Here is a 144,179-nt window from a genome sequence, read left to right on the forward strand (position 1 = left end):
GCAATTTCAGACACGGTAGTACCAGTTGAGCAACTCTTGCCCAATGGTACGCCTTATCCAGTTTAGTTTTGCATTTTTGAAAAACATAAAAACAAGTTTAACACGAACTAGATTAGGTAAACAATTTTACAAACAAGAGGTCCTGTTATAATCTGTTGTTACTGCTGTTACAAATTAACTATGAGTCAGGTTCTTGGATTGTTTTAAAAGAAACCTCATTCATATTCAAAGTGTCACTGTTCAGGTTCGACCCCAATGTTCGAAGGCCTCGGTTCTCAGAATTTTACTGTTGTGAGGACGTGGTATTGATGTTGTAATGTATTTAATCACAAGACGCTTTTTTTTGTTTTTGGGTTTTTTGTTTTTTTTTTCCTTTTAAAAAGAGTACTGAGATTATAGTATCACGTGTCACTGATTCCACCATTTCTCACAATAACACGTTGCTGAATTGATGAACATCTATTTTTCTATCCATGATTTCATTCACCCTTATTTTTCTTTTCAAACAATGTTTTGTTTTAGGCCTGAAATAAATGTCAAATAACTATTAAACATAAATAAATATTATCCATAATGCTCATCCTACACAGGGTGTACACTGGGGAGCCTGGACCCTATCCCTGGGGACTCAGGGCAGAAGGCAGGGACACTCTGGACAGGGTGTCAACTCATCACAGGGCACAATCTCTACTGAACAATTTAGAGATGCTGATCGGTCTACAGCACACGTCTGAGGACTCGGGGAGGAAACCAGAGAACCCAGAGAAAACCCACAAGGCACCGGGGGAACATGTTGACACAGCACCCCCAACCCCAGAGGTACAAGACAAACACACCAACCATTAAATCACTGTGCCCCCTAAATAAATACATATCATAAATAAATCAATAAAAATCAAACATCTCAGGTTTACTGCAATATTTTTGGAAGATAAATTAACTAAATAATTAATAACATGAAATAAACAAAATAACTCAAAATCAATACCCACATTAACATACAAGTCTAACCATATGGAAATTATTTAATAATACAAATGTGTGTCCCCGTCCACCTCTCAGCTTTGAGCGTTGTGTAGAAAGTTTTGGCCCCCTCCTACTGTCACATATATAACCAGGTTTTTAAACGGCAAAGCACAACAACGTTCACTTATTATTTATTAATTTTTGCTTAGTTTTTTAACGTGCAAGACCATAAAGGTATATTTCTGATCACACCCGGTGTCGCTAGCTAGCCAAGAGCACTTGAAAGATTTTGGCGTACACAATTATACGTTTCAAAAACTTTAAATTTCAACGTAGAGACTCTTTACGCTTCATAACCGTATCCAGAGCAGGTGTTGTGTGGAAGTTTGTTCCCCGTCCGGAACCGTTCCCCAGAAACAGAACACTAAGCTAAGTCCGGTGCGTTTTTTTAATGTCTTTATCAACACAACCACCTGCCGTTATTTCGATCAATAACTAATGTTATATTTGTGAGAGTTTTCATTTTGAAAGAAAGTGTCCACATCACTGTGACTTTCTAGACTAAATATGCGACCGTTCTCAAAATGCACATAATCATATTTCACGCTATTTTTCCCTCCACCTCGGTTCGCGCTTACATCGCAGATTAAACGCGACCGGTGCCGGGAGGACAGATCCATACGGGGACAGAGTTCGACACAACACCGGCATTAAGGATTTTTCGAATTCATCTAGCTTACTTAGCTAGCTAACTGAGCAACAACTAACGAACCTGTTTCACAGATAATAAACAAGCAACGTTTAGTTACTGATTTATTATTATTAGCGTATAGTTTGGTGTATTTCATAACAACCGCGGCTAAGTTAACTAGCAGCTAGCAAACAAGCTTAACGATGTTAGCATGCTAGCGCTAGTCAGTAGAACGGCTTAGCCGCCGGCCCTCAGTACAATGACTGTCAAAATGATAACCGAGTTTAAAATATACAAACTACAGATAAACACGACTTACCCGATAGATTGTGGAAATCTGAAACGTGAGTTAAACTAGATAGAGACTTCGTTATTTGTTTCGCTTCGCTAATACATCGCAGCATACTTCAGTGCTCGATAACAAAAACGCATATGTCCCACCGTCAAACCGCCATGATTCTCTTCAATCCCGAATAGCTGTCTGCTCCCTACACGAGTGCACTACGTAGGGCATGAGAGAATGGCTTAGACAAACCAACGAAGCGCACTTTGGGGCTAACAATGACTAATTTGAGAGTCAACCAATTAAACCGGAGAGGTTGAGGTTTCGCCGAGGTAAAGCCTGGCTGAAAAACAGTAGATGAGCGGCGTGATGTTATCTGTTGTTGTGTTTAAAAAATAAATAAATTATCCGCGTTAAAGTGTCATTAAATATGTAGGATTATTAATCTGTTATCCCCTTTAAAGTGCTGTAATTTGACTCCTCACTGACTTCACTTTAATTTCCATGAATGAACTCCTGAGCTTTGCTGTATTACGTCTTTCCGGAAGTACGTCACACGTGTTAGACGTAATAAAAGTAGGAATTAAAAAATATATATGAATTTAGATTAATTTATTTATATATTTATATTATTTATTTATATATTAATTTATATTATTATTTGTAATTAAATTATTTTACTGCCAAACATTAACTACCTCATGAAACAAGAAAGCTGTTAAAAATCGACTCCAAATTTGTTATTTTTGGGGAAAAGATTGCAATTTTATTATATTATTTGCTTTGGAGTTTTTGTTAGTTTGTTTGTTTGTTTATGTTTTTGTAGATTAGTCTGGTATTGTAGCCTCCCCTGGTTATTGTTTATATTGTTGTTAATATGTATGTTGATATCCTAATTTTGTTGATCTTCGATTTATTAAAATTAACAAATATATTTCATTTTCCTATAAAATAAATATAAATAAACTGCTATAGGTGGTGTGATACAGCCCGACATGAAAATAACCCTTAAAGTGGATTATTTTCCTATAGTGGTATGCCCTGTGTGTTTTATTCCTTACATAATCAATGTCTATTCTTCTAACAGCAGGTCAGATTTAAAAAAAAAAAAAAAAAAAAAAAGAATTATCTGTGGTATAATTTTCTATAACAGCTCTGACAGTAATGCAGTAATATGAATAAACCCAATCTGAAAATTTGAATGTAGTACCTGAAATGTTAATTCTTTTATAGTTTTAAGCAATTTCATTTGTATGACCAAGAGTAAACTATAACCAAGCCGATGCTTTCACCACCGTCTCCGCATAAAAGTTGTGATCTGACGTTAGACTAACACCTGCCATGACATTATCACGCTCTATAATAGCATGGCTTATTTGACTGACAAGCTGACAAAAGTCATCATTGTATTGTATATCCAAACAAACACACACACACACACAGGTGTGCAAATATCTGGACAGAGAAAATGAGCTTTTATGGATTTAGACAGCTTAAAGAACAACAGCATTATGTGCAATATACAGCCAAAACAAAATGCCAAGCAAATATTATTCAGAAAAGAGACTGTAGAGATGGCTTTTCACGTTATCAAACAGTAACCCTGAAAAACTGTGCTTTAAACACACAGCATGATGGATTGAATGCATGTATATCTTCGTACACACACACACACACACACACACACACACACACACACACCCTTGGTAAATATGAGCAAAGAAGGCTGTGAAAAATTGTCTTTATTGTTTAACCTTATGATCTTTTGTTAAAAAATAATTCACAAAAATACTCTGCTCTCATGAATATCAAACAATTGCAAAGAGGTTTATCAAAAAAAAAAAACTTTATTAAATATAGGTGTGCAACAACTATTGGCACCCCATGAATGCATATGAGAAAAAAATATTTGAAGTGTATTCCCATTGATATTTTACATTTTTTAGTACACCTGAGTGACTAGGAACGGGAAATTGTTCAACCATGACTTCCTGTTTCACAGGGGTATAAATATGACTTAACACATAGGCCAAAGTCATTCATGACAATGGGTAAGACCAAGGAATATAGCTGGGATGTGCAGCAAAAGGTTGTTGAACTTCACTAAATGGGAAGTGGCTATAAGAAAGTAGCAAAAGCACGGAAAATGCCCATTTCCACCATCAGGGTAATAATTAAGAAGTTCCAGTCAACTGGATATGTTATGAATCAACCTGGAACTGGACGTTTGTCACCAACCCCAGTTCTGGAAAAAGTTGGGACAGTATTGAAAATGCTAATAAAAAAAAAAAAGTAGAATGATTTGTGTACTTTGACTTGTTTTTTTTGTTTTTTTTTTTAAGTATAAAGACAAGGTATTTGATGTTTTACCTAATCAACTGCATAGTTTTTTGAAGGTAAACGTTTATTTTGAAATTGATGCATGCAACACATTCCAAAAAAGTTGGGACAGGGGCAATTTAGGACTAATAGCGATGTGACAAGTTGAAATAAGGTGATGTGAAACAGGTGAAGCAATCGTCTAATCATAGTATATAAGAAGCCTCAGCAAAAAGCCTACACCTTCAAGCGCAAGGATGGGTTGAAGCTCACCAATCTGCCAACAGATGCATCAGCGAATAATCTGACACTTTGAAATATACATATCCTGATTTCCTCTATTTTCCATACTAATTTGTTCCAGAAACAAAATCTAAGGTAAAACAAGGGCAACCTGAATAAACAAAGTTGACAGTTTTTAAATTATAATGTTATACATTTAAGCAAAAAAGTTTTCCAATACCAATTGGGCCTGTGTGAAAATGTATTTGCCCCCATAGTTACTAATTCCCTAAATCTATGAAACTGCATTCATAATGGGGTTCAGCTGGACTAGACACAACCAGACCTGATTACTGCAAACCCTGTTCAATCAAATCAACACTTAAATATAACTTTTTTAACAGCATGAAGTTGGTTAAAAGTTCTTACCCAGTAACACACAATGCAAACGTTGAAAGAAATTCCAGAAATGATGAGGAAGAAGGTGATTGAAATGCATCAGTCTGGGAAGGATTACAAAGCTATTTCAAAGGCTCTGGGACTCAAAGGACCACACCGAGAGCCACTGTCTCTAAATGAAGAAACTCGGCACAGTAGTGAACCTTCCCAGAAGTGGCCGACCTTCCAAAGTTCCTCCAAGAGCACAGCAATTACTCCTCCAGGAAGTCAAATTAAAGCCAAGGACTGCATCAAAGGACCTACTGGCTTCTCTTGTATCAATAAAGGTCACTGTTCATGACTCCACTATCAGAAAGACACTGGGCAAAAATGGCATTCATGGAAGTGTGTCAAGGTGAAAAGCACTGCTAACCGAGAAGAACATTTAAGGGTTTGTAGCCCTTGTCAAAGTTGCTCAGATCCTTATGCTTGCCCATTTTTCCTGCTTCCAACACCTCAACTTCAAGAACTGACTGTTTACTTGTTGCCTAATATATCCCACCCTCTTTCAGGTGGCATTGTAACATCACCTGCCTGTGTTTTTAATGTTTTGGCTGATTGGTGTATGTTGATTATCAGTCACTTCAACAAACTGATTTTATACTCGTTATCATTAGCAGTTATTATCAGACTGCTGCAATATACTCGTGCCATGCACTTGAACAACATAGTAAGCAACACACCTTTTAATTATTTACTGAATGAGTAATCACATCACGTACAGGCTGTTCCACAACTTTCTAGGCTCTGCGCAAAAGCCGTCTCTATAGGCTCTCTTCAGAAGCTCTTGAAAATGCAGATGTTTAATTCCAGGCCCTTTAAGGTGGTACCCTTCACCCAGGGGCCCCGAGTAATCACCTCCACTATTACCTAGGTGATGCCTCTGATCATATATGCTCCTCAGTGTGTGTAATAAAGGTATTAGGTTTATTTATAGATGCTTATGTATTTATAGGTGCATTGTGCCTGGACAAACGTTTTGTCCATATTACCTGGAACTGGCCAGAACTTCACTGATTCATTGCTCAGGGTAAAACGTTACCAGAAGAGAGAGCTAGGAACTTGAGAGGAATTCCTGCAAGAGGATGGACGCTTCATATACTATTTCCACCAGACCACTAGGGGGCAACGCAAGACAACAACACTGGTTTAACTGTTCATAAAAAAAAGAAGAAGAAGAAGGGCATGCGCGCTTCCTCTGGATAATTTTCAAATAAATGTATAATCCCTATATAAGTGCACTACCTAGGGTGAGATAGAGTTGCTTGACAGCATATCTAGTGCACTCTATGTGAAATGAGGACGTATTTGAGATTCTAGCTCTGATTTCAATACAAATCGCAGTATGTTGGTACCGTTAGAGGGTGTTTATGGTGAAAGAAAGCTCTACAGTATTTGTTGTGCATGTTGATATTCAGATAGCAAGGTATTACATCGTACATTATCTCAAACACGGTTGCCGAGTTAATTAAGTAGCTAGCAGTGTTATAAGGGTATATCGTTGTTATATTTACTAGGAAAGAGACCGAGATTATTTTGCCCAGGGCGCTAGCTGAGCAAGTGTAACTCAGCATGGGGCCGTGTCTTTAATTAGGCCGTGACTAATTCATTTATTAATTAGTTAGTAATTGATGAGTGTGCTGTTGTTTAACTTCGGTTGACTGAGTTTTCCCCTGGCTGAGACGCGGACCGGACACCGGACATGGCAGTGTCTGAGACTCAGCTGATGTTGAGCGTCGGGTTGATCGGTGAGAGATCAGGCGTTTCTCAAAACACAAGCTCGTCGAGCCTATCTTGTTTGAGACATTTTCGTTTTCTTGCGGTGTTACAGCTTATTATCTGATTCGTTCCTCTCAGGGAAAGACGTGAATGCAGACACGCTGTGGGTTTGGTGCTTTCCTGCAGTCAGCGCCGAGCTGCGCGAGCTCTTGATGCGGAAGTGCTGTTTGTCTCGCGACTCTCCGGAGCTGCACGCCTACGTGTTCGGTCAGTACCGCCGGAGCTGGTACTACCTCACCACCACCGACGTCCAGGAGCCCACCGCCCTCACCAAGGTATACAGCTCACTTTAAAACATTCTCGTAGGAGTGACACAAAAATATCACAATAAATAAGATAGTATATTCGTTGCAAACTAACCGCAGTTGTGATGAATCGATTCCGTGAGTTTGACTCTTCGAATCGTGAATCGATTCGAAGGAGTCGAAAGTATTGGCAAAGTTTTCCCACTTTTCCTTTTTAATTAAATCTGTTTTAGCATGTAGAGCGTTTTTGTTTGTTTGTTTGTTTTTAAATGCAGTGTGCTTGTGAGCTACGTGTTAGTAAGTTAGGTAGTAAATTTGGTTTGTGAATTGAAACTGTTTTGGCCATGCTAATGCTAGGCTGCATTCAGAATGACCTTTTTGATTTCTGTAAAACTATGCACCAGTACTATTCATAATTAATGCAACGGCAGTTGACCACTGTTGTAAATTAATATATATTTTAATTAATTACTAATTACATCAACATTGTATTTAAATTACTGACTAATTACTCTGTCTTAAAAGTAATTGTATTGTTCACTCATTACTAATTACAGCTTAAAAGCCTTATCGACCTTGACCATATGGCCAAAAAAATGAGTCTTCTTTTAATTATTCTTTCAATTTAAGAAGGGAGTGGGTGTGGCAGGGCAGCATTCAGAACACTCAATAAAGATGTATAATAACAAAGTTTGCAGATGAGGTAGAGGACTTGTCTCCTCCTGAATCTCCAGGGCTAAATGGAGACACAATAGATAGCGGTGCAGGTCATCTGCTCTATCTATTTGAACCATTAGCCCCTGGTGTGACTATGGAGGAAAACAAAACTGGAGGCAGTGCGGATGGGAGAAGTGTCAGAATGGTAGTTAGCTAACAGGGTGCCCTCCACCTGAGTCCCCTGGGATAGGCTCCAGGTTCCCTGTGACCCTGTGTAGGATAAGCAATAAAGAAAAAGGATGGATGGAAATTCAAAATTGTTTTATACCGAATCATTGTAGTCGTAGTAACTGTAAGTTACTTAAAATGAAGAGTAGTACCTTACTTTACTTTTTTCCAAGAGAAAAGTTATTTAATTACTGTAATGTGTTACTTAGTAACACATTCCACCCAACACTGCAGTTGACAAACCATCCAAGATTATCTGCCCCCACATAGAAGTCTCACCACTTTACACATAACTCTAAAATAACTTTTAAAGCTAGAGTTCCATTCACTTCTTTAGTCCTGTGTCTTTTTTTTTTAATTTTTTTTTAGTCCATATTCCAAAAGTATTACTTTGAGATTATGGTCCATGTTGACATGATTGCATAATATAATTGGTGCAGATTTGTCAGACACATTCATGCTGTGAATTTTGGATTGAGAGCTAGTGACTGGGGAAATATACTTGTCATGTACATGGAACCAGTTTGTGGTGATTTGTGCTTTGTGATATTGTATATTCTCATGTTGGAAGTAGCCAATATAAGATATGGCCATAAAGGGATGTGGATGGGGTCAGTAATAGTACTCAGATAGGTTGTGGTGTTCAAATGATGCCTGATCAGAGCAGGTGGTGTTTTTCCCAATCTTCGTCTGTCCAGTTTGTGTGAGCCTGTGCCCACTGTAGCCTCAGATTCCTGTTCTTGGCTGACAGAAGTGAAACCTGACATGGTCTTCTGCTGTTGAAGCCCATCCACATCAAGGATCTGTGTCTTGTGCATTCTGAGATGCTTTTTGGCTCACTACGGTTGTAATGAGTGGTTATTTGAGTGACCGTAGCTTTCATGTCGGCTCGATCCAGTCTGGCCATTCTCCTCTGACCGTCAACAAATGTTCCCATACACAGAACTGCCACTCACTGATTTGTTCTTTGTTTTTCCACAACGTTCCATGTAAACTCTAGAGACTGTTGTGTGTAAAAATTCCAGGAGATCAGCAGTTTCAAAAGGATGAATTTGTCAGATTTAGACTTCAGTTATAAGTCACTTTGATGTAAACAGGTGCAGGGAAATGCAACAAAATTCTTGTTAGTGATCATATGCTACAGATGCAGTAAATAAAGATTAAGGTGAAAAATGCTGTACTGTTCCTTTAAGGATATTAGAACGATGTAATTTCATGTACTGTATATGTTATGAATGTATATTAAATGTGTATATATATATTTTTTGCCACAGGTTACACATTTCTCTATAGTTATTACAGCAAAGGATTTCAACCCTGAAAAGTATGCCGCATTCAGTCGAGTTCTGTGTAGGTAAGATGTATATTTTAGTAATAACTTTACATTATTGACATGTTTGCTAATCATCTCACTTACGGCTTTATCATACATTTGTCAAAACATATACTTTCATCAGGATGTACATGAAACATGGCAGTCCAGTGAAGATGATGGAAGGCTACATTGCTGTCCTCACAAAGGGCATCTGTCAAAGCGATGAGAACGGCTCCTTCCTCATCAAGGACTATGATGTTAGAAAAGCCTATTTGGCTGGATCCATTAAAGGTAAGATATGAGCACATCTCACTCAGATAGGAAATCCAGTATTTGTAGAATACACCTAATTTTTTATTATTATTACTATTATTAGGTGCTTTGTTTCGATTATTGTTAAGACCCTTAATGTAGAACATTTGTGTGTCACACACCTGGAGATGAGTTTGTCACTCCACAATGATTCAGTTGGATTAACGTGTTTCAAGTCAGATAAGTGACTTGTTTTTGTGTGACTAATCCAGATGTGGTGTCTCAGTTTGGGATGGAGACCATCATCCTGTACACAGCACTGATGCTGAAGAAAAGGATTGTGATCTACCATCCTCGTGTTGAGGCTCTGCTCGAGTTCACAAGGTGCTCATTATGATGACGGTGCTACTTTTAAGATGCACAGTTTATATTGTTTCACTTGCGTTGCAATTACATCATATCACACAAGCACTATTGCTCGCTTATCCTCTATAGGCAGTGGATCGGATTCATTCCAATGTTTATAGATATTTGTTCTCTAGAATTTATTCAGCCATGTTTAGGGGGGGGGGGAGTGAAAATGACATAGCAATATCCTCTTCTTTCCATCACTCACTGATGTGCAGGCTAAATGGGTGTGTGTTTGTCAGAGGCATGAAATTTGGGTTTTTTTTGTGTGAGTTTGTAAGAATGAAATGTTCTTAACCTTTACAAGAGATTCAAGATTCTTGCTCTTAGAGAAATGCAGATGCCCTCAAAGTGTCTATTTGAGAGTAATGGCATCGTTTGTCCCGTCTGTGGTTAAAAATATATAGCAAATGATGGATCTGTCATTGATTTGCACTGAATATGGCAAACATTATTTTTATTCTATGTTTTTAAATGCTCATATTCTAACATCGGGAACTATGTATATAGGGAATATAGGAGATTTGTTATTTGTAGTTAAATCTAGGAATATCGAGTGTTTTTTAATAAACCATACATGTAAACTGCAGTATCCTATTCGGTGAAGCATTTTTGTAATTGAAAAAGGGAAAAACAGGCTAAACGGGTGGGAATTCTGCCCTTTATTTCCAACAGATTATGTTTTTTGCTTTTAACACCAGAGTACTTCCAGCCCTGACATGGCATAGGAAAGACTGGTCCATTCTCCACCCTTATGTCCATCTGGAGGACAGAGAGTTGGACAACCTCAGATCATGTACAGGTAAGGATGAGTGGAAAATTACACAACAGAAAAGTTCTTGCTCCATCATCAGGAGATTGCAAGTTCAAATCCCAGCTGAGTCACAGGAGACTAGAGCAAAAATTGACTGCCCTCTCTGGGTGGGAGGGATAGCATTACAGTCTCACCCCTGTCGATCAGAGGGATATTAATCAATCCTGGATGAGCTTGTGTATGCAGAAGAGGGCAGATCGCACTTTCCTCTGAGTGGTGTTGCACTGCGCTGTGCATGAAACAGCATGAGCAGCAGTTTGAAATGGTGGGGTGTCTGGCTTCAAATGGCTCAATGAAAGAACGGTCTAGCATTCACCCTCCCCGATTGGTAGCTGTCGTGTGATACATGTATGAGCAGTGCAAGAACATGACATTTCCAGTGTGGAATAGGTGATGGTTTTTCTTTAAATTTGACTTTTCTTATTGTTTTCTATACTCAGCCCTTGTCAGAATGAATACTTACAAATATAGTTGTATCTCAGCCATCGTGTTCAGCCATGTACTCCTGATCATGATGAAATAAATATTGTTCAACTGTAAAACGTAGACTAAAGGACTGTGTCTTTTTTTTTTTTTTTTTTTTTTTTTTTTTTTTTTGGGTATACTAGGATCTATGTTCACATGGAGTATAGTTCTTGATGTGAATGCTAATATGTGTGCTGCTGACTTGAAAGAGCTTTTAGGTTTTATATTACATGTCAGTACACTCAATGTAGAATGCATGAAATTTTATTCTCATGTGGTTCAGGTGGTAGAGCAGGTTGTCCACTAATTGTAGGGGTGGCGGTTCAGGGCCCACATGATTCCACATGCCGAAGTGTCCTTGGGCAAGACACTGAACCCAGAGTTGCTCCTAATGACAAGTTGGTGCCTTGCATGGCAGCTCTGCTACCATTGGTGTGTGTGCGTGAATGGGTGAATGAGACACCGTGTAAAGCGCTTTGGATAAAAGCGCCATTTAAGTGCAGACCATTTTACCATTTATTCATATTTTTATTTTATATCAAGAAGTCTATGCTGATGCTGATGTCAAGTTCCTATTTTATTCTCATATTGCATAGAACCAGACTGGACTTCTGTTACAGAGATTTATTTTTACCCATCATTGTGCAGTCCACAATATTACATATGTACCATTGTATGACGGATGAGATATATATATATATATATATATATATATATATATATATATATATATATATATATATATATATATATATATATATATATATATAGATATATAGATATATAGATATAGATATATATATATAGATATATATATATATAAAGTTTAGAAACACTCATTCTTTATTTATTTACCCTCCCCCATATTTTATAATAAGTCATAAAACTCTGGAGTAACACAAATGGAACTATGGGAATAATGTTGTGGTGATTAAATCCAAAATAATTTAGTATTTTAGACACACTTTTTGCCTAGAATTTCCAGAAATGTATACTTGGCATTTTCTCGACCGATTTCTTGAGGAATCCCCCTGAGATGCTTTTTAAACAGTATTAAAGGAGTTTCCACTTACGCTGGACTCTTATTGGCTGCTTTTCAGAATATTTCATTCCAAGTCATCCATTTAAAAATAATAATAATAATTTGTAAATAAAATGTTAGTTTTCTAATGAAAGAAATGAATATGTTGACACACTTTATACTTTTGCCTTCAACACCGCTTTCAAACATTTTATCATACACCTTCAGATCAAAATGTTTTTAAGATCATGAGAAACATTTGTCAAGTGTCTCCAAACTTGTGTGGGTGTTCATCTTTAGCAATTGAGACTGCAACCTAACTTGTTATCCAACTAAGGGGCTATTTTACAGAACTCTCTGCCTCCAATTATACTTCTCCAAGCATCCAATAATACCTTTCCTCCATTTCCTTTGCTTTATATGTGCTCAGGGTATGTTGCAGGCTTTGTGGATCCCGATGTTATCAACCGATCGGATCTCTTCGATGTTTTCGTGAATCTTCCAGACAACGAGATCACCATTGCTCGACATGCAAAAGGTAAGACTTTCAAAAATTAATCTGCTACTCAAGTATAATCTGTTCATTCAGTTATTGAATAATGGGTGTAGATTGGAATATAACACCATCATACATTAGCTCTGTTAAGAAATGCTGTTTGTTACACTGAAGGATTTGTTTTTGTAGAGGCCATGACTATGGGAAAACTGCATAAGGAGATCGGCCACTTGATTGTGCAGTCTGCAGAGGATGCTGATCGCACAGATGCTCAAGTTATCAAGGTAAACTGATTTGGAAAGTGCACCAAGGGGAATAAATGGTAGCTGCTGTTCAATATTAAAATAATCTTTCTGCCTTTTAATTAGGATATTTCTGTAAAGACTAAGGAGATTCTAAGCAACTTGATGTCCCTTGCTGAGGACGGAGACGACGCAAAGCTGACTCTGGACACACTGAAGCGACGTCACCTTCCTCCAGCAACCGAGAACTTCCTCTTCCATTTAGCTGCAGCCGAGCAGCTCCTGAAGATCTAAACAATACCCTATGAATGTACGAGACCTAGGAGAGCCTAACGAAGGAAATCACTATGTGATCGTATGATTTTATAAATGCGTGTAAATGCAAAGATGAATTTATAAAAAGTTTTATAGAGGTTTTATGATGATCTAGACACATTCAATGACCAAGACTATTATTATATATATATATATATTACCCTTTAGCTACTCTTTCTTTTCCAGGATGGTTCTTCTTAGGAAGCACTTAAAATTACTTGACGAATATACAGGAATGGATGGATAATGTACTTTTACATTTGTACATTTTTTTTTAAGTGACACTTTGAACTTGAACACAGTCTAAATGAAGACCATTTTGTGGTAGCACTTCATTAAACAGTTTTGAAAATTTAGATAATGAAGATTTTATATGCCAAATTAAATATAATGATTAATTATTATTAACATCAATGTACAGAACACTATTCTGCTGCCACTGAAATCTTATTTGGTTGTGATTCAGTTGCGTCGGGTGTTTTGTGTACGTCTGTGCGTGTTAAAATGTATCAGAAAGCCAACAGAACTTCATTAGATAAAGTAGGAAAAACAATTGCGTTTCTAAAGCATACTCAACAGGGTTAATTTGTTTCTTGCAGTCTCGGCAAGCTCCATCTTTTTATTAAGCATCTTTTGATTTTTTTTTTTCTCTTGCTTTACATCAGTTATGTAATCACCATCTGCCTAAAGGAGTGTGTTTGTGCCAAAATATTCCATATGCACTTTTCATATGTTCACATGTAATATTTTATTTTTTTAAATGATGCTGTTGTCCTTTCCTAACAATCATATGCTTGAGTTCTAATGACATAAAAATTAAGGTCCAGTGTAAAGTTCTCAATGGTTTCAATGTGATATTAACAATGATGTAACAATAGCAGTATTTTTGTTAAATCCATTTGGTCTAAAATGCTATTAAATTAAAACATGAATCTTTTCCATTTGCCAAATGCTCTGGTTTTATTAAATACACTTGTATGATGATGTGAGTACAGCTGGAGGCGAGTAGTCTTGCTTTAGTGATTACCGTTCGTCTGCAGTGTTGAGAAAAGTGCGGGCTTCGGTCCTAGAGCAGATATAACTGCTACTGGCTTTTTTGCAGTTTAATTGACCCTCATCTACTCAGTTTTATAGTTGCACTGTTAATTCTTAATTATAACGTTTCTTTTAGAAAAGAAAAAAAATTAATACATTTTAAATAACTGAAAGAGTGTATGTTGGGTGTAAATGCATAAGTATACTCTTTTGGGGTGAAGAGTATGCATATTACTTTAAATAGGTCTTCTGTTTGTCGCTCTGGAGGACTCCTACTACCCATGGTTTCTTTTTCAGACAGGTTTCCATTTAGAAGCTCTTTTGGAGGTGAATAACCTTTTGAGGAATCCTTTATACGATGTGAGGGTTGGGTTTCTAAGGTGACCGTTAGAGTCCTCTGTGGTAAAACAGCTCCCCATCATCCGTTAAGCTTTGCAGCTCCTTTTCTAAATGCTCCTTTTTAATCTAAACAAAACAAAAAAAACCCATAAACCAAATAATGAGTGACCTTTAGCATATTCAAATATCAGTGATTATTATTGTAATTGTAATTCTAAAGTATTACACAGATGAGTGGGTATGGGCACTGGGATCCTGTGGGACCCAACAAAAAAGTAGCAGGAGTAGGTGGTCAGTGGGCAAAGAATGGCCATGCTCATTAACATGGGAGCATACTGGGTGTTTGAGCTTAGTGACATTATTCATTCATCTTCAGTTACTGCTTTATCTTGATTAGGGTCATCATGGTTTAAAATACTAATTTATTATTTTGGGAAGTAGACTAGGTTTGTTAGAAAATATCCCTGGCAGGTGCACACAAAAATAACTGCTGGAGTTTCTGCAGGAGTGTGCATGAATTCACTTGGGAGTGGGCAGGAGAGGATTTAAAAATCAACTCTACACACACCTAAATTAATGCAGCCTTGGGTATCAAATTTCTGTATGTAGAAAGTGTACAGAAGTCCAGACATTGTACACAGGCTCGTGGGGATCCTGGAGCCTATCCCAGGAGCACAAGACGGGGAACACCCTGGAGAGGATGCCACCCCATTGCAGGGCACAATTTCATACACACTCACAGACCCGTTCTCATACGATGGACAACTGAGAAATGCCAATCAGCCTACAAAGCATGTCTTTGGATCGGGAGAGGAAACCGGAGTACCCGGAGGAAACCCCCAAAGCACGGGGAGAACATGCAAATACCACACACACAGGGAAGTTGAGAATCAAACCTCCAACCCTGAGGCAAACACGCTAACCACTAAGCCACCGTGCTCCGTAGCAACACAAGTTATACAAGTAAATAATGACCAGTGCAGATTGGTGCACCATAGATCATGACAGTTTGATATGCATTACCTTGCCAAGTTGTGGAAACAGACTGAAGGACACAGGGATCATCAAGCCGAGGGCAATAGCAGTGCTGATGTGTCGAACAGGAGCAAGCATCATTGGGTTCCTTTGGGCCAACCTTGTCCTGAGACCAAAAAACATATATACATGCAGATTCTTCCAGGACAGAGAGAGGAATGAGCTCTGATTAAAATACACTATATGGCCAAAAGTTTGTGGATACCTGACCATTGCACCTGTATGTGGTTCGTGCCACAGAATTGTGTAGAATGTCTTTGTATGTTGTAGCTTTACAATTTCCCTTCATTGGGCCCAAACATGTTCCAGCATAACAATGCCCTTGAGCAAGGTCCATGAAAACAGTTTCTAAGGCTGATGTGGAAGAACTCGAGTGGGCTGAACAGAGCCCTGATCTCTACCCCACTGAACACCCTTGGGATGAATTGGAACACCAGGTTTCCTCATCCAACATCAGTACCTGAGCGCACTACTGCTCGTGTGACTGAGCACAAATCCTTACAGCCATGCTCCAAAATCTAGTCGAAAGAGTGGAGGTTATTATAACAGCAAAGGGGGACTACATCTGGAATGGGATGTTCAAAAAGCACATACGAGTGTGATGGTCAGGTGTCCACAAACTTTTGGTCATATAGTAAATCTATTGAAATAAGAGTAATGAGTTGGTTATTACCTCTTGAGAAGGAGGACAAGTAGATTAGGAACAACTGCAGTAATACCAAAAAGAGCTGCTCGAGATATGGCAGTCTCCTTTACAGCCTGAGACAGAGAAAACGGTTAAATAACTGTAGTTTGAAATGTATAGTAAGATTTCCAACCATTTTGAATGCCTGTTAGGGTAATGTATGGTATTTTGACTCGGCTGACACTGCCAATGCCAGTTCACTCCAGATCTTTTACTATTTATTTATTTTTTTTACTGCCTTATATACTCAAATTGAGCTGAATAAAATTTGTCATTCCTAACTACGATATTCCCACCTTGAATGCAGCTTCCTTTGAGACACCAACCGAATTCCCACTGGAGTCAAAGACTTTTATTCCATTCTCTGATTCCTCACTTCTCACTACGAAGACGCTGAAGGCAGCCAAGCAAGCTAGAAAGTAAAAATCCGTTTACTATAATTACTATGTGAATGTTTAAACTGAATGTCTGAATTTTGAAACGGAATATTGCGTGTTTATATGTGTAAAAAAAAAAATTTAACACACACAAAAAACCCCACCAAGCTATAATAATAACTGGAAAAAAAAAATAAAAATCAACAAGACAATGAACACATTTGATTTCAACAATTTTCATAATTTCCACACTGGAAAAATTCAAATAAATATGGTATTCTATGGACAAAATAATGACAGAACTGAATCCATCTGTTTTATAATATATGTTTAATCATATGTAATTCAACATATGTTTAACCTCTTAACATTAAATAACAACATCCAATTTAATATACATACTATGGTATGCTCTTTACATGGCCACTTAATTTAATAACTGCTGAAATACAATAATGGCTGCCTTATGGGTCTGGATGTAAATACATTCATGGGCAACTCTATTAGGAAGACCTGTACACCTGCTTATTCATGCAATTATCCAATCAGCCAATCATGTTGCAGAAGCACAATACATAAAATCATGCAGATACAGGTCAAGAGCTTCAACTTATGGTCATATCAAACATCAGAATGGGGGAAAAGTGATCTCAGTGACTTTCACAATGGCCAGTTGAGTGTATACTTAGTATAAATTCACTGAAAAGCAGCCATTAATACTTAGTTTATAACAAAATGAGTTATGGAAGTGAAATAGGAGTAGAACCCACAGTGGCTACGTGCTAGTATAACAAAGGAAATTGAGAAAACACAGTAGACTGCTTTACTGACCTGACAGAGGAACAGGCAAAACTGACCTACAGAAGGCCTGAGCTGAACTACTGCTGACTGCCAGGCGCTGGATTATAATTTGAGGAAGGGCCTAAAAACAGGTAATTAAAAATACAGTTGATGTATGCATCAGAGGGTAGAGTTTCTGGGACTTTTAAACAGGTTATTTTGTAAAATGTCTATGATTATTGAAAAAAAAGAAAGTCTCACCCCCGCAAATGTTGAATATGTCACTGTTCCAGTAATTAGAAGAGCCTGTTTCAGTGACGGCTTGTTCTGCTTAACAAAATCAAAAGACTCATTAAGTTCTGCTCCAAATGTTATATGGCCAAAGAAGTCATTCCAGTTTATTCTAGAAAAACGGACAAAATTCCATTTAGGTATGTGAGGGATAAAATTATTATCATGGATTATAGTGATGTGGAGTTGCAGGTGGATGCACAGAGAAAATATTCTTGAGTACCGGCGTGGCTGTTGCATTTCTGTTGGCGTGATTGAAGCCTGCACAGTAGCTCTGCAGTATAAACTGGAGATGGGGGATTGAAGATGCTCTCAGTCATGAAAAGAGTATGAATTTTCCAAATATTAACGATAGAAAGTAAGTACTTAAACAGCATTACCTGCCAAAACAGCGCAGGTGTCACTCCTTTATGTGGCACAAAACTTGCTATGACCTATAGGACAGAAAGGAACGAATGAATTAGTCCTTTAATAATATATTTCCAGAAAAAATTATATTGAACAAGTACGTACAGTATTTGTTCCCCAAGGTTCAGGTGTGTAACTTAAATTAGTTTTAAATGCACACTACAATCGTTTTCCCTGATGAAATGCTATGGTAGAACAGAGGTACCATTTGAGTGGCACATGCAAGCGGTTTAGTAGCCATTTTCTGAGAGTGTATATAAACAGAACTGAGTGTATAACAATACTCACCAAAGGAGCTGACACAGGCAAAAAAGCTGAGAATCAAGATTACAGAAACTCTTTAATCATAAGATCATGACAGATATTCAGGGAACATGCAATAAATAAATTGTTAATAATACAAATAAATTCTAATTTCTCCATTTTGCGCATTTACAGAGCAAAGTATTATTAACACCTGTGGATGAGTGTTACCTTGTGGACGAAACACAGGGGAAATCAGCTCTCCGGTATCAGCATGCACAGAGCACTAGGCAGGACAACATACAGTTCAGTTTTATTTTTGAAATACGACAACAGTAATCCTTTTTTTTTTTGAATTTCTTAATCTACTTGAATTCTGTAGGGGATTACTCTGACAAACAAACATTACTCAAACACATTACATTATGATAGTATAAGTATAGCAAAGCAATAGCAGCTTACAAGAGAAAGGTTCCAGGCACTGGAGACCTAGAAAACAAAACAAAGACAAATGCATAGTGATAAATGTAGAAAAAAAGCAAGAATAAGAGTAGAATAAGATTCTATTAGTCTCATATCAAAAAGCCTACATCTACCTTTTCATTCTTCAGCTGATTCCCTTCCCCTCTGATCAGAGAACGAGCGTTTTCAATTTCAACCTAAAAGCAAAAACATTTTGAATTTATATCACATTATAATTTTGCATACTATATATAATAATGTAGTAAATTCCCTCTTGCTAAATAAGCCACTTACATAAAGAAAGAAGCCGTGCTGAATAAAGCTTGGAAAAGGTACAGTAAAATCTTTATGGTGATTTTTTTTGCTACATTTGGATTTGCTCATTTGGCAGACATGAACTGAGAATTTGAGGTTTATGGCTCTTACTCAAGGGTCGAGCCATGGAGTTTTGCTAGAATTTGACCTCAAAACCTTGCGATCAGTAGCCCAAATGCAGCATTATACAGCAAACGAGTGCTAATGCATAAATTATATAATGAACATTTCCTCTCTTTAGAAGCTGCACTTGTGGCATTTCAGAACAACAAAAGCATCAGCACCAGTTCTGAATATCAGGCCATTTAATGACATGAACAACCTCAGTTAAATGTTTTAAACAATATACATTGTTGTGAAAAGTGGAACAATAACCTTCTATGCTTTTTAGAGAAGTCCACAAAGCGTAACCTACCGAAATCAATAGGTCTCATCTAAAATGAACTGAATGCACCTGCACTTTATCATTATCATAAACATTATCATTGTAAGAGAAACATTTTGTTCCAGTGCATACTGTAAATGCATGTGGATGACAATAAAATTCTACCTGACTTGACCTGACTAAACCGGAATGACTCTGGAATTATAGTCTTAGAATTAAGTCATGCATGAATGGTGGACATTTAATGGGAGGATAAATGGTGGAATTGTCCATTTTTCCAACTTGTTTGATGTTATGTAAAGAAAGACCTCTAAATACATGTCACTGTTAGACCTTGTGATTATGTAAAAATAAATAAATAAATTAACTGCAATAAACACAATGCTGACACTGATGTCTGATGACACAGGGTAGATCCTATACTCACATCAGAGGACAGGATAGAGCTGGGGTCAAGAATATTCAACCAGATGCGAAGTCTGCTTAGGAAAGACTGCAGAATATTGCATGAAATAGTATGGCACAGATATTACAAAGCAATCATATGAAAGTTATCAGAAGTCCATATCATTACTATAGCGCACAGGTAAATCACCTTCCCATTGTTATGCCAGTATTCCAAATTGGGATCCATGTTTAAGCTTAAATTCCAATTGCCTGCAGGAGAAAAACGTGAATCATTCGAATTATACAGCGATTGAGGTCATTAAGGTAACACATGTCTACATCCAGTACGACAGTTCTAAAAACTTCCGTATGTGTCACGTGACGTTACGCAGACGCAGGACTGCGCAGTCAGTGCGCGCTTTTGACGCTCAAACTGCAGCGCATTCGCACACTTTCAAGATGGCAGCCATCGTTGGAAGACTTCTCCGGACTTCTGTGAGTTTTGAGCCTGTTCAGACGGCTTGCAAGATTTGCCGTGGATTCATTTGCATTAGATTTGGAAGTATTTTGTTATAACTTTGATATTGCTGCAGGGTTATATTAGGTGGTTAAGGCTGTAGGAGATCGCAGGGAAGCGGCTGTACAGTAGTTTAACCTTCATCTCTCACAGCAGCAGCAGCAGAGACTTCAGCCACCTGCGCACTCAGTAATTATAGTTATACCGAGTGATATTCTCATTAGAGTTTTTACAAATTACAACAGTTTTGTTTGCTTCATATCCTTATTTTGGGAGAATGATCAAGCCAAGCATGGTGATCCCAGCACTGCCAAGCTGCCACTGTTGGGCCCTTGAGCAAGGCTCAACTGCTCAGATATATCAATGAGATAAAAGAAAGTCGTTCTCGATAAGAGCGTCTGCCAAATGCCAGGAAATGTGATCAAATTTCAACATGGTGTGTTATATTCAGGATATTCTAATCTATGCAAAACAATATCAGCTTTACAATATGAAAATAAAACTGACCCTAAGAGAAAATCACTTGTGTAGGCAGAGTAACCGTCTCTGATGACTGTAATAAAATGAGTTGATAAAGTTGTTTTTGTCCCTAAATTGACATTTTCCCTCAGTAAACCTATAGTTTGCTATATTAAATACACAACGTTTATATCTTGCATGATTTTTCCAAATCCTCCCATAAATCACAGTGAGAGTAAGAGTATTTCCAGGTACTTAATTCTGGTTTGTGGGTGTGTGTGTATGTTCCTTTTAGTGTAATTCAGATTTCCAGTCATTTAACATGTCTTCTACTTTAAATTTGAGTATACATTTTATTAAGTGGCCAGACTCTAACGATAACGAATCCTATTATTCTTCACTTTAAACATTATCGTTTGCATAAACCTAGTCAACCTTACTTTGACACACTAAATCTAATAGCAGCTAATCTAAATGATGGCGTTCTATCCAAACGACACCCAATAATGATTCTTTGTTGATACTTGCTTTTAGAAACAGTTCCTTAAATATATACTATATATATATTCAAATGCATCACAAGACATCATAAGACATCTTTCATCATAAGACAGATAAGGTTTTCAAAACCTCTATTCTTTACTTAACTGTTACACATAGTTTGATTCAGAATGACACTTTCTCACATAAATATAATACTACAGTAGATTGTCCTCAGTAAAAAAAACAAAAAAAACAAAACTTTTTTAAGATTGTATGTAAACTATTCATGTGCATTCAATTCTTTCTATTTATAGCTAATAATCTAGTTTAATTGACGGTATATAATATAAACAGCATTTCCACCACATGTACAGTGACACCCATAACATTTGTAATACGTGCATCTTCTTTTGAAGAGTTGCATGACGAGATATGCAAACCGTCTCACTGATTTTAAACTAGTAGGCACAAAAAAAAACTTTGCAAGTCATAGTGTTAACCCCCCATCCCCACCCATCCACCTACTTTATAAAACCAAAGTTACGCCCTTGAATGCAAACGCAGATAAAGCTGACATGGTGTTGAGGGTCTTGGATGCACGTCCAGGTTAAATACTACATTAAACCATAATCAGCAGTCACTGAGTACTTTTCTCCTCTTTGTGTGGTGTATAGCCGTGAATTGAATTTGAGAATAGTTTGGGGGGTGGTATATGCGTGCGTGCAGATCTTGGTATTGTGCGGTTTGACACTTTTTTGTGTACACAATTTTGGAGTTGAACATTGAAGTCAACTCAGTCTATCCCTGATCTCTACTTACAGGCAACCAGAGCAGCAGTGAGTGCACTGAGGAGTGGACTTTCAGTAACCACAGCTGCTGCACCCAGAGCCTGCTTCTCTATCAGTATGTAAAAAATATTTTGCACACACACACCTTTTTAGATGAGCTAAAAAAACAACAACCCAAAAAGCATTAGCTGTTTTATGTACTTCAAACTCTAGGTACTGCTAAATGGGCTGCAGCAGTTACCCAGCATGCTCCACACTTCAAGGGTACAGCTGTCCACAATGGAGAATTCAAAGAGATCAGCCTTGATGGCTACAAGGGCAAATACCTGGTTCTGTTTTTCTACCCGCTAGATTTGTAAGTGAATTGGTGAAAACAGTAGTCTTGAATGAGTCATCATTAACCGATATTTACAGGTTTATGAAGTAGAGGTCGACCGATCGTGGATTATACCGATAACTAATTTGGGCCGTACCTGCCGATAACCGATTAATCAATTGATAGTTTTTAAAATTGATACTGTATGAAAACATAACACTCAAAGTAAAATATTGCTGAACTTTATTACAAAAATAAACATTACTGACTTACCATGAAAATGTACTGTACTTTTAAAAATGAAATAAATATTAATATATTTATATATTAATTATTAATAAAGATATACAGCCAAACTGAACCAAAAAGTAACACTCCAAATAACAAATAAAAATAGAGACACCCAATAAATATAAATATAAATATAAATATATATATATATATATAAATAACACTTTTAATAAAACAACAAAATTAGTCAGTGATAGTTTTTATTTCACCTCTAGAGGCTGCTCCCGTAATATATAATGACAGCGGACCCTGCCGTTATACATGATGCAAACCGGCAAAAACTGTCGGTGTAGATGTTTGCTGGTAATTGATTGTTCCTGCAAGCGGTTATCAGTGACGATTAATCAGCAAAACCAATCAATCAGTCGACCTCTATTAGGAAGTGCTGTATTGTATTTGCTCTGCCTCTATCATAGTGTGTGTTGTGAATGGACTGGTGAAAACATAATAATCAAACGTGTAAGATTTAACCTGTTTCACTCAGACTTCTGAGGTTACAGTTTAACAGCGTTGAATAGGTACATTTTTAAAAAACCTACTCAACACTGAACAAATGTAAAAGGTGAAATTTTTGTTGATTCTATTTTGTATTACTGAATATTCTTATGCATTATTGATTAAATTAGGATTACAATATGACAGGGTGTGCTGTTAAAAGAAAGCACTATAACTATGGGGTGGTGTGATATTCCATTAATTGCATATGTTTTATCTGTTTATCGTTACATTTAATGGTGTAGAATGTCCATGAGACATTAGTTTTTATCACATATAACAGCTATAAAGAGTCATTCCCTCACCAGTCTCACTTTTTTCCCCAGTTTGTCATTTTGTGCAAAGCCCTCTCTGTACTGAAGACGTTCCTCATTTAGAGCTTTACCTCTGACTGCTCTAAAGTGCCAACCCTGGAGACTCCTTGCATAAATGCTAAATGAACATCAACACATGAATGATTAGACACAATTTAATACAAAACTGCAAACTACAGTCAGAACAGTGCTGTTAGAGAATTAACACCTTCCAATGAATCAGAATCAAGAATTCAGCAGTGCTATGGTGTAATATTACTGGATGTGCATAAAGATTCAATATGAATTACTGAGTAGTCATATTTAAAGCACATGAAGTTATTTTACGAACATTTCCGCTTCCACAGTGCTTTATTGTTTTGTTTTCAAAATACTAGACACAACTCCTATCTGCATTCGCTGTAGAAGAGTAGTGGAATTGTATGAGCGTAATAGACACGCATGACCTAATTTCATTGTTATTCTTTTTGCAGTACGTTTGTCTGCCCTACAGAAATCATAGCATTCAGTGACAAGGCTAATGAATTCCATGATATCAACTGTGAGGTGGTGGGTGTATCTGTGGACTCTCACTTTACTCATCTGGCCTGGACCAACACCCCTCGAAAGGTAGAAATGACACTAATAATAATGAATAATGCTCTTTTTAAGTGAAACACTGGTTTTGTGTCCAAGTGAGCTTCAGGAGAGAAATAGCTGAGCCAAGTGATAATCCTCTGGTTGAACTTTGGCCTCTGTCTTGTTTGCCTGTAGAGCGGAGGACTGGGAAATATCCACATCCCCTTGCTGGCTGATCTCAACAAGCAGGTCTCCAGAGACTACGGAGTCCTACTGGAGGGGCCAGGAATAGCACTGAGGTAGTTTATCATCCTTGTTAAATAAGTTCATTGTTTAGAAAATTGTATGCAACTACAAATTGTATTATTTTAATTATTGTATTTTATAAAAAATATTCCATCTAAAATACGTTGGGGGTAATAAGTATTTGGGCACTTTTTTCCAGAGGGGGGATGCACAGTGGCTTAGTGGTTAGCATGTTTGCCTCACACTTCTGGGGTTGGGGCTTTGAGTCCCATCTCCACACTGTGTGCACAGTGTTTGCATGTTCTCTCCGTGCATTGGGGGTTTCCTCCGGGTACTCCGGTTTCCTCCCCCAACGCAAAGACATGCGTTGTAGGCTTACTGGCATCTCTAAATTGTCCAAAGTGTATGAATGGGTGTGTAAATGTGTGTCCAATTGTGCTCTGCGATGAGTTTGCGTACGGGGATACGGGATGTCCCCCTGCCTAGTGCCCTAAGTCCCGTGATACAGAAAATGAATGGATATACTTCAGTACTTCAAATGTACACACGTCTTTTGACTTGTAAATATGAACAAAAGTATGTATTCATAAGCAGAAACATGTTTATATAAAAAAAATGTTTTTAACTATAAGATGCTTTTCCAGTAACTGAATCTATCTCCATGTAGAGGGCTGTTTATCATCGATCCCAATGGCATCATCAAACACATGAGCATCAACGACCTTCCAGTAGGCCGCTCTGTTGAAGAGACGCTGCGCCTCGTTAAGGCTTTCCAGTTTGTGGAGAGCCATGGAGAGGTTTGCCCGGCCAGCTGGACCCCAAAATCACCCACGGTAAACATTTGATTAAAAAAAAAAAAAACTTTAGAAAGATTTGAAATAGCCACTTAAAAAATACAAATATGTGTTTTGTGTGTCATTTCTAAATGGTTTCTTTGTATTTCAGATAAAGCCAACTCCAGAGGGGTCTAAGGAATACTTTGAAAAAGTCAACTGATGTCCTGAAACTCAAATTTACTTCTAGTAGATGATACCACATAATGCTTAGTTTGACTTGGAATTGCACTACCCAAATACATGAACAGAAAATGATTTCAGTGATCTGTATAAAACATGAGCTGATTTGTTAGTGTTGTTGCTATGTATACAAATAAAAGTGACACTGTCTGGTGTTGGTGAACCACTAGTTTTTCCAAAAAGCTAATGTTTATTATATTCTATTACACTTTCTAGTCAGAAGACATAATAAGCTAGGTGATTATACAATCTTGAACTATCCAGTTTAGGTGAGCTGTAGCTTCAGATTCCATGATTGGGGACAGGAGCGATACCCTGTTCTGCTGTTGTAGACTTACTGTCTCAAGGTTACAGCATGTTGGGTGTTCTGAGATGCTTTTCTGCTCACAGTTGTAGCTTTTTATTTATTTATTTATTTAAAAAGTTGTTCGTCACTTCCTGTCAGCTTGAAACAGCTTAGTCATTCTCCTCTGACCGTTCTCACCAACCAGGCATTTCCACCCACAGAATGTTTGTGCCTGAGGAATCCAGATCAGCAGTTTCTTAAATACTAATCCCAGTCCATTTGGCAGCAGCAACTATGCCACAGTCAAACTTACCGAGATCAGATTTTTCCCCATTCTTGATGTTTGATGTGAACATTAACCGATTTTACGCATTGCACGTCTACCACATGATTGGCTGTTTGGATAACTGCATGAAGGATCAGGTGTACAGGTGTTCCTAATAAAGTGGACTGTGTGTGAATCATGTGAAAGTAGAACCGCAAGTGTGCAATTCTTCAGAAATTGGCTCCCTGTCTTGAACAATAGAGGGACATTTTCTTAGCTAAAATATTGATCAAGACTCCACTCCCAGAATTCAAACCATGCCTATATAACCTCTGTACATAAACATCGTTTATTTTTTTCCTTTTTACAACAAGTAGAGCATGTTTAAAATGTCTTTTCAGACATCACAAGGTTCATGACATGAGGGGCCAGGAATCAGCTGGCATTTGAGGGGATTAGAAAAAAAGGCTTTGCCACATCTCGGACATCTTTAGTTACATACTGTATACAGCATAACGAAAAACACGAGCTTTGTCGGAGTGCACCTGGGGCACTTCCTGTAGTTAGGAAAACATCAAATAAAGTACAATAACGTCACCCTTTTATAGTATGCTTGCAGAAACTCTGCATGTGTCCAACATTCACAATGCTGCTTCTGGTAATGGATGGGGAAGTTAGCATGAGGGAGGTGGCTGTTCAGCACACAGAGAGCTGTTTAAAGCTTTAAATCATAAATATTAAAAACAATAATGTATATGATGGTCAATATTTCCTCTACAAGCAGCAGAAATTCAATGTAAGCACTCCAGATTTTTTTTTTTTTTTTGTCTGGTTACATGAAACTTAATTTGAGCATGTGTCAGGAGTCACAGAGCAAAGAAAGAAAGGAAAAAAAAGAAAGCAAATACAAACTGAACTGATTCATACAGCAAGATGAAAAGGTCATGCACTAACAGGCAAGATGTAACCGTGCCACCCACCCCAAGCTCACAAAATAAAAAGGAGAAAAGACAAAATCATTCAACTGAACGTCTTTTTTGGGTTTTTTTTAAAAAACAAAACAAAACAAAAACACCCTGTAATAAATCTGTACAACCAAAATACATTTTGGAGTCTACTTCTACAGTTACATTATTAAAAGGTTATATACAGGTATACCCCCATCCATTTATCATCTTCACACTCAGACTTCATTTAAAATCCCGACATTAAAAGTAAGACTAAACTGGAAAACACAAGACCACTTTGAAACAACCCATTTAAAACATCCGCACTTGTCGCAGATGACCAGACCGTACATTATAACCCAAGACCTGGATCAGGAACGCTATGATTTATGCCTCATTTGTATCCTGTAACATAATCTGAACTATGTAGTGTAGAGTGAAAAATGGTGGTCAAGTCTGGTGGCAGAAAAGCTAGTAACCAACATTTTTTGTCATCATGGGATTGCAACGTTACACTATGCTCAGGGTGATCGGAAACAAAAAGCGTTCAAAACAAACAAACAAACAAACAAACAAACAAACAAAAACAAACAACGACATTGCTTAACTCGACAATACAAAAACTGACAGTAGGAGCATGAACACAATCGCAACCCTCCAATATTCTCCTACAACAGAACAAAGGCTCTCCACACACTTCGGCCTCTTCACTGAAGAGAGCTAGACTACTCCATCGATAAAGGTTTACGGTCACTCATGCTGGGTGGGACAGAATTATCGGAGGAGAACCAAAGTTTTTAATATGCAAAAAAAAAAAAAAAAAAAAAGGTTAAATCTACGCATTTGCTCCAGAGAAAAGAAATGAACACAGTTAATTAAAAAAAAATAATAATAAAACTCACGTTTATTTAATCTTCCATTATACGCCTGTGTGTACAGAATCTTGCAACTTTGAACTTGTTGAGAAAATGGAAAACTAGATTTATACAAGATAAGATCACAATCTCTTCTTGCAAAAAAAAACAAAAAAAAAAAGGGACAAAGACTCGTGTCCGCCTCTGCTGGGAAACGTCAGCCGTCAGCACAGGTGCTGCAGAGTCGCTAGTCAATCTTCACGTTTGTGTAGATCTTTCTCACAAAGGCACTTGTTCCCATGTAACCAACGGCTCCTGGAAGAACATACGAAATGAATTCATGTTCAAACATACGAAGTAAAACTATGTGCAGGCTGAAATAGACGAAGGAGCTACTGTAAATTGTCTAAATAAATGGATAGTAATACACACCACACATTATACCCAGAGCAGTACTGAACACCGCCATGTAGCCGAAATAGAACGATGTCTGAAACAAACCATACATCCTGCAGAGGACAAGACAACATTCATCAACGAAATGGCATCAGTTTATGCCAGCAGTATGATTATCGCCACATAAATAAAAATTTATAGATGCTTTAGAAGTAAATTCACAGTCTTTAATGAGTAAACAGTCACTGAGCTGAGATCTTAAATAATAAAAAAAACAAACTCACTTTGTTTTGAAGAAATAGTAGTAAAAGGAATACATGTAAACATAAACTGCCGTGGAAGCGGCAGAAAGAAAGCTTGTCCACTGCCTGCAAAAGAATGATAAAAATTCAGTAAGTTTTTAATTAATTACTTGTTTTTTATTTGTTCTAAATAACTTCTTACTTCAGGACAAATTGAATTTTTATCTGTTTATTGAGTTGTAAGTCATGCGAAGGTGTGAACATTGCTAAGAGGAAATTCCTGGCTCCTTATCATCGGGGCCATGAGATCCCAAGTTTGAATACTGATGATGCCGGTGATCTGTGGCTGGAGCCAACAGAGCAGAATAAGCTGTGCGAGAGGGGTGGTGTACTTTCTCACAGTGACACTATCTAACGGTGGGCGTCTGAGAGCTCCTGTATCCTCTGAGTGTGTTAAGCTGCCGTGTGAAGCAGCATGAGCAACCATTTGAAAAGATGTGTTTGGCTGGTTCCCTATGATTACAAGGAAGCGTATGTTAGCCTCTCTGTTTTGTAGCTGTTGTATGATAGTGGAGAGCTAGCAATGGAGTGGGAATTAGTAGCTGACCACATTGAGGAGAAAATGGGGGGAAAAAATCTCCCAACCACTAAGCCCCCGTGCCCCGCCTCTAGTAATGGTTCCTATTTAAAAAGAACAGATGTGGAAAAATCATCTCTCAAAAATAGCATATAAACAGAAGAAACTAGCAGCTGATCATTCTCTCACCATCTGTAGTCTTCAGCATTGAGGAGGAAGTAGGTACAGACGATGGTCACGCACACAGTCACAATGCACAAGATCACCAACACGAGCATCATGAATCCGTACACATAATATATCTTATAGGCCCAGAATGACGTGAAAATAAAGTACCTACGAAAAGTGGAAGAAATAAAAGCAGTAAAGACAAAAGCAATTGCTGGAATCGCGTATCCAGCATGGAAAAAGGAAAAAAAAAGTAGAATGGAGGAATTCAAACACTTACATCTCAATAAATATAGACCCAAACGGCAGGATGCCACCCAGGCACACGATGACTGCAGGTTCCATGAACCTGATAATCAAACCGAGGGGGGGGGGTAATAAATAACAACAAAGCACCTAAATACCAAATTTAATTAATAAGATGTATTATGCCCTCAACCAATAAATGATCCCCATAAGGATGTCTAGTAAGAAAAGAAGGGCATACCATTTCTTCTCTGGGATGGGCCTGGGCACGGCGTTGACCCTGCAGGGAAAGTTGGGCTGTCCCGAGAGGTTCCGACCCAGGATCGTCCCCACCAGGTTTAGAGGAAGGATGACGAAGAAGCAGATGCAGCACACTGCAACCTGCAAAACACACACAGAAATGCAGCACATTCAAACTCTTCTAGTCTATACGATCAATATTAGGCTTGCACATGCCAAGACCATTTATTTCACAGGTTTAAAAGGCACCTCTACAAAAACAGCAACTTTAGAAACTAAAGCCGATGCAGTGACCGTAATGATTGACCTCAATTATTCAGCAAGTGCAAAATAAATAAATAAAAATCATTTCACTCAGATATTATACTATGATGTCTCTAGTACAGACGATTGCTGCCGCATGAAGGAAAGAAAGCATGTCTGTAAATTCTCTGAATTATTATTGCAAATGAACTCAATAAATCTTTAAACCACCAAGATGTGTTTTTAGACGCAAATAAATCAACAACAAAAGTGCTGCAATGTGACTTGACATGAACGTTCCTGCTACCACCCAGAAGCTGAAGGTTTTCTTTAGGAACAGTTTTATTTCTGACCATCACAAAGCAATAACAATGAAGAACCCTTCCGAAAATGCTAAATAAATGTCTCGTCAGAGAAAACTTCACCATATCAGTGATTACACATTTTTATAAAATATGTCTGCACCTTCTGACCAATCAGATGAGAATTCAACAGCGCTGTAGTATAAATTATTTTAACTATTAACTCTAAACGGGACTGATATTTTTAAACGGAAGTGAAATCATTTGTCACGGTGTTGCATTTACAGTAATGATGCTGTAGAAGTATTCCCTTAAACAGATTAAATCTTACTCTCATGATTGACTAAAAGCAATGATGTCACTTAATGAGGACTTATTGCACATCTGTATCACCTGTCACTCAGCATAAAGCATCTGCCTTAGCAGAAAATGATCAATAATGATGTGAATAGTTTATCAAATCATGCTTACATGTTGATATTCTACCCCATGTAAGACTATCGTGAACCGACTTCTAATGTGGACACATTCTAATAAAGTCATACCACATTTTAAAGCCACTTTAATCAAAAGGTTTTTATCTGCACCTCTATTATTCATTTTGTATTTTAGCTTTTTATAACACTGTTGTACATCACATGAGATCCAGAGGGTGGGGTGGGTCAGATTGGTTGCACCCTGGACAGTGTGCCAACCCATCGCACTGCACAATTGCATACTCCATGCAAAATCGATAAAATTTCCTTTTTCGTATAATATAAAAAAGTAAAGGCGACAAGTTCTGGAAAGCTCCTCTCTCCTTGATTCCTCCAAGAACATTAACTATTGATTTACCTCCAATAGTGGCAGACTTGAATCAATAGCCTGGTCACAGGTTGAAAGATGTGAGAGAAGTGAGGGGTATTGACATGTACCCTGCCAAGAAGATATGACTGGCTATATTCTGAATTTGACCTTTGTTTACTTACCTGTAAGGCAACTGAATGGGCAAAATATAACTGCTGTCACAGGAGACGTATAGAAATGTCATTTTATAAAAAAAAAAAAAGAAAAAAAGGGGGGGGGGGGGGCAATAAGCTGATTAAGCACTCACCATGGTGCCAAATGGGATGGCTCTGGAGGCGTGGTAATAGATAGCAATGAAGTTGATGAAGAAAGCTGTGCCACAAACCATAGCTGGGATCAGGAATGCACCAATAAACATCTGCTTTATCCATCTTCTCCCTGCTCAAACACAGATGGAACCGCCACACGGCTGAGAAAACACTCTCGGATAATAAAAATGGAAACGTTACGAGTCATTAAAAGACTTTCAGTATTTTGCATTAAAGTGAATTACGTGATGTACAGTTATGTTGCATATGAAGCTAAACATGTGCTTCTCATGCCTACTTAACAGTACCTGCTTTTCTTCTGCGTGAGAGTTAATGATGACCTACAGTAATATATGTCCTGACTTTTAATAGAATTAAAATCTTATATAGTTAAGATATTCTTACCCCCTTGTTTTGCATACAGGCTTCCCCCAAAGTAACCATTTACTGGGGAAGTGGCTGCATACACAAATATGGCCGTGCTCAGCATCGACCCTCTCCTACAAGAAGGAAAAAAAACAAAAAAAACAAAACTGATCAGTAAGCGTTTTGCTTATTAAAATAAAAAAATACAACGGTCCTTGAGACTTACTCAGTGTACAAATCCTCAATCATGGCCACAATGATAACAATGAAGGACACAGAGAAGATCTGGCAACCAGAGCCAATCAGGGAGGAGAAGATAAGAGGGTGACTAGAGGGTCTGAACACATCACCGTGGACTTGTTTCCAGCCATACTCATCCCCGAGATCTCGGTCCTGCATACATAAAGTGTGAGGGAGGGAGGGAGGGAGAGTGTGGATAATGGACATGTTACAGATTCAATACATGTGATACAAATATTCAATAAGCCATCTAATTATATGCATCCAAAAAAAAACAAAAAAACAAAACACAAATACAAAAATAAAAATTTGGAAGCAAGCAGTACTGGCTTAAATGTTAAGTGTCTATTAAAAGCAAGAGCTCAAAACCACATGTTAATTCTACAATATAATCCACTAAACAGTTATAAAATGGATCGCTCCGGTCCTAGATTATGATTGGCTGAACCGCATTTGAAGTCGTTGTAAATTACTCTCTAAACACAAACCTGTGACTTCATTATATCTGTATTATTTTGCCAAATAAACTGTTTCAAAATGTCAGATTTTATTAGCATTTATTACGCTAATAATACCAGTTTCTGGAAGAAAAAAAACAACTAAGAAACCGTCTATTATATAGCAGCTGTGTTTTCTTTTAAATTTACATTACAGTCTAACAGCATGGTAACATACAATAATAAACCAGAACACAATGCTAATTGTTTTGTTTTTGCTAGCTTACTTTACCCAATCATATTAAGACACATGATGTAGCTCTTCCTATTTCAATAAAGGTGGTTGACATTGAGCTGAAAGGTGCAATAGCACCACCTACTGGACTATAATCATTGTGCAGCTTGGCAACCATTGTGCAAAATGTTGCTGAAGAACTACATTGATTGGTGGAAGAATGATTATCATCAATAAATTATTTTTTTGTTGTTGCATTGTGTTTATTTTATGAAATCTTGCCAGGTGTATTTAGTAACCGTTTTATAAAGAGTAGCTTATTTGGACTCACCATATCATCCATTTCTTCCTCTTTGCTGTATCTGGCATAGTCTTTCCTCAGAGTCCTCATCAAGATCATAGACACCAAACCCACCAGGAAGATCACCATCATGAAGGAGTTAAATATGGAGAACCAGTGAATCTGTCAATAGAAGGAAAAATGAATAAATATTTAGAAAGAAAAAAAAGAAGAAAAAAAAAACAAAACAAAAAAAAAAAACACACTTTTCTTCATTATGCACCATAGTACCGATTATCCACAATCGACAGAAAAATCTTCAGATAAATAACACCTTATGTAAACTGTACTTATTTGTACAGATTTCAGATTGCTTACTCTGTGTTGAAAGAAGGATGGATCAAGGTATTTGTCAAAACGGTCTTCAAATTTCACATCAGACTTTTTCCACTTCACCTACAGTAATGAAAAAGGTTTGTTTAATGGTTTAATATCAATATTCAGTGCTAAGACTGTGACATGACTGTTTAAATTACCCGTCATACATATATATGTATATAGTCATACATATAAAAACATTTTATATATATGAAATTTTGCATTTCATTTGGAAATCAAGGTCCCAGAGTCTGGAGGAAGCGTGGAGAGGAACAGAATCCAAGTTGCTTGAAGTCCAGTGTGAAGTTTCCACAGTCAGTGTTGATTTTGGGTGCCATGTCATCTGCTGGTGTTGGTCCACTGTGTTTTCTCAAGTTGAGAGTTAATGCAGCATCTACCAGGAGATTTTAGAGAACTTCATTCTTCCATCTGCTGACAAGCTTTATAGAGATACTGGTTTCCTTTTCCAGCAGGACTCGGCACCTGCCCACAGTGCCAAAACTACTAGTAACTGGTTTGCTGAGCATGGTATTACTGTGCTTGATTGGCCAGCCAACTCTCCTGACCTGAACCCCATAGAGAAGCTATGAGAGACACCAGACCCAACAATACAGACGAGCTGAAGGCCGCTAGCAACCTGGGCTTCCAGAACACCTCAGCAGTGCCACAGGCTGATTGCCTCCAAGCCACGCCACACTGATGCAGTAATTCATGCAAAAGGAGCCACAACCAAGTACTGAGTGTATAAATGAACATACTTTTCAGAGGGTCGACATTTCTGTATTATAAATTCTTTATTCTAATATTTTGAGAGACTGGATTTTTGATTTCCATGAGCTATAAGCCATAATCAAGAGTAAAACAAAAAAAAAAGGATTGAAATACTTCACTTTGTGTAATGAATATATGAAAGTTCCACTTTTTTAATTAAATTACGGGAAAAAATGAACTTTTCCACAATATTAAATTTTTTTGAGATGCACCTGTGTGTGTGTGTGTGTGTGTGTGTGTGTGTGTGTGTGTGTGTGTGTGTACACATATATACAGTATATAGTCAAGTGATGATGCAGTATTGAGAGGTTTGTCAGAAGTAGTGTAAAAGTACTCACTGAGTAGGACATAGCGATTCTCGTGTTCGGCACAAGCTTGACTTTGCCCTCGCTGGTCAAGTTAACGTCCACAATTCTGTTACCATTGAAGCCGATTTCCAGCTTTTTGTAAGTCCAGAGGTAATGATCTTCCCCGTTCTCGTCTGCCTCACCAACGATCCCTGAATTGCAATCAACAAAGTGATTTTACAAATCAGGTAGTAATAAATGGGGAGGCTTATACAGCTCCTAAATTACTGAAACAGATTAAAGGAATATTAAAATGATTGTACAGTAAATACACAATAAAATATAATACAAGAAAAATAGGATTAGAAAATCCGTAAGAGCAGAAATATTTAATACAGGTTCCTGACAAATACATTCACAACTAAAACTAGTGAGGACAAGCTGAGCGCTCACAGAACTTCGTGGTATTGAATCCCAAGGCTTCTCGTGAGGCTTTGTCAAACACAGAATTCCTGGACTACTCACCCCAGATTGGCAAGTCATCGATGTACATTTGGTACCAGTAGTGGTTCTTGATGGCGTAGACAAAGGCATCTCTTTTAGCTTTGTCCAGTTCAATTTCACAGTATGTCGCCTGCATCACTTCGTCTGTAAAGGACAATTGCTAGTTACAGTTTTTCAAGGAAAAAAAATAAATAAATACAAATTCAGTCGTTGCACTGAATTCTTCCACTGAAGTATTTCTCCATTGTACCTGAACGGATACAACACAAACATTTTGAATAGCAGCACTTTTAACATGAGTTGAATACCCTTAGACCTAAAATTAGTATCTAGGACCACATTTATTATGACATGGCAGTGGTATACTTTATCATGATGTACTCAAGTGGTATGCACAGATCTGTATTATTATAAACAAAAAAGGACTGCTGCACTGGATAAAAAATTTTAAAATACAACCCAAATACAAAAAAGGATGTTTTTTTTTTTTTCCAAGAAAATAAACTGAATGAAAAGATAGTGAGCAAGAAAAAACAAACACTCTATACAGTCCTGCGGTAACATTAAGGCACTCCAGAGTGCACAAGTCATAAATATTTATTAACAATTGCTTAGGCATGTAGCACAAACATGTTTCAGCTTAGCCGTGTTTTCCTTAGGGTGAATAGTCATGTGACCATGAGGATAAATATCAAAAGGTTGTTCATTCTTTATTTACACTCACTGCGCACTATTAAAAACACTATACTAATACTGGGTAGGGCCTCCCTATACTCTCAAAACAGCCTCAATTCTTCAGGGCATGGATTCCACAAGATGTTGGAAACATTTCTTTCAGATTCTGGTCCACGTGGACATGATTGCATCACAATTCCTGCAGATTTTTCAGGTGCACTTTCATGCTGTGAGTCTCCCGTTCTACCATATCCCAAAGGTGTCCTTTTGGATTCAGTTGCAGTGACTGGGAAGGCCACTGAAGTACACTGAACTCAGTGTCATGTTCATGAAACCAGTTTGAGACGACTTTTGCTTTGTGACATGGTGCATTATCTATCATGCTGGACAAAGCCATTAGAAGATGGGTAAATTGATGCATTGAAAGGATACACATGAACAGTAACAATAGGCTGTGACATTCAAGTGATTATTGATTGGTATTAACGGGCCCAAAGTGTGCCAAGAATACATTCCCCACACCATTACACCACCTCCACCAACCTGGACTGTTTACACAAGGCAAGGTGGGTCAATGGATTTATGTAATTGGTGCCAAATTCTGACCCTACCATCTGTGTGCCTCAGCAGAAACCAGGCTACATTTTTCCAGTCTTCAGCTGTCCAGTTTTGGTAGCCTGTGCCCACAGCAGCCTCAGCTTTCTGTTCTTGGCTGACAAGAGTGGAACCCAACATGGTCTTCCGCTGTTGTAGCCCATCCACCTCAAGGTTCGACGTGGTATGCATCCTGAGATGCTTTTCTGCCCACTACAACTGCACAGAGTAGTTATACGAGTTATTGTCACCGTTCGGTCACCTCGAACCAGTCTGGTCATTCTCCTCTGACCACTCTCATCAACAAGGTGTTCCCATCCACAGAACTCCACATGGTCTGATTAGAGAATTCCATGAATGAGTGGGTGAACAGGTGTTCCTAATAAGGTGCTCGGTGAGGGTATATTTTCCAGATGTTTTTCTGCTCACCACAGTTGAAAATAGTGCCTATTTGAGTTACTATAGATTTCCTGTCAGCTCAAACCAGTCCGATCAGTCTCCTAATTCAATTTTTTCAGAAACTGTATGTTTAGAGAAAACGTAATATATTGTGATATGTAACGGGGGGCAACACTGTTTAGTGCTAGTATGGCGGTGACATCATTGGGAATCGAACTCACAATCTCCCAACGATAGGGCATCTGGACCCCATTTTAAACTAAGGTACTGTTACTGCTTGTATTTATGAAAGTAAACATAGTGGATGCATTAATGCCAGCAGACCTCGGTTACCTTTAAAGCTGATGTCTAGGCCACTGAACTCCAGTTCGACTCCCTGCAGAGCTTCGCCCAGTGTCTCATGGTAGTGGCTGATGGTCTTCTTGGAGCCCACACAGAAAGGAAGGGAGAAGTATTTATATGTCTCCTGCCTGTTGTGATATGGTCCCACTGTGTTCATCCATAGAACCACCTCCTCTTTATCTTCGTACTGATTTATTTTTTAAAAAAAGAAGAAGAAGAAAAAAAAAAAGTCATTAGATTCCTAACGGTAGATCGTTTGCTATATTTACAGTGACATTATTATAAACAGCCTTCAACATGGTAACAACATTCACATGGGAAACACAAGACAATACTCACACAACTGATAATACTACTCACACTATTCATTAAAGTAATAATGAATAGTTCTACACTCTATACACAATCATTAATCCAAATCACATTAATAAAAAAATTCTTAAAAAAAAAAAAAAAGATTAAAAAAAAAAAAAAAAAAACACAAAAAAACAAGACTTCTTTTCTTGACCCCATTTCGATTTGTTCATGTCCCCATAGTGTCACAGCACTACACATCATGGAGGGTGAATGCAAGCATGAATCTTCTTCCAAAGTGGGTTAAGGCAGGCCACCACGGTCACACACACACACACACACACACACACACACACACACACACACACACACACACACACACACACACACACACACACACACAAAATGATCTTGTGTATTTTATTCTACAAAAGCTTTAACCAGTAACACCCCTTTCACAAACATCTCAGAAGAATGCCAAACAAGTATGTGTCAGACTGTCACACCTACAAGAGTTGAATGACTTGTCGCAATGTCTTTCAGTACCGTGAATTCAATTCTCTTTCCCCGGTGACAAATGTCAGCTGTGGATGAAGAGGAGCGGGACGAATCGGCAGGTAACGCGTGATTCTGACCCGTGTTGGAAATGACGTGTGTGTGGTTGAATAACAACATAAGCAAACCAGTGTACACATTACAGGAGAAGCATCTGAGAAAAAATATTTGTGCTGACACAGAGAACTGATTTAGATGTGCAATTATGAACGCACTTTGTCTAAGGCCCGTCTGCTTCGTGTTAGTATTTTTACCGGACATTGTGTCCGACACGTTTTGACTTCATCAGACGTTTCGGATTTTTAACGGTGAAAAACAACGGTATTTACTGGCTAATGGAAACTCTGATGTAGACATTTACAGCAATTTATATCAGATTGGATATAATTTCCAGAATGTTCAGTGATGTTGCTGGATGACAGTTCAAATGATTATAATATTTTTGCATGGGATAAGAGAGCTCTGTATAAATGAAAGACATGGGAGTGTCTTCACAATGTACACATGGCGGTCACACTAAAATATACTACACACCCCACCTGACTGCTATTTTTTTTTTTTTTTTTTACAACAGCTTGTACTTTGTGGCTGTGCATGCTGCACTTTCTTTAGTAGATCACATGCTCATAGCATACACTATAAGTCCAAAGTGCACTTCAGAACTTGTTGGGCCCGCTCTGGTGTACCGCTTCATGGCTGAGCTGTTGTTGCTCCTAGATAGTTCCATTTCACAAAATAATAATAGCACTTATAGTTGACAGGGGCAGATCTAACATGGCAGAAGTTTCAAAAACTGACTTTTGGTAAAAGAGGCATTTTTTTTTAATGACAGTGCCACGTTTACAGTCACTGAGCTATTCAGTACGACCCACTCTACTGCCAGTGTTTGTCTATGGAGATTACCTGACTAGGTGCTTGATTTTATGCACCTGCTAACAATGGGTGTGGCTGAAATACCTGAACTCAAGAATTAGGAGGGGTGTCTACATAATTTTGGTCATAGTGTATCAATATTTGTAGTAGGAACTCAATAACTTACCCTAAATCCCTCACAATCAACATTCTCTGCAAAGACTTGGTTATCAAGACTTGGTTTCCTTTTTGGTTTCAGCAGGAGACAATAGAAAAGAATGCTTCCTGGAGTGTTTTTATACTGAAGAAAAAGTGCAAAACCTCAATCCACACTGGATATTAAGCAATCTTTACCACTTTGTCAATTCGAACAAGATATACATCTCCTGGGGTTATTTATACTGGTCATTTTATAGAAGGCAAAATGCAGATAGCCAAGACCTCCTACTCCATGCGAACCAAGTCCCATTATTAGTTCGTTTTGAAAGCACAAACACTGCCCCAAGTAGACAGCACAAAATGCTGTCGAATGAGCAAACTTTATGTATATCTCTGAAGCCACATTGCATGATGGCTAGTGGAGAAAAAAAACAACAAAAAAAAACAAAACAAACAATAATGAAGGTTATGGCCTTTCAGGTTTGGTCACAAAATTCAAACCTGTCACACTGATAACATGGTGTGGAGTATACCAGTATGCCATGACAAAGATCACAGATTGCCAACTTCTAGAAAAACAAGTAACGCTGTAATTTAGAAAACTTGGCAAATGAGCACTAAATAGAGATGGCACCAATCTGAACCATCATATCGGATCCTACAACAAACGTCAAAGACAGGAATTATTTTTGGAACTGGAAATGTTCGTTTAAAAGAGATGATTTTTTCTTTTGTTAGGATTGATTTTATTATATTTATACTTTGTGAATATAATAAAGTAAGTGCTTTGTGTGAAAGGGTTTAACTGTGAAGCACCTTATTTATTTATTTTAAAAAAAGAAGCCATTTTAAAGCTTAACAGTATTTAAAGAAAACAATATTAGATGGGTTTCAGTATAAGCTGATACTCACACATTCTTATCAGTTTAAAAAAATTAATTTAAAAAAAAGGGTGGTACTGTGCAATCACTACAACTAAATTGTCATTCAATGACAATAGATATGTTTGGTGACTTATTTTATAACAAGTACATTGATGAAAATATTTGTAAACACATTCTACCATGTTTTAAAAAACAAACAAAACAAAACAAAAAAAAACACCACAACATCTTCGGTTAAAAAGAGGCATTTTGTCCATACACGGCATTTGTAAACAAGACCAAAGGTTCATATCCACAAAAGGGCTGCTTAAGTTTGGCGTCAAACTTAGGAAGTGTTGCTGATAGCACACAACCAATATTGACCCAACTTGATCCCACAGCTTGATTTGCATTATAGACAGAAGCAGACACAATTATGGTATTAATAAGAAACTTACTACCTGCGCAAATTCACCAAATGAAGAGAGAATGCGATGTTTTAGACTAGGTATAATCAATGTGCAACTTCACTAATCTCCTCAAATGCATGTGGAGAAAGGTACATCTTCATGCACCGTATTACGATTTCAGATTGACACCAACTACTCAGGCTAAAACGTGGACCGTCTGTGTATAAAGCCACGGAACTCTTATCTAGCACACACTGTGATTACTAAAGGTCTACAAAGTTACTTTACTGCATAAACTTTGCATGCTATTAAAGCCTATGCAGCTTCCTCGACAGGACTCAGTGAGGCCTAAATCTTCTTTGTTTGTAGCTCATATTTTGAGGGATTTGATCCTTTAGCGGTTTTCCATTATTGTTTAGCTGTACTACTCCATGGAGCTTGAGTCATTTAGTTGTATCCGAGATTGCAATATAGTTTTATAGATCACAACATTCGTATACAATATCAGTAGATCAGCAAAAGTAAAAAAATATCAGTAAAACTAAGTATGACGTTCTTTCCTGTGATTCCTCAAGCCTTTTTCTGTACAACTCAGAAAGACTGAAAGCAGGGACACTACTCTTGAAACTTAATGCTGTCCCTCTTGTGGTGTTCTCTCAAAGCTTCTGCCATGAATTGATCTTGACGTATACCCATGCGGCACTAAACTACGAACTGCGGGCTTTCCTTCACAAATCAACTAATAAATTAACCACTATAGTACTCTCTGGTCCGGATAGCATTTTGCAGCAGTTTCTTTCATCATGGTTACACAGAACATCAATTAATTTGTCACATTTGATATTCTGACTGCTTCACTAAGTAGATTTTAGCACACTTTGGCATGCGTTAGACATCCATTATCATGTTAGTCATGAGTACACTTAGAAAGCAGACTTAAAAATATTACAGTAAATATAACAAGACAGGCTGTCTGAAGACTGTTGATTCACCCCATAATCCAACAAACTATTCAGAACCTTCAGTGACATCATGATCAGTTTTAATTGTATTAGTATGGCACTTTTAACAATGAACATTGTCACAAAACAGCTTTACGGAACTACAAAAATTCCGGATATCAATTTTAAATTGATAAATATATCCCTAATGAGCATGCCAGAAGTGACGGGGGAGAGAAAACTCTCCGAGATGGAATGAGGAAGAAACCTTGAGAGAAAACCGGCCCTCATCTGGGTTACGATGAATAGTGCAGTTATAAATAATTCTCTTTTGTAACTGTGTACTATATAATTTAAAAAGTGCAATTGTGATAATAATAATAATAATAATAATCTATAAAACACTTATTCACAATTCCCAGGTAACAATACTGGCAATATTAATCACTTTAAACATTGTCAGGAAGCGTAATCATTTGTTCTTAGTTACAATTATAATAACTGATCATAAACAGCTGTCTGAGCAACATCGAATGGTGTAATTGTGCGACAGTGGAGATAAATTCTCTCTCCTAACCACAACAAAGAACCACAGTCTTTCTAAAGTTGTCACATAATGATAAAGTTTGACAGAAGCTATCATCATCATCATCAAGAAAGTTTTACACAGCATGTTTTCTAGAAATGGGTCACCAAAGATGAGGTGCTAAGGAGGGAACATGCAGCTGATAACAAATAGTGTTTTCTTTCATTACACATTTGAATGTTACATTTCTAACCTAGCATGCTGCTTGCTAATAAAGGCTTACAGGGCATTGTGGGTAATAATGTGACAATCAAGATGACGTCATATGAACACTATTAGTGAAAATTAAGGGTGTAACGATACGCATCGCGATACTGGGTTCACGATAGGATACACATCACGATATTTTGAACACAATGTAAAAAATTTAACTGAAACTCAAATAACAGATTAACTTCCAAAACATTAACAATTTTCAATAACTTTATTGCACATACAACTTAAAGAATTTACAATATTTCAAGATTTAATTTACTGAACAATAAAACTGAAGTTTAACATGAAATTAGAATTAAGGAGGATAGTGCAGGAAATGATTTTTTACATAGGAAGCGCTATCACAAACTCAAAATGCTTATGTTCTGCGTCGTTTATGGTTGCTCAAATCAATCAAACCGAGAAAGCACTTTTATCGTGTACCAAAAGTTGCTGTTCATAAGGGGGGAAAATGTAAGGAATTGACTGAAAAACACAGGAGAAAGAGGCTCGTATACCTGCGTCTACAGTCTGGAGGAGCCGAGTCGGGTACTGCTCGTGTGCGCAGTGACCACTTTCTCAAATGTAAGTTAATACAACTTACGTATATTGTGTTTATGTAATGTCAGCCATTTTGGTACTTTGTAAAAGTTAAAGTAATTGTTTGGCGATGATCCATGCCTTTAGTGGCGTTTCGGCGGACCTTTGAGAGAGGTTAACCTAATAGCGTAAAGTAAACAACCGTAATGCTGACATCGAGAGGTGCAACAGAGTTGAATGTTTGTTGCTAGGTTAATCCACAGGAGAAAAAACAAAATGCCACTCACCCGGGCGAAAACCAAACGATATTCATCGTGGAGGACCTCGGTACCGAGGTCGTTGACCCAACCACTCACAAAAAAGTTGTATGCCTCCATACTTTTGTATACTTTCATTTGTTTTCTGGAGAACTATGTAGTTGCTTAGCTCTACCGCCTCGATGGCATGCAAGTATTTCAATTCAGTAGAAAAACCGCTCCTCTTCATAACATAAGCATCACGTCCAACGTGTGTTGTGATTTTCCGTTTATACCTTTCTCTTGTAATAGTGTCTAAACCAGTACAGTACAGACGTTCCTCCATCTCATCCATTCTGCTTTTCACTTGTGTCATCAGAATCATGTGACTGCAAACAAGGAATAGGATAAAACGGACGTCATATTGTAAAAATAAATAAATAAATAAATATTTTTAAATCACCATAACTACAATACATATCGTAACATTTTTGCATTGCGATATATTGTTACACCCCTACGGAAAATAATTATCGAGAAGTCTTGATAAAAACAAATTTGGTCCGTTCCATCATGTCTAACCTTCCTTAAAATACTAGTCGTTCTAGCAAGACACAATCAGACCATAACTACATAGTGATATGAAATCTTTCACTATGAAATTAAGTTCATCCATAGACAGCGTATTCAAAATCATCCGAAACATCTGAGCCATAACAACTAATGGTCGACTACATGCACAAGATAGACAAGTGTCAACACCTGAGTTAAGTGAGTGTGTACCAGCGAGAGACAAAATAATAAAATTCTTCTCATTAAAAAAAAAAAGGAAACAGCTTGCAGGACATCTCTGGAAATGTTGCCTCCAATCAGGGAATTCAAGGACTCACAACACAACCCCTGTAAATCAATCCCAATCTCCTAGATAACTACAAGGTGAATGTAACACTAAAGCAAATCTTCTAAAAGGATAACTGGCTGTGGTCGTCCCTCCGTTCGAGACCTGTAGGAATCCAGGATAAGGACACATAATGAAGATCCACACTAATCTCTTCAAAAAACTAGCCTGTAATGAACACTAGAGAGCAGTTAAGAACAAAATCATTCAAGTTTTTTTTTTTTTTCTACGTGCCATTACGCACACTGTTAACCAGCTCTGAGAAGGACTTGCTATCCTTCTAACATTTACACACTCTTAATAAAGAAACACTTCTTGGCTTTACAGTCATGTTTGCACAACGAGTCTTTTTATATAAAAAAAAAAAAAAAAGAAAAAAGAAAAAAGAAAAAGGCATCCTGATACACCACAGGACTCTGGTTACTCTATATCTCTCTGTATAGAGTTTCACATATTGTTCCCGGTGACTTCCGGGTTTCCGCCAGGTTCTCTACATTCTTCATATCTCCAAAAAACATTCAAGTAGGTGAAGCACTTCTGCTACATTGCCTGGAGGTGTGAATGAGAATGATTTCCTGTGATGGACTGGGGTCCCTTCCTTGGCATAGGCTCAGAATCCACTATCACGCTAGTCTGATTAGTGAAGTGCCAACATGTCTCATTTTAAATAAATAAATAAATAAATAAATAAATAAATAAATAAATAAAAAATGATGATGAAAACAGAAAGCTTAAAGAACATTTAACAGAGATGCATGTGTGAGGTATGCGTTTATTCTCTGCTTCGAGTACAAACCAGGCGTTTGATCTGTTCATGTCCATGACTCTAGTTAAAACTAGTACCCTGAAGTGTCAAACCTGTAGGTCTTACTTATAATCATGAAGTAATTACTGGTGTTTATGGTTAAGCATTAAAAGGTAGCTTGTCGGTTTGTAAGAAAAGAATTTCACACAGATGGACCTTATTACATTTTGGCTGAACATTCCTGCTCTAAGGTTCTAGACAGAAATAAATATTGTCCCACGCATAAAGTTGAATTGGATTCTGATACAAACGTGACAGCAAGTAAAGACACGCCTTGTTTTCTCTGTAAGAAAATACTGATGGATAATTAGCATACTCTGAGCCACACTGACACAATTAGTTAGTTGTTAGGGTGTAACTATAAACTCCTAACTGATGGGTTACAGTACACTCAGTGTTCAGAGTAGTGGGCTGAAGCGGCCTGGAGATAGGGACACTGAAAAGCACCATGAAAAGATAGCGTTCAAACTTTCTAAATCATGTTTATAAATCGATAAATATATCAAAACTTTATTAGAAACTGACATATTTCCTGTAACCTGTTAAAATCAGATTTAATAGCTTGTCAGCTTTGACTCGGGTCTATCAACGTTTAATTAATAAATAAATACATAACCAGACTGGCTACCTGTTCACCTGATAAAAACATGTCGACTGTGACCAGCTGTATGAGACATTAACTGTTGTGATTAAGAAGTTGTTAGCTTGGGACTGTATGACAGGGCTGCACCAACCGGATATATCGGTGTACACAGTCGGACATATTAAGCAGCATGCTAACATTCATCAAGCTAGCTCAATACGATTTCTCCACTTCAGCGATTCTAGCAATAAAAGCCCACAAACACTATTTCTTGTATTTTTCACGCAATGTGTCGTCTGTTCGCATTTGATATAAATGTTATATATATTATATAGATATATATATAACTGACAGCTATTTGTCTAGCGTACGTTTATCAAGCTGGAGTTAACCCCAAACCAGTCCTTACTACCTCCCTAAACAAGGGGACTAACATTAGTGAAAGGTATAACTGCTACACCCTGTGCAGTGCCTAATATCTTCATAAAGGATCTATTTAGGACTCGGCCTCTACACCACGTAACTACGGCTACGCTAGCTAGCTAGCTAGCTAGCTGGATGGCTACCCATTGGGCTTTAGCATTAGCATTAGCATCAGCAGGAGAATAAACTACTATATAATCTATCTGAATCGCGTTAACGTGACACTCGCGGCGTTTGGTATATTTATTCTTATATACGGCTCTGCATACTGGATTAATCAGTGTTTCGTTATTAAATCCCAATCCGATTTGCTGTTCTGATCAGTCAGTCGCCCCGTCAGGCTAAAGGTACACCGCATAAGGCTTCTCGGCCCGAGAACATTTCCTTACCGTGTGATCATGCTCATCCGCCTGGGCCGGCAACAATAAACTTATAACAGGCAATAACACCAGCGCTGCACACTTCCACCTGGACGACTTCATCATTTTCAAGGAAAGTTCTCCGATCGCTTCGGGATATTAGCCTTTTTAAGCTATCCCACCTTCCTTCTTCCTGGTTCTATGACAGTGGTCGTCTCAGGATGCTCTGTACGGATATGTCGTAAAGTGTTTTTCGAGGAGTCACCGCATCTGGCGCTGATTGGCTGAAAACTCTCACATGGAGACTTTCAGCCAATGATATGACGCGGCGCTGAGTCTGCGGTGCGCTGTGAAACACGGCTGCAGCGGCGCTCCGCCACCTACAGCCACGTCATCTGAGAGAGCGCGCACACACACACACACACACACACACACTGCACAAACGGAAGAAGGAACTACATATTCATCAAATTAAATTTAGTTTATTCGTGTATTGTTTTTTTTTTGTTTTTTTTATCAGTAAGGCTTTATTCTTCAGCAAGACTGTGGACATTGCGGACATTTGCAAATGTAACTCGTATAATTTATCCCCTTGCTTATGATTATTACTTTTATTCTTCATACTATTTTAAAAACATATACATTCATTCATATATATCTCAGTATCTCAAAATAATATAATAAAGTATTTATTCAAAGCAAAATAAAGAATTTATTCAAACACTCTGTGGACACAGTGTTCTTTCTTTATTCTTCTTTCTCCAGACATGCCTCTGATCCATCGTGCCGAAAGGTTTCATCGCTCCACAGAACAGAATCCCAAAATATCTGTGGCTAATTTATATTATTTTGAGCCGACTTTTCTTGTGCTTTTGGGTCAGTAGTGGTGTACATCTTGGAGTTCCCACATGGAAACTTACTGTACTCACTGAAACCTCAGTCTCTTTTGCAGTCATTCAAGGGTTTGTCAGAGCCTGCCTTGTCAGAAATCTGGTTGCAGCCATTGATAGCTTCCTTTTTCTGCCCCGTCCAGGTATTTCATTAATTTTCTGCCCCTAGTCTCTTCAGGCATTTCATGTGTTCCAGCTCAAGTACACCTGGTGCAACCAGTGAAGCCCGTGACTAGTTGCATCAGGTGTATTTGAGACAACACCTGTTTTGCACATTTGTGGCATTGAATAATTTTAAAACTGGAGAGGTCATTAGAAGTTGCATATTCAGTTGATTTTGGGGAAACGACTTGAAGCATTCGCTGTGTTGAACTATTTCAATTGCTTTTGTTTGATTTGTTTATTGCAAACAGCTGAGAGTCTGTAAATTGACAATAATCCTGATTTGCAATAGGGGTTGAATAATTTTGATTGCAACTGTATACATACACAATTTTTAAAATGAATACAGAGAAAGAAAAAAGGAAAGGAATCAGGAGATCCTATGGATATTTATAGTACCTTACAATACAACTTATCTGAACAGTTCTTTCAACACTGTTTATACAAAGAACAGAACATGCATAGACAAATACTTTAGTGTTTATTCTTTGTACACATCATCGATTTTTTTAAAATAACTCTTTAAGCTTATTAATAAATGCTTTTTAGCATTTGTTTTTACTGTTTATAAAGTAGTCATCACGATTTACGAGGCATCATCAAAAATAAAAAATAAGAATTGTGATGTTTAAGAGTGTTTCAAGACTACTCCTTTATCATTCTCATTCAAATGCACTGTTTAACAGATGTATCACAGTTGTAATTATATAGGTTCAATTCATGATGTGCATAATGTATGTGCATTATCTGGAATTTAACAAATGTGTGTCTGTTTGCAAGATAGAGAGCAAGATAGAGAGCAAGAGAGAGAAAGAGAGTGTCCACTGAATTGGCATCATAAGCTCAGAACAGGAATGACTTTTTAAAAAAACAAATAAACAAAAACAAAAATGAACTGCAAGCACACATCACTAAAGTTAACATAGGATAGTAAAACATATATGTGAAGATGAAAACCTGTAGGTTTAACTTGGTGCCAATTTTGAAGCCTTCAGATTACTTTGCAACTGACAGCACAAACTCCCTGTAATGGAAACACTGGCATTAATATATCATTGTACCACATCACTGCTGAATTCTTGAATCAGATTGGTTTGATTGTTTTGATTAATTTTATATAACAAGGCAAGTCACAGATTTAAATTAATGTATGAGATTAGAGAGAGAGAGTGAGAGAGAAATTAATGAGTTACAGAAACCTATTTTAATGGAAAGCATTGAATGATGTTATAAACAGATAAAAATGATAAAGTGTCATTCATTAATAAATAAAAAATTGTAGTTGTTGGTAAATTGATGTGGTATTCAGCAAAAACTAGAAAAGCAATCAACTTTGCAGTGGTAATCAATAACAGTTGATTTTTGCCTTATAACAAAAATAAATAAACTAAACAAGAACAGAGTTGTTTACCTTATATAATTTGGCAGTGCAGGATCCCTATAAAGTCCATTATGAAGATATCCATGGGATCCATCAAATGCCACCAGTCTGACTTTATTCTCTGACTTCAGCACACTTTTAGCAGTGTTGTAAAGCTACACAGGGAAATATGGCTCATGACTCTCTATACTCATAACCCAAAACATACTGTATACACATATCAATTGCTTGTATATATTTAGGTCATACCTCCTCAGCCATCCTGAAAGGAGCCATGTGGTCATCTTTAGAATGAAGGATCATAAGAGGAGTTGTCATTTTTTTCAAGCTAGAGTAAAATAAAATATCCTCATTGGCAACTTAGTAATGATCCTGGCATATATTTTCAAGTGTACACTATTTTGTTTGTATTTTTTGTTTCAAATGTTTAAATGACTCTATGCTTACTTTTGAACATTGGGCAATACAAATTTATTTGCTTTAATAGAGTCCTGGGAAAAGTAGTACTGTATGTATGGAAATCTCCAGTAATACTAAGGGGGGGGAAAAGAAGACAGTTGGCATGCTGTTTTATAGGATATGTCCACAAGCATATATGTACGTGTTATCAGGAAATGCATTTCTGAAATGCTACAAATGCACTTGTATTATATTACATACATTTTTTAAAATCAAAGTGACCCAGAACATTACCTACCCAGGTGAAAGGATGGGGGTATCCTTTGGGCATTTCTGCAACTGTGAAAGCACCTTCAAGTATCACTGCATCAGCAGGGTTTCCTTGCAAAACAAACAAATGATACAATGGATATGAAAATTCTACACACCCCAATTAAAATGGCAGGTTTTTGTGAAGCAAAATAATGAAACCAAGATAAATCATTTCAGAACATTCCCCACCCTCAGTGTGAAATTACAATAAATTATAATAAATTACATCATCAACAAATGTGGAAAATGGGGGAGTACAGGGACATTACCAAGAACAGGATATCTCTCCAAAATTTACAAATGGAGAAAACAAACACTTACCAGGCGGGAGGCTGCCAAGAGACCTATGGCAATATTAAAGGAGCTGCAGGGATATCTGACAAGTACTGATTACTCTCTGCATACGAGAACAATCTCTCATATTCTTCACATGTCTGGGCTATGGGGTAGGATGGCTAGACAGAAACACTTTTTCACAAAAACATCCAAGCCCAATTAAATCACTCCAAATCATGTGTCATTTAAAAAGGTATAATAATTCCATAATAAATGTTTGGTACAAAAAAAACAAAACAAAAACAAAAGCACATCACCCAAAGAACACCATCCATCATGCTTTAGTGCTGCTTTTCTTCAGCCAGAACTGGGACTTTTATCAAGGTGGAAGGAATCATGAATAGCTATAAATACCAGTCAATTTTTGGTGCAAAACATTTAGGTGTCTGCTAGTAAGCTGAAGATGGAAAGGAATTTCACCTTTCATCATGACAGTGACTCAAAGCATACATCCAAATCAACAAAGGAACAGCTTAACCAAAAGAAGATCAAAGTTTTTTAATGAACTAGCCAGAGCCCAGACCTGAATCCAATTAATAATCTGTGGTGTGATCTGACGCAAGCTGTGCACATGAGATGCCCTTAAAATTTGATGGATCTAGAATGTTTTTGGAAGAAAGAGTGGGAAAATATTGACAAGACAAGATGTGCCATGCTGATAGACACAAAAAGACTGAGTGGTGTAATAAAATCAAAGTATTAGTTTCAGGGAGTGCACATTTATGCAACTAGGTTATTGTAAGTTTTTTTTATTAACCCCCCCCCCCCCCAAAAAAAAGAGTTTCTAATTATTTTTCACTTTATTTGTATACATTGCAATTTCACATTGAAGGTGGGAAAAGTCCTGATATGACTGATCTTAGTGCAATAATGTGCTCATTCAAGGTTTACAATATTAATTCACAGTGACGTCTATGGCTGAGTTCTATGTAATCGAACTCTAACTGGAAAGCACAGTTTTAAAATGTGTCATTTAAAAGAGAAAAAGGAAAACTTATAATTGTTGATGTGATTAAGATTTCCATAAGGAGACGTTTATTTAACGGAAAATGTCCCCAATGTCAGCCATTGGTAGTGGTCAAACGTAAAGCTGTGACTAAGTTTTCCGCCACAAGAATGTTTTCAGGATGAAGACCTTGCATGTTCAAGGTAACAAGCTATTTTTGTACCTTTGAGAGAAATTAAGGGGATGATTATTTAGCTGCTGTACACTGTACAAAATTTAAAAAAAAAAATTCTTAGACGTATTTAAATTATGAGCAGTATTTCCACTTAAATATGTAAATAATATATAGGTAAATAAAGGTTCATGTTAAACTCATTCAAATTAGAAATATGTACATTTACAAACTTAAGATATTGTAGTGAGGTAGACATCATTACATAAAGGCCAAAAATCACATTTTAGAGTATACTGCAAGTGATCAAACATTTCTGCGGACATTCCACAGCATGCTTAAAACATAGAAATATGCCCATAGGCACTGCATACCATATGTTGGTAACTGCATAAAAGCCAAACTTCAGGCACTGATATTTTCTACCCTAGACATTCCAAGTAGTTTAGTGTAATATTTCTTACCTTGCTCATGTAGTTTCACTGCAGTGTTAGTTGCCACTCTGTAAATTAAAAATATGTGGTTTTAAACCAAAATACATGATTTGGAAAAGTAATACGTGATTTAATAAAGAACATTACATCACTATATGCTAATATTCTGAGAAAATGATATTTTATAAAATGACAGCTGCTTTGCCAATGTGGTGTCAAACTCACTCACCCTGTGCCAAGGGAGTGACCCCATATGATGACCAGACTGTCCTTGCTGCGTGCCCGTACCCAGTGGTACAGATAAAGTGTATCCGTGGTTAATCCAGCCTCGGTGGGCTCTCCGGTTGAATCCCCGAATCCTAGCACAATTTTACATCCAGAAATACTAAATAACAGCACTGAAGACCAGCAGGGCCAGTCCATCTCAAGTAGTCCAATAACTGCAAAGTTGCTTGCTTGACTGTTTTTAATTTATCTATTTTTTTTAAGTGATTACATCTATGTACAGTCATGTGAAAAAATTAGTACACCGCATAGAAATTTATTTATTTCTTTACATATATGGACAAGCAAACATTTGATCCTCTTTGAAACAATGCCTATTAATAAAGTTGATACATGATCAAATGACAAAATTTTGGAGACATTTTGTAGTACTTTTCACAATGTAAATTAACAAAAACAGATCAGTCGCATGGACAAAGTAAGTACACCCCTACTTTAATCACAACTTCAAAGCCATAAAATTAGAATCATGTGTTCAAGATTGTCCAGGACTGGCCGTCCCAGCAAATTCAGCCCAAGAGCAGCTTGTATGATACAAAAAGAAATCTCCAAGAACCCCAAAATTAAAACACACACACACACACATACACACACACACACATACATATATATATACACACATTATATATATATATATATATATATATATATATATATATATATATATATATATATATATATATATATACACATACACACATATACATATATATAATTTTTTTCCCTTGTGGATTTGTTCAAGTATATCAACTTCATTAATAGGCACTGTTTCAAAGATGATCAAATGTTTGCTTGTCCAATTATGTCAAAAAAAGCAAACAATGTTGATGGGGTGTACTTATTTTTTCACATGAATGCATTGGCATTGCAAACCACCATTTTTTTAAAAGCTTTGTTTAACCATGATGGCCATCTTTGTGTCATGACACACAACAAACTTTGGTTATATAGCTCTTTATGGAAACCTCAATATCTCAGCTCAGGATGGTCCTAGCTCCTTGGAACAAAAACTGATTTCTAGAGCACATTAGCACATCCAACCTCCAAACTTAACTGCCTGTATTTTACTAGTAATCGTGAAGACCTTGGTTAGCTTGTTCAGGTGTGTTTTATTAGGGTTGGAGATAAACTCTGTAGGACATTGGACCTCAAGCACCAGATCTGAAGAACCCTGTTCTATCATGTTGGTATAGGTGTACAGTTGGTATGCATGAATAGATTTGATCCAAATATGGAATTACAGTGTTCAGCTGGGTGTTTTAAAATAAACTGTCATAAACACAGCTTTGCTATTGCTTATTAACTTCATATTAGTTGTACTAGGACAACATGCAGCTAGAAGTAAGCTTTCTGATTACATAGTATCTCTGGATGGTTTTTTTGTTTCATCATGTGCAGCAGTAAAAGACCTTGGTGTGATTATTGACTCCAGTCAATCATTTGACATGCAGGTACATAATATTACTAGGATAGCCTTCTTTCATCTCAGAAATATTTATTATTATATAAGAAATATAATGTCACTACACGATGCAGAAAAATTAGTTCATGCTTTCATCACCTCTATGTTGGATTATTGTAATGAATTACTGTCTAGATGTCTAATAGGAGTATAAACAAGATCCAGTTAGTCTAGAATGCAGCTGTAAGAGTCTTTACTAGAATCAGAAAATATGACCCATCACCCCTATCTTATCCACACTGCATTGGCTCCCAGTAAAATTTTGCATTGATTATAAAATTCTACTACTGACCTATGAAGCACTGAATGATCTTGCGCCACAGTTCCTTGAGCGAACTTTTCGCCTACTGCGATAAAAATGTGCAGGCTATTTGTTGGTATCTCAAATAGTGAAGGCTACAGCAGAGGGAACAGCTTTCTCTTACAAAGACCCACAGTTATGGAACAACCTTCCAATTTGTGTTCAGGACTCAGACACAGCCTCAATGTTTAAGTCCAGACTGAAAACATATTTGTTAAGTCATACCTTTTGTAAATAGTTTTTTCTTAGGTAAAAGGAGCATATGTAGAGGGCTCACGGGCATAAAGTGTTGTAGTTAACTGGGATGTTTGGATGCTCCGCCCCCGGTCTCCCTTGCAGTTATGCTGTCATAGCTAGTCTTGCCGGAGTTCCTGCTTGCACTCACAAAAAGTACATTGTCCTTAATCATTACAGGAAAATAAACATAACTTATAATCTCTGACGGCTCTCTGTCGAGCTACAAACGACCCCTTCTGCTCTCCAGACCTTCCCGATCCATCTTGCGTCTGGTTGGAGTTCTTATCAGTTGGAAGTCACATGCTGCTGCTGCTGCTGCTGCTGCTGCTGAGGATGGCCCCAAATGGTGCAGCCTAAAGATCAGTGAGATTACTGAGGATGGTACCACTTATAAACCCTAACGATGGCTTTGGACCTCAATTCATATGAACAGCTATGCTATGAGAGCTTTAGGACTACAAGTACCACAAACAGTTTTGCACTCAAGTCTCCATCATGAACAGTTGATAAGTTCAACAAAACAGACATCATGTAAAAACTGTAATGAATTTTCTTGGTTACACAACAGCACTATTAGATTATGTATTAGCAAATTTATAGAAGGGATTTATTTATAATTGTACTATCCGGGATCACTCAGATGAGGATGGGTTCCCTTTTAAGTCTCTCAAGGTTTCTTCCTCATATCGTCTCAGGGAGTTTTTCCTTGCCACCTTCACCTTTGGCTCGTTCATTAGAGATAAATTCATACATTTAAAATCTATATTCTGAATTGATATATTTCTGTAAAGCTGCTTTGGAACAATGTCCATTGTTAAAAGCGCTATACAAATAAAACTGAATTTAACCGAATTTCTCCTGTGATCAAAGCAGTGTGACCACAACTCAGCAGTCTGTAGTCTCCAACCGTAATCAATACACACCTGAACAAGATAAACAAGGTCTTCAGGAATACTAGAAAATTACAGGCAGTTAAGGTTTAAGGTTGGAGCTAAACAAGATTTGAAGATAGATTATGCTTCACTCTTGCCATTATCAAATGTAGTAACATTTTAGACCTAGATCATATGTCAATCATAAACATAATTACTGTAAAATATGCTTCATTTTAATTATTTAATATGCTTAAATCTGTTAATTTCTCAAAATGCATGAATAAAGTAGGCTTTTCAACAGATTTATACTAGTCCTAGGAACTGTGAGCACTCTTCTGCGTTAGTTGGACTTAAGTTCTAAGTCTAAGGAACAAGATTCTATTATTAAAAAAAAAAAAAAAATCTTTTTCTCCCATAGACAGCTCTCTGGTCTTCATGTTGGTTTATCCTTTTAACAACAAATGCAGTCTTCACAGGTGAAACCTTGGGCTCAAACCAAGAGTAGGCATTCAGAGCTATTAATTCTTTAAACAATCAATTTAACAGGGCAAACCTGGGCAGCAAAAAACACCTTCCGTTGTTCAGTCACATGTTCCATTGTTTTTGATCACTTGAAAAATGGGTGGTTCAAACAAAAGATGCTTAACACATCTAGATGTAAATATGAGGAAATGAAAGCTGAAATTCTGACCTATCGTCTCATATTTATCTTTTGATCAGAAACACAAATGCCTTCAGTGTATAGCGAAAACAATTGAATTAGCCTTGCCATTCCAATACTTTTGTAGCAAGGATATTTTTGGTAATTATCCTTTTTTGGCCAGAGAAATGCTAATATCCAGTTAAACAATTACCTGAAAACTCTGCACCTCTCTTGATATAGCTATATTTTGTTGAAATATCTGAAATGGTCTAACAATGATTGGTCTTATTATATATATTCATGATTGTGTAAAGAAAAAGTACTAAATTGAAATGCATTTTTGAAATATAGTAATGCTACAATCAGAAGCTGTACATCTAGTTATTTTAAATGTTACAATGTATTCCTTTAATAACATCTATACATGAAATAGGAGCAACAAGATGTAACCCACCTCTGTAATCCATAACCACAGCATGATAGCCAAGAGCACTTAACACCTGCAGCAATATTTTACACTGGGTCAGGGAGCCATTGTCCTATGGTTTTGATTTTAAAGAGTAAAGATATTGTAGCTACTCACATTGGCAACTCCTAAACGATGTGGCGCTGCTCTGTTTAAATAAAAGTACAGACACATTTGTACAGTCAACAATACAATACTTAAAACATTCATAAAAGATTTAGAATCAGTAGGCATCACTACAAACTACTACAAACTGGAGGCATGAGGAAACATCACATCATGTCATGTTTTCTATGCTGCAAAATGTTGTTTTTTTTTTTTTTTTACTTGGTGGATCACTGGGTCACTGCAGAGTTCAATGTGCAATAAAATTAATTAACTTAAAACAGAACTTAACTTTATATATAACTAGTCAACAGGTCTTAAACCTCTGAATCTGCAAACTTGGAATTCTGGCTATGAAATACTTTCAATTCAACATGTCATATGGTAAATCATTTGCTGACTAACAAGAGTAATATTTGCAGTTGTCTATGTTTTTTTGGGTCTTGTTTGCTCCCAACTTTAGGGATAATTGGTCAGGAGGGGAGAAAAAAAAAAGGCACTTGAGGTCACTCTGTGCTTTTCTGTTTGTTTTTATTTATTTATTTATTTTGGATAGTCCACTGTGACCAAAAACCCTGACAGCAATAAGTGTAAAAAAAAAAAAATCTGCCTTGCAGCCACTTCTCACTGGAGTACACGACTTGGTGTGCATTTGGTGAACTGCAGTCATTCCAGCCCTTTGCACATAGAATTTGTTACACAAATGTTCTAGTTTCTATACATGTTCCCACCTGTTGCCCGTATTGCCATGGAGGTAGATGAAAACAGGGGAACCATCCCCCAAAGACTGCTCGTACCACGCCAAACTTTTACCTTGAGCCTCCTTCCACTTTTGTTCAGGAACCGTGTGCCTAAAGAGGCACCATGGACAGTAAGAACAAAAAGCAGATACGTGAAATTGCTTTTACAAAATGCACAACTTACCATACTCCTAGTGTCACTCCTGCTTCTGAGGTCAGGTACATATTGACGGTGTGATTAAGACCAAGATCACAGGGACGCCTCAAGTCAACAAAGTATGTTACTGAAGAGAGATAAACAATGCTGTGGATGTAATAAACTGCACAAGTGACATTCTGTATTAAATCTGCCATATTTATAACAAATGTACATACCGGCGTGTTTATAAACCAGGTATTGTATGACACTGGGAAAGAATTGCAGAATAAATGGCGTGGCCACATACAGAGTGCAAAGGGCTATCAGTCCCCTTTTCACCCACACCCACCATGATGACCTGAAAAAGAACAAATGAACAGAGCAGCACATGACAAACACACTAGCGCTTAAAAAAACAAAAAAACAAAAACATGTACAGTGCTACATTAGTACATACACTTACATTAATAAAGATCAAACCGCACATAGTATAAATCCAGTTGGACAAAAAAAAAATCAGGCTGGGAGAGCTGAATCATTATAGATAGATGTGGGGAAATACATAAGGGAGATAACCATGTTTGTAATTGATAAAAGTAAAAAAACAACAACAAAAAACTAGCTGAGTTAGTTGTGGTGATTCAGTCATTAAGGTTTGAGTTACAGATCAGAAGGTTGTGTGTTCTGTTGACAGTAAATTAGGTACTGAAAACTTATTTATGTCTAGCTACAGGGCACATGTGCAATTCACCCTTAATGTAACTATTTATTAATAATGTGATCTGAGTAGTCACTGGTAATAATTTATATCTATTAACGCATAACCTGGAATTATCTACCAAACAATAAGTGTTATAGAGTGAAAAATCTGGACTAATGTCACTAACCTGGTTTTGATTTGCACTTCACCAGTTTCCCTTTTCACCGATTTCCCCTCAGTGCGTTTGGACGCAGCAGTTTCATCAACTCTCCTTCTCATCTCGGACTCGATATACAACAGTGAAGAAAACCTTCAGTAGGGTGGGAGTGTTTCTGCTACTGCACACTACATCAGGCTGGATGGTAACAGATACCGTCCTGATAAATCCGCCCTTTTAGGACTTTGATCAATTTGCCTGCGTCTGAAACCGCCCACTGCTGTAGATAATAATAACACGAAATTATGGGATGGCAAAAATCAATTCACGTTGATAAGTGCGCTTTAAGATCAGCTTCTCGGGGACTCATCACGTGACTTTTGTTTTGACTGTATTTGTCTGAAATTATGGGATGCCAAACTCTTCTAAACTTGTTCAGGCTCAGAGGAAGGGGCGTATTCGTTCTGTAGGTCCAACCAATGACTTGCTCCTTCACAGCCCACACGCTAATACAGATTATTTTAAGCAGGAAAAAGCAGTCACATGTTTTACAAAGGCGGAACTTAACTGAACGAGTCAGTACATGGAAGTGAATGAGAATGATTCGTTCACTTGGAAGATTCGTTCAAAACACAGATTCATTATTCAAGTATGAAACACCATGAAAAACTCATTCGGTTCCATACACACCGAGCAGCCATAACATTAAAACCACCTGCCACCACAACAGCTCTGACCCGTCGAGGCTTGGACTCCACAGGACCTCTGGACGTGTGCTGTGGTGTCTGGCACCAAGACGTTAATGCAGATCTATGGCTTTATTTTTTGGGTCAAATTTCTGCACGCGCAAGAGCATATCTTGTATGGGAATAATTTCCCGTCACAAGTTCTGCCGTCACGGATCGAAAAATAATAAGCCTGAATCAAACATTTAAAAAATCAATTTAAAAAATGCAAAATTATATTGCACATAACTGAAACATGAATTCAAAGTTTTTTGAATCACGCACAAAATCGTTTCCCTTGGTTACATTACTGTTTTTTGTGCTTTCTGATATTTATATGAGAAACCAATGAGAAGTGCTTATAGTGTTATAAGAAAGAGACACTTGAGACATTTGTATTGCACAAAAAATAAGTCATTTATTGATTATTTCATCCCGGTGCAGGGATGATGGTAGAGATATCTCGGTGCAAGGATGATGGTAGAGAAAACTCCAGTTTTGGAGTGCATTCACAACATGCAAGAGCGCCGCCCGACCGAAAAATGGCCATGTTCTTAATTGTAAATTCACTGAAATTGACACTATAACCACTAGATGGGAGCAGAGGACCACTCTGGCTCATTCTGCTCAATAATATAGTTATTTTCACAGGTTTTTCCTTTTGAAATGATATTTAAACATTATAAAGTCATCATAATAAATCACATTGTGTCAAGGTTTTTCCACTTCATTTGTTGATTTGAGGTATCATGGTTTGCAATCATATCACATTATGATTATACAGTGCATCCAGGAAGTAGTCACAATACTTCACTTTTCCCACATTTTGTTATGTTACAGCCTTATTCCAAAATGGATTAAATTAATTATTTTCCTCAAACTTCTACAAACAATACCCCATAATGACAACGTGGAAGAAGTTTGCTTGAAATCTTTGCAAAATTTACTAAAAATAAAAAACAACAAAAAAAAGTACGTGTACATAAGTATTCACGGCCTCCCTGACTAAGGCACTTCTCCTACGATCGCTCAGTTTGGCCGGGCGGCCGGCTCCAGGAAGAGTCCTGGTGGTTCCAAACTTCTTCCATTTATGGATGACGGAGACCACTGGGCACATTGGGACCTTCAATGCTGCAGAAATGTTTCTGTACCCTTCCCCAGATCAGTACCTTGATACAATCCTGTCTCGGAGAACTACAGACAATTCCTTGGATTTCATGGCTTGGTTTGTGCTCTGATATGCATTGTTAACTGTGGGACCTTATATAGACAGGTGTGTGCCTTTCCAAATCATGTCCAATCAACAGGTGGACGCCAGTCAAGTTGTAGAAACGTCTCAAGCATGATCAGTGGAAACAGGATGCACCTGAGCTCAATTTTGAGTGTCATGGCAAAGGCTGTGAATACTTATGTACATGTGCTTTTTTGTTTTTTATTTTTAATAAATTTGCAAAGATTTCAAACAAACTTCATTCAGGTTGTCATTATGGGGTATTGTTTGCAGAATTTTGAGGAAATTAATGAATTTAATCCATTTTGGAATAAGGCTGTAACATAACAAAATGTGGAAAAAGTGAAGCGCTGTGAATACTTTCCGGATTGGTGTTCACCAATGCACAGGTGGGTAGTTTGTGTTTTCTCAGGTGGTTTTCCTTCACATTTCAGCATAATGTTGCAAAATATACACCAAATCCTGCTGGATTCTGAAGCGAGCTAGTGAGGCCGTCCTAAACCTAGTGTTACACACACAGACACCTGCGGTATTTGCAGGGAAAAGCTTCAAATAAATAATAAACTTATAATGCACAAACTTTTTCATTTTTAATTGAACAAGTTATGATTACATTACATAAACACATTGGATTAAATTGATAAAGTACATAAAAACACAAACATTTGTATAAAAACGAGAAAAAAATATTATACAAATATCTAAAAATTATTTATAAACATAACATTGTTTAAAACGATCATAAATGTATGTATATATTTTGCACTTTAATTAATCATATGTACGTGTGTCTGATTAATTAAAGTACAAATTAACCTTTATTATTAATAATATAAATATTAATTCAATAAAAATGGAAAACCAAAATCTCTCTATACACTGTTTATATGTATACAAACAGTAATTACATGAACTACTATTTATATATTATTGAAATATAAATATATAAATATACTATATGATGTGAATAAATGATACATTTAAATATTAACCAACTGGTACAATATTCCAGAAAGTCATCGTTTTTATTTTCATAAAATAAAATAATACCCATAAGACTGAATGAGTAATTGATTCCGAAAAAAAACAGCGCGTAGATGTGACGTCACACGTGGCCAGGGCCACGCCTTTCAGCATGCTTGTTTTTCAGTGTTTATTTTCAAATGTTTAGAATGTTTATTTTCAAAGGGTTCGAAGCGTACATATTCAACGCGTCGGAGCACTCAAACCAGATTTCTGAAGCTCTCAAACTCTGGCTTACACCTGGGATTTTACTCCGAGACCATTTTCTGCACTGGGACAACTTCAATCAACTCCAGAACCGAGACATCTCTACCATCATCCCTGCACCACTTGTGCCTTCTCAGCGATGATCTTCAGGAGGGACGAAGCGCCGCAGCTCCAGGAGGACGATCCTGAGACCGGAATGAGTGGACTGCCGGACAGCAATGGTAAGTCACCCAGTTTCCTTTCAGCATCACACACACTTTATTTCGGTTTTCAGTTAAGCACAAGTACTTTAAACGCCGCATTATCAAAATAACACCAAACGGGAAACGCAATCAGCAATAGTGTTAATAGCGTTAAGAGGTTTTGGTAAAAAGCAATCTGCTCGTTATTCTTTAGCTAATGGCTCTACACACGTGAACATAGTTGTTACTGTAAGTAAGTAAGTGGCACTTCCTGTTACACATGAGCGTTTGTGCTTTTCTATTTATCGATCTATCTGACATTAATTTTCATCTGGCTATAACACTGCAAACAGACACTAAAATATGAACGCTGTCAAAACAGGCAGTTTAAAGCGGCATGATGCCACCTGCGCTCACCCTAGGCTTGAAGCGGGTTTTTATCGGATGCCGCTGGACAGGGGCGGGAACCGGATATGACATCATCATACTTCAGGGCACTGAAGTTTTCGTATGAAATTACGTTTTACAGCAATAAAATGTCAAACAATATTTGAAGCGATTTAAAAAACAATTTTGTGTTTCCTTCTGTTCCTGTTTTCAACGACACCGCAAACCAGGCAGACTCTCTTTTTAAGTTGTTTTCATAATCTTTCAAAGCTGTGGTGTAAAGTACAGGATAGCTCGAGACCGCTAAAATTACCGCTTCCGTTTTTTTATTTTTAACTAAAAAGGTCACGCAGTGACTTCACGATCATCAGTTGGTCACACGTCTTCACCTGATACGATTACGTAGGTCAGAGTTCAACAAATTTGAACTTTCATCACATAGTAGCGTAGTACGGAAATTTTACGGTCCGCCGTTTCCGGATGTGTGTGAATGGAAGTCACTGGAGCGCTAAAGCCTGGTGTGACAGCGGCATTAAACGTGTAACACTCTTAACGTACCAGCTGGCAGTGAAAGGAGAAAATAGTAGGCAGAAATGAACCACTTGGCTAATAATAAGATGGTGATAATTAGCCTGATGTTAGCTAACTTGTTGTTGTTGTTTTTTTTAAAGTTACATAGTTTACTAAAAGTTTGGTAAGTTTTGATTCCTTTTTACTAAATGTGCAGATGTATTTCACTGACTACGTTTACATCGAATTATTGACAATATTATGATTAAGGTGTTTACATGAGTCGCTTTTAGAATACTCCTTGCATGTTCCCGTTTTACATGTTATAGAACATAGATCGATTAACGGCACACGTCATTACATCCCCAAGCCATGCCGTCCGATGTTCCCTCCAGAATTTCACGCATCAACATACAGTTGGTCTTCGTTATGGTACCGTATACAGTTTTGGGTGTTTTTATTTTTAATTTTTACGAACGCTTCAAGTGCAGTTAATTATTTGTCATGCTGTATGTGCAAATAGACGACTGCTTGAAACCGTGGTCTGCGTCCCAAACCGCGTACTTACATACTATATAGTATATAGAGATACATGTATTTCACCTACTATATAGCAGGCAAGTAGGTGGTTTCGTTGCTGTAAAACGGTTGAGCACTGTCGTGTGTGATCTTGTCCTGTCGCAAGATGCGGTGAAAACTCCCACATGATGTTAATAATGTGACTTAAGGTGTTTACATGTCTGTAATACACATCAATAATGCGACTAAAATAGGAGTACTCCACATGTCTTAATTCGATTTGTCTTTATTGCGATTATGACTTTAATCTGATTAAGGTAACAAAAAATTGCTGTTTACATGGTAGTTTCTTAATCAGAGTACTGTCTTAATCGGGTTAATATTGGATTATTGTTTTCCGTGTAAATGTACTGACTGTCTCTTCATCTCCTTTGACACAGGAACATGGAGGGAGGAAACTGTGGTGGATGTGCACCGGGGGAGGAGGAGATGGAGGGAGCAGGTGAGTGATGAAGAGGACAACATTGAAGAGGCCCCTCCCCGTAGAAGACAGCGAGCGGAGTATGAGGATGCCGTTGATGAGCTGATCGACTTCATTAGTTTGGAGAGGAGCTCGTCCCGTTCCTGGCACTTATCCACTACAGTGGAGTTCATTCCATCTGCAGATGCTCCCTCCAGCAGTGAGCATTTCTGGTGGAGGATGATGATGAGGGAGCAGATGAATGATGAAGAGGACAACGATGAAGAGGCCCCTCCTCTTCATGTGGAGCAGGAAGGTGACAACGGCTTACCCCCTTTGTGGAGCTTATTCCCAGCTTTGGAGTGCATTCACAACATGCAACAGCACTCTAGTAGTGAACACTTCAGGGGGAGGAGGAGACAGAGGGAGCAGATGACTGAAGAGGACAATGTTGAAGAGGCCCCTCCCAAGAAGGCGGCGTGTGGAGCAACAGGATGATGACCATGAAGTGTCTGAGCTCACATATTTGAAGAAGAGCTCATACACCTTGTCCCTTACATTGGACTTCATTCCCACTGTAGATGGGAATGTCTTTATCAGCATGGCCATAGTAATTCTGGACCCAGCTGGAATTGTTTCTATTCCCATCCAATTCTAGTTATTATTATATTTTTATTATTAACTACTAGCTATTAAGCTACCATGAGGTAAACTGTAGTATTAGGATCTTTAAAAAATCTTTGGAAAATATTTCAGTTCTAGGCTCCAGCATTAGTCTTTTTTTATTTTTATTTTTTAAATGTGTGGAAAGTATTTCATATGTAGGTTCTAGCATTAGCCATTTTTTAAACTGAGGTGAGTATTTTATCCTTTCTAATCATGAGGTATGGTAAGTATTAATTGATACCTTATCTTATGTTCTGTTGTCTTAGGGTTGGCCAGCCCACTTTTTTCCATTGCTCCATGGTCCAGTTCTGATGCTCACATGCCCATTGAAGGCATTTTCGGCAGTGGACAGGGGTCAGCGTGGGCACTCTGACCAGTCTGCGGGTGTGTAGTTCTTCTGTGGGTTCGGACCAGACGACCTAGCCTTTGCTCCCCACAAACATCGGTGAGCTTTGGGTGCCCATTGCCCTGTCGCCGGTTCACTGGTCGTCTTTCCATGGACCACTTTTGGTCCACTGCATACCGAGAGCCCCTCACAAGACCTGCCATTTTGGAGATACTCTGACCCAGTCGTCTACCCATCACAATTTGGTCCTTGTCTTAGTCGCTCAGATCCTTACGCTTGCCCATTTGTCCTGTTTCCAACACAGCAACTTGCTGTCTAATATATCCCACCTCTTGACAGGTGCCATTGTAATGAGTTCAGTATTATTCACTTCCTGTCAGTCAGTCTACTGTATATGCTTGTATTCACCTGATTTTAAATCCTAATGGTAAAATATCAAATCTGTAATGTCATAAAAGCTACAAAAATATCAGTTGCTACATAGGCTAAAGACTGACATCAAATCTGTGTTAAATGTATAGGCTTTGTACAGATTTCTGTTGTGTATTTAGGATATATGCATTACTATAATGTATAGTTATCAAATTTATATATACACTGAATGTGTAGGCTAGACATGTTAGTGCTAAAGTGTGTGATGTCCATTTTTGTTATTTTTTATTAAACACGATAAACTATTTATTAATTAATGATTGCTTTATTGCATTTTTTAAAAATAACCAATAGTTTGAAATAATCAATAAATGACAATTATTTTTCGTGCAAACAAATGTCTCAAGTGTCTTATAACATTTTAAGCACTTCTCATTGGTTTATCATATAATTACACTGTAGAAATACACCTTCAGTTGAAATCTTGGTGTTATTTGCACTGTTTTCCTCCCTCAAGTATTTAATAACAGACATTGTTTAAATTCTAATAAGCAAAAATATTCCAACCTGTCAAATCTACATGAATAATAATCTGGTATTAGAACACAAAATAAACTGATAAATCCCTAGGTGCAATTTTAGTGCAGAAACAAGTGATTGTATTAGGTTGGCCAATTTATTAGTTTACAAGTGAAACAGCAGATATCAGAGAGATGCAGACAGACGTGAGTGTTTGAATAACCTGTTTCCATTTTATTTCTACAATGCATTACATTGTATTACCCGAGAAACTAAAATCTTGAATATGGCTAAACTGAAATTTTGGGGAAAAATTTTTTTTTGTTCAGTCTCTACTATTTTGTCTACGCCTATGGACAGAAACAGTATAATATATTCCTGCTCAGCCTTTTACAATTTTAATTAATTGATTAATTACATTGATTTATATTATTATAGCCATTGCTTACAGTCAGTAGCTCAGTTTATAAAGGTTAAACTTGCTATAGTTAATGTTTCTTAGTGCACTCAATGGAGAAAATGGGGATTTTGTTGGTTCTAAGCAGCTAAATCTATTTTTGAAATGGGCTTTCTGGGCATATTTATTCTATTTGTGTGTGTGTGCGCGCGTGTTCTTAGAACTGTCCAACTGTTAGAACAATAAGCCTGTTGAAAATCTGTATACAGTTATCTAGAGCAGTATGTTGATAATATACCTCAGAGAAGAGAGAGACTGAGAATAAAGAGTCTGATGAGGAAATTAATGTTATGTTACAGGAAGTTATTTCATGGAAAGCATTAAATGAAATTATAAATGATAAAAATGATGAAGTGTCATTCATTAACAAATAAAAAAAACTTATTGGTAAATTTATATGGTATGCAGCAAAAACTAGATATTTGCAGCTGTAATCAATAATAATTGTTTTTTTAAAATAATTTGTTTTTTTCAGTGTCTACTGAATTGACATCATAATCTCAGAACAGGAATGGCTTTTAAGAAAAGTGAACTGCAAGCACACATCACTAAAGTTAACAAAAGGATAGTAAAACATATATGTGAAGATGAAAACCTGTAGGTTTAACTTGGTGCCAATTTTGAAGCCTTCAGATTACTTTGCAACTGACTGCACAAACTCCCTGTAATGGAAACACTGGCATTAATATATCATTGTACCACATCACTGCTGAATTCTTGAATCAGATTGGTTTGATGGTGTTGATTAATTTTCTATGAAAAGAGAGAGAATAAAGAGTCTGATGAGGAAATTAATGTGTTACAGAAACCTATTTTAATGGAAAGCATTAAATGATGTTATAAATGGATAAAAATGACTGTCATTCATTAATGAATAAAAAAATTGTAGTTGTTGGTAAATTGATGTGGTATGCAGGAAAAACTAGAAGAGTAATCAACTTTGCAGTGGTAATCAATAACAGTTGATTTTTGCCTTATAACAAAAATAAATAAAATAAACAAGAACAGAGTTGTTTACCTTATATAATTTGGTAGTGAAGGATCCCTATAAAGTCCATTATGAAGATACCCATGGGATCCATCAAATGCCACCAGTCTGACTTTATCCTCTGACTTCAGCACACTTTTAGCAGTGTTGTAAAGCTACACAGGGAAATATGGCTCATGAGTCTCTATACTCATAACCCAAAACATACTGTATACACATCAATTGCTTGTATATATTTAGGTCATACCTCCTCAGCCATCCTGAAAGGAACCATGTGGTCATCTTTAGAATGAAGGATCATAAGAGGAGTTGTCATTTTTTTCAAGCTAGAGTAAAATAAAATATCCTCATTGGCAGCTTAGTAATGATCTTGGCATATATTTCGAAGTCTACTGTATTTTGTTTTTCTTTCTTGTTTCAAATGTTTAAATATGACTATACACTTACTTTTCACCATTGAGCAATATATGGATATTTGCTTCAGTTGAGTCCTGGGAAAAGTAGTACTGTATGTATGGAAATCTCCAGTAATACTAAAAAAAAAAAAAAAAAAAAAAAAAAAAAAAAAAAAAACCAGTTGGCATGCTGTTTTATAGGATATGTCCACAAGCATTTACGCAAGTGTTATCATTAAAAGCATTTCTGAACTACTACAATGCACTTTTTAAAATCAAACACACAGAAATACGCAGAACATTACCTACCCAGGTGAAGGGTTGGGACTGTCCTTTTGGCATTTTATATTTGTGAAAGCACCTTCTAGTATCACTGCATCAACAGGGTTTCCTGGCAAAACAGACATATGATAAACTTTGAACTCAAATTATATTAATAATATATTAATATATTATATTTATTATAATATTATTATAATATTTATTTATTATATTAATAATAATATTAACTCTGAATATCGAATTAATATTACAATTATATTTAGAAGTAATATTGTTGAAAAGCAAGTTTCAGAATTAATGTAATACCAGTACAGCAAGGGGGGTACTGATTTTAACCACATATGTTTTTGTCTATTGGGAGGTGTTATAAAGATTTCTAAACTAAACAATAAATTATTATTAAGTATGTGACAAACTTACAACACAATCGTTTAGATGACCCATCCTTTATAAGCACAATTATACCACAGTGCTATTGAATTCTCAAATCTGATTGGTCAAAAAGTGTTTATTAATTTCTATAGCAGCAGTTCTGATAGTAACTGCCAGCTGTGAGGCAAATCAGAGGTTTATAAGGTGCTCATGCTCGTATGTTTACAATATTAATTCACAATGTGATATGTAATGTGATTTGAAGTTTTTAGCCACACCACCTGGTAGTTAATTATGTTCCTAATTTGAGGGGAACTGCAATGCCATTTCAACTGTCAAGCTATTACTCCTGGGGGCTTCTTTGTGGCCAAAGGCACTGTATACCTTATGTAGTTAACTACATAAAAGCCAAATTTCAGGAACTGATATTTTCTACTCGAGACATGCCAAGTAGTTTAATGTAATATTTCTTACCTTGCTCTTGTAGTTTCACTGCAATGTTAGTTGCCACTCTGTAAATACAAAATATATGGTTTTAAACAAAATCATTAAATTTTTTGGAACTTTAATCCATGATTTTAGCTTTAATATAGAACATTACATCACTATATGCTAATATTTTGAAATAAATTCATTTATAAAATCACAGCTGTTTTGCCCAAGGTGGTATCAAACTCACTCACACTGTACCAAGGGAGTGACCCCATATGATGACCAGACTGTCCTTGCTGTGTGCCCGTACCCAGTGGTACAGATGAAGTGCATCCGTGATTAGTCCACCCTTAGTGGGCTTTCCGGTTGAATCCCCAAAGCCTAGCAGAATTTTACAGACCACCAGAAAGACTAAATAACAGCACTGAAGACTGTCGTTATACCTTTCCCCATAGTGTACTCATCTTAGGTGGGGTTTTGCCTTTTCTCATTTAAAACCGACTAGTCTTCTTCGCCACAATTAATTATTCATGTCTATATGTTATCTTAAATTTGTGGAGCATGCGCAGTTAGTTGTTTTTCTTGAAAAGGTTTTATGAGGACACGGTTTCTTTTTAAGAAAGGTTTCACTCAGACAGAGTCTTTGTTTTTTGTTTCTCTCTGATCAACACTCCCTTCTTATGTCTCAATGAACTTCTGTCTGTTTCTATCTGCCGTCCTAGCTGATATTTACCTCCCTTCCTGAGGCCCTAGCCTAACTGGTCAATAGGTATCTGGCCTCAGGGTTGTTTACTTACCAAAGCAGTTTCAGCGAACGTCTAATGCCAGTTTATTGCTGTGCGGAAAGGTACAGGCTGATACAGAAAAGCAATAATTGTACAGTAAGACACAGTATTCATCTAACTCAATACACACTTAGAATATAACTTGATCAAAAAGTGTTCTATGGATTTAGATTATGTGTCTAAATATTGATTATACATATAGATTATGCTTGTTAATTAACATTGATTATTAGATTATATTTAAGTAATAATTCAAAATGTTGGTTTTATATATATTGTTTGTACTATGGGCAGTTGTTGCTCAGGTGGTAGAGCGGGTTGTCTACTAATCGTAGGGTTGGCGGTTCGATTCCCGGCCCCCATGCCAAAGCGTCCTTGGGCAAGACACTGAACCCCAAGTGGCTCCCGAATGCAATTTAGCGCCTTGCATGGCAGCTCTGCTACCATTGGTGTGTGAGTGTGTGTGAGTGTGTGTGTGTGTGTGAATGGGTGAATGAGACACAGTGTAAAGCGTGTCGCTGTATAAGTGCGCCATTTACCATTTACTTTATTAACATATCCAAATGTTTGTTACACATATTGATTACACGTCAATCAATATTTCTAAGACCAGAATAAAAATGTATATAGTTGTGATTTCCTTCAGTGTGCATACATACTGTATGTATGTCAATGTGGAAATATTATATATTTTATTCAAAAGAGGAGTGTAATATACTAACTTAAGGTTAAAATGACCACACTGAAACATTTCAGTGTCAATGAGAAATGCAAGTCTTGCCTGTTTGTAACAGTCTTCCACATGACTAAATGTAAAACAAAGTAGCATGGATATTTATGATAATTAACCTTTTTTTTTGGCCTGAGAAATGTTAATAACCGGTTGAACAAGCTCCTGACATAGAAACTCTGCACCTTTCTTGATATAGAAAAGTACTAAATTGAAAGGCCTTTCTGAAATATAGCAATGCTGCAATCAGAAACTGTACATCTAGTTTAAATGTTACATTGTGTTCCTTTAATAACACATGCATACGTGAGATAGGAGCAATAATATGTAACCCACCTCTGTAATCCATAACCACGACATGATAGCCAAGAGCACTTAACACCTGCAACAAAATGAGACACTGGGTTTGTGGGCCGTTGTCCTATGGATTTGATTTTAAAGAGTAAAGATATTGTAGCTACTCACATTGGCAACTCCTAAACGATGTGGCGCTGCTCTGTTTAAATAAAAGTACAGACACAATTGTACAGTCAATAGAATACGTAAATCATTGATCAAACATTTACAATGTGTAGGTTTCACTACAAACTGTTACAAACTGGAGGTATGAAGAAATCATGTTAATCATATTAATTTTCTATGCTGAAGTAATTTTTTAACTTGGTGGCTGAACAAAGTTCAGATTTCAAGTGCAGATTTCAATGTATCATCTACCTCATGTTAATTTGTTCAAGAATACGCTAAAGAGTAAAGATTATTTATATGGTAAAGAGCCATGAATTAAGCAATAATATGAATGAACTTAAAACAGAACTTATGATAACATAATATATCTAATATAAAAATGGTGCAAAAAAGCCTTACAGGCATTTATTTTCACCAAGAAAATGATCAGTTGTATTTGCCTGATCAGCAGGTCTTTTACATTTCTGAAAGATTAACCCTGTGAATGTTATATAATCAACTGCTCTCACACTAGGCTTTTTTTTTTTTTAAACTAGCCTAGGTAAGCAAAAATTTGAGCTGCTTATGCATCTTGACTGTATGCAGCCACAGTTTAAATTGGTACATCACACACCTTACTGCTTTTTCTAGTTACATTTCAAACCTGGAATATTGGCCATTAAATATTCCTTATCTCATAAATCTTCTCATTTGCTCACTAATAAGACTAAAATTAGCAGCATACCATGTTTTTGTATTGCTTGCCCCAACTTTAGACATAATTGGTCCAAAGGTTAAAAAAAAAAAAAAAAAAAAAAAAAAAAAAGCACTTGATGTCACTCTGTGCTTTTCTGAAATTTTTCCTCCAATTTTGGATAGTCCACTGTGACCAAAAACCCTGGCAGCAACAAGTTTAAAAAGCATCTGAGGTCAATCTGCCTTGCAGCCACTTCCCACTGGAGTACACGACTTGGTTTGCATTTGGTGAACTGCAGTCATTCCAGCCCTTTCCGTATAGAATTTGTTACACAAATGTTCTAGTTTCTATACATGTTCCCACCTGTTGCCCGTATTGCCATGGAGGTAGATGAAAACAGGGGAACCATCCCCCAAAGACTGCTCGTACCACGCCAAACTTTTACCTTGAGCCTCCTTCCACTTTTGTTCAGGAACCGTGTGCCTAAAGAGGCACCATGGACAGTAAGAACAAAAAGCAGATACGTGAAATTGCTTTTACAAAATGCACAACTTACCATACTCCTAGTGTCACTCCTGCTTCTGAGGTCAGGTACATATTGACGGTGTGATTGAGACCAAGATCACAGGGACGCCTCAAGTCAACAAAGTATGTTACTGAAGAGAGATAAACAATGCTGTGGATGCAATAAACTGCACAAGTGACATTCTGTATTAAATCTGCCATATTTATAACAAATGTACATACCGGCGTGTTTATAAACCAGGTATTGTATGACACTGGGAAAGAATTGCAGAATAAATGGTGTGGCCACATACAGAGTGCAAAGGGCTATCAGTCCCCTTTTCACCCACACCCACCATGATGACCTGAAAAAGAACAAATGAACAGAGCAGCACATGACAAACACACTAGCGCTTAAAAAACAAAAAAACAAAAACATGTACAGTGCTACATTAGTACATACACTTACATTAATAAAGATCAAACCGCACATAGTATAAATCCAGTTGGACAAAAAAAAATAAAAAATCAGGCTGGGAGAGCTGAATCATTACAGATAGATGTGGGGAAATACATAAGGGAGATAACCATGTTTGTAATTGATAAAAGTAAAAAAACAAACAAACAAAAAAAAAACATCAGTCACCACAACTAGCTTGCATTTATTCAATGCAATATTTTAGCGTGAGTTAATTCAGTTGTGGAGGTGGGTGAATCAATGCAAACTAGCTGAGTTAGTTGTGGTGATTCAGTCATTAAGGTTTGAGTTACAGATCAGAAGGTTGTGTGTTCTGTTGACAGTAAATTAGGTACTGAAAACTTATTTATGTCTAGCTACAGGGCACATGTGCAATTCACCCTTAATGTAACTATTTATTAATAATGTGATCTGAGTAGTCACTGGTAATAATTTATATCTATTAACGCATAACCTGGAATTATCTACCAAACAATAAGTGTTATAGAGTGAAAAATCTGGACTAATGTCACTAACTTGGTTTTGGTTTGCACTTCACCAGTTTCCCTTTTCACCGATTTCCCCTCAGTGCGTTTGGACGCAGCAGTTTCATCAACTCTCCTTCTCATCTCGGACTCGATGTACAACAGTGAAGAAAATCTTCAGTAGGGTGGGAGTGTTTCTGCTACTGCACACTACATCAGGCTGGATGGTAACAGATACCGTCCTGATAAATCCGCCCTTTTAGGACTTTGATCAATTTGCCTGCGTCTGAAACCGCCCACTGCTGTAGATAATAATAACACGAAATTATGGGATGGCAAAAATCAATTCACGTTGATAAGTGCGCTTTAAGATCAGCTTCTCGGGGACTCATCACGTGACTTTTGTTTTGACTGTATTTGTCTGAAATTATGGGATGCCAAACTCTTCTAAACTTGTTCAGGCTCAGAGGAAGGGGCGTATTCGTTCTGTAGGTCCAACCAATGACTTGCTCCTTCACAGCCCACACGCTAATACAGATTATTTTAAGCAGGAAAAAGCAGTCACATGTTTTACAAAGGCGGAACTTAACTGAACGAGTCAGTACATGGAAGTGAATGAGAATGATTCGTTCACTTGGAAGATTCGTTCAAAACACAGATTCATTATTCAAGTATGAAACACCATGAAAAACTCATTCGGTTCCATACACACCGAGCAGCCATAACATTAAAACCACCTGCCACCACAACAGCTCTGACCCGTCGAGGCTTGGACTCCACAGGACCTCTGGACGTGTGCTGTGGCGTCTGGCACCAAGACGTTAATGCAGATCTATGGCTTTATTATTGGGGTCAGATTTCTGCACGCGCAAGAGCATATCTTGTATGGGAATAATTTCCCGTCAAAAGTTCTGCCGTCACGGATCGAAAAATAATAAGCCTGAATCAAACATTTAAAAAAAAAAAAAAAAAAAAAAATGCAAAATTATATTGCACATAACTGAAACATGAATTCAAAGTTTTTTGAATCACGCACAAAATCGTTTCCCTTGGTTACATTACTGTTTTTTGTGCTTTCTGCTATTTATATGAGAAACCAATGAGAAGTGCTTATAGTGTTATAAGAAAGAGACAATTGAGACATTTGTATTGCACAAAAAATAATTGTCATTTATTGATTATTTCATCCCGGTGCAAGGATGATGGTAGAGAAAACTCCAGTTTTGGAGTGCATTCACAACATGCAAGAGCGCCGCCCAACCTATGTTCTTAATTGTAAGTTCACTGAAATTGACACTATAACCACTAGATGGGAGCAGAGGACCACTCTGGCTCATTCTGCTCAATAATAGTTATTTTCACAGGTTTTTCTTTTGAAATGATATTTAGACATTATAAAGTCATCATAATAGCAATCACATTGTGTCAAGGTTTATCACTTCATTTGTTGATTTGAGGTAACATGGTTTGCAATCATATCACATTATGATTATACAGTGCATCCAGGAAGTCGTCACAATACTTCACTTTTCCCACATTTTGTTATGTTACAGCCTTATTCCAAAATGGATTAAATTAATTATTTTCCTCAAAATTCTACAAACAATACCCCATAATGACAACGTGAAAGAAGTTTACTTGAAATCTTTGCAAAATTTACTAAAAAAAAAAAAAAAAAAAAAAAAGTACGTGTACATAAGTATTCACGGCCTCCCTGACTAAGGCACTTCTCCTACGATCGCTCAGTTTGGCCGGGCGGCCGGCTCCAGGAAGAGTCCTAGTGGTTCCAAACTTCTTCCATTTATGGATGATGGAGGCCACTGGGCACATTGGGACCTTCCATGCTGCAGAAATGTTTCTGTACCCTTCCCCAGATCAGTACCTTGATACAATCCTGTCTCGGAGAACTACAGACAATTCCTTGGATTTCATGGCTTGGTTTGTGCTCTGATATGCATTGTTAACTGTGGGACCTTATATAGACAAGGGTGTGCATTTCCAAATCATGTCCAATCAACAGGTGGACGCCAATCAAGTTGTAGAAACGTCTCAAGCATGATCAGTGGAAACAGGATACACCTGAGCTCAATTTTGAGTGTCATGGCAAAGGCTGTGAATACTTATGTACATGTGCTTTTTTGTTTTTTATTTTTAATAAATTTGCAAAGACTTCAAACAAACTTCTTTCACGTTGTCATTATGGGGTATTGTTTGCAGAATTTTGAGGAAATTAATGAATTTAATCCATTTTGGAATAAGGCTGTAACATAACAAAATGTGGAAAAAGTGAAGCGCTGTGAATACTTTCCGGATTGGTGTTCACCAAGGCACAGGTGGGTAGTTTGTGTTTTCTCAGGTGGTTTTCCTTCACATTTCAGCATAATGTTGCAAAATATACACCAAATCCTGCTGGATTCTGAAGCGAGCTAGTGAGGCCGTCCTAAACCTAGTGTTACACACACAGACACCTGCGGTATTTGGGGGGAAAAGCTTCAAATAAATAATAAACTTATAATGCACAAACTTTTCATTTTTAATTGAACAAGTTATGATTACATTACATAAACACATTGGATTAAATTGATAAAGTACATAAAAACACAAAAACATTTGTATAAAAACGAGAAAAAATATTATACAAATATCTAAAAATTATTTATAAACATAACATTGTTTAAAACGATCATAAATGTATGTATATATTTTGCACTTTAATTAATCATATGTACGTGTGTGTCTGATTAAAGTACAAATTAACCTTTATTATTATTATTATTATTATTATTAATATAAATATTAATTCAATAAAAATGGAAAACCAAAATCTCTCTATACACTGTTTATATGTTTATATGTATACAAACAGTAATTACATGAACTACTATTTATATATTATTGAAATATAAATATATAAATATACTATATGATGTGAATAAATGATACATTTAAATATTAACCAACTGGTACAATATTCCAGAAAGTCATCGTTTTTATTTTCATAAAATAAAATAATACCCATAAGACTGAATGAGTAATTGATTCCGAAAAAAAACAGCGCGTAGATGTGACGTCACACGTGGCCAGGGCCACGCCTTTCAGCATGCTTGTTTTTCAGTGTTTATTTTCAAATGTTTAGAATGTTTATTTTCAAAGGGTTCGAAGCGTACATATTCAACGCGTCGGAGCACTCAAACCAGATTTCTGAAGCTCTCAAAGTCTGGCTTACACCTGGGATTTTACTCCGAGACCATTTTCTGCACTGGGACAACTTCAATCAACTCCAGAACCGAGACATCTCTATCAGCATCATCCCTGCACCGAGACATCTCTACCATCATCCCTGCACCACTTGTGCCTTCTCAGCGATGATCTTCAGGAGGGACGAAGCGCCGCAGCTCCAGGAGGACGATCCTGAGACCGGAATGAGTGGACTGCCGGACAGCAATGGTAAGTCACCCAGTTTCCTTTCAGCATCACACACACTTTATTTCGGTTTTCAGTTAAGCACAAGTACTTTAAACGCCGCATTATCAAAATAACACCAAACGGGAAACGCAATCAGCAATAGTGTTAATAGCGTTAAGAGGTTTTGGTAAAAAGCAATCTGCTCGTTATTCTTTAGCTAATGGCTCTACACACGTGAACATAGTTGTTACTGTAAGTAAGTAAGTGGCACTTCCTGTTACACATGAGCGTTTGTGTTTTTCTATTTATCGATCTATCTGACATTAATTTTCATCTGGCTATAACACTGCAAACAGACACTAAAATATGAACGCTGTCAAAACAGGCAGTTTAAAGCGGCATGATGCCACCTGCGCTCACCCTAGGCTTGAAGCGGGTTTTTATCGGACGCCGCTGGACAGGGGCGGGAACCGGATATGACATCATCATACTTCAGGGCGCTGAAGTTTTCATATGCAATTACGTTTTACAGCAATAAAATGTCAAACAATATTTGAAGCGATTTAAAAAACAATTTTGTGTTTCCTTCTGTTCCTGTTTTCAACGACACCGCAAACCAGGCAGACTCTCTTTTTAAGTTGTTTTCATAATCTTTCAAAGCTGTGGTGTAAAGTACAGGATAGCTCGAGACCGCTAAAATTACCGCTTCCGTTTTTTATTTTTAACTAAAAAGGTCACGCAGTGACTTCACGATCATCAGTTGGTCACACGTCTTCACCTGATACGATTACGTAGGTCAGAGTTCAACAAATTTGAACTTTCATCACATAGTAGCGTAGTACGGAAATTTTACGGTCCGCCGTTTCCGGATGTGTGTGAATGGAAGTCACTGGAGCGCTAAAGCCTGGTGTGACAGCGGCATTAAACGTGTAACACTCTTAACGTACCAGCTGGCAGTGAAAGGAGAAAATAGTAGGCAGAAATGAACCACTTGGCTAATAATAAGATGGTGATAATTAGCCTAATGTTAGCTAACTTGTTGTTTTGGTTTTTTTTTTTAAAGTTACATAGTTTACTAAAAGTTTGGTAAGTTTTGATTCCTTTTTACTAAATGTGCAGATGTATTTCACTGACTACGTTTACATCGAATTATTGACAATATTATGATTAAGGTGTTTACATGAGTCGCTTTTAGAATACTCCTTGCATGTTCCCGTTTTACATGTTATAGAACATAGATCGATTAACGGCACACGTCATTACATCCCCAAGCCATGCCGTCCGATGTTCCCTCCAGAATTTCACGCATCAACATACAGTTGGTCTTCGTTATGGTACCGTATACAGTTTTGGGTGTTTTTATTTTTAATTTTTACGAACGCTTCAAGTGCAGTTAATTATTTGTCATGCTGTACGTGCAAATAGACGACTGCTTGAAACCGTGGTCTGCGTCCCAAACCGCGTACTTACCTACTATATAGTATATAGAGATACATGTATTTCACCTACTATATAGCAGGCAAGTAGGTGGTTTCGTTGCTGTAAAACGGTTGAGCACTGTCGTGTGTGATCTTGTCCTGTCGCAAGATGCGGTGAAAACTCCCACATGATGTTAATAATGTGACTTAAGGTGTTTACATGTCTGTAATACACATCAATAATGCGACTAAAATAGGAGTACTCCACATGTCTTAATTCGATTTGTCTTTATTGCGATTATGACTTTAATCTGATTAAGGTAACAAAAAATTGCTGTTTACATGGTAGTTTCTTAATCAGAGTACTGTCTTAATCGGGTTAATATTGGATTATTGTTTTCCGTGTAAATGTACTGACTGTCTCTTCATCTCCTTTGACACAGGAACATGGAGGGAGGAAACTGTGGTGGATGTGCACCGGGGGAGGAGGAGATGGAGGGAGCAGGTGAGTGATGAAGAGGACAACATTGAAGAGGCCCCTCCCCGTAGAAGACAGCGAGCGGAGTATGAGGATGCCGTTGATGAGCTGATCGACTTCATTAGTTTGGAGAGGAGCTCGTCCCGTTCCTGGCACTTATCCACTACAGTGGAGTTCATTCCATCTGCAGATGCTCCCTCCAGCAGTGAGCATTTCTGGTGGAGGATGATGATGAGGGAGCAGATGAATGATGAAGAGGACAACGATGAAGAGGCCCCTCCTCTTCATGTGGAGCAGGAAGGTGACAACGGCTTAACCCCTTTGTGGAGCTTATTCCCAGCTTTGGAGTGCATTCACAACATGCAACAGCACTCTAGTAGTGAACACTTCAGGGGGAGGAGGAGACAGAGGGAGCAGATGACTGAAGAGGACAATGTTGAAGAGGCCCCTCCCAAGAAGGCGGTGTGTGGAGCAACAGGATGATGACCATGAGGTGTCTGAGCTCACATATTTGAAGAAGAGCTCATACACCTTGTCCCTTACATTGGACTTCATTCCCACTGTAGATGGGAATGTCTTTATCAGCATGGCCATAGTAATTCTGGACCCAGCTGGAATTGTTTCTATTCCCATCCAATTCTAGTTATTATTATATTTTTATTATTAACTACTAGCTATTAAGCTACCATGAGGTAAACTGTAGTATTAGGATCTTTAAAAAATCTTTGGAAAATATTTCAGTTCTAGGCTCCAGCATTAGTCTTTTTTTATTTTTATTTTTTAAATGTGTGGAAAGTATTTCATATGTAGGTTCTAGCATTAGCCATTTTTTAAACTGAGGTGAGTATTTTATCCTTTCTAATCATGAGGTATGGTAAGTATTAATTGATACCTTATGTTCTGTTGTCTTAGGGTTGGCCAGCCCACTTTTTTCCATTGCTCCATGGTCCAGTTCTGATGCTCACATGCCCATTGAAGGCATTTTCGGCAGTGGACAGGGGTCAGCGTGGGCACTCTGACCAGTCTGCGGGTGTGTAGTTCTTCTGTGGGTTCGGACCAGACGACCTAGCCTTTGCTCCCCACAAACATCGGTGAGCTTTGGGTGCCCATTGCCCTGTCGCCGGTTCACTGGTCGTCTTTCCATGGACCACTTTTGGTCCACTGCATACCGAGAGCCCCTCACAAGACCTGCCATTTTGGAGATACTCTGACCCAGTCGTCTACCCATCACAATTTGGTCCTTGTCTTAGTCGCTCAGATCCTTACGCTTGCCCATTTGTCCTGTTTCCAACACAGCAACTTGCTGTCTAATATATCCCACCTCTTGACAGGTGCCATTGTAATGAGTTCAGTATTATTCACTTCCTGTCAGTCAGTCTACTGTATATGCTTGTATTCACCTGATTTTAAATCCTAATGGTAAAATATCAAATCTGTAATGTCATAAAAGCTACAAAAATATCAGTTGCTACATAGGCTAAAGACTGACATCAAATCTGTGTTAAATGTATAGGCTTTGTACAGATTTCTGTTGTGTATTTAGGATATATGCATTACTATAATGTATAGTTATCAAATTTATATATACACTGAATGTGTAGGCTAGACATGTTAGTGCTAAAGTGTGTGATGTCCATTTTTGTTATTTTTTATTAAACACGATAAACTATTTATTAATTAATGATTGCTTTATTGCATTTTTTAAAAATAACCAGTAGTTTGAAATAATCAATAAATGACAATTATTTTTCGTGCAAACAAATGTCTCAAGTGTCTTATAACATTTTAAGCACTTCTCATTGGTTTATCATATAATTACACTGTAGAAATACACCTTCAGTTGAAATCTTGGTGTTATTTGCACTGTTTTCCTCCCTCAAGTATTTAATAACAGACATTGTTTAAATTCTAATAAGCAAAAATATTCCAACCTGTCAAATCTACATGAATAATAATCTGGTATTAGAACACAAAATAAACTGATAAATCCCTAGGTGCAATTTTAGTGCAGAAACAAGTGATTGTATTAGGTTGGCCAATTTATTAGTTTACAAGTGAAACAGCAGATATCAGAGAGATGCAGACAGACGTGAGTGTTTGAATAACCTGTTTCCATTTTATTTCTACAATGCATTACATTGTATTACCCGAGAAACTAAAATCTTGAATATGGCTAAACTGAAATTTTAGGGAAAAATTTTTTTTTGTTCAGTCTCTACTATTTTGTCTACGCCTATGGACAGAAACAGTATAATATATTCCTGCTCAGCCTTTTACAATTTTAATTAATTGATTAATTACATTGATTTATATTATTATAGCCATTGCTTACAGTCAGTAGCTCAGTTTATAAAGGTTAAACTTGCTATAGTTAATGTTTCTTAGTGCACTCAATGGAGAAAATGGGGATTTTGTTGGTTCTAAGCAGCTAAATCTATTTTTGAAATGGGCTTTCTGGGCATATTTATTCTATTTGTGTGTGTGTGTGCGCGTGTTCTTAGAACTGTCCAACTGTTAGAACAATAAGCCTGTTGAAAATCTGTATACAGTTATCTAGAGCAGTATGTTGATAATATACCTCAGAGAAGAGAGAGACTGAGAATAAAGAGTCTGATGAGGAAATTAATGTTATGTTACAGGAAGTTATTTCATGGAAAGCATTAAATGAAATTATAAATGATAAAAATTATGAAGTGTCATTCATTAACAAATAAAAAAACTTATTGGTAAATTTATATGGTATGCAGCAAAAACTAGATATTTGCAGCTGTAATCAATAATTGTTTTTTTAAATAATTTGGTTTTTTTCAGTGTCTACTGAATTGACATCATAATCTCAGAACAGGAATGGCTTTTAAGAAAAGTGAACTGCAAGCACACATCACTAAAGTTAACAAAAGATAGTAAAACATATGTGAAGATGAAAACCTGTAGGTTTAACTTGGTGCCAATTTTGAAGCCTTCAGATTACTTTGCAACTGACAGCACAAACTCCCTGTAATGGAAACACTGGCATTAATATATCATTGTACCACATCACTGCTGAATTCTTGAATCAGATTGGTTTGATGGTGTTGATTAATTTTCTATGAAAAGAGAGAGAATAAAGAGTCTGATGAGGAAATTAATGTGTTACAGAAACCTATTTTAATGGAAAGCATTAAATGATGTTATAAATGGATAAAAATGACAGTGTCATTCATTAATGAATAAAAATATTGTAGTTGTTGGTAAATTGATGTGGTATGCAGGAAAAACTAGAAGAGTAATCAACTTTGCAGTGGTAATCAATAACAGTTGATTTTTGCCTTATAACAAAAATAAATAAACTAAACAAGAACAGAGTTGTTTACCTTATATAATTTGGTAGTGAAGGATCCCTATAAAGTCCATTATGAAGATACCCATGGGATCCATCAAATGCCACCAGTCTGACTTTATCCTCTGACTTCAGCACACTTTTAGCAGTGTTGTAAAGCTACACAGGGAAATATGGCTCATGAGTCTCTATACTCATAACCCAAAACATACTGTATACACATCAATTGCTTGTATATATTTAGGTCATACCTCCTCAGCCATCCTGAAAGGAACCATGTGGTCATCTTTAGAATGAAGGATCATAAGAGGAGTTGTCATTTTTTTCAAGCTAGAGCAAAATAAAATATCCTCATTAGCAGCTTAGTAATGATCTTGGCATATATTTCGAAGTCTACTGTATTTTGTTTTTCTTTTTTGTTTCAAATGTTTAAATATGACTATACACTTACTTTTCACCATTGAGCAATATATGGATATTTGCTTCAGTTGAGTCCTGGGAAAAGTAGTACTGTATGTATGGAAATCTCCAGTAATACTAAAAAAAAAACAAAAAAACAAAAAAACAGTTGGCATGCTGTTTTATAGGATATGTCCACAAGCATTTACGCAAGTGTTATCATTAAAAGCATTTCTGAACTACTACAATGCACTTTTTAAAATCAAAGACACAGAAATATGCAGAACATTACCTACCCAGGTGAAGGGTTGGGACTGTCCTTTTGGCATTTTTATATTTGTGAAAGCACCTTCTAGTATCACTGCATCAACAGGGTTTCCTGGCAAAACAGACATATGATAAACTTTGAACTCAAATTATATTAATAATATATTAATATATTATATTTATTATAATATTATTATAATATTTATTTATTATATTAATAATAATATTAACTCTGAATATCGAATTAATATTACAATTATATTTAGAAGTAATATTGTTGAAAAGCAAGTTTCAGAATTAATGTAATACCAGTACAGCAAGGGGGGTACTGATTTTAACCACATATGTTTTTGTCTATTGGGAGGTGTTATAAAGATTTCTAAACTAAACAATAAATTATTATTAAGTATGTGACAAACTTACAACACAATCGTTTAGATGACCCATCCTTTATAAGCACAATTATACCACAGTGCTATTGAATTCTCAAATCTGATTGGTCAAAAAGTGTTTATTAATTTCTATAGCAGCAGTTCTGATAGTAACTGCCAGCTGTGAGGCAAATCAGAGGTTTATAAGGTGCTCATGCTCGTATGTTTACAATATTAATTCACAATGTGATATGTAATGTGATTTGAAGTTTTTAGCCACACCACCTGGTAGTTGATTATGTTCCTAATTTGAGGGGAACTGCAATGCCATTTCAACTGTCAAGCTATTACTCCTGGGGGCTTCTTTGTGGCCAAAGGCACTGTATACCTTATGTAGTTAACTACATAAAAGCCAAATTTCAGGAACTGATATTTTCTACTCGAGACATGCCAAGTAGTTTAATGTAATATTTCTTACGTTGCTCTTGTAGTTTCACTGCAATGTTAGTTGCCACTCTGTAAATACAAAATATATGGTTTTAAACAAAATCATTACATTTTTTGGAACTTTAATCCATGATTTTAGCTTTAATATAGAACATTACATCACTATATGCTAATATTTTGAAATAAATTCATTTATAAAATCACAGCTGTTTTGCCCAAGGTGGTATCAAACTCACTCACACTGTGCCAAGGGAGTGACCCCATATGATGACCAGACTGTCCTTGCTGTGTGCCCGTACCCAGTGGTACAGATGAAGTGCATCCGTGATTAGTCCACCCTTAGTGGGCTTTCCGGTTGAATCCCCAAAGCCTAGCAGAATTTTACAGACCACCAGAAAGACTAAATAACAGCACTGAAGACTGTCGTTATACCTTTCCCCACAGTGTACTCATCTTAGGTGGGGTTTTGCCTTTTCTCATTTAAAACCGACCAATCTTCTTCGCCACAATTAATTATTCATGTCTATATGTTATCTTAAATTTGTGGAGCATGCGCAGTTAGTTGTTTTTCTTGAAAAGGTTTTATGAGGACACGGTTTCTTTTTAAGAAAGGTTTCACTTGTTTTTTGTTTCTCTCTGATCAACACTCCCTTCTTATGTCTCAATGAACTTCTGTCTGTTTCTATCTGCCGTCCTAGCTGATATTTACCTCCCTTCCTGAGGCCCTAGCCTAACTGGTCAATAGGTATCTGGCCTCAGGGTTGTTTACTTACCAAAGCAGTTTCAGCGAACGTCTAATGCCAATTTATTGCTGTGCGGAAAGGTACAGGCTGATACAGAAAAGCAATAATTGTACAGTAAGACACAGTATTCATCTAACTCAATACACACTTAGAATATAACTTGATCAAAAAGTGTTCTATGGATTTAGATTATGTGTCTAAATATTGATTAAACATATAGATTATGCTTGTTAATTAACATTGATTATTAGATTATATTTAAGTAATCATTCAAAATGTTGGTTTTATATATATTGTTTGTACTATGGGCGGTTGTTGCTCAGGTGGTAGAGCGGGTTGTCTACTAATCGTAGGGTTGGCGGTTCGATTCCCGGCCCACATGCCAAAGCGTCCTTGGGCAAGACACTGAACCCCAAGTGGCTCCCGAATGCAATTTAGCGCCTTGCATGGCAGCTCTGCTACCATTGGTGTGTGTGTGTGTGTGAATGGGTGAATGAGACACAGTGTAAAGCGTGTCGCTGTATAAGTGCGCCATTTACCATTTACTTTATTAACATATCCAAATGTTTGTTACACATATTGATTACACGTCAATCAATATTTCTAAGACCAGAATAAAAATGTATATAGTTGTGATTTGCTTCAGTGTGCATACATACTGTATGTATGTCAATGTGGAAATATTATATATTTTATTCAAAAGAGGAGTGTAATATATTAACTTAAGGTTAAAATGACCACACTGAAACATTTCAGTGTCAATGAGAAATGCAAGTCTTGCCTGTTTGTAACAGTCTTCCACATGACTAAATGTAAAACAAAGTAGCATGGATATTTATGATAATTAACCTTTTTTTTTGGCCTGAGAAATGTTAATAACCGGTTGAACAAGCTCCTGACAAAGAAACTCTGCACCTTTCTTGATATAGAAAAGTACTAAATTGAAAGGCCTTTCTGAAATATAGCAATGCTGCAATCAGAAACTGTACATCTAGTTTAAATGTTACATTGTGTTCCTTTAATAACACATGCATACGTGAGATAGGAGCAATAATATGTAACCCACCTCTGTAATCCATAACCACGGCATGATAGCCAAGAGCACTTAACACCTGCAACAAAATGAGACACTGGGTTTGTGGGCCGTTGTCCTATGGATTTGATTTTAAAGAGTAAAGATATTGTAGCTACTCACATTGGCAACTCCTAAACGATGTGGCGCTGCTCTGTTTAAATAAAAGTACAGACACAATTGTACAGTCAATAGAATACGTAAATCATTGATCAAACATTTACAATGTGTAGGTTTCACTACAAACTGTTACAAACTGGAGGTATGAGGAAATCATGTTAATCATATTAGTTCTCTATGCTGAAGTAATTTTTTAACTTGGTGGCTGAACAAAGTTCAGATTTCAAGTGCAGATTTCAATGTATCATCTACCTCATGTTAATTTGTTCAAGAATACGCTAAAGAGTAAAGATTATTTATATGGTAAAGAGCCATGAATTAAGCAATAATATGAATGAACTTAAAACAGAACTTATGATAACATAATATATCTAATATAAAAATGGTGCAAAAAAGCCTTACAGGCATTTATTTTCACCAAGAAAATGATCAGTTGTATTTGCCTTATCAGCAGGTCTTTTACATTTCTGAAAGATTAACCCTGTGAATGTTATATAATCAACTGCTCTCACACTATGATTTTTTTTTTTAAAACTAGCCTAGCTAAGCAAAAATTTGAGCTGCTTATGCATCTTGACTGTATGCAGCCACAGTTTAAATTGGTACATCACACACCTTACTGCTTTTTCTAGTTACATTTCAAACCTGGAATATTGGCCATTAAATATTCCTTATCTCATAAATCTTCTCATTTGCTCACTAATAAGACTAAAATTAGCAGCATACCATGTTTTTTTATTGCTTGCCCCAACTTTAGACATAATTGGTCCTAAGGTTAAAAAAAAAAAAAAAAAGCACTTGATGTCACTCTGTGCTTTTCTGAAATTTTTCCTCCAATTTTGGATAGTCCACTGTGACCAAAAACCCTGGCAGCAACAAGTTTAAAAAGCATCTGAGGTCAATCTGCCTTGCAGCCACTTCCCACTGGAGTACACGACTTGGTTTGCATTTGGTGAACTGCAGTCATTCCAGCCCTTTCCGTATAGAATTTGTTACACAAATGTTCTAGTTTCTATAGATGTTCCCAACTGTTGCCCGTATTGGCATGGAAGTAGATGAAAACAGGGGAACCATCCCCCAAAGACTGCTCATACCACGCCAAACTTTTACCTTGAGCCTCCTTCCACTTTTGTTCAGGAACCGTGTGCCTAAAGAGGCACCATGGACAGTAAGAACAAAAAGCAGATACGTGAAATTGCTTTTACAAAATGCACAACTTACCATACTCCTAGTGTCACTCCTGCTTCTGAGGTCAGGTACATATTGACGGTGTGATTCAGACCAAGATCACAGGGACGCCTCAAGTCAACAAAGTATGTTACTGAAGAGAGATAAACAATGCTGTAGATGAAATAAACTACACAATTGACATTCTCTCTTATTTAACTGAGGGGCAAATGTACGCACCGGCATGTTTATAAACCAGGTATTGTATGACACTGGGAAAGAATTGCAGAATAAATGGTGTGGCCACATACAGAGTGCTGAGGGCTATCAGTCCCATTTTCACCCACACCCACCATGATGACCTGAAAAAGAACAAATGAACAGAGCAGCACATGACAAACACACTAGCGCTTAAAAAAACAAAAAAACAAAAACATGTACAGTGCTACATTAGTACATACACTTACATTAATAAAGATCAAACCGCACATAGTATAAATCCAGTTGGACAAAAAAAAAATCAGGCTGGGAGAGCTGAATCATTATAGATAGATGTGGGGAAATACATAAGGGAGATAACCATGTTTGTAATTGATAAAAGTAAAAAAAAAAACAACAAAAAAACCATCAGTCACCACAACTAGCTTGCATTTATTCAATGCAATATTTTAGCGTGAGTTAATTCAGTTGTGGAGGTGGGTGAATCAATGCAAACTAGCTGAGTTAGTTGTGGTGATTCAGTCATTAAGGCTTTGAGTTACAGATCAGAAGGTTGTGTGTTCTGTTGACAGTAAATTAGGTACTGAAAACGTATTTATGTCTAGCTACAGGGCACATGTGCAATTCACCCTTAATGTAACTATTTATTAATAATGTGATCTGAGTAGTCACTGGTAATAATTTATATCTATTAACGCATAACCTGGAATTATCTACCAAACTATAAGTGTTATAGAGTGAAAAATCTGGACTAATGTCACTAACCTGGTTTTGGTTTGCACTTCACCAGTTTCCCTTTTCACCGATTTCCCCTCAGTGCGTTTGGACGCAGCAGTTTCACCAACTCTCCTTCTCATCTCGGACTCGATATACAACAGTGAAGAAAACCTTCAGTAGGGTGAGCGGGTGACAGAGCAGTGTTTCCGCTACTGTACACTACATCAGGCTGGACACACACTTGAAGACTTTAAGCCCTATTTGTCACGGTCATGGGTCATGGGCGTGGCCAGATTCGAGGCTTGTCGCTACCGACTTTTATAAATGCATTTTATTTATACATGAGATTTAATAGTTTATTTTGTTAAATATCAAAAATCTAAAAGGTGTGCGTCATACCTGACACCTAGATGACCACTTCACAGTTGGTTTTGTGACTGTAAGTCATTCCCTTCAAATGCTATTGAGCTTTAAATTATGGTATATTTTGTGTATGAGCTCATTCAGTAGTAAAATACATGGCAATTTTTACACATGATTTAATAGTTTATTTTAATATATATAAAATCTAAAAGGTGTCATACCTGATACATAGATGAACACTTTACAGTTGGTTGTGTGGCTGTAAGTCATTCCCTCCAAATGCTATTGAAGTTAGAAACGTGTATAACAATGTCGTATGTAACTTTGGAGACCATTAATTTAGGCATATTCTGCGAATATCGAACATCCAACGTCAAGCCAACTTTATGCCAGTCAGTCGTTTGTGCTGGTTTGTGCAGATAAAAGTTTCGTTTGTGTTGCTTCCCTTTTTAAAATATTAGACATTAAGTTATAGGCGATGACGTCACCAGACCCCCACACGCTCCAAATTCACCCCAAATAGGCTCAATCGTTTGTGCTGGATTGTGCCGATAAAAGTTTCGTTTATGCTGCTTCCGTTTTTAAAATATTGGACATTGACTTATAGGCACAAATCTCCTCGGCGTGAGCTCTTTTAGAGTCGAATTGCCGAAGACTTTGTCAAGACTAATCGTCTGATCATTTGTTCAATAAACAATTATCTTTACTTCATTCACTGGTCTCTCATGATTGAACTTTTCATTTATTTACAAGGAGTATCATCTGCTACACTTCACTTCCACCACTAGGTGCAAGTGACACTTCTCTTCAAGATGCTCTTGTGGAAATTAGTGTTAAGTTAGTATAGGAAAATGAGTCCCCCTGCCTCAGGCTTATCCGAAGTCCGTCACAGTGTCCCTCTGCATTCAAGACAGACTCAAGCGCAGGAAAAGTGCTCTGTGCAGAGAAAGTTTCTTACAGTTACAGTCTGGGAGAACTGTGGATTGACACTGACCTGGGAAGCCCCTCCACAGAATTTTCTTTGTGTGAATTTCCCTCCAATCTGCTGCTCCAAGGAGAGAGATTTACTTTAAGGGCAGTCATTGCTTTCAGAGGAGGCTTAACCCAGGATGCTAGAATGCTAGAAACAGGGAAATTCACATATGTCGTCTTCTTGTACACAAAGGTAAAATCATGATAATGATTAAAAGGTTTGATGTAAAATTCAAACTAACATACGCATGCATTTTCAAAATTAAAATAAAGTAAAAATAAACTAAACTAAAATAAATAAATAAAATTAAATAAAAAGCTGCCCACAAGTTTACCCACAGGCGTAAACATTTAAAGAAATCAAAGGAAAAAGACAGACAGACAGACAGACAGAGATAGATAGATAGATAGATAGATAGATAGACTTTATTGATTCCACAAGGGAAATTGTTAATTGTTTAATTCTTGGTAATTTACTGACCAATTATTTGTTGTTCAGACAATTAAACGCTTCATATTTTACTGTTTTGGGCGTGGCTCTTTTTTGCCCAGGAGTGTAGTATTATGTGGGAAAATGTCTATTGATAAAACAGACAAAAATAGGAATTGGGAGAAACCTTTATGACTGTGTTGTGCATTTTAAATTCGGTTTGCAACATGCCAATAAATCCACAGTAGAAGACAAATTAGCTACAAATGACGTATGACATTTTGACTAACCCTGTTCTTCTTAGTACTATACACATTTGCATTTGAGAATCATCGTGCATTTGCATTGTGATTATTGCTGCCAAAATGCCTGATTTTGCTGCGTACTTTTTCAAAATTTGCTATGCAATGTGCAGAGTTTTTGAGCTTTTTTTTCTTTCAGAAAACTACTTGAATTGACAAAACTGCAATTGAACAAAATTGTTTTGCACGGTCCTTCAAAGTAATGTTTGTTGGTAAATGAGGCCTTTTAGCTGTACTCATGTTCGACGCACGTGAATTGATCGGGGCAATGGCTGAAGGCTGTGATGACGTCACATGGCGCGTTGTGTAAACGGCACACGTCGAGTTTTACCCAAAATCTGCCTTTCGTTGATTTTCCATTAATTTCTGTGATCACAAAACGGCACAGTGCTGGAAGGGCTGATGTTTCTGGGAGGTGGGAGGAAATCAGAGGACCCTGAAAAAAACCCATTGTGGACATAGGGAGAATTTGTGTGCAGTATTTTTAATTCATTCCTTTTTATCATGACATCTGATCAAAATGTGTTTGTTGTGACACTTTGACAAAATATCTAACAACAAAACAAACGTAATATTTTTGTTTTTTTAAATGCATTGGGCGAACCTTTATTTTGAAGTATATAATGGCACTCGACCGGAAGTTACGTAATTGAAGGAAGTTTCCCCACATGCTTCCTAACGCATGTGAGTCTTGCATGCGAATATGGATTACTCTTGGAAGTGGAGTGATTTACCCACTGCCCCGAGTCTAAAACACCTCACAGAGGAAGGATTTGGGCGTCCTAAAGCGAAGCAGCATGAAGCCGTGCAGCATCTGGTGAAAGCGCACATCGAGTCGTTTAATCAAGCGCTTACTGATGGACTGTGCCGAGTGGTTCAGGTCAGTGCACTGCGCCAGGGCTCACGTGGAGCAGGGCCATCAACATTACTGACATACTCATCATCTTTATCCCCATCATCATGTCTGTCTAGATGTACAATACAGTGTTCATACTGTATTATCCTTAAAGGGCAATGAATGGGCATTACTGTAGCTCACTGATTCTCAACCCTACAAGCATTTTCATTTCTTTGCTGTAACACACCTGATCTGACTTTAATAGTCTTGGACTGATGTGGGTGTGTTATAGCAGGAAAAACACTCAAAAGCTCAGTGATCTCTCAGGATCAGGTTTATTTATACTCTCCTGCATAACTCCTGCTTCAATTAGTGAACTAACAATCTGCATGACCCTGTGGGTGTTTTACATAATATTTGCATGTTTATAATTGATTCATATGTCAATGGGTTAAATTATCAACCAACTTGCTATTTCCACTACTAATAGCCTTAAATAAATAAAATCAAAAAGATTTTCACTGTTCAAAAACGTTTCAGTTGATCAGACAGCAATCATACCACAGTGCTGTTGAAATTGGTCAGCAAGTGTTGACTAATTTTCTGTAACAGTACCTCTGGATGTAGTGGTTTATATTAATGCACTTGTTCTAATATGTTGTTATTTCTGTAATAACAGCTTGCACAGGTTATAGCGGAAGCTCCACATGAGCAGATTTTAAAATATGTGTAATTATTGATATGGTGAAGCGTTCTGGAAGGAGTCTCTAGTGTCAGTGCTTTGTAACACTCAGAGGTAAAGCTGTAACTTTACATTTTCCACTATGGAAAAGGCTTCAGGACGGAGGACTCTGCATATTGTCCTTTCTCTGTAACATGACAAGTTGCATGTATTTTTGTCTTATAGTCTTGATGTGAGAGGGAAAAGAGTGACTAGTTAGGGAAACATTATATATATATATATATAACTGCTATAACAATGCTTATGTCATCACCCACCCCACTGGTGATTATTTTCTTTTAACAGCATGCCCCATTATTATTTTCTTTTAACAGCATGTGTTCTACTCTTTGCATCATCCATTTGTCTATCTTCAGGCCATTCCCCCTTTGGAGTTCCTGTACAAGGGTGACCGAATCAGCTTAATGTTTGTGGAAGTTGCTATCCACAACCCCACCGTGGCCAAAGGAGGAATCTGCAAGGATCTTCGTGTGTTCCCTGCCGAGTGTAGAGGAAGGAGGTGCACGTACAGAGGAAAGCTAGTGGTAGGACAGGCTGACATATTGCACAATAACCCTAAATATGTCACCATGCTTGTGTTGCATTGTGTTGCTAACATGAGCTCTTCTTTATGTTACCTTTGTGTTTGTGCGCAGGCGGATGTCAGTTGGTCGGTCAATGGGGTCCCTAAAGGAATTATTAAGCAGTCATTGGGACAGGTGCCCATCATGGTCAAGTCCAAACTGTGTAATCTCCATGGCCTCTCACCTAAAGAGCTAATAGAGCACCATGAAGAAGCAGAGGTAAAATTTTGATATTTGATTTTCTGCTTAATGGGAAATCCTGCAAACATCAGTAGTGTAATTCCTGGAGAAAACTGTGTTTATCTTGTGTATGCATGATGCTTCCTTCATCTTTCTCCACTTCTGCCCTGTAGGAAATGGGAGGCTACTTCATAGTGAACGGCATTGAGAAAGTGATCCGCATGCTTATCATGCCGAGGAGGAACTACCCCATCGCCTTGTCAAGGCCAAAGTTTAAAAGTAGAGGTCAAGGCTACACTCAGTATGGTAAGTGTTAACTTTATGCAAACATAGATTTGAATGCAATCAAATTATATGAATCAATAAATATGAATCAATTATATGAATCAATAAATACTACATAAATGTCATTTACAGTCATGTGAAAAATAAGTACACGCCATGGAAATTGTTGGATTTTTGGACATATTTGGACAAGCAAACATTTTATCCTCTTTGAACAGTGCCTATTAATAAAATTGATACACTCTATCAAATGACACATAAAACTGACATTTTGTGGTAATTTTCACAATTTAATGTACAAAAAACAGATCAGTCACATGGAAAAAGTAAGTATGCCCCTACATTTATCACACCTTCAGATCCATAAAATTTGAATCAGGTGCTCACGATTGGGTGCCAGTGATTAGAACCTGCTGAGGGAGTGCAGGTGTAACCAGTCTTATTTATACCTCTCTCATATCTAGTGTCTGGTGTTCCCTTTGTTATTGAGGTGTGTGGTGTCCTCATGCCAAGATCTAAAGAGTTCGGTAAGGCCTTCAGGAAAAAGGTTGTGAATGCCTACGAGTCTTGCAAGGGATTTAAAAAGATCTCAGTAATTTGAAATACATTATTCCACTGTAAGGGAAATCATCTACAAATGGCACGGATTTCAAACGACTGCCAATTTGTCCAGGACTGGCCGTCCCAGCAAAAATAGCCCAAGAGCAGACCATGTGATGCAAAAAGAAGTCTCCAAGAACCCCAAAATTTAATCACAGGATCTGCTAGTAAGTCTTGCAACTGTTGGTCAAACAGTGCATGCTTTTGCATCGAAGAGTGGTCAAAAATTCCAGCGAGCCAGGTGGACAATTATGTAGAAATGCCTACAAGAAGTTATTTCTGCTACAGGGGGCAATACTAGGCCAAGGGTGTACTTACTTTTTCCACAGAAGAATCACATCTGTTGATATTTATGTTGAATAAATGATTGAAAAATAATTTTCCTTGTGGTTTTGTTCAAGTATATCAACTTCATTAATAGGCACAGTTTCAAAGATGATCAAATGTTTGCTTGTCCACATACGTTGAAAAAGCCAACATTTCCATGGGGTGTACTTATTTTTTCACATGACTGTATACCAACAAAATATTGGGTGTGGTTTCACAGATGTTCCAAAGTAACAAATATGGTCATGGATACAGTGACATTTTTAACCTATTTGATTTTTAAATAAATTGTAAAATAGAGGTACATTTTTACATGGGCAATTGAGACTTTGCAGGCAACTGTATTTAGTATTTTATTGTGTGTATTTATACGCACAAAAATAATTTGAGCTCTTGTGTTCCCAGGAATTTCAATGCATTGCGTGAGAGATGACCATACCTCCATTAACATGAACCTTCACTACCTGGACAATGGAACAGTCATGCTCAACTTCATTTATCATAAAGAACTGTTTTTCCTTCCTCTGGGCTTTGCTCTTAAGGTAATGCTGATGGTTACACTGCATATTAAACATAGGCGATGTTCACATCACCAGGTTGATCTGGGAGACGGATCTGATTTTGGGTCATTTGCAGTTACAAATGTGAACCATAATGATGGACAGATCCGATTTGAACAAAGTAAACATTCAAATTGTACAAAAAAGCATGTCATGTAAACCAGCTATATTCTTTCCTTAGACCTACACAGCAGGTCAACAGTTTGGAGACACTTTTATCATGATCTTAAAAACCTTTTGATCAGAAGGTGTATGATTAAATGTTTGAAATCGGTGTTGTAGACAAAAATATAACTGTCAACATAGTTTTGACATGTTTAATGAAAGAAATGAATAACATTTTATTTACAATTTTTTTTTTTTTTTTTTAAATGGATGACTTGGAGTGAAATATTCTGAAAAGCAGCCAATAAGGGTCCAGTATAGGTGGGAACTCCTTTAATACTGTTTAAAAAGCATCTCAGGGGGATCCCTCAAGAAATTGGCTGAGAAAATGCCAAGAATACATTTCTGGAAATTCTAGGCAAGAAGGGTGTCTACTTTGAAGATGCTAAAATACTAAATTATTTTGATTAATTTTTTATCATAATATAATTCCCATAGTTCCATTTTTGTTACTCCAGAGTTTTCATGACTTTATTATTATTATTATTATTATTATTATTATTATTATAATAAAATGTGGAGAGAACTTTTGATGGATAGTGTCCGTCATATTTTCTATTATATATATATTATATATATTGTATGAAGCTGTGTTCAGTATATTTTGTCTGTGGCTCACAGGCCCTAGTGGACTTCTCAGACTACCAGATCTATCAGGAGCTGATAAAGGGCAGAGAGGATAACTCCTTCTTTAAGAGCTGTGTGTCAGAGATGCTGCGCCTAGTGATGCAGGAGGGCTGCACTTCCAAAGTGAAGGTGCTTGACTATCTGGGAGAACGCTTTCGGGTCAAGCTGCAGTTGCCAGAGTGGTACACAAATGAAGAGTGTGCTAAATTTCTTCTGGAGTAAGTCCTTTTTTATATACTATAAACTGAATTGTTAGACATTTTATGTAATAGCAACAGGTACCTTTTTGTCCTGGCTCTGAAGTGTATGTGTTTAGTTTTCTGGTGCCTGTGAAACACAATCTGTTTTTCATTTGTCCACAGCGAGTGTTTGTGCATTCACTTGAAGTCTGACAATGAGAAGTTCTACATGCTTTGTCTGATGACAAAAAAGCTGTTTGCCTTTGCCAAACAGGAGTGTATGGAGGAGAATCCAGACAGTCTGATGTGTCAGGAGGTTCTCACGCCTGGACAGCTTTATCTCATGTTCCTGAAGGTGAGCTTCCTACGTCACCAGCAGTGGTGTTCAACAGATATTATGGTGTGATTCTTATTACACTAAACTTACCATGTGAAATTAGTACCCAGTTAGTGTATGAAGCATCTACTAAGGTTTCACCCTTTAAGGTCTAGTAGCCATTTATTAATAAGGAGACATACAGAGCTGGAGTTAAGTAGACTATAATTAGGGGGCCAAGCACTGAAGGTGCGTAGGGACCCTATTGTTATTCTATCTTTTCTTCTTAATGTTCATGATCCAAAACGTACAAGCTCATCACCAAGCATGGTGGAGATAGTTTCATGGCTTGGGCTCATATGGCTGCTTCTGAAACAGGCTCACTAATCTTTATTGATGATGTAACTCCTGATGGAAGCAGCAGAACGATTTCAGAAGTCAGAAACATTCTGTCTGCCAATTTACAGAGAAATTCACCCAATCTAATTGGGAAGAACTTCATCGTGCAGCAAGACAATGACCCAAAACACACTGCGAACACAACAAAGGACTTCATTAAAATGCCTGTCCATTTTTTTGGTGAGCCGGTGTCTACTGTAGCCTCAGCTCTGTTCTTGACTGACAGGCGTGAAACACTGTCAGATGGTATAAGTAATTACTAAAACAGGGATGCTGGTATCAATTCAGTTATGATTACCTTCTGACCTTTGCACCTATTACAACTAGTACACTCGTCATATAATTTATAATTTTTTTGTGTATGTATTTTTCAGGAGAAAATGACGAGCTGGCTGGTGTCTGTGAAATTGGCCTTGGATAAGAGGTGCCAAAGAGTTGGGGGACTGACCACAGATAACATGAATAAACTTTTAAACATGGGCACTGACCTCACCAAAGCCTTTGAATACCTGCTGGCTACAGGAAACCTCATCTCTAAGACTGGTATCATTGCATAATACTCAAATGTGAATGCTAGTACTTGCTGAACTTCTTATTTGTTAACATGCTGATTTACACTTCTCACTGTCCCTCAGGTCTGGGTATGCTGCAGGCCAGTGGTCTGTGTGTGGTGGCTGACAAGCTCAACTTCATTCGCTATTTGTCTCACTTTCGGTGTGTGCACAGAGGAGCGGCCTTCGCCAAGATGAGGACTACAGGAGTGAGAAAGCTGTTACCTGAGTCCTGGGGCTTTCTGTGTCCTGTGCACACACCTGATGGAGCACCATGTGGTCTGATGAACCACCTCACGGTCCACTGTGAGATTGTGGCTCCTGTTCACTCCACTATTACGCTCCCTGCCCTACTCTGCTCACTAGGTAAACAACAGTGCGGGCACATTTTCTCCAATATGTCTTTCTTATTTTAAAAAGGGCTGCACTACCAGAGTTGAAGTACAACCCCAATTCCAAAAAAGTTGGGATGCTGTGTAAAATGTAAATAAAAACAGAATGCAATGATTTGCAAATCTCATAGACCCATGTGTTATTCACAATAGAACATAGAAAACATATCAAATGTTTAAACTGAAGAAATAATAGAAAAAATAGAAAGAAACAAAATGAGGTAATTTCGAATTTGATGGTTGCAACACGTCTCAAAAAAGTTGGGTCGGGGCAACAAAAGGCTTGGAAAGTAAGTGTTACTAAAAAGAAACAGCTGGAGGTTAATTGGCAACAGGTCAGTAACATGATTGCCTTTCTAAGACACTCTTTTTATACCCAGAGTCTTAATGAAGTAAAGATGGGCAGAGGTTCACCAATTTGTGGAACACTTTCAGAATAATGTTCCTAAATTATGTAGCATACCCAGTTTACTTTTAACACAGCGTCCCAATCTTTTTTGGAATTGTGGTTGTACTACATGTGGTCCTAGTTCTGAGATTTACATGCAGAACTGGGAGATTCTCAAGAATGGCAATAATAGAGTAGTATTTCCCAGTTCCTCCAGGATTTCATGATTTTGCGACTGCAGAAATGAACATAAATTCAAGAGAACTTCGCAATATTTGTAGGAGCTTGCAATTAAAAAAAAAAAAAAAAAAAAAAAAAACCCACAGATTTTCAGAAGATTTGGACCAAGACGCATCATGTGACTTCATCACAATGCGATTTCAGACAAAGCCCTCATCGATTCACATGCGTCGAACATGAGTACAGCTTAAAGGTCTCATTTACCAACAAACATCACTTTAGAAAGACAGCACAAAACAGTTTCATGCAATTGCAATTTTGCCAATTCAAGTAGATACCCGCAAAAAAAGCACAGAAAACTCTGCAAGTTGCATAGCAAATTCCGAAGTTTGCACTTTTGGTCACAACAATCACAAAAAACTCTGTGAAATCCTGTACGGACTGTCAAGAGATTCGCAGTTATGAAGGTATTAGCAGAAGTTATGATGGTATGTTTCTAGAACATAATGCAACTATTGCTCTCTGCTGGTGACTCTAGTGGGGGGGAAATTAATTGGTTTATAAAAAATATAACCGAATAAATGCATATTTAATTTCAATTCATCTTACTCATTATCTAATTGAAGAAGTCTTAATGTGTAAACCCCTGCCCCGCCTTATTTAATTTCTTTCTATTTAAGGGCATTTTACATATTTGAAACAAATGCACATTTTACAACTTTATTTATATCCAGTTCACTGATCATAAAGTAACTCTAATATTGAAGTAAAAGAGCTTTTAATTTTTTAGGTGTTACTCCAGTGGATGGAACTCCCAGTCAGCCATACTCCTGCTGCTACCCTGTCGTACTGGACGGCGCCATGATCGGCTGGGTTGAGAAAGATCTCGCACCCATTGTGGTTGAATCTCTTCGCAAGTTCAAGGTTAGTAATGTTTGTAATCTCTTTTTCAACCAATGCCATTATACAACAACCATAACTGCAACATTATGATGCCTTATTATTATTATTATTATTATTATTATTATTATTATTATTTATTGAATCTGTATTTCTTGATGTTTGTTTGGATTTGTCTGGTGGCACATCAAGAAATTTCACTGAATGTCTAAATCAATCACTTTAGTATTCAGTATACTTTAATAATGTGTGTATTCTAGTGGAAATACAACACCTGTGGAAAATTTGGCATGATTTGTCTTTTATGGTGATGAAACAAATATTGTGGTCAAGCAAGTTCTACCTTCTAGTTTTATTGTCACACATTGTTTCCTGTCTCTCCTTACAGGTGCTGAAGGAGAAAAAGGTTCCTCCATGGACAGAAATTGTGCTAGTTCCTCAAACGGGTAAAGCAAGCTTGTACCCAAGCCTGTACCTGTTCACCACACCATGCCGCATGGTGCGACCAGTCCACAACCTCGCCTTGGGCAAAGAGGAGCTCATTGGGACCTTTGAACAGGTCTGTTAACATTCAGTCAAATTCACATAATTTGTAACTCATTACCAGTTTTATGTAGCTTTGGGCTATACTAGCCTTTACTGGCACCATTAACCCACCAAGCATAAGTAAGGAATAAAACACAACAGGTGTTGGAAAATAATCAATGACAGGGTGGTGTGATGTGACCTGGTGTGAAGCAGAGTTACTGTTGCCACAAAGTTGATTATTTTCCTATAACGGCATGTTCCAAGTTGTTTTATTCTTGTTATACTGCAACAATTTGCCAGTAATTACAGTATTATAATTTTTATCCATTTATATTTATAGTTGCATTTAATCTTGGGGAACATCCACAAGACAAGTTAGTTCCTTGCATTATAGCAGCTATAAACAGTTATTCCTTTAACAGCCTCTCTCTCTCTCTCTCTCTCTCTCTCTCTCTCTCGCTCTCTCTGTTGAAGTTAGTTTAAAAAAATGCAGCTTGTCATACTTAGAAGCAGCAAAGTGACAATTCCTCTGTCCTGAACTTGTCCCACTGTGGATAACTTACTGACACACTGGAGACACCTTCCAATAATTGATAAATAAATGTCTCCTAACAGAATGCTTCACCTTATTAGTGGTAAACTTTAGACTTTTTATTAGTAGTCTTCATTATGTGGAGTGTCTGCTGTTAAATAAGTCCCTGTTACTATAGAAATGGTAACATGTATTAGAAAGAGCACATTGATAAACTAGTGCTTTGATTCACAGCCATAATCTGTCAGAACTTCTGTTACAAGACAATTAATCAACACCTTCTGACCAATCAGAATTGAGAATTTAATAACTTAATTTAATAACAATGCTGTGGTTTAACTAATATGCAGTGTTGAATATTTATAATGGAAGCATGAGGTACTGAGCATTTGTGCTTTTGTGTTTCAGCTTTACCTCAATGTGGGGATATTTGAGAATGAGATAGAGCATGGTATCACCACCCATCAGGAGCTCTTCCCCCACAGCATGCTCAGTGTGGTGGCCAGCTTCATTCCCTTCTCAGACCATAACCAGAGTCCTAGGAACATGTACCAGTGCCAGATGGGTAAGATTTCTCTACCATAGAAGGTCTGCTAGCTTTAGCTTCCAGAGATGAATTTCCTTTTCTATTGATGCATTCTTACTAGTAAATGAAAAGAACAGTGTTTATGCTGTAGTGTTCCACTTTTTTCCTCTCCCCTGTCTGTGTGCAGGTAAACAGACTATGGGTTTCCCTCTGCACGCTTATCAGGATCGCTCGGACAATAAGCTTTACCGCTTACAGACCCCCCAGAGTCCTCTGGTCCGTCCTCTCATGTACGATCACTACAACATAGACAACTACCCCATTGGCACAAATGCGATCGTGGCCGTGATCTCCTATACAGGCTACGACATGGAAGATGCAATGGTCAGCACTAATTGATTGTCTTTCATTGGGATAGTACTGATCACTAGTAGTTTTTGTAGTTAGTTTCAAATGATTTAGGTAAACATAACTTATGTCATCGGTCTGCCACACGGTTAATTACCGTTTCTTGTCCAGATTGTGAACAAGTCATCATGGGAGCGTGGTTTTGCCCATGGCTCTGTCTATAAGACTGAGATAGTGGACCTCTCGGAGAAGGTCAGAGGTGAGGATGGCGTGGTGTTTGGGATTAAACCAGGTGACCCTAAAGTGTCTGGCAGGCTGGATGCAGATGGATTGCCGCCTATAGGATCCAAGCTGAATTATGGAGACCCTTTTTACAGCTACATCAACCTCAACACAGGCCAGAGCCATGTTTTCTTCTACAAGTACGTTGTTACTATAATTTACTGTGAATTAAAATAATTTTACATTTTGTCAGTCATCATGCAATTATTTTGTCTCCCTGAGAAGCTAAATTTAAACAACCATTATTTCATAACACTAGTATAATGTACAATAAAAAAAATAATAAATTCCTGCTGCTATCCCTGTTTCTCTCAGGAGTCAGGAGGGTTGTGTGGTGGACAACATCAAAGCGTGCAGCAATGACGCAGGAACAGGCCGCTTCAAGCGTGTGTGCATTACTATGCGAGTACCACGCAACCCCACCATCGGAGACAAGTTTGCCAGCAGGCATGGTCAGAAGGGTATCCTGAGTCGCCTGTGGCCGGCTGAGGACATGCCTTTCAGCGAGAGTGGCATGACCCCTGACATCCTGTTCAACCCACATGGCTTTCCATCACGTATGACCATCGGCATGCTTATCGAGAGCATGGCAGGCAAATCAGCATCGCTTCACGGCCTATGTCATGACGCCACGCCGTTCACCTTCTCTGAGCGCAACTCAGCCCTGGAGCACTTCGGTACCATGCTGAAGGCGGCAGGTTACAATTATTACGGCACTGAGCGCCTTTACTCAGGACTGAGCGGACTGGAGTTGGAAGCTGACATCTTTGTAGGTGTGGTTTATTACCAGCGCCTGCGCCACATGGTCTCTGACAAGTTCCAGGTGAGGACAACGGGAGCAAGGGACAAAGTGACCAATCAGCCAGTTGGAGGGAGGAACGTGCAAGGTGGCATCCGCTTTGGAGAGATGGAGCGTGACGCCCTGCTGGCTCATGGCTCATCCTTCCTGCTGCATGATCGCCTGTTTAACTGCTCGGATCGATCTGTGGCTCAGGTGTGCGTGCGCTGTGGCAGTTTGCTGTCTCCGCTGCTGGAGAAGCCGCCCCCTCACTGGTCAGCCACACGCCATCGGAACACTATCTGCTCACTGTGCAAGAAGAGTGACGCCATTGACACAGTGGCTGTCCCTTACGTGTTTCGCTACTTCGTGGCTGAACTGGCGGCAATGAACATTAAAATTAAACTAGATGTGAAGTAGATTTACTCACTGTATTTAAACATGCAGCATCAATTTTTATTCTCATGGATCATAATTTCAGACTATTGTTCATCACACGTGTCATGTGAAGACGATATACTTGTCACTGTTGGTAACTGATAAAATGCTATTTTTATAATAATGCTTTTTCTTCACTATACTTATATAATTCACCTGAGGAAAAATGGCAGTTGTCACATTTAAAATAATAATTTAATAACTTCAATAAGTTCATTATTCAAAAATAACCTGAACAGGAGGAAGAATGAAGCCGTTGTTAAGGAGAGAATCAGATATATCCAATCACCTGCTAATCCATTACTGTGAGTAAAATGCTGTTGGCATTTTTTAGGATCTCTGTATTGTCTAAACAAAAGGTATTTGGACTTATCGATATGATATAGTCTCACACCATCCCATCTCTGTGTGATTATTACAATAAAAGTATTATTAATAAAATGTCATGCAACTCTATAACATTTGAGTAGTGTTTGTTGAAAATCAGTAAAAGTTCTAATATTGATCAAAATGTGCACAAAATTGTTATATTGAAAATAGTTTCAAAGACTAAAATAGTGCTATTGCTACAGCTTAAAAACATATCATTTCAGCTCAGCTAAAATGTTACGCAAGTCCAGCACAGAGCGAATGGTGAAATCAGGAGTCACGCTGTTCTCTGGACGAGTGTCTATGCTCTTGTTAATCCATACTGTAGCTCGAACCCGTGCATCAAATCCACCCTGGATATCTGTGTCCAGCGAATCTCCCACCATAATGCAGTCCTGTGGCTTCACTCCCAGCAGCTCAAAGCAGTGTGTGAAAATAGAGACTGCAGGCTTCTGCTCAGCATGTTCTCCTCCTACCACCACAGCGCTGAAGAGTCCCTCACATTTCACCGCCTCTAGCTTCTCCCGCTGCGTCTGGGCATCACCGTTAGTCAGCAGCAGCAGTTTGTATGAGCACTTCAGATATCGCAGTAAGGCTAAAACTTCAGGAGATAACGTTAGAGCCTGGAGACGTGTAGTTTTCCAAGTGTTGTAGCAGTCTGAAGCCAGAGCACGGCCAGGATCCACACTTCCTGCTTCCTGCAGGGCCTCGTGCCAGTGATTTATCCGAACATCATCTATAGTTATGCCTGCAGATGGGTCGAACTTCTCCTCGTAAAGTTTACGGGTAAACCGTTTACAAATATCGCTGCTGTTTGTGTCCTTCAGTTTACTTCTCAGCAGCTCACATACCTGTCAGGATTGTAATATAATTTTTAGTAAGACTACAATTAGGGTTGAAAATATTGGCCTTACTGTATTACTGCTATTGGGGGGGGGATAGTCTTTAACCATGACCCAGAAAGGATTCACCAGTTTACTTTGTGTAGTTAGAACCGCAGTGTTATTTTGTCTGTAACATTTTTGACATTTTGTTCATGTTTCCCATGCTACATATAACAGACCTAGACAAATGGCTATCAAGAATTCTGGAGTTGTTATTGTAAAAATAGTGAACGGCAATCTGTTAAAGCACTGAAATTCCCCCTGAAATAACATACTTTGGTGTTATGCTGGTGGAAACCACATCCTGTCTGCCTTTGCCTTCTCCCATGTTGTTTTCAGCTGAAATTTACTTTCAACATTTACTGTTTATGATGTGTGATGTCTGTGACTCTTGGGATGTTCTCCTGGGATGTTCACACACAACAATATCTAGTGTTTACATAGAATGGTGCGAAAAACAAAAAAAATTGGCCTGGTGAAGATCAGAAACCTTGGTCTTTTTCTTGTTCTTGGCTGACAGGTGTGGAACCTGATTCTGTAGCCCATCCATCTCCAGGTTCGATGTCATGTGCATTCTGCTCACCACAGTTGTAAAGTGTGCTTATTTGAGTTACCATAGACTTTCTGTCAGCTCAAACCAGTCTGATCATTCTCCTCTGACCCCTCTTTTAAATAAGGTGTTTTAGCCTGTGGTCCTGCTGCACACAGGATGTTTTTTTTGCTCCTTTCTGTGTTAACTCTAGAGACTGTTGTGTGTGAAATTGCCAGGAGATTAGCAGATTCTGAAATACTCAAACCAGCCCATCTGGCACCAGCAACCATGCCACTGGTACCGTCACAGAGATGACATTTTCCCCATTCTGATGTTTGATGTGAACGTTAATTGAAGCTCTTAACCCGTTTAAAGTCAGGTGAAAAAAATATGTACACCCCCTGGAAATTGTTGGCTTTTTTGACATATGTGGACAAGCAAACATTTGATCATCTTTGAAACAGCACCTACTGTATTAATAAAGTTTATATACTTGAACAAAACCACAAGGAAAATTAGCTTGTCCAATCATTTATATAACAGAAATATCAATAGATGATGATATGATACTTTTTCCACAGAAGAATATAATTAAGTACACCGTTGGCCTCAGAAGCTAGTATTGCCCCTTTTTGCAGAAATAACTTCTTGTAGACATTTTGCATACTTGTTCACCAGGCTTGGTGGAATTCTTGACCACTCTTTCATGCAATATTCTTTCAGTTGCAAGATGTTTGAGGGTTTTCTTGCATGTACTGCCCGTTTCAAATCCTCCCAAGAACATTTCAGTGGGACTCAAATCCAGGCTTTGACTAGACCATTCCATAATCCCCCATTTCTTCTTTTTAAGCCATTCCTTGGTGGAATTGCTAGTGTGCTTAGAATCATTATCCTGTTGGAAAGTCCATTTTCGTGGCAAATGTTACTTTATTTATTTATTTATTTATTTTTTTAAAAGCTAACAATTTCCATGGGATGTATTTATTTTTTCACATGATTTTATGCATTGTGCTGCTGCTTCTATACAATTTACTGATTGGATAACTGTATATATGAGCAGGTGCACAGGTGTTCCCATTAAAGTGGATGGTGAGTGTACAGCTGTGTAACCTTTACAGCTGTCTCCCATCTATCCATCCATCCATTCATCTTCAGTAACTGCTTTATCCTGGTCAGGGTTGCAGACCATTAGCCTATCCCAGTAACACTGGGTACAAATTGGAGAATTCACCCCACCAGTGACCCCAATCCATTACAGGGCACCATGCACACCCACACAAACCCATACACTCGTTCACAATTATGGGCAATTTAGCATACCCAGTTTACCTACCTGCGTGTTTTTGGACAGTAGAATCAACTAGAGAACCCAGAGGAAACCTGCATGAACACAGGGAGAACTAAAATACTAAAATACTAAATTCAGCACAGACAGTAACCCGAGCTCAGGACTGCTGCCTAATTGAACCAGGGACCTTTCAGCTGTGATGCATTTAATATTATTATTATTATTATTATTATTATTATTATTATTATTATTATTATTATTATTATATTGATGCCTCCCATCTTCTTATGGCAGACAGTTCAAGAGTTCTGGGAGGTGATTGAACTACAACTGCTTTAAAAAAAAATCAACTGTGGGTTAAAGCACAATAGGTAATACTGCTATTGATTTAATTTTATTATTTTTTTTACTATTTAATCTTGTGTAATTGGGTGTCAAATAATCTTCGGTCAGTTTCATGCTGTAACTCTCACCTTGTGCAAGGCCAGCTGTCCCGCTCCTGCTGTGTCCACCAGAGTGTTGTCCAGGTCAAACAGTATCGCGGATATTCCGCCTTTCTCCATGTCGAGCAGGAAATCTTCAGAGTCGGTATTATTCCTTATGAAAATAGTAATACAGCGTAAACCATTCAAACATTCAGGAAGCGGAACTATGGAGACAACGTCAGCACGACATCTTGCGAAATACAGGAAGTGAATTTAGCAAAGCATCATGGGAGTTGGAGTTTTACTGCTTACCAGCTAGCTGCTTTATCGATCACATTGGGTAAGCCTTTTAAAAAGAGAAAATAAATGTATTTGTGAAATTAACAGTGTTTTGTTAGCTTACCCCCCCCCCCCCCCCCGTGTTCAGTATCCTTATACTGTACACTCCAGTATATGTATGATGACTATAAACGTTTAATTGAATTGAATTATATATGATTATATTGAAATATGTGCGAGGTGTTTCACAGTTCTGATGCAAATTTGTTGGGTGGTGCTGTATCTTCATTATTCCTGTGAAAAGTTAACATTTTTATGGTGCTTTTCCACGACTCTGAGCGGTTCAGGTCCTGCTGGGAAATAAATGTCAATATACAAATCACATAAATTCTAATGGTTTCCACTACAAATACCATTACAAACAATCAGCTAACCATTAAAACAATTACCATTACCATTATTGGTCCTTAATGGTATCCACTAGACATAACACGCCCCTAATAGAAGGCAACAAATTACCAGTAATTTCCACACATTTCTGTGCAAGACTGTCTTTTTACTGTTTTCTGAAAATCCCAACCTTTTAGTGCAATCCCTTTCCTTTTTCCACCAAGTAATCTCAGTTCCACTAATCCTTCCAGTTCACATCAGATATCAGTGATACACTATACGGTGAAAAGTATGTAGATACCTGACCATGACACCCATATTGTGCTTGTTGAATCCTATTCCAAAGGCAAGGCATTAATATGGAGTTGTGCCCGTTTACAGTTATAATAACCTCCACTTTTCTGGGAAAGCTTTTCACTAGAGTTTGGAGCGTTGCTGTGGGGATTTGTGCTCATTCAGTCACAAGAGCATTGGCAAGGTCGAACAAAGAGACCTTGGCGTGCAGTTGGCATTCCAATTCATTCAGTGAGGTTGAGGTCAAGGCTCTTTGCAGGGCACTCAAATGCTTCCAAGCCAACTTTGGCAAACCATGTACTTTTGGACCTCGCTTTGTGCTCAGGGCATTGTCATGCTGGAACATGTTTGGGCTAAGCGCCTTATGTTCCAGTGAAGGGAAATTGTAATGCTACAGCATACAAAGTCATTCTAAACAATCATGTGCCTCCAACTTCGTGGCAAAGATTTGGGAAAAAGGCCACATATTTGGGTCACAGTCAGCCGTCCACATACTTTTGGCCATATAGCGAATGTTTAACCATTTGTGTCTATTGTTGTATTCATCACCTATGAATCAAAATCTGCCGTTATGATAAAGTTCTCTTTTATTTTTACACTTTCTCTCTTTTTTGGTGGTGAATGAAAAGAAATAATTTGGATAGCCTTTGAAATGTTGTGCCCATTAGAGGTGCAGTACACTTTTCTGACCACTAAAGAGCGCCAAGTCATTAAATTTAGAGCTAGATAAAGTGAAAGTGAAAGTAAATCTGATTTTAATAGCTAAGACAGTCATTTTTAAGAAGAAATGTAAGGATCAAGTAAATAGAAGGATTGGATAAATCTAACTGAAAAACGTTTATTATTATTATTATTATTATTATTATTATTATTATTATTATTATTATTATTATTATTATTATCATCCCCGAATAACTGTACTGCTGATCCTGAGTTTATCCCACTTCTCTCCTGCATGCATGCATCTAATATGCCGTACTTTTACTCTTTAATAAATGCAAAATCGTCTGCTAGGGTATAACATATTTTAAACCTAAAATGTAAAACATTAAAAGCAAATATTTGATACATTTCACTTGCTAAAATATATACAATATATTGTATATATTGTATAAAAAACAATGACATTATTATTGTGATTATTATTATTATTATTATCATTATCATCATCATCATCATTATTATTATTATTAATAACAACAACAATAAAATAAAATAAAATAAAATAATAATAATAATAATAATAATAATAGAAATAGTAGTAATAGGGTGAAGGCTAATATGTTTCCTCCGAAGCCAGCCAACCAGATCTTTTTGAACTGCTGCTCATGGCAGGGTGTTCACTAATAAGGGAAAGATGTGTTCACACATACTGCGATTTTATCTCTGCAAGTCGCCAATAGGTGTTCCTACAACTGGTTGCCATAGTAACTAACATTCCACCTTTGACAACAAACCAGTTTTCTTGCTGCTAAAATGAAACATTCTGGAGGGAGAGTGTTTGTATACAAACGTTCACCAGCGTATATATATACATCATATCCTACAAGATGAAGGAGAAGCAGTGTGTGCTCTTTGCCAGAAGCGCCAATTAGCTTAGCTTAGGCCTTAGCACGTTTAAGGCAATGCAAACTGAAACAAACTCACTTTTTGTTCCAATCGAGCAAAATCCTGGTGTAGCTCCTATCTCAGTAAGTGAGCGTCACCATCATGGTGTCATTGACTATATATTCGAGACTGGGAGCAGGACCACAGCCCTTCGGCTGTGGCCTCTGTGTTTCCTGGGAGAAGTGTCCGGCTTGTTGCTGCTCGTTCCCAGGTGCTGAAGCAGCAGCAAGCCGGATACTTCACCCAAGATAGGAGCTACACTGGGATTTTACCCGATTGCAACATAAGTGAGTGTGTTTCATTATTATTTATTTTATTATCATTATTATTATTTTTGCTTTAAACCTGCTAAGATCCTAAGCTAAGCTAATTGGCTACTGCCACAATGGCACTGCTTCTGCTAGTGAGCATGAGTGGCTATGGATCACATGCGTTCTACTGTCTTCACTCCCATTGGTAGTCATTGCACTAAGTCACTCCAAATTTGCATAAAGTTAAAGTTTTCTCAGCTTTCGAAGTCGCTGGACTCGCCCACATCAAGTCGCCAATGGTCGCTGTCACTCATGTCGCCGGAAGTCGTCAGCTCTCATGGACTCCACAAGACCTCTGAAGGTGTGCTGTGGTATCTGGCACCAAGTTGTTAGCAGCAGTTCCTTTAAGTCCTGTAAGTTGTGAGGTGGGGCCTCTGTGGATCCAGCGCACATCCGACAGATGACCGGTGGGATTGAGAACACCTTGAACTCTTTGTCAGGTTCCTTGGTCTGCAACAACGTTTATGTAGGTTGTACATGTCAAAATAATATATCCACATGAATGACAGGACCCAAGGTTTCCAAACAGAACATTGCCCAGCATCACACTGCCTCTTGCCTTCTTCCCATAGTGCATCCTGGTGCCATTTCTTCCCCACGTAAGTGACGCATATGCAATCAGCCATCCACATGATGTAAAAGAAAGCATGATTCATCAGACCAGACCACCTTCTTCCACTGCTCCATGGTCCAGTTCCGATGCTCATGTGCCCATCGTAGGTGCTTTCAACGGTGATCAGAGGTCAGCATGGACACTATGACCAGTCTGTGGCTATGTTGGAAGCACAAATTGATATCTTTGAATGCTGTAGCATTATAATCATGAAGACATGGTTTGGCAAAGTTGGTGTGGAAAGAGTCAAGTAGCCTGTACAAAGCCCTGACCTTATTCCCACTGAACACCTTTGGGATGAATTGGAATGCAGACAGCACCTTGGGACTAATTCTGGGATTAGAAATTCAAAAAGCACATTTATGTGATGGTTAGGTATCCACAACCTTTTGCACATATAAAGCAGTATACCTAATCAAACCCCTCATCAGTAATTAACAATCTGAATTTCACATGTTGACTATTACATAAAGCCAAAATTGTATCATTTATAACTGCGCGTAACACTTCTGAAAGATGCTGGGAAATTAGGCCACTGCAAGTTTCTGATTCCCTCCTCGAAAGCTCGTGTACTTTATCTAAGATGAGCCTCACCCGCTAGCGTGCTCTCACACCTGGCCAGATGCCAAAGGTTTACACGCAAAAATGTGTCAGTACATACCACACTCATAGTGACAATTCAGGTCATTTCTCACGCACAAGGATACTACTCATAGCCCAGATGCCAAGCCCTGTGAAAGCTATTCTATTAATTCCAGTGACTTTTAGAAATGTTCTGTAAACCTTGGTTTCAGGAAATAGGGAGTGTGTGAGAGTTTGTTAACCTATTTTCAGCTATCGAAAAAAAACAACCTATTTACCTGAGGCATTGGATCCTGTAGATCAATGCAAACAGCTCTGCTTTTCACTCTGTGTTCCTGTTTAATGGATATGTTTACAATTCATATGTATTCTATGCTTTTCAGTGACACCTATGCAGCGAGGGGCATCGACTAAACACTGTGGGGGAAATGTTTGATATTTTTCTGCATGCTCTGCAGGCAGATGCTACTTATTTTCCTTTTCATCTCGGTGGGTGGCCAGAGCTGCAGGCACACACGCTATCTGATCACATTTCTCACAGCTATCACAACTAACAACTGTCACATAATGTTCAAATGCCTCAGATATATAAGATACCCTAAACAGAGGAGGTAACACACAAAAAAAAGGACCAAATATCACTGGGATTGAGCAACTTCAGCTCACACTCAGTGCCTTTTAGTATATCAAGATCAATGTCAATAAATAAGACATAAATAGGGAAAAGGTATGCAGTAAATAATTTATACTTGAGTATCAGGCCATCACATTTAGAGCTGGATTCTAAAACAGGCCTTGATGTTTTATCATACATAAGACAATATATGAACTACAGTCTACATTTATATTCCATAGCAACTCTTATTGTTGAAGCAACCTGCACATACACACAAAAAAAAAATTTGGCGAGTACATGAAGATGCACCTAGCATCACCCAATATCAATTAATGTAATATTTAGTGATACCGCCCATAATTTTGCAAAAGATCTCTCTTCACATAGATAAATCAGACTATGTGGAAACATGCAGTGAGCTTGCTGCTCCTTTTATGTCCACGTTACAGCTGATTACTGAGTCTATCTGATTTGTTGTTATATGCATGTTGAGACCTGTGGTTGATACATTGCATAACTTGAGCATGAGTGATAAGAGATGGTTTTCAATAAGGGTGCCAACGAGAGGCTTTTAGGGCATTTGAGGTGAAGAATGGAATGATCTGTGGTCATGGTTGTTTGGCTTTATTGTTAGTGTCTGTGCTCAGCTCATTGACTTGTTTGTCAGATGCTTTAGGCAATGAAAAAAGTGTTTAAAAATGGACTTCCTAGATGAAGAATGAATTGGTTTTGAGGTCAAACTTCCACCAGAAGGAAGGGAACTGCAAGTTGTGTTTTGATGAAGACCTGGAAAGTGCTGACAGATGACTAGCGAGGTTGTCTGGCCCATTAGTCTGGCACCCATTGCCTACAGCATCTGTCACCTCTGAGCTACAGTGTTCTGAGCTTTTGTGAACACACACAGACACACAGCAGTATTAAGGACATGTGAGTGATTAATGATGTAGATCAAAAGAAGTTAGAATATCAGGTAAATAAATAACTGAATATGAAGTGTGCTTTCTTAACGTCTGCTTACAGGTATGGTCAGTGGAAGCAAAGCAGATTGTTTCCTTAGCGTTCTCTTTAAAGGCAGGCGTCCAAACGCATTCATGCATGCACACGCATACGTTTAGGTTAGCGACTTACAGTTATCTTCTGAACAGGAGCACAAAGCCTTAACCACAGAGGTACCATTGCCTTATACACACGTACATAGTGCAGTGTTTCAATTTAAGTTACTTTATTTGATTAAATATGAATAATTAATTAATTATCAATTTATGAAATACATTTTTTAAATAATGTATTAACATTTATGCATCAGGTTAAAAACTAAATAATAAATATGTCTTCATTTAATGAGGTTTAAAAGAAAACTTTTAATAAATGACTTCTCAGACTATCACACCTCAACTCCTGCACAGTTTCAACCTTCATCTTCTCCCAAAACTCCACAGCGTCAAGCACAAGCTGGATTAGATCAGGTATTTTGAGTGCAGAGAATAGCTGAATCGTTTTAAAGCAGTGAATCCCTGTCAATCGTTTAAATGTTGTATTCAAATCGATTAAGTAATGTATTTAGTAATATAAGGAAAGATATAGAATCAAACTTCGACTTCTACTTGGAACCCTGTCTGAGTTTCCCCAAAGGGGAAGTGCAGACATAAAGCAAAGAAGAAAAGGTAAAATAATAGCGTGAAAAAAATGAAGTACATATTAGTTTCAGTATAAGGGATCAGTTAAGGAGCAACAATATTTTCATAATAGGGGTTTCCATATAAATGGTCTTTGTCAATGACAAAGTATGAGTACTGAGAAAGTAAAAAGGTCCTTTATGACTAATTGGGTGTAGAATTTGGGTTGCTGGCACTGGGTGGGTGATGATCCAAGAGAGATTTCATTTGTGGTACACACCAACCACACCTGGAAAACAAGGTCCAGCATTACCCCAGCTGTTCAGGGCTGGACTGATCATCAGAAACATGCAAGTACAGATACATCACCAACTGAATCAACTCGTAAATGTATGTGAATGCATTATTTATAGCAGATAAACCCAGGATAAGAAAGCAGATGCCATCATGCCCAAGGTCAAAATACTTTAAATAACACATTACACATTGATTTTATGGACACATTGATTTTATAGACACACGAAACAATAATTCCCTTCTCTATGTTATTATATATATTATTGCCATAACTCACTGCAGTGAAAAATAAGGAATTCTAAGTATCATTTATATCACACATGTCCACTCCCTATTAGTGAACTCGGTTTGTACCAGATGACCATGAAATAGTCATGAAATATTCCTGGCAGTCATATCTATTAGTTGCAAGTTCAGGCCAAGCAGCTGTTAATTACATTGAACACTCAGAATGTATAAGGATGGCCATAAAACAAAGTGCCAACATCATTCTGAATAGGTTTGTAGAGGCTGTTCTCAAGAACCCTAGAAATTAAGACATTAAAAACATGTCATCATCCATGTCAACATACCAGGGAGGTGGTCAAAGAGGATTTACAGTCTCTGAGCTCATGAGCATTACCATTCAACTCATGACCATTCAGCTAAAAACCACCATAGTGATTAATAGCAGGAGTGGTTTGTTCCTAAAGATTGCACTGCATAATAAATTCTGCATTATAACTTTTATTTTAAAAAATATGTAATTTGATATATGCCTGTACTTTTAGCAAACAATGCTGTGGTGACAATACTCATGATTCCATCAAAATTTTTTTGACAGTTTGGTTTTAATTGATTTTATTGAGTTTTTCATGTCACATTAGGATACATTTGATGTCTGTCAAACAACTTATGGTTATAGCACTGCAGAAATGACCATATTTCCTTTTCTCTACTTTCATTTCCTTACTTTTGGGACGGTTCACTTGAATTCATGCTTACATGAATAGCATAAATAAAGTCCATATGGAAATCAGTAGTAGCATACAAAGTATATTTAGTATAAATGGATTCACACAAACAAATAAACCCTAGTAACGATGCTTTTGAAACCAGTGAGTGTTAACCTAAACGAAAAAGAATGTAACATCAATAAAATGCATCTAACATCAAAATTGTCTTTCTTTCATCTGTCAGATACATCTAACTGGATGAATACTGACAATACTGAAATCTATTTGGACAAATCCAAGATTTTGTATCTGCCATGAAGTCACTAACAGAAACATGAGAATGTAATGCTTTTGTCAATATCATGAGTTAGAGTTAATGAGTTTAACTAACTAATTTCACACTTCACAAATACATTGTGTTCATATACCTCAAAATCACATTATAGAAAATAATGTTGCACTTACAGAACTTTAGGTGATTTCCACACATGCTTACTTGGCACTTTTTTGGGATCCATAGTGACATCAGCTCAACATGTCATTCTATTACTTCACAGCTAGTCATTTACCAAAGTGACAAAAACAGGAGGACATAGTGTGGAACACAATTTTATGTGTCCACAGTGAGACAGAAAGCTGTTCTCATGTTCTAATTTTTCACCATGACCTCAGGTTGCATGGGACTGAGAGATTATGGTGCGCTGTGTTTAGTTAGCACGGTTCAGTCAGATTGTGGGTTTTGAAAGCACACATTATTGTGGCTATGGAAGACACAATATTCAGTCTATGCAAAAACGTATTACATTAGTTGTCTATACGTCTAAAAGCACAAATATGGAACGTAAAGTTTTAACTAAACTCCAGCCAAACTTTTTATAGAAAGTTTTTACAAAATTGATATTATTTAACAAAGAATAACCTAATATCTTTGATATGATGAACTTTTCTGTGAGATATTTCTTTAACGTTTATGAAAGGAAACTCCAGTTTCAGCTCTTTGTAATGGTCAGTAGGTTTTGCACCATGGGAGAGTCTTCAGGACAGAGCACTTTGGACTTCTCAGTTTTTCCAATAACATCACAAGCTGTATTTGTTTGTCTTCTTCTCTCTCTTAACTTCAAGAGAGAGAAAAAAGAGAGACTGGTAAGGGAATGACTGTGTATATATGCTATAATGTAAGTGAAAAAAGGAACAAACTTTTTTAGGAGATGTTCCATATTAAACTATAATAATAATAATAATAATAATAATAATAATAATAATAATAATAATAACAACAATAATAAAGATATTTTTATTTGCTGGAATTGCAAAGTACAATTGCTGGAAATAGCTGTGGTATAAGATGAATAAAACTCTTTGTGATTTGTTATTACTGGAAAAGAACTATCTTCTGGGAGTAACAGCAGCTCTGCTTCACATCAGGCCATATCACACCACCCTGTCTCTGATTATATTCCTATAACAGCACACCCTGTCATGTTTTATTCCTTACATAGGGAATTGGTTACCTTTCTTTGCTACTCTGAAGCATCAAAATGAAAATGCTCTGAAATTAATTACAATAAATCACTATTAATTATATGAATATTTATACCTAGTCAGGAGGTTGTTTTAAAAAGTATTCTGGCCACACAGTAATGAGGCTGTAATATAAGTATAGTAAAATTGAAGATGAGTGTCCATGAAAAAAAAAAATAGAGGGCAAAAGGAAACCAGGGAGATTTAGCATGGTATTTTGAGTCTGTAACTGATACAGAAAAAAAGACAGGGAGGTAGAAAAGAAAAGGAAGATCAAAGGAGATAAAAGATCAAGAGTTGGTGTTGTTGCTAAAGGCATTGGGATTCTTTCAATTATCAGTTCATTCCAATAGACTTCCCACATTGTCTTGATCAAGAGAGATGGCTTGTCAACATGCTAGCTATCCCATCCGAGTGATGGAAACATGACCTACAACCTACTCATACTTGTGGTCAAAGTGTAGCAGCTAAACAAAGAAGCCGTTGATCCACTATACATGACCAGTTTTCTTTTTATGGAAATAACACTAGAGAGAGGAAGTGACTCAAGAAGCTATTTCTGGTTTATTTACTTTACTGTGGCATTTTGATTCCATGACGTATTAGTAAGGTAATTTCATTTGCATATCTTTCTGAAGCATACCTAAATACTGATGCAAAACACAACTCTCAGAGGCATAATGCTACATGGGTTCCAAATGCCCACTGATAATGGATCAAGTACACAATAAATAAATAAATAATTACATGAACAATATCTAAACAAACCAAACACACGACACATGGATGCACATAATTAATTAAGCTGTACACTTTGAACTGTCCTTGGAAGTTACTAATATGTGAGAATATCACACCTGATTCAATCTAATAAGACCAGCTCATGGATTTCAACAAATAAATACGGTGCCATCAGATTAATCTGGATTACAACTGACACTTACACAGATTGTTGCAGCCAATATTCTCATTGCAAACCAATATGCTCTTAAAGTACATTTCCAAAATAAAAATGCATTATTTCCTCAGCAGATCTTTAAAAAAAAAAAAAAAAAAAAAAAAAAAAAAAGAAATTAAAAACAGAACAATGCTGTTTGAATTCAACCCAGTCAGACTGGTACTTGGTAGAACCGTAGAACCACATTTTAAGCTTAAAGTCTTAAGGATTTTGACTTGGCCATTGTAGAACATTCAGCTTTTTGTTTTTAACCACTCATGCATTGCTTTGGACTTTTGTTTGGAACCATAGTTCTGCTGAAAGGTGAAGTTTCTCCCAAGCTTTAGTTTTTCTTTAGAAGACTGTTGCAAATTCTGTTGTATTATCCTCCTATATACTGCTCCATCCAGATTCCTTTCAATTTTGACAAGAGACCCAGGTCCTGAAGAAGAAAAGTTCCCATAGCAAGATGCTGGCCCCACCATATTTCATTGTTATTTGAGGTATGGCCTGCATTAGGTTTGCACCACACATAGAGCTTTGCCCAAGTACGCTATTTCAATCATGGTCTCATCACAAACAACAACAACAACAAAAACAACAACAACAACAACAGCAACACATCTTTATGGGTGCTTTCATATGGCTCTTCCTGAGCAGTGGTTTGTTTCTAAGCACCCTCCCATACAGTCCTCAATAATTCAGAGCTCTTGAAATGGTTGTCTGGTGCACCCCACTCTTACCACTGTACTCTGCAACTCCATCTGACTTAAGCCTTACTGTGGCTTAAGTCCAAACACTTCAATATAATTTTACAATCTATTCCTAAGTTATGAAATTCTAATACCTTATTTTTAACTTTAGAATGCTCCTTAGCCTTCATTTTCACACCTTTCCTTCAGACTGGCAGTCTCTTCAATAGTTAACAACTTTAACAGTTCAATTGAGGTGTTTTTTGTTTGGAAAACTGGAGCTGCTCTATAATTCACAGGTGATGTCAACTGTGTCCTCGTTAAGACAATATCTTTCATCAGAAGCTTCCAGAAGCTGGTGGTTGAAAACTTACACATCAGCATTTTTCAGTTTCTGATTTTCTTTGAAATATTGCCTGACAAATAAGTAATTTTGACATTTAAAATGCACTAAGTGTGCATAAGTGTGCAATAAAAATACTGATACGGAGAATATGTGTATTTATCATTTGTTAATTAGACAAACCTGATAAATTCCAGGGATTGAATACTTTTGTCAGCCACTGTATGTGTATTAGACTGTAGTTACACATACAGGTTGCCTTGAAATGACTTTACTAATATATCTGATCTGATTTACTATAATCATAGTTTTGTTTCAACAAGTATATTGTCAGCCTACCAAACTGGATTTTCAAATGATGTTCAAAATCTATTTTCAGAAAAATGCAATATAAATGTAAAAAAAACTGTCTGCATCAGATAGATCAGTTTAAAGGTCATTTCCTTAAGGGATCCAGTCTTGTGAAATATTTTAGAGAATGACAAAGAAGAAGAGATTGCATTATGTAAAAAGTATGAAACATGATGCAAAAATTTGCTTTGTTGTTTTATATGTTGTTGTTGTTTTTTTTTGTAACTGCTTGTGTTTCTTTCTGCAATATAAGACAACCTAATTTGTAATTATTCCACATGTTCTGGAAATGAAACTGGTATTTCAGCTACAAGATTTAATTTTTACTATCAGCACTATGCAGCCCTGTACTGATAAACCTCCAGGGCAAAATGCTAAGCATCCACACAACAACAGTAAAAATTATGTCACAGAAGAGTAATCCTAATTCACAGTAGTCACATTAGGAAACTGACGAAATTAACATGAATAATTGTGGACTACGGGGCTTTTTTTTTGATTATTCAAAAAGTGCTAATTACACAAGACAGAAAAAGTGTTGTCTACATGACTCTGTGATAAAACATTAGTTTTATCTACAAGATCAGAAGACCACTTTAAGTTCTGCCCAGCTGGAAACTGACAATACAGTGGGTACAGGCTAACCAAAACTGGACACTGAACCAGCCAATATTTTTCCAGTTTTCCAAATTGACAAATTTCACTCAGAGGAGAATGATTAGTCTGGCTGTTTTCCTCTGGCCTCTCACATCAAAAAATCTTTTCTCTCTGGAGAACTGCCACTCACATTTTTTGCACCATTCTATGTAAACTCTAGGTGATCCCAGGTGATCAGTACTTTATTTACAACCATTAACCATGCCATAGTCACAGAGATCACATTTTCCCCCTGCTTGATGTAAACATTAACTGAAGCTCTTGACCTGCATCTGCATGAGTTTGTGCATTGTGCTGTTGCCATGTGATTGGCTGATTGGATAATTGCAATTAAGCCGTGTTTGATTTAAACCTGATGTTTGTTTAGCCTAAACCACTTTCTTACTTTTCATTTTCTTTATATGTGTTAAATATGAGCCCAGCCATTATGCCCTTGAAACATGGGGAACACTAGAAAAATACAACATTGGTAGAAATTCCAGTATTGTTAGCATGTTGTGTGTGAATTCTGGCTCCACAGCTCCTCAACCTCAGCTAAATCACTCTACTTTCATCTACAGAGATACACAGGACTTTTTTTTTTTTTTGATCCTGCTTATGCAGTTATTATTTTTGTTTGTACCTGCTTGCAGTACAGTCTAGTAAATTTATTTGAATGTACTGTAAATTTCTTGAATATAAACAAACTTGCAGCCTAATTTAAACAAAGATGAATGAATGAACACTGTAAATCCATTGTATAGTGCTGCATGTTCATGATGTCAATTAATGTGGTCTTTCTGTATCTTGCAAGCTTACAAGCATTTTTAATTTGCTTTATTACCACTGCTTTAATAAATCAGCTTACTTTGTGTCAATAATCAGTTTGAGTGTAGCACTTCAAGGCTTCATATCCTTGCCAAGGACTTGTCGCGCGCAATCATACGTCACCAGACTAAATTGCCTAGTCTTCACTGTACTTTAGACCGCTATGGAAATGCAGACAACAAAGGTCTGGAGGAACCAAATGGTCCCTTAAAAAACATTCTAATTAATTGTTCTGGTTTTCAGTGGAAACGCAGCTTTAGTCTCTGTCTACTTTCTTAGAAAAGGCACTTAGCAAGTCTATTCATTAGGCAGAACAAGAATAATGCTAATACAATGGAGATGTGAGACATTTTGCCAGTCTGTTTTTAGTATTTGAGTCAGTCTGTCTCCTGTCTGCAAAGGAGCTGAACTGCCAACCACAGAAAGCTGATTTTGCTTAAAATATAAGATATCACAGGTAACATGGTATAGTGCTTACAAACGGCCATTTTCTGCAGGAACTTTTTTGCTTATTTACCAAAGCTTACCAAAAAAATCTTATATCCACATACCACATATCTAATACACAGTGAGGGGAAATAAGTATTAAGTATTATTCCAATATCAAAATCAATATCAAACATATACAGTGCACCTGGAAAGCATTCACAGCGCTTCACTTTTTCCACATTTTGTTATGTTACAGCCTTATTACAAAATGGATTCAATTCATTATTTTCCTCAAAATTCTACAAACAATACCCTATAATGACAACGTAAAGAAGTTTGTGTGAAATCTTTGCAAATTTATTAAAAATAAAAAGAGAAAAGCACATGTACATAAGTATTCATAGCCTTTGCTCAGTGCTTTGTTGAAGCACCTTTGGCACCAATTACAGCCTCAAGTCTTTTTGAGTATGATGCTACAAGCTTGGCACACCTATTTCTGGGCAGTTTCTTCCATTCTTCTTTGCAGGATCTCTCAAGCTCCATCAGGTTGGATGGGGAGCGTCAGTGCACAGCCATTTTCAGATCTCTCCAGAGATGTTCAATCGGGTTCAAGTCTGCGCTCTGGCTGGGCCACTCAAGGACATTCACAGAGTTGTCCTGTAGCCACTGCTTTGTTATCTTGGCTGTGTGCTTAGGGTCGTTGTCCTGTTGGAAGATGAACCTTCGCCCCAGTCTGAGGTCCAAAGCACTCTGGAGCAGGTTTTCATCAAGGATGTCTCCGTACATTGCTGCATTCATCTTTCCCTCGATCCTGACTAGTCTCCCAGTTTCTGCCACTGAAAAACATCCCCACAGCATGATGCTTCCACCACCATGCTTCACTGTAGGGATGGTATTGGCCAGGTGATGAGTGGTGCCTGGTTTCCTCCAGACATGATGCTTACCATTCAGGCCATCAGACCAGAGAATTTTGTTTCTCATGGTCTGAGAGTCCTTCAGGTGCCTTTTGGCAAACACCAGGTGGGCTGTCGTGCCTTTTACTGAGGAGTGACTTCTGTCTGGCCACTCTACCATACAGGCCTGATTGGTGGAGTGCTGCAGAGATGGTTGTTCTTCTGGAAGGTTCTCCTCTCTCCACAGAGACATGCTGGAGCTCTGTCAAAGTGACCATCGGGTTTTTGGTCACCTCCCTGACTAAGGCCCTTCTCCCCCGATCGCTCAGTTTGGCCGGGCAGCCAGCTCTAGGAAGAGTCCTGGTGGTTCCAAACTTCTTCCATTTATGGATAATGGAGGCCACTGGGCACACTGGGACCTTCAATGCTGCAGAAATGTTTCTGTACCCTTCCCCAGATCTGTGCCTCAATACAATCCTGTCTCGGAGGTCTACAGGCAATTCCTTCGACTTCACGGCTTGGTTTGTGCTCTGACATGCATTGTTAACTGTGGGACCTTATTTACACAGGTGTGTGCCTTTCCAAATCATGTCCAATCAAGTGAATTTACCACAGGTGGTCTCCAATCAAGTGGTAGAAACATCTCAAGGATGATCAGTGGAAACAGGATGCACCTGAGCTCAATTTTGAGTGTCATGGCAAAGGCTGTGAATACTTACGTACATGTGCTTTTTTTTGTTTTTTATTTTTAATAAATTTGCAAAGATTTCAAACAAACTTCTTTCCCATTGTCATTATGGGGTATTGTTTGCAGAATTTTGAGGAAAATAATGAATTTAATCCATTTTGGAATAAGGCTGTAATATAACAAAATGTGGAAAAAATGAAGCGCTGTGAATACTTTCTGGATGCACTGTATGTGTTTACAGCTGAAGTGAATATATGCACTTGAAGTATATCAAATAACAAAAACAAATATGTCTGAATATCTATTTTCCCTCCCTGTACCCTACCATGTGAAACGGTTTATCCTCTAGACCCTGTAAAGATTAGGGTTAGGGTTAGGACACACAACCACATCTGTTGTCGAACTACTGCTCATACTGTGTCAAAGGGCAGTGGAACACACTTTGAGGTAATAGTTATCTGTCTGTTTTGAATAAATGAGGTCATAGAAACCCACAACTGGCTAGGGTTGCTGTACTTGACAGGGGACAGATAGCATGCCATCCTTCCTACCCACCTAAGGGCCCAATTTCGCTCTCTTGGACTTCCAGGAAAGGGTTTTCAGTGGGCTTACAAGAAATAAATATTAATTTGCAAAGTGTTCTTTGTGCATATATGCTTGTGTATCTATTCATTATTTGCAGATATATTCACTATGCTGTGAAAAAAGGGAAAATGGTGTATTCATGAAATTTCTTACAGTATTTAATTTCAGCATGTAAAGACAAACTTAATACTGTGCTAACAAAGAAAACAGATACATGATTGAGTTAACAATAAACTATGACTTGATGTACTGTTATAGGATAATAATAGATGGTGGACTGATTGATGTGTTAGCACTCTAAAAATGTAAAAATGTTAGCCCCCCCCATAACAGCATTTTCCAATGCTTTCCCTCCTCTTATACCACAGCAAATTGGCAAGGCTAACATTTGTTTAAATTAGATAAAGGATGTATCCATTTGTAGTTACATTTATTGATGTGGATATTCCTGTTAGAATATACAGTATAACAACTATAAAGTCACAAATTCTTTGTTCCTCTCTCTTGAAATTAATTTTCTTTTTTTTTTTTTTTTTTTTTAATGCAGCTTGTCATGTAACCAAAACCTTCTGTCCTTAAGAACTTCCCCTTTTGGAAAACTTAAAGTTACAGTTTTACCTTTGCACTAAGTGCAAAAAACACAAAGCACTGACATTAGAGATTCTTAATCTCTCCTCAAAGAAAGTATAATCATATCAACATTCACTGATTACACACATAAAAATCTTTTTACTTAGAATGTTCACTATACAAGTCCCTGTGTCAATTGTTACTATACAAATGGTGATGAATAAGAAACAGGCATGTCAATGTAAACCTGTGGTTTGCCTTGCAGCCAGAACTATGTTCTTCTGACCTGTCAGAATCAAAAATTGAATTGAGATGAGGTATAATGTGTAATAAATCCATAAAGCGTTTAGGATCTGTCAGCTTGTCTAGACTTACATTCTTTACTCTAATAACTACAGGCCTTCCCTATTGGTTCCGCTGTAGCTACTGAATAATTCATGATATTGAATAATATGCTTTAGTGAATAATACCACAGGACCTAACGTGGTTAAAGTAACCTTTTTTATTTTTTATTTTTTAAATTTCATCTTACAGTATTTAAGCAGAAATGATGACAGAATCAACTCATTTTAGTTGTAATGTCAATAGCAAATGCATATCACTTCTTGAGTTGAACACAATACACAAATTAAAACCCCCCCCCCAATGGATTATTGAAGTTGATAATACATTTGTGGCAAATTAAAAACAGGCTATATGTTGGAAAAACATAACTAGTGGTTGACACAAGGCAATATTTGTTCCTTTAAATGCACAGTGTAGATTTTAAGATTTTATATCCTTCCATAGACGTGATATATAGTGAATGGACTCAATGGAAAAATGTACTGTAACAATATGTTGATATTTTGTAACTTATAAGGTGCAAGGCCACCCCTGTGCTCTAGACCTGCGTTACATAAGGGTTCAGAAATGTTTATATCTGGTGATTGGGGATGTCATGGAAAGCACTTTAGTTCTTTTGACTGCAATTTCGAGACACCACTCTTGATTATTTTAGCCATTTGCTTTGGGCTATTACCATCTTAGAATATAGGATCATTGTAAGGAAACAGTGTTGTGCTATAGACTGCACCTGGTCCTCATATAGCCATTACTGAGCAATCATCAGACTAATGACTACCACAAAATGGCTGCCCTTATTATTAAAGATTCACCACCATGTTTGACAATTGGCAACTGCCACTGTGGGATGAAGGCATCCTTTGGCTTTGTACAAACATAAACACATCCGGATGTGGGGAAAAAATGCGTAAAAAATGACGCATTAGAATTTAATACTTTTTTTTCTTTCCATTAGTCAGTAGTACAGGTTTCTTGTTCTTTATTTGTATGTGCCAAATAGCAGCATTTTGTAGCTTATAGAAAGGTAACTGTTTTCACATAAAATAATTTGTTCTTGAAAATTGGCCCATTGAGCTGCTGTATTCATTCTCTACTTAGTTTAGCAACATTACAAAATTATGTTTTTAATAATTTATTTAAGCAATGCATCTGTAAAGCAGACACACACACACTGTTTAGCCTACTTTAGTTTCTTTACTCTTCAGTCTCCCATATTGAGGTTGCCCATAGACAGAGCTTCTCTATTAATGAAACATCCTGTTAATTAGGGTTCCACCTAATGTGACTCACTGATGCAACTGCCTTTGTAATTGTATACCTTTTTTAATCCATGACCTGTAACAGTCTAAATTTTATGTCACTGCACAGAAACGAAAGAGAAGGTTGAAGAAATGCAAAATAGATAATAAATCAATAAGTAAAGATTTAGTTATGAGGTTGTGCTAATTCTTTAAAAAGACTTTGGCCAACTAACTAAACCATTAAAATAATGGTGCCTTAATCCTCTAAATATATCTAGCAGAGTATGCTAGCCGGTGAACCTTATAGGGAAAGAAGCAAGAGCAAACTCCTTCCCCTTCTTCTTTTGTCTTTCTTCACACACAAACACTTCCACCTCTCCCTCCCTCCCACCTCTCCCTCCCTCCCTCTGTTTCATGGGTCTTTCGTGAGAAGACAGTCAAACAGGGAGCAGCTGGGGTGGAGCCTGTGGTGTGCTGCAACAATAAATGTACAATGGCTCATCTTACTAACCCTACATATCCACTGACAAAGAAACCACAACAAAGCTGCAAAGTAGTGTGGTATGAGTAACTCAGTGGCTTTTATCATGTGACTATGGGAATATTTGGTCATCTTCTGAATGTCTGCGCTCACTTTAAAATCCAGTTTTAAGCATCAGGATGCAATACTGAATACTATGTACTTTTAAATAATCAGATTTTAAAAATTGTCTGCAGTAGCAGAGAACTGTGCATGCATTAACTTTTGCAAGGCTTACACAAGCATGACAACAAACACATTTAGGTTTGAAAGTATAAACCACTATTGTACACTTTCTTTTAAAGTGCATTTGTATGAAAGTCTATGTGAATCATGTTAATATTTCATATATCATGACATACAACAATGTTCTTTTATCATCTCAAATTTATTAAAAAAAGCATATGAATATTCCAAAGGCAACAAATGACATCTTGTATGTATTGTCTATTACAGTGTGGATAGTTTTGGTAGATTGTAAATTAAATATATTTTTAAAGAAAGCACAACCTGTGGCTGTGGCTCAGGTGGTAGAGTGGGTTGTCCACTAATCGTATGGTTGGCGGTTCGCTTCCTGGCTGAAGTGTCCTTGGGCAAGTCACAGAACCCCAAGTTGCTCCCGATGGCAAGCTAGCACCTTGCATGGCAGTGCTGCTACCATTGGTGTGTATGGGTGAATGAGACACAGTGTAAAGCACTTTGGAACTGCTAAAGTTAAAAAAGCACTATATAAGTGCAGCCATTACCATTTACCAAAATAATATTAAATTTTTACAAAAAAGTTGGATTTTTGCCTGGAAGAGGACAACTCTTAAGTGCCTACAGTAAGTGCAGGCTACATTTAGATTATTAGACACAGGCTTGGAAATAATAAGCATAAGATGGTAGGGAATCCAACACTGATGGACCCACAGGCATACACAGATCCAGACCCACACACACACATACATAGTGTAAGTAGATGACACATTTTTACAGCATCCATAGTTGCAAAAAATTTATCAAGTCTATAGAGTGTGTAGAATGCATTTCAGTTTTGTTCTGTTAAATTTATTGTGCTTCGGTAGATGTAATGAATACAATATTGAGGGTTGGCTGCATGTGAACACCTAATGATGCACTTGCAGCATGGAGTGACATCTGATAGTGTTTGGGGGTTGAACAGGGACATTGTGGGAGGTGTACGGGTATGCGTGCGAAAAGGAAAAGATTATAGAGAACTCACATGTTTCTTCCTTCCCACCTGGCCAATCCAGTTTGGCATGCTTCATTGACACTGATATGTCTTCCATTACCAGGTTACATAAGTCAGTGTAAACTACAAAGAATGTGACAGATCTACTAACATACACACATTCACAAGTTCTCTCCTTCTCTTTCTCTCTTTCTGCTTAAGACACACATACACACACACACACACACACACACACACACACACACACACACACACACACATGTGGGAAGTTCTCCCTCCTACTCTCTCTCACACACTCTTGTCATTCATAAAACTCCTCTGAATGTACAGAGGTGTGAGCCCATAAACCCTGTTGATGTGGAACCAAGTGTGGGAGCTTGGTCATAACTGAGGCTGACATGCTAGCTAGCTAGCACCTAGCTATTAAGTCTTTTATAAGGACAATGTTTAGGCAAAGTAACAGTTGGAACAAGAGAAAACTGCAATGGAAATCAACATTTCTACCAGCTGTGTTGGTACCAATTTTCAGTAAGTTTCATAAACACTTACTGACACTTCAACTTTTCCACATTTTGAAGTGTTTCAACTTTAATTGGAATTTACTGAGATTTTTACCATTTGATTTATACGCTAGGTCTAAAATTTGAACCTGTAAAATATTTTTTGTGACACAATTTCTGGCTGCATTCTGCCTCTTGGGTAAATTCTTGCTAGAATCACCTTCTGGGATGTGCCTGTATCAGCTGTGCACATCTGGATCCTGATATCATTGCCAATTCTTCTTGGCAAAATTGCTTAAATTCTGTCAGATTAAATGACCGATTGGATGATTGGACCCCATTGGTGAACAACAATTTCCATGTCTTACCACAGATTCTCAATTGGATTGAGGCCTGGGCATTGACTGTTTTTTTTGTTTTAAAACACAGTGTAGCTTTGGCAGTATGCTTAGAGTTGTTGTCCTGTTGGAAGGTGAACCTCCACACCCAGTCTCAAGTCTCTTACAGACTGGAACAGGTTTTCTTCTATGAATTTATATGGCTTCTTTTCAAAAGTAGATTCACCTTCTAATCTCCTATAACATCCAGCTTTAAAGAGTCTGGACTGTGGTTGTCCTGTGATCAGCTTCTTCCATCTAAGTTGGGAATCTTCTCAGAGATTCCCATTGCCTCTTGGTTGCTTCTCTGACCCTCCTTACTTGGTCACTGAGTATTGGTGTACAAACTCCTTTAAGCAGAGTTGCAGTTGTGCTATATTCTTTCTCTTTTAGCCAAAACCCGATCAGTTGTAATTGTAATTGTATTTATTTTTGTTTTTGTTTTGTTTTATCAAATATTCCTAGTATTATTTCTCCAGAAACACTGCAAAACACTGGAAAAAAAACCCCCCAGAGGTAGAAATGCCAAAACTGTCAGTATGGTTTGTGTATTCTGGCTGTCAGCCAAATCACTTGAGTTCATAATTGGTCTCAATTAGTAATGTCCACAGGACTGTTTTCTAATCCAGCTCATGCAGTTGTTATTTGTACCTGCCTGCGATATTTTTGAACAAATCTACACCAGATGATTCCCTTTCTCAAAATATAGACAATCTCGTAGTCTAATTTAAACCACTGCATCAAATGCTAAGAATAAGTGAATGAATGACCAAATACTGGAAATGAATCATGCAGCATCGCACATTCAAGTTAATGAATGTGGTTTTTATTTGTCCTGCAAGCTTCAAATCTGACTGCTTGCTACAACTGCATGAAAATAAAAACATCCTGGTCATGCAATCCCCCCCCCCCCCCCCCCCCCCGCACCACAACTTTAGTCTCAGTCAGCTACCGTATGAATCTTTCTAACAAACACTATACGTATTTGTGTTTATTAAAAAAAGGTGTAGCTATTCATTCTTAAATAATGTATTAGAATTTAGGTTACATCCTTAATGAAAACCAAACAATATGGTTTCATATTTCATTTGTCCTTCTAATGAGTGGATATGTTGCAAAAAATTCAAAGGAAACAACAATATTCTATGCGTTACACCATTTCCAAAGTATCTAAACTGGCTCTAAAATGGCTGTCTAAAGGGTCTGAAACAGTAAGCAGGAACCTGAGGTGAATCAGGGTTGCTCTCTCTCTGTGTGTTGGTGGGCCACTAAAAGGCAGCTGTGTTTCTCTATCCTCCTATTGAGAACTCAACACACAAGAGCACACAAGAGAGGGACCCGGGGGGAACTCACTGACAAAACAAATTATAAATCTAATTAGACATCTATCAAAATAATCAGAGCATAGATCTCTTTGTGGCGTTGTTGTTAAGAAAACCCAAGCAATTTGGGTACAGGTTGCTGATTTATCCTTTCTGTCTAATCTTGAAAACAAAGAACAACTATTAAATTAATTTTGTTATAGTATAGTGCCATGGCAATGCTGGAAAAATATCCTTGTATTCTGACAAACAAAAGGTACATAAAGAGTTGAGTAATTAGACAGTCATCTGCTGAGTACAAAGCTTCACTAAAAGTTAATAAGTTAACAAAATTCCACAAGGACAAATAAAGCATCTTCATTTTTTCTTTCTTCCATTCTTTCCTTTCCTACAGGATATGTAAATAGAGCTAAATTAGTTAATGGTTAATGATTAATAATGGTTAATGTAATATTTGGTCTCTGATTATTATTAACACATCATTTTAATCTTTGTAAATCATGAGAACACCGTTGATGAGGGACATAATGTAACCATGGGATTTTGGGCTACAAAATTTAAAAGAAGATTAAATCTCAACCTGGGAGTGATGGACAGAGAAATGGAAAGCAAAATGAACTGCTCATGATTCACAGCAAACCTCTTGTGTGAGACATGGTGTCATAGACACATGCAGTATAACTTCCTGTCTTTATTGTTAATGTGACTGCTGGCGGCAGCAGCTGGGTGAATTTTCAATGCTATAGAAGCATCATAACTGTTTGCATACAACCAAATGCAACCAAATGTCTGACTGAAAAAAAACCCCCATTGAGAGCCTAAGGGTGAAGAAAAACTGAAAGCCTTAAATAAGCTACTAAAAAAAAGACAGAGTTTATCCCAGCTGAAAAGCATAGCTTTCTTGACTAGGCATGTCAATTACATATCCATAATCACAATGAGGATATGCTTCACTTGCGGACAAGGATGAAGACAAAATAATAATAAGAAATAGTTCTTCTTTTCTTTTTTGAACAGCTGATTAAGGACTGAGCAGGGAAGATACGGAGCATCCATTGATATCTCAGCATCATAAACCTTAATTAGTCTTTAACTACAAAAAATATGCAAAGTGCTTAATAAGACATTATATAAGCTTATGCTAATATGTATTCAATACAGATAAAAAATACAGCTATAATACAAATTTAAAAAGACTGCAATGTATTTAAACCTCATAGATTTTATTTACAATTATATATTAGAGTCATATTACTTACCATCCAATTTGTGCACAAATTCAGAAAATATTTCTTTCACTGGCGCTATCCATTATAAATCTCAATTCTATTTACAGTACTACTTACAGTATATCCCAAGATCCCAAGTTGTTATGCACTTTTGACAGGCATTATATCTTAGACACCTGGTGATTGTAAATATTAGTTGGTTTGTTGGGTTTAATGAAATGTATGACTTGTAAAGTAAGGACATAAAAAATTGTACATTAATGGACATAGTACATTTATAAGACATTTATTTAAATGGTTGCAGAAATTAAATCTGTCTCACCAGTAGGGCAGTGGAAGTCATCATTAATTGTATATTAATGAGTATGGTAAAACTGCTTTACTTTGTGAAGACAATACATGAATATCTTAATTTTTTGGGAAGCATCTTTAAATAAAAAACTCACTTTGTACTTTATGATGTTGAATGGGTGTTGATTGATCTTGAATGATACAAATGATTAAAAATATGTTAATAGAAATGTATCTAAATGTTCTCACATAAGTCTGTATTGTTAAAAAGAAGAAGAAGAAGAAGAAGTTACATACAATGTAAATGTAGTCTCAGAGGTCAGTATCAGTGGCCCTTCAGGTCCAGTTTGGTCATTCAGTAAATGTTCCGTATAAATATCATTTTACCTAACTACACAGGGTACAGGTTACCATCCCACTGACAAGTATGATAAGTGCCTTAAAATCCTGGTTTTGTATCTTTGTGTAAAGACAGTTGATGTAAAGCTGAATGCTGGCTTTGTGTTTTTAAACCGTTGTGGGTTGCAGTCCTAATCCCTTTCATTCTAAATCATGTCTGATATCTGTCCATAATGACCTCTGCGTGAGAAGCTGTGACATCCTGGCTATGTTGTGCCAACACAGAGAGCATCATGGTTGAGCAGTTCAGCTCCCCACATCTCACAGTCCGTTTGGCCTTTATGTGTGTGAAGAGGTTCTGAGGATTTTAACGGCAGTGAAGCTGAACCCTCATTAGTGGTAGTCAATCAAGTGAAAAACAGTGGAAAATGAAAGACTTCCAAATTATATTTTATATATATATATATATTCCACACTGTGGAAAAAAACACCACCAAAATATCTTACCTCACGTAATGTCACATTAGTAATAGATCATATCCTCCAGAAAGTCATATAATAGCTGGTCTAAAATTAGCAGTGGAATAATAATGGACAAGAACGTTTCCTTGTTGGCTAGACACACAATATCCGTGACAGGCTACATACAATCTCATTAGATATTGATATATGACTGTTGGTGAAATGTTCTCATTTTCCCTTTCAAAATCCCCTGCATCTCCTCCAAAGTATATAGCTTTCCCTTCCTACCTTCTTCCTGCGTGTCGTTTATTTAGGAGCCAGACTTCCCATTGCCCTTCAGAAGCCATCTATTTATTATTGTGGTGAAAGGGGACATGGGTGGAGAGGAAGTAGCTTGTTTTCACTGGGAATGCTGGGAATCCTGGGAATATGAAGGTGGAGGGGATCGTACGTGCCTGCATGTGAGTTGGCAGGACCATTCTGTGAGACTACACCTGACATTTAAAGGTCTTAAAGGTCCCAATTTCCCCTTGGGATCAATAAAGTACATCCATTTATACAGTGGGGTCCAAAAGTCTGAGATCAGGCATGAGGAAAATCTGACCTTTTATACGAAGCAGTTAACATAAGCAATATTACAAATTTGCTTATAATTAAATAGGAACCTAAAAATAGTGCAGAATCTTGAATATTATATATTCAGAAGAATATTAAGAAACTTTCTTTGCTTTAAATATTTCAGAATTGTAAATATTTCTGTTTATTTCCAATTTTAAATGAATTTTCCCCCAGATTTTCATTGTGGTCTTAGGCTTTGGACCCCACTGTATATATCTATATTAAAAGTAGAATGCTTTTGGTACGAGAAAAAAAATGGAAATATTGTTTAAACTGTGGAAAATAGGCACTCTTACCATGACATGTAAATATAGTCAATAGCGGCAGTAGAAACTAGCAGAAATAGTAGTAACTTTAGGTCACTTTGTAATTCTGTGACTTAGCATCTAGGATCAGTGCTCAGTTTCTGTGACGTATCTGTTAGGCATGAATGGCATATTAGCAACAAGAAAAAAGCCCAAAGGAAATGATACTAATTCTTCCGTGAGACAATACTCCACACATACCGTGCCTCAGATTTGATTAGCTGCAGGGGACTTTCACCACGGATGTTTCTCAGTGTGAGGGGATTTTTCTTGTACCTTCGCCTGCAATCTTTTTATAAACGCACTTTGTCACGCAAAGATACCAGGATATAAACATACAAAAGGACACACAAAATGCAAACACAAAAATAAGCACATTATACATATCAGTATACCATCAGAATGCAAGCAACTTATTTTTATATATGTATTTTTTGCATTAATTTGATGCTGTTTAAACTCAGAAAGCATGTACTTTGCTTTAGTCATAATCACCATTAATAATAATAATAATAAACAAAAAGAACTACACAGCTCATGTATAAAACCCTCTCTACATCATCTCTATTAAGGACCATGAGTTGTCATTCACTACGACTTTTATTTAAATGTTCATATATTAAAAAGTCATTATGCTCGTAAGAAGTTATTGATTAACCATAGCTTATATATTATCAATTATTCATTAACACATTAGGTATTAATGCATGAACTCATGGGTACACTGGTAACTGGGTATACTGTTATCAGTTCTCCATTGTTTATGTATGTTCAACATGGGAATATACAGCTGAATAGTCTCACCTTTTAGTCTGAGAGTGAAATTTATGCTTTTGCTTTGTTTTCTTTTTAGTCCGATTCCAATTTAAGAGTCTCTTATGTTACATATTACAACATTAAAGAACTGATAAATACATTTGCTCATATACACACGTCACATGGTAACTTAACCCCCTTTGTTAACCTCATTAACTAATATATTATCTAATAACCTGTCAAAAAACTATTGATGCAGAGCTACATTTGATTTTTGCTATATTGTGAAAAACTGCACTGAAGACAGCCCATGGTCATTTCTGGTCAGTATAATTAGCTAGTTAATTATATCTATTTTCCTATAATTTTGTATTTAGGTTATTAGCTTTACTAACACTTTAAACTACCAAGCGCCATTAGCATAGTTACATTATCTTGTAACTATGTACTATTACACACCATAACTAGGTACTATTACTTTCACTGAGTAGCTAAGCTTCCTATCTTGTGTGGATACAGATCATGAGTGCTTAGCTGGTATTAATGAAGATATATTTTTACCCTTCTGACATCCATACTCAATTGAATGACTTGGTAGAAGAACAACACAGTGAAAAGAAGGGTCAAACTCAAATTCTGCCCTGGCCACATTAGCATTTTTGTGAGCACATGAAGGGCCATTATCTAACACTATTAATTTTTAAACATATTCCTTCATTCATTTTTATTTTCTTCCGATTAATACCAATAACCTATGAATGTACAATATGACATTTCCAGGAAAAAGACATAAACCTTTCAACTGTATTAAACAGTAACTATTAGGTGATCAGGTGATAAGATGTATTATATTAAATAAAAGCATATATATATATATATATATATATATATATATATATATATATATATATATATATATATATATATATATATATTTGTTAACAGAGCAAGATTAAATTAATTTGTGGCAACACCACTGCCAACACACAATTAAAAATGGCTGAATGAAACGACACAGCTAGCAGTATTTGGCTCACAGGCTTTGAGTTTCACACACGTGCCTCAGGTAGCATGAAACTTGTGAGCACACTGCACAAATTTTCTTCCTGCTCTGAACTTTCCCCAGTTGTGCTGGCCTTGCGTGACTAGCTCTTATGGAGGCTGCTACCACTCAAGCATGGCTGTCAATCATCATTACCGGCTTGTGAAAACACTGCAGCTGGGTTACAGATTGGGAGGGCAGCATTTCCCTTTGAGCTTCAGCTGACCTCTGATCTCTAGCAGAGGGGCTGGGTAAACACAGGGGGGGTTAGGAGATGAGCTCCTCTAATGCTGTCTAAAGATGTCTGTTCAAGGAGGAATGAGAAACATTATCTGTGCTCCAGGGAGTTAGTCTGATGAGGCATTTGCAGGCAGGGGTTTAGATTAAACCACAATAGATGAAGAAATTTGGAATGGGAAAATTAAAATGGTTCAATAACTTCTGTAACTGTTATCATTTTAAGAAGAGAATATGACTGGTGTTTGTATCTTGGACAAGATTTCATTCGAAAAGTTACAGACATTATCTCACTGAAAACGAATAATGTTCTACATTTAAGGTTTAGATTACATTCAAATTTAACCATGAACTGCTCAGTTACTTCTAAAGAATTATTTTTAATCTTAATAAAGCATAATTTTTGGGGGGGATAATTAGTCTGAACTTTAAGGTAAACAAGCCAGTTGCTGACTTTGTGTGTTTTATCATGTCGTTTATCTGTATTATCCTAATTATTTATCAGGAACCAAAAATTCTTTTCTTTCTTTAACTTCTGCATTTTCTCTAAGCTGAGACAGGATCATCCGCAGCTGATTTGCTGTTATTATGTTTTTAAGTTAAATTTTTATTACATTTTTCATTATTTTTCTTAATTTCTTTAGAGCCATGATTATTAATAAGTGTAGATTATTTTATTATTGTACTTCATCATGAATATTTAAGTAATGTTTAATGTTTTTGATCTTGAACTATAAAAGTACTATGAATACAGATTTTTTCCCCCTTTGTAACATTACCCCACTTTTCTGTACTGCATCATTATGCTTTTTTGTTAAACTGTGTACCCAGTGTCCACAGACGACAATGGCAGTGAGGCTATTAAATGGAAAAAGAGTTCTTGTGATGGGAAATAGAGGCTACAGCTACAGCGTCCCAAGTTGAAAACGCACTCATGCGATTGATCACGTACCACCATATGACTATGCTCCCATTCTTTCCAAAGCCTTCTTCGTGCTACAAAGGTTCCCTCCGCCCCAATCACAAAAAAGAGAAAGAAAATTCAACGCCAATTCAAAATTCCGGGGAAAATGCCATCTTAGGGTCAGAAAAAAAGGGAGACGCCTTCACGGGCTACTGACTACGCTTTGGCAAGGGCCTCTGCAACAGTTGGCTAGACAAAGAAAAAAAGGGAATGGCCTGATAGAGAGAAGTACAAGGCCACAAGGCCATTAGGATAGTTGAAAAGGGTTTTTATTATTTTCTGGGAAACGTGGGGGTTGCTGTGGAATAAGCTGACATATGGAGTCACTGAGTGACAAGAACCAGTGCTCTCTTTTAGTGCTAATTGGTGTTTGCATTACATTTATAGTCATTAATTTGAAAGACACTTTTCCAAATCTATGTACAATTGAATTGAGAAAGGATATAAGCCAACTTTATAGCTGAACAATTTACGGTTAAATGCCTGGATTGGCACTTGGGTATAAGGTTTAGGCCCTTTGAGAGATATCCCAATCATCATATAAAGAAGCACTGTGTCTGTCTGGATTTATGAAGAGCGTACTCTCCAGTAAACATTGAGATATGCAAAAACCACCCATGATGCACCCATTGACTCCTAGTGAAGTCACTGGTCCAGGTGGGTCCCAATATAACATAAAAAACTTGTTGTCTAAAGAAAATTAATCTTTTCTTAATCAAAACAAAGTTTACCGGAATCTGTCATATAATTTCATTGAAGTTGTGCTTCAGTGGAGTCCTATCAGACAGTGCCTTTACTGCCTTGGATATTTTCACGCAGGATGTGCCGTCCACTGAAAACAATTTACGTTAAATAAACAAAGTATGACAGTGCTGTGATAATGAATATACATAAAGCACAGCAGAAAGAACAACAAATAATCCCATATGGTGTTACATCAATTTAAAATAAAATTCCCTTCCATTTCTAACAGCTTTGAAAATGTACTCCCTAAAATGATTACCTGCCTATATTAATGTCAGAAGAATATAAAAGTGTTATACCAGTCTAACGGTTTGTTTCCTTCAAATGCTTCTGAAACAGTATCTATAATATGCTTTGATATACATTTCAATAGGTATAATTGAATCCTTTCCAAGTAAATGACAAAAATGCAGGTAATTACTATTCATCCTATTATTACATTTAAAGTGTAAATATGTTTTACAAACTTAAAATACACTACAAACTGTGAGCAACTGTCACCATATGCTGCTTTTATATTTGGCTTACTTAACCTTGCACTTCATTAGGTACATTTGAATATGGGAAGCAAATATAGCAAAAATAATTACATTACATAGTTGAGTTAGTTAATATACTATTTTATTACACAGTCAATTTTATTAAATGTTAAATAAGAAGGGGAGGGAAATCTCAGCAGGGGTCATTCAAAAAATATCTGGCATTTTGTGGAAATGTATTAATATTATTAATAGAAATGCGTGAACACTATTTTAGATGAAATTTTTTTTTGGTGTCACTGGTGAAAAGGGATAGCAAGAAATAGATGAATTTAGGAACAAAGGGCTCAGTATCTCATCAATGAAAGGTGGATAATTCTATTTTTCCATAGATAGGATTATGTGTACACATAATATTAAAAATTCATGGTATATTTTGGCCAACAAAAAAGTAAATTCTGTAAGGTACCATATGTGGCCACCAAATATACCCCTAATTGTAGGATCACCCCTATATTACCCTGTAAAACAATTTACCTGTAAAGGAAGACAGGTCTGAGGTCTGCTGAGTGAGTGTCCTGTCAGTCGCACGCAAGGAAGTGACTGAGTGTCACAAGAATGTAATAAATTGCTTGTGCGTGACTAGTGCACACGGCTCAAATGCCCCAAGGCTGTGTCCTCCGTGTGCCTATTTCCACAAGTCCACAAAACTGTTGAAATAATGAAGATTAGCCAGTTGTTAGTTCACACCCCTTTTCCGAATGTACATGTGCACTTCCGTTAATTACTACCATAAATCACAGTAATGGCTATGTCCAAGCTTGGAATTATAGCTCAGTTTTTAGCCTCTGACTTACATAATTACTAAGCAGTGCAAAACAAATATATTTTTAAACAATGAATGTGACTTCATTATTAGGTGGAAAACTACTTTGATCATTATCCATTCAGCCTAAAGTCTGCTACATTACCATATTATTAGACTCACTATCATTCATGGCTAAAGGATTACATGCAATGTAGGGGTATATCACTGAAAAATCCTAGCATTCACCCACTGGAAAATACAAGAATTTATAACTTTTCTTGTAAAGTTTGACTAACACGGAATTCCACACTTTGTTCATCTGACAACACTGAAACCACAAGTTATCGGTTAATTTAATGGTTCTGAGCAAGTCTGTGTGCTTGGGTTGTTATACTCTAAAAACAAACAAACAAAAAAACCTGGGTATATGGGTATAATTATCATTAATATTAAATAATTAGGCTTAGGTGTGTTTTGTATAGGAATGTAAGGTTAACTAGAATTTGACCAATATTAAATGTATTATTAAACACAGGCAATGTGAACAACCACATGCAGACCTGCAGTTCAGTTGATTGTGAGCGTGTAACCAGCAAATAGCAGTCTGGGCCAGCTATTTGCAGCAGAGGGTATAGGGGCCTCTCCCTCTTCCTCTCTCTCTCTCTCTCTCTCTCTCTCTCTCTCTCTCTCTCTCTCCTCAGATTGTGACTGTATATCTATCTTCCTTTTCTCTCTCTGCACTCAGACATGTACAAATACATTATTGTTGCTGCTAAGGCTCTGCCTTATTAAACATGCTGGCTCATGGCTCATCTCCAGGCAAAAAACACAGAGGTAAAAATGATTGTACTCATATGGTATCACTACTAATGTGACAAAAAACTAAACAAACAAACAAACAAACAAACAAACAAACAAACAAACAAACAAACACACCACTACTTGATGTAGTTAATATAAAACTTGATGTAGTTTAATACAGACAAATTTGGGCAATTAATTAAAAAATAAATGACATTATATTATGTAATATCATTACATAATAAGATATTAGATTAGATTAAGGTAATATATGGGCTATTGTACCATTTTTATTTACCATTTTATTGTTTTTATTTTTTATTTTAAGTTAAAATACTGTTTATAATGTAAATTCAAATGTTGGTGCTGAATTGACAGGGTGTCTGAAAACCTGTATAGTTTATAAATTTATTTATTCCAAAAAATAGGAACAATAATAATAAGTAGAACAACAACAAATGCCATTCTACTTCTTCTTCTTCTTCTTCCTCTTCTTCTTCTTCTTCTGCTTCTTCTTCTTGTTTTTGTTGTTACTACTACTACTACTACTACTACTACTACTACTACTACTAATGACTAAACACCAAATGACTATACATTTCTATATTAAGACTGTATTTCTTATTTAAGTAAATATTAGTACATGGTCATACTATTAACATAAAGCAAGGACTGTCCAATAATCTGGAAAACACAAAAAAAAAGCAAAGCAGGAATATACCTTGGATGGGACATCACTTTGCACATACAAATTTACATGCTCATTTACATGGGCAATTTATAGCCACCAATCCAACTTGGTTTTAGGAGGTGGAAGGAAACCCAAAGGAGCACAAGCAAAACTCCTCGTAGATGTTAACATGAGCTCAGTTTCGATTCAGAAACCCACATGTTAAAACCTGACTATAGATTTTACAGTAGAAAAAATACTGTTACAATAAACATAAAACATATATGTGTAAACATATTTACAGTAAGTATTGTAATAATATCTTACATAGTATAAAATAACACATAATCCAGTACCTTTGCTCATTTGGCTGATGCTTATTTATTTATTTATTTATTTATCTATTTATTTATTTATTTATTTATTTTTAATTATTATTATTTTAAAGCAGCTTACAATTGATGCATGATACAACTGGTTGAGGGTCTTACTCAAGGACCCAAACATAGCAGTTTGGAAGTGTTGGGATTTAAACACATGACCTTTGGCACTGTAACTCAAAGCAACTCAACTAACTCAACTAGCTTATATTGATTCAATACAACCTTTTAGTGAATTAATTCAGTGGTAGAAGTGATTGAATCAATGCAAGGACGTTGAGCTAGACGTGGTGGCTCAGTAGTTAAGCCTTTGACTTACAGAGCAGAAAGTTAAAATCAATTACAAGTGTGCAAATCCAAGCACTGCCACTTGAAAGGTTTTTTTTTGTTTAAATAAAAGCATCAGCCAAATGAACATTGTGCCATTTTATGTAATGCATAAGACATTACAGTATTTTACTGTAAAATTACATTTGTTGTAGATTTTTACAGTAGACTACTTTCTCTGCAATCCTGTTGCCAGTAAATTACTGTTAAATTTACAGACAATATGTTTGTTTTGTTGTTTTTTTTACATTGCACGAGCTGTGGAATGGCAACACTACACACTGTGCCAGTCTATAATAATAATAGTAATAATAATAATAATAGGTAAATGAAGCAGATTTTTCTCAAGGATTCTCAATGACCTGATGGTGGTGGAAGAGACGTTTTGACTTTGCTCTCCTGAGAGAACAATGTAGGCTATATGAACAGTTTGTAGGCTATATGAAATAGACAACATATATAATTTATTCATAGCGTGAATTGATCAAGTAACAAGAAAGACCAGGGGGCTTATTGATAAAATGTAGCCTACTTGACTTTCGTTTTAAATTTATTCTCAGCATTTGTGTACGAATAATACATAATAATGGGTGTATGGTCGAATATAGGCACCCAACTTAGTGGTGTGATGGAATAATTTATAAAACAAACGTTCATGGAATTGGCGGCACGTGAACCAGTTTCTACTAATTTGCATACCAGTATTTCCGGCAATAGAAGCTCACATAATGTGCATCTAAGAAGAGACATTTCAGTGTGTCTGAAATTAATGTTCTTTTAACAGAAGTGTAATGAGTTGCAGAAATGTACCTGTAACCAGTAGCCTCAGTGTAGAGAGCACTTGTACAGGTACGAATACAGTAGCCTACAGTGTGCACTAATTTTTAGACTCTTCAGCCACTCTAGCTGGTTGCAAGCACATGCTTACTAAATATCTGCTCATGAGCTCAGGGCCTTTCTGGCAATTTTTGTGCCCTAGGTGAGATTCCTATTGGTGTCCAACCCCCAAACCTCCCACCTCCTGCAACCAATCATCAATCTGTCATGATTGTTTGTATAATAAATATAAAAGTCGACAGCAAACATGAATAGATTCTCATCCACGTGACACACCCATATCACAAAGCCTGTCTGTCTGTAACTGCAATTAGTTAGGCTATACATTTACAGTATGAGAAAATGATTGAAATTGTTCATGTACAATAACTTTTATACTTTTTTCTGTTCAGACTGCAGTTGTTTGTATCTTCAATATACACTAAACATTAATTTCTGATCACTGCCTTTGTGATAGCTTTTTTTTCTTCAAATCCTTCTTTATTATGCTAATTTTCAGCTGTTTAAATGTGTTTTAACACATAGGGAAGTCTTGCTAGGACAGCGTGTCATTGTCATGAATTCCCTCGTGGGAGCACGGAGCACGCTCCAAAGCTTCCGGTTTTTACAGTGACATTGACTTTGTTTACTTTTGACACGTGCATTTCTTAGGATTTCTGTCCTGTCTCTGCCCCTGTATTGTCACTAGTTGTTTCCCTTATGTGGCATCATTTTATTAAGCTGTTTTGTGTTTCACCCCTAATTACGTTTGTGATTTAAAGCCCTCGTGTCTCATTGTTTGTCACAAAGTATTGTGTGTAAGTTTCAACTCAGTACCAAGCCTTTGTTGCCATAGTTCTGATCCTGCTCTTGTCCTCGTTATTTGATTCTGTTTTGCCTAGTTTATGCCCCTTTACCAATCGCCTAACTTGTTGCCTGTTTATTACCACGCCTTTGCCTTTCGATTTGGATTTGTCTGCCTATCTCTAATAAAGCTCTTATCAGCACTTGCATCTGCCTCAGCCTTCATTATGTGACAGAATACTTTGATGCAACATGGAAGCAGCAGGAGAGCAAGGAAAGCATCATGCAGGGATCTGTATACCAGCCTTTGATTCTGTGCGTTTTCCCCAGTGGTTCCCCCTTGATGTTCCAGCTTCCTTCAATGGCTTTGAGGTATATCCTGAATGTTATCTACTACAGTGCCAATTTTATTTTACAAGTCTGGAGGACCCACAGAAGAGCAGCCCACAGAAGAGCAATGGCTGAGGTTCACCTACCCGGCTCACTGGCCCAGTATGCAGTTGGACCGAGTTCCTGATTACTAAGGGGGCCGGTGAGCATAGCCAAGTAACCCAGTGGGTAAAACATTTAGTTCAGGTCGTCGGATGTCCTGGAGAAAATGTTAGGAAGGCCCAGCTTAAAGGATAAATACTCTCAGACGTCCACCTCATATTATGAGAGGGAGCTGGTTGACAGGAGGGTTTCCACAGCTCAGCCTCAGCCCCAGTGCAACAGGACGGCGAAGGAGGTAACACCAACTTGTAAGTCAGAGGGCTGCAGTAAAGAAGCCAACCTACAGTGTCCAACGTGCAGTAAACTCAGAATCCACAGATCATATTTCTGCTCCCAGGAATGTTTCAAAAGCAGCTGGCGTACCCACAAACTGCTCCACAAGCAAGCAAGAGCAGAGCTCCAGCCGGAGATCAACGCAGAGACCTCCTCTCCACAGCTCCAGTCTGAGACCAACGAGGTGGTCTCATCTCTAGAGCTACAGTCTGAGACCAACGAGGTGGTCTCATCTCCAGTACCCCAGCTAGAGGTAAACGTGGTGACCTCATCTCCAGAGCATCAACCTGAGATCCATGAGGTGGTCTCACCTGCAGAGCTCCAACCAGAGGTCAACGTGGTGACCTCAGCCCCAGAGCTGAGGTCTGGGCTGAGGTCCAGAGCTGAGCTCCAGCCTGAGAACCAAGAGGTGACCTCTCAAGCCATGTTCCTGTCTGAGGTCGATGAGGCGGCCTCCCAACCATGTTCCTATCTGAGGTCGACGAGGTGGCCTCCCAAGCCATGTTCCTGTCTGAGGTCAACAAGGCGGCTTCCTAAACCATGTTCCTGTCTGAAGTTGACGAGGTAGCCTCCCAAGTAAAGTTCTTGCTGGATAATGATGAGGTGACCTCTTATGCCCAATTCCAATCTGAGGTCAAAAAGATGGCCTCCCAAACCCTGTTCCTGTCTGAGGTCAACGTTATGACCAACAACATTATGCGTGCACCTGAGTCTGCTGACATGGCCAACCAAGTTCAGCTCATGTCTGAGTCTGCTGACACGGCCAACCAGATTCTGCTCACGCCTGAGTCTGCCAACCAAGATCTGCCATCCTGTTCTGCTGAGGACATTGCTCTGCATTCCTGCTCCGCTGAGGACGTCGCTCTGCTTTCCTGCTCCACTGAAGCTGACGAGCCCGCTTCCCACACCTGGGTGCTGCCTAGGGACCCCAGCAAACCTGTCCCAGTCTCATGCCTGCTCCTCGGCTCCTTGAGGAGCCTGCTATATGTGGGACAATGCCTGCCTCGGGACATGAGGGGCAGTGAAGACATTTCAGGAAGGGGGAGAGGGCGCTTTTGAGATTTAAAGTGACATTGACTATGTTGTGCATTTGTTATGATTTCTATCTTGTCTCTGCCCCTGTATTGTCACTAGTTGTTTCCCTTGTGCCATCATTGTATTCAGCTGTTTGGTGTTTCACCCCTGATTACGTTTGTGATTTAAACCCCTCATGTCTCATTGTTTGTTGCAAAGTATTGTTAGTTTCCACTCAGCAACAAGCCTTTGTTCCTTGTTTCCGTGCCATAGTTATGATCCTGTTCTCGTCCTTGTTATTCAATTCTGTCTTGCCTAGTTTATGCCCGTTTGTCAATTGCCTGACCTGTTGCCTGCCTGTTTATTGCCACATTTTGCATTTCGATTTGAATTTGTCTGCCTATCTCTAATAAAGGTCTTATCTGCACTTGCATCCATCTCAGCCTCTATTAGGCCTATGTGACAGGCATTTGTGAACGTGTTGTGCTTGTCATGAGGGAGTTCTAATAGGCACTAATAGGTGGCAAACAGGTCTTTACTGTCCATAGACTAGCCTACTAGTCGCATACCTTTATATTTCTCTTTCTTTTTCTCATCCTCTTTTTGGCTGATGGCTTTGACCTTTTCTTGATGAAAGATCAGTCAAGCATGGATGCTCGCCGCCCTGTGCATCTCTATCTCTCTACCTAACCCCGCGCCCACTGTCACCAGGGATACCAGTTAAATAATCGCATGCAATCATAAAGTGTTACCTGATTAAAAATAGAAACATTAAATAAATAACTTACTTAGGCCTATTGTTATAAATAATGTAATCACTTTCTTGTGGGTCCGTGAGTCGGACCCACACCCCCAAGCTGGTGGAACCCTAGCAACCGCAAAGTTCACCTATGCGTAGAAACGGCCCTGCATAAGCCAGTCATCATCATCAGCTAGAGAATCAGTGCGGTTTTATAAGGTGCCTCATCTCTCAGTGCTCGAGTTACCAGTTCCTCAAGAATGGTTAACACAACAATTGTTTATCTTTTAATAAAATATACCACATAACGTGCCCTTCATAAACAACAAATGAATTGCACCGGACCTAGATAGTGACCTAGATATTTGCCGTTTACGTATTAAAATCAAAAGCAAATTGTATTTAAATTATTTATAGGTTTTGCACAACCTATAAATTGAAACATTAAATTAACTTGCATTAAAAAAGTCAGTACAGTTCACAATCCTCCCGAGTCGCGCGCTCGAGCAGCACACTGTCAGGGAAAGTTCGCACATCAGGTCGGCCCCAATCGTCAGCTGTAGTTTCCTTAAATGTTTTAAAACACCTCTCAAGGGTATTTATGAAATGTTCAGGCTGAATAAGAAGCGAATGCAGACATTTGTAGAAGCATAATGCAATAATGTAAAGAAACAGATGTTATGGTATAGCGTCATTTTTAGGGGTAATATCATGCTGAAAAGACGAGGCTTTGTGTGCTTGTTTAGTTTAGATACAGTATAGGAGACATGAACTAATCGTAGGCCTAAACATTCTGATCCTCTGGGATCCTCGGACCGTTTCCAATGGGTTCATTTAGACTGCATTACAGGAACCTCAGTTTGACCAGTCTCTCCAGAATTAGAGGAAACAAAGCGGATTCAAAATTCAAACACACACACACACACACACACACACACACACACACACACACACACACACACACGTGTGAAATGAAATGCTTTTTATGACTAAAAATAGAATTGGCATCAACTGATATTTAAAAGTAGAAGTAGAAAAAGGAAAAAAAAAAAAATATATATAAAGGATATAAAAGATAGAAGACAGCAACAGTATGGACTGTATTTGGAATAAAGTGCAGATTTGTGCAGCTGTATGTACAATGAAATGTTGTGCAACATCGGACTGAGGTGAAATTGCTAACATAGATAATAAATATGTATAAATATTGGGTTAATACGGGTTTATTAACAGGAATGTAGGGTGTTGGTGTTGTGCAAACAGACTGCTGAAAGGTAAAATAAATATCTACCATTTTGTCAGAGGAGAATATTTTAGAGTCCACGGTTAAGAACACAGAGTTGAGTTAGACCTACTGCTCTTTTAGCGCATTAGAAAATGTTTCTACATTTTGTAGCACCTATGTATAGCGTAAATAAAAGTGTTAATTATTTATTTTGTATTTATTTATTTCCTTATTTCCTTTTTAGTCGTTCAGTTCTATTTGCTTCTATTTGTTACATTTTTTACTAAAATGCATAATTTCCTTATTTGTTTGTTTGTTTGTTTGTTCGTTTGTTTCTTTTTAAATCAGTGTTCTGAGACTCTTGGCTGAAATCTTTTATTGCTGTTTTAAAGCTGTATAAGTAAATGGGCAGATATTTGAATTGCAGTAAGACTGAAATAATGCCACTGACAGGATACTGTTACCTAAATTTTAACTTTGGCCTGACATTAAGAATTTCTCTTTCAGATACTTTTAGATCAAAGCCTGAAAAAAAATTCCTAAACATTTATGATCTTATTTTAATGGCTGTCTTGATAGACACTGGTCATGTGTTTTTTGATGAGCTGGGAATGGGTGTAATTATCTTCATTTAAAAAAATGATGCAAAGGAAGTATAAGTTCGACAAAAAGCCAACATAAAATATATGCACAGATAAGTGTATGTTCTCGCTTGAATACAGTTTTCAAACAGAAAAGAGTATGCAAACTGTAGCTGTTGTATCTGGATGAATTATAATTTCCATACTGAAAAAAACCTAATGATAGTGTCTGTGTCAGTTTATTAGAAAGTGTATGCATAGAGGTGTATTAGTGTTTGTAAGACAAAACATTGCGTGTCACTGTCTGTGTTGGGTGTGTCTTGTATTTTTTTGCGATAAGGAATTAAGGGCTACATGCAGATCTGGTTCAGAGACGTGTGTGTGTGCGTGTGTGTGCGTGTGTGTGTGTGTCCTCTTCCCCACCAGCTTGATGTAATGCTATTCAATACAGTAGGCAGCCAAATACTTTTCTACATTCCTTGTTTCGTGAAACACATTTCCAATCACTTTACAGCTGAAGGAATGTGAAAACCGAAATACTGCAGAAAGCCAGTTGAAGTGGGCACTATGATGTGCTTTCAGTTTCCAGCATTGCTCTACATATAGACAGTACACTGTGAACTTGTAAAGTAATTGCACTGAGCCTGCAGGATGTTGACATGTAATAAGTGCAGAAGCGTCAGTTGTGTAAAATTCTTCATTGCATGACAAGCTCATGTGAAAAATGTAAATGTTATAATAACACAAGGTAAACTAAGCCATTGGTAACCCTGCACCATACAAGGGAGTGCTAATCTGACATTTATGAAGCGTATAGTAGGTTATAACAGTAGTGATATTCTTTGGTGTAGCATCCCTTTTAATTATTACATTCATGATACAGCAATAGTTAAGACAACAAAAGAGTCCTTAAGGGTCACAGATATAACCCTCTTTTTTTCTAAGAGTGTTGCTCTGACACATCCATTAACTTATGTTCATAAATAATAATAATACTGTATTAAATATACTGCTCATACATCATATGGTTTATGAAGAAGTGCTAAATATACAAATGTTATGAAAATCTTGAAAGCTTAGTTAGTGGTGTCATGAATAGATTATAAATTACAGAGCAATTTGAAATTACTTGCATTTTGTCACACGCCTTACAGTGCTTTTTTTTTAATCAAAACAAAACAAATTTCTTTGGGAAAAAATAGGGCATGAAAGGTCTTGGGTCACTTTATAGGCACAGGTTGAAGAGAAAAACTATATAATAAATATTACAATCCATCTTTCCACATAATTGTCTTTGTTTGATGGCTAAAAAGTACAAAAGGAAAAGGAAAGGAAGTGAACAACACAAAAAATTGTAAGGAAGGGTTCAGAAAAAAGCATAAATGTTAAGACATTATTAGGTCATATTTTAAAGGGTTGTACTCTTTGCAAAGTTAAGGCTTTCTAATAGTGAAACACTCTGTTTTTTCTACATACCTTTAAGGGTTGCCTCAACTGGACAACCAAAAGCAATTAAAACTTGCCTACTTTTCAACAAGGAAATATTAACTGATATACCGTATTTGACTGATATACCGTAAATATACTGTATTTAAATGTAAATTAATGTTTTAAATAAAAAACAACAACTTGAGAGATAATGAATAGCAAATGTTCAGTGCAACTCAAATCAATAATAGGAATTCACTAAACTGAATGAAGTAAAAATAATCTGCTGTGCCATTGTGGTATCAACATTGATAATGACCAGCATGATCAAAATATACAGTGTTCAGGAGGAATCCTGGAAGTAATCCATATTATACCATATTAGTTGACAAAAGGTCAAAAACAATGGTTCGAAAATTTGTTATACATTTTAAAATCCATAATAAAGACTAATATATATTTAAATGGTGCACTTATATATTTAAGGGTGCAATGGCAGGGCTTATTCATTAGCTGCTTAGTCAGTTTAAGTGTGTTTGAATAGTAAAAAAAAAGACTTTTGGGAGTGCCTGGTTTAACTGGTCTGAGAAATCTGAAATAGCTGATAAGTTAAAAGGCTAGGATAATTAGTTCAAACTTAAATTTGTGTCATTATGACTTGCTGGTGGAGTTAGGGATATATAAATATAATAATAGTAATAGTAATAATAATAATAATAATAATAATAATAATAATAATAATAATTTTTATTATTGTTGTTATTATTGTTATTATTATTATATCAACAACAACAATAATAATGATAATAATAATAATAATAATAATAATAATAATAATAATAATAATAATAATAATAATAAACAACTTAATTTTATAGAGCGCCTTTAAAAGCAGCTTCTCAAAGTTCTGTACACAAAATAAGAAGTAAACAGAAAAAAATAATAATAGATAGGCTAAATAAAAATGATAAAAATAATAACTATGATAAGTCAGTGACTTATGATGGTGCCGAAACGACACACATCCTCCTGGGGCTGCTGAGAGAAAGGCTAAACAGGCATGCAAAGAAACTACAGCTCATGATGCAGGTATGCGAGTTGTCATCATCTATTTTGGAGTGATTGTAATGTAGTCTAAGAATAAACTGGACCTTGCTCTGTCGATCAGTCATTTCGGGATAGACCATTTGCTGGTTTATTCTGAGTTCAAAAGAGCGCAAATGATATTGTGTCAGGAGCTGACTAGCAAAATACTGAAGTAATAGTAATGAAGTTTGTATTCACAGTCAAATAGCAAACACACTAAAGCATTATTATTATTATTATTATTATTATTATTATTATTATTATTATTATTATTATTATTATTTAATTATAATTATTATTTTTTTCTTCAACATGGTTCTATCAAACATAGCATGGCAAGACATTTCTGATCCATACTAGACCTCCTACTCCTCATATTTTTCATACATAAGGTTTAAAATAAACCCATGCATTCTGTTTTGCAAACCATATAACAGCCCAACAAGCTTTTTCTGTCAGTATTCACACTGTACCTTTACAGTAACACAAACCAACACACATCTGCTCGCCAACATAACCAGGTTTTGACGATAGGCTATTCAAAATTCAAACATATCCTATTCCAAGCTTGATAGTACTATCGAATGCTTGGCTAGTATCAGTGTTGTTATATGTTAAAGGCGTGCAAATATACTTCACCTAATTTAAATAATATGGAACCTAATAAATGATTAATAATTTATTAGCTACTAATCTTGGTGTCACGTCATCATCGCTTAGGCTACGTATGAGTGCTGAACGAATTGCTAAATAACCTTTCAAAAAGATACTCGTTTGTTTTATTGTTTGTATGATTGTTGCTGTTGTGTATTCTGACTTTGACAGACTTATTTATAATTGTACAGTTTTACACAACTTTTAAATCATGCATCGAACAAAGTCAAAGAACTAACTTAAAGGAGACCTTTTTACAAGATGTAATATAAGTCTCAGGAGAACCCAGAATGTGTCGCTGAAGTTTCAGCTCAAAATACCCCACGGATCATTTATTATACCATGCGGTAAATGCCCCTTTTTGGGTGGAAGAAGAACATACTTCTTTTGGTATGTGTCTCTTTAAATGCAAATGAGCTGCTGCTCCCCGCCCCCTTTCCGGAAGAGGGCTGTACCTTTATAGATCGCGCTTCAGATACTACGGCAACAACAAATCAGGAGAATCAATATGACTGACGCCATAAATACCGGTGTTCAGCCCTAAATGTAAGAATTATACAGACAGGAATCGTTTACTGGTTAAAAATAAAAATGAAGACATAGCTCTAGTCTCAGTGAATACAATCAGAGACAATGGTAACATTAACCATGGAATTTGCTAACAAGCACATTCGGGAAGGCGATTTGCAAACATTCACAAAATATAAAGTGCAATAAATCTTCTGGATATGAAGCTGGATCATGAACAGTTGGTATTAATCTATGCATGAGAATCAAGTTTTTAGCAAATCCTGCTTTGTATTGACCCTCATTCACAAAGCAGTCTGGTGTAAAATGATTCAAACAAACACATGGTATACGAATTAAACTATTTTTTCGGTCACATTTCCTTCAAAAATAAAACTACTGCACTGCATCTTCAGTGGCTCTGATGCCCGGACATGAAGGACATGAAGACGAATAAAAAACATGAAGAATATGTTCATTTTTGCAGTCATTCTAAC

The 144,179-nt window shown here is 37.2% G+C and overlaps 11 protein-coding genes across 18 annotated transcripts in view; 4 read left to right on the forward strand and 7 right to left on the reverse strand.

Annotated features, from left to right (window-relative positions):
• ide (insulin-degrading enzyme) overlaps positions 1-2,478 on the reverse strand; it is a 32,912-nt gene extending 30,434 nt beyond the window's left edge. For 2 of the 3 annotated variants that reach the window (XM_017463639.2, XM_017463638.2), the window contains exon 1: positions 1,977-2,478. In XM_017463639.2, the coding sequence (XP_017319128.1) occupies positions 1,977-2,061 (85 nt within the window). In that variant the 5' untranslated portion in view covers positions 2,062-2,478. The remainder of the gene's footprint in view (positions 1-1,976) is intronic. The other variant, XM_017463640.3, reaches the window with a different exon arrangement.
• A 3,637-nt stretch (positions 2,479-6,115) lies between these two features.
• On the forward strand, positions 6,116-14,093 carry dennd10 (DENN domain containing 10). The gene is made up of 9 exons (XM_017463689.3): positions 6,116-6,667; positions 6,777-6,973; positions 9,103-9,182; positions 9,286-9,434; positions 9,668-9,779; positions 10,505-10,605; positions 12,534-12,641; positions 12,789-12,883; positions 12,968-14,093. Exons 1-9 carry the CDS (start codon positions 6,622-6,624, stop codon positions 13,133-13,135), a joined length of 1,056 nt encoding a protein of 351 aa, XP_017319178.1. The 5' UTR covers positions 6,116-6,621; the 3' UTR covers positions 13,136-14,093.
• Positions 13,593-20,275, reverse strand: sfxn4 (sideroflexin 4). Of its 3 annotated transcripts, none has more exons than XM_017463691.3 (14): positions 20,107-20,275; positions 19,939-20,004; positions 18,946-19,008; positions 18,812-18,838; positions 18,581-18,635; positions 18,395-18,420; positions 18,079-18,132; positions 17,922-17,984; positions 17,669-17,734; positions 17,459-17,549; positions 16,547-16,662; positions 16,239-16,324; positions 15,554-15,671; positions 13,593-14,656 (listed from the first exon to the last, which is right to left on the reverse strand). In XM_017463691.3, the coding sequence occupies exons 1-14, from the start codon at positions 20,143-20,145 to the stop codon at positions 14,579-14,581; spliced, it is 948 nt and encodes a 315-aa protein (XP_017319180.1). In that variant the 5' UTR covers positions 20,146-20,275; the 3' UTR covers positions 13,593-14,578. The 3 variants fall into 3 exon arrangements, with proteins under 3 accessions (XP_017319180.1, XP_017319179.1, XP_017319181.1); XM_017463690.3 differs by having other exon boundaries at positions 17,669-17,737; XM_017463692.3 differs by having other exon boundaries at positions 17,669-17,737; positions 19,939-19,990; positions 20,107-20,247.
• A 71-nt stretch (positions 20,276-20,346) lies between these two features.
• Positions 20,347-25,550, forward strand: prdx3 (peroxiredoxin 3). The gene is given in 7 exon segments (NM_001201198.2): positions 20,347-20,393; positions 22,179-22,260; positions 22,359-22,500; positions 24,035-24,170; positions 24,315-24,418; positions 25,033-25,198; positions 25,311-25,550. Coding segments are annotated over 7 exon segments (717 nt in total). The 5' UTR covers positions 20,347-20,357; the 3' UTR covers positions 25,362-25,550.
• A 708-nt stretch (positions 25,551-26,258) lies between these two features.
• Positions 26,259-45,681, reverse strand: tm9sf3 (transmembrane 9 superfamily member 3). Its single transcript, XM_017463685.3, has 15 exons — positions 45,479-45,681; positions 36,741-36,936; positions 34,761-34,883; positions 34,287-34,447; positions 33,178-33,255; positions 32,851-32,982; positions 31,834-32,000; positions 31,647-31,741; positions 31,241-31,371; positions 29,604-29,743; positions 29,397-29,465; positions 29,138-29,284; positions 28,414-28,497; positions 28,166-28,242; positions 26,259-28,048 (listed from the first exon to the last, which is right to left on the reverse strand). Exons 1-15 carry the CDS (start codon positions 45,572-45,574, stop codon positions 27,981-27,983), a joined length of 1,764 nt encoding a protein of 587 aa, XP_017319174.1. The 5' UTR covers positions 45,575-45,681; the 3' UTR covers positions 26,259-27,980.
• Positions 45,682-46,870: 1,189 nt separating this feature from the next.
• On the reverse strand, positions 46,871-56,979 carry si:ch211-117n7.7 (abhydrolase domain containing 12, lysophospholipase). Its single transcript, XM_053679801.1, has 13 exons — positions 56,621-56,979; positions 55,970-56,091; positions 55,779-55,878; positions 55,586-55,705; positions 54,867-54,897; positions 54,738-54,783; positions 50,710-50,839; positions 50,511-50,548; positions 48,579-48,661; positions 48,329-48,414; positions 48,131-48,209; positions 47,912-48,036; positions 46,871-47,524 (listed from the first exon to the last, which is right to left on the reverse strand). The coding sequence occupies exons 1-13, from the start codon at positions 56,710-56,712 to the stop codon at positions 47,497-47,499; spliced, it is 1,080 nt and encodes a 359-aa protein (XP_053535776.1). The 5' UTR covers positions 56,713-56,979; the 3' UTR covers positions 46,871-47,496.
• Positions 56,980-63,950: 6,971 nt separating this feature from the next.
• LOC128630770 (lysophosphatidylserine lipase ABHD12) lies at positions 63,951-71,196 on the reverse strand. The gene is made up of 13 exons (XM_053679050.1): positions 70,818-71,196; positions 70,067-70,188; positions 69,876-69,975; positions 69,683-69,802; positions 68,644-68,674; positions 68,515-68,560; positions 66,915-67,044; positions 66,706-66,743; positions 65,887-65,968; positions 65,630-65,715; positions 65,430-65,539; positions 65,213-65,337; positions 63,951-64,856 (listed from the first exon to the last, which is right to left on the reverse strand). Exons 1-13 carry the CDS (start codon positions 70,907-70,909, stop codon positions 64,829-64,831), a joined length of 1,110 nt encoding a protein of 369 aa, XP_053535025.1. The 5' UTR covers positions 70,910-71,196; the 3' UTR covers positions 63,951-64,828.
• A 1,660-nt stretch (positions 71,197-72,856) lies between these two features.
• Positions 72,857-77,747, forward strand: LOC128632739 (uncharacterized). 3 transcript variants are annotated; one of them, XM_053679806.1, is made up of 3 exons: positions 72,857-73,098; positions 73,919-74,212; positions 76,032-77,747. In XM_053679806.1, the coding sequence occupies exons 2-3, from the start codon at positions 74,131-74,133 to the stop codon at positions 76,547-76,549; spliced, it is 600 nt and encodes a 199-aa protein (XP_053535781.1). In that variant the 5' UTR covers positions 72,857-73,098; positions 73,919-74,130; the 3' UTR covers positions 76,550-77,747. The 3 variants fall into 3 exon arrangements, with proteins under 3 accessions (XP_053535781.1, XP_053535780.1, XP_053535779.1); XM_053679805.1 differs by lacking the exon at positions 72,857-73,098 and having other exon boundaries at positions 73,853-74,212; positions 76,032-76,559; positions 76,979-77,747; XM_053679804.1 differs by lacking the exon at positions 72,857-73,098 and having other exon boundaries at positions 73,853-74,212.
• A 409-nt stretch (positions 77,748-78,156) lies between these two features.
• Positions 78,157-86,305, reverse strand: LOC108263168 (lysophosphatidylserine lipase ABHD12). 2 transcript variants are annotated; one of them, XM_053679803.1, is made up of 13 exons: positions 84,956-86,303; positions 84,212-84,333; positions 84,026-84,125; positions 83,833-83,952; positions 82,808-82,838; positions 82,679-82,724; positions 81,110-81,239; positions 80,901-80,938; positions 80,081-80,163; positions 79,837-79,922; positions 79,637-79,715; positions 79,420-79,544; positions 78,157-79,061 (listed from the first exon to the last, which is right to left on the reverse strand). In XM_053679803.1, the coding sequence occupies exons 1-13, from the start codon at positions 85,045-85,047 to the stop codon at positions 79,034-79,036; spliced, it is 1,080 nt and encodes a 359-aa protein (XP_053535778.1). In that variant the 5' UTR covers positions 85,048-86,303; the 3' UTR covers positions 78,157-79,033. The 2 variants fall into 2 exon arrangements, with proteins under 2 accessions (XP_053535778.1, XP_053535777.1); XM_053679802.1 differs by having other exon boundaries at positions 79,046-79,152; positions 84,956-86,305.
• Positions 86,306-87,617: 1,312 nt separating this feature from the next.
• Positions 87,618-99,059, forward strand: polr1b (RNA polymerase I subunit B). Its single transcript, XM_017464769.3, has 15 exons — positions 87,618-87,854; positions 88,911-89,078; positions 89,190-89,336; positions 89,471-89,603; positions 90,915-91,051; positions 91,856-92,079; positions 92,224-92,395; positions 93,130-93,298; positions 93,391-93,672; positions 95,057-95,190; positions 95,555-95,725; positions 96,635-96,791; positions 96,940-97,136; positions 97,272-97,522; positions 97,698-99,059. The coding sequence occupies exons 1-15, from the start codon at positions 87,678-87,680 to the stop codon at positions 98,578-98,580; spliced, it is 3,402 nt and encodes a 1,133-aa protein (XP_017320258.1). The 5' UTR covers positions 87,618-87,677; the 3' UTR covers positions 98,581-99,059.
• Positions 99,039-102,350, reverse strand: nanp (N-acetylneuraminic acid phosphatase). The gene is made up of 2 exons (XM_017464770.2): positions 102,145-102,350; positions 99,039-99,818 (listed from the first exon to the last, which is right to left on the reverse strand). The coding sequence occupies exons 1-2, from the start codon at positions 102,232-102,234 to the stop codon at positions 99,183-99,185; spliced, it is 726 nt and encodes a 241-aa protein (XP_017320259.1). The 5' UTR covers positions 102,235-102,350; the 3' UTR covers positions 99,039-99,182.
• Between the last annotated feature and the right edge of the window lie 41,829 nt (positions 102,351-144,179).

The sequence above is a fragment of the Ictalurus punctatus genome, chromosome 3 (assembly GCF_001660625.3).
Source record: "Ictalurus punctatus breed USDA103 chromosome 3, Coco_2.0, whole genome shotgun sequence".
In the NCBI taxonomy this organism is placed as follows: Eukaryota; Metazoa; Chordata; class Actinopteri; order Siluriformes; family Ictaluridae; genus Ictalurus; species Ictalurus punctatus.

Coding starts and splice junctions, on each gene's coding strand:
- si:ch211-117n7.7 (XM_053679801.1), bottom strand. CDS start 56,712: ATGAGAAGGAGAGTTGATGAAACTGCTGCGTCCAAACGCACTGAGGGG. Junction 54,898..55,585: donor CATGGCAATACGGGCAACAG/GTGGGAACATGT, acceptor TTATTTAAACAG/AGCAGCGCCACATCGTTTAG. Junction 50,840..54,737: donor TGTGGTTATGGATTACAGAG/GTGGGTTACATC, acceptor AAATTGTGCTAG/GATTCGGGGATTCAACCGGA.
- tm9sf3 (XM_017463685.3), bottom strand. CDS start 45,574: ATGATGAAGTCGTCCAGGTGGAAGTGTGCAGCGCTGGTGTTATTGCCT. Junction 34,448..34,760: donor CGATGACTTGCCAATCTGGG/GTGAGTAGTCCA, acceptor ATTGCAATTCAG/GGATCGTTGGTGAGGCAGAC. Junction 32,983..33,177: donor CATCCTTCTTTCAACACAGA/GTAAGCAATCTG, acceptor TTCTATTGACAG/ATTCACTGGTTCTCCATATT.
- polr1b (XM_017464769.3), top strand. CDS start 87,678: ATGGATTACTCTTGGAAGTGGAGTGATTTACCCACTGCCCCGAGTCTA. Junction 89,337..89,470: donor AGCACCATGAAGAAGCAGAG/GTAAAATTTTGA, acceptor TCTGCCCTGTAG/GAAATGGGAGGCTACTTCAT. Junction 92,080..92,223: donor TGTGCTAAATTTCTTCTGGA/GTAAGTCCTTTT, acceptor ATTTGTCCACAG/CGAGTGTTTGTGCATTCACT.
- dennd10 (XM_017463689.3), top strand. CDS start 6,622: ATGGCAGTGTCTGAGACTCAGCTGATGTTGAGCGTCGGGTTGATCG. Junction 10,606..12,533: donor CAACCTCAGATCATGTACAG/GTAAGGATGAGT, acceptor ATATGTGCTCAG/GGTATGTTGCAGGCTTTGTG. Junction 12,884..12,967: donor CAGATGCTCAAGTTATCAAG/GTAAACTGATTT, acceptor CCTTTTAATTAG/GATATTTCTGTAAAGACTAA.
- LOC128632739 (XM_053679804.1), top strand. CDS start 73,894: ATGTTTAGAATGTTTATTTTCAAAGGGTTCGAAGCGTACATATTCAAC. Junction 74,213..76,031: donor TGGACTGCCGGACAGCAATG/GTAAGTCACCCA, acceptor CCTTTGACACAG/GAACATGGAGGGAGGAAACT.
- sfxn4 (XM_017463690.3), bottom strand. CDS start 20,145: ATGGATCCCAATTTGGAATACTGGCATAACAATGGGAAG. Junction 18,133..18,394: donor TGCCTGTGTCAGCTCCTTTG/GTGAGTATTGTT, acceptor TCTGTCCTATAG/GTCATAGCAAGTTTTGTGCC. Junction 17,738..17,921: donor GAAATGCAACAGCCACGCCG/GTACTCAAGAAT, acceptor GATTTTGTTAAG/CAGAACAAGCCGTCACTGAA.
- LOC108263168 (XM_053679802.1), bottom strand. CDS start 85,047: ATGAGAAGGAGAGTTGGTGAAACTGCTGCGTCCAAACGCACTGAGGGG. Junction 84,334..84,955: donor GAAGTGCAAACCAAAACCAG/GTTAGTGACATT, acceptor GTTCTTTTTCAG/GTCATCATGGTGGGTGTGGG. Junction 82,839..83,832: donor CATGCCAATACGGGCAACAG/TTGGGAACATCT, acceptor TTATTTAAACAG/AGCAGCGCCACATCGTTTAG.
- LOC128630770 (XM_053679050.1), bottom strand. CDS start 70,909: ATGAGAAGGAGAGTTGATGAAACTGCTGCGTCCAAACGCACTGAGGGG. Junction 69,803..69,875: donor GGAGTGACACTAGGAGTATG/GTAAGTTGTGCA, acceptor GTGCCTCTTTAG/GCACACGGTTCCTGAACAAA. Junction 65,969..66,705: donor AGTGAAACTACAAGAGCAAG/GTAAGAAATATT, acceptor CTGTTTTGCCAG/GAAACCCTGTTGATGCAGTG.
- nanp (XM_017464770.2), bottom strand. CDS start 102,234: ATGGAGAAAGGCGGAATATCCGCGATACTGTTTGACCTGGACAACACT. Junction 99,819..102,144: donor GACAGCTGGCCTTGCACAAG/GTGAGAGTTACA, acceptor CAATCCTGACAG/GTATGTGAGCTGCTGAGAAG.